The sequence below is a fragment of the Equus asinus genome, chromosome 10 (assembly GCF_041296235.1).
Source record: "Equus asinus isolate D_3611 breed Donkey chromosome 10, EquAss-T2T_v2, whole genome shotgun sequence".
NCBI lineage: Eukaryota > Metazoa > Chordata > Mammalia > Perissodactyla > Equidae > Equus > Equus asinus.
The window spans coordinates 79,749,751-79,893,929 of record NC_091799.1 but is presented as its reverse complement, the minus strand read 5'-3'; the positions used below and the strand labels follow the sequence as shown (position 1 = coordinate 79,893,929).

The 144,179-nt window shown below is 40.0% G+C and overlaps 1 protein-coding gene across 2 annotated transcripts; it reads left to right on the top strand.

The window, feature by feature from the left end:
* The first annotated feature begins 68,899 nt into the window (after positions 1-68,899).
* Positions 68,900-143,966, top strand: SLC1A3 (solute carrier family 1 member 3). Of its 2 annotated transcripts, none has more exons than XM_070519755.1 (10): positions 68,900-69,155; positions 70,954-71,225; positions 90,790-90,927; positions 126,979-127,183; positions 130,243-130,285; positions 133,041-133,333; positions 135,714-135,947; positions 136,500-136,694; positions 139,688-139,822; positions 141,649-143,966. In XM_070519755.1, exons 2-10 carry the CDS (start codon positions 71,045-71,047, stop codon positions 141,851-141,853), a joined length of 1,629 nt encoding a protein of 542 aa, XP_070375856.1. In that variant the 5' UTR covers positions 68,900-69,155; positions 70,954-71,044; the 3' UTR covers positions 141,854-143,966. The 2 variants fall into 2 exon arrangements, with proteins under 2 accessions (XP_070375856.1, XP_014686732.1); XM_014831246.3 differs by having other exon boundaries at positions 69,117-69,409.
* The last annotated feature ends 213 nt before the right edge of the window (positions 143,967-144,179 follow it).

Below are 144,179 nucleotides of genomic sequence, written 5' to 3'. Positions count from 1 at the left end.
TTTGATCGGGTTGTTTGCATTTTTGTTGTTAAGTTGTATGAGTTCTCTATATATTTTGGAAATTAATCCCTTCTTGGATATATGATTTGCAAATATTTTCTCCCACTTGGTGGGTTGTCTTTTCATTTTGTTTATGGTTTCCTTTGCCTGCAGAAGCTTTTTAGTCTGAGTTTTCAATTCTGTTCCACTAATCTGTGTGTCTGTTTTTGTGCCAGTACCATGCTGTTTTGATTACCATAGCTTTGTAGTATATTTTGAAGTCAGAGATTGTGATGCCTCCAGCTTTGTTCTTTTTTCTCAGGATTGTTTTGGCTATTTTATAAAGAGAACACATTAGTGGTTACCTGAGGGGAAGGGGTTTAAGTGTGGACAAAAGAGGTAAAGGGGCACTTATGTATGGTGACAGATAAAAATTAAATTTCTGGTGGTGAGCATGATGCATTTTATACAAAAATTGATAAATAATAATGTACACATAAAATTATACAATGTTATAAACCTTTATGATTTCAATAAAATAATTGGGAAAAAAATGTGAAACAAAGATTTTTTGTCAGTGATATAAAAGCTGAAAGAATACATAATCTGAAGACCTTCACTATAAGAACTATCAAATGAAATAATTCAGGCAGATAGAAAATTACATGATATGGAAATCTGGATGTGCAGATGAAAAGAAAGAGCACTAGAAAGTGTAATTATATAAATATAAGTAAAATGTTTTTCCTTGTTACTTAAATCTCTTTGAATGATAATCAACTTTAAAGAAAAAAATGTTTTGTGAGGTATATAATGTAGGTAAAAGTGAAATGTACAACAATAATATCACAATGGTCAGGAGGAAGAAATGAAAGTACACTGTAATAAGGCTCTAATACTGTATACACAGTGATATAATATCACCTGAAGGTATATCGTGATAAATAAAGATGTTTGCTGTAAACCATAAAGCAACCACTTAAAAGTACAACAGAGTTATAGCTAATTATCCAAAACTAGAGATAAAATAGAATCATAAAAAAATACTTAGTCCGGGGGCTGGCCCCGTGGCCAAGTGGTTAAGTTTGCGCGCTCCGCTGCAGGCGGCCCAGTGTTTCGTTGGCTCGAATCCTGGGCGCGGACATGGCACTGCTCATCAAACCACACTGAGGCAGCGTCCCACATGCCACAACTAGAAGGACCCACAACAAAGAATATACAACTATGTACCAGGGGGCTTTGGGGAGAAAAAGGAAAAAATAAAATCTTTAAAAAAAAAATAGTCCAAAAGAAGGGCATACTATGGTCTGAATGTGTCCTCCCAAATTCATTTGTTGAAATCCTATTCCTAAATTGATGGTTTGAGGAGGTTATTAGGTCATGTGGGCAGAGACCTTACAAATGGGATTAGTGGCTTACAAAAAAGGCTCCAAAGATATCCCTATCCATCTCTACCATGTGAGGATACAATAAGAAGTCTGCACTGGGAAGAGGGTCTTCATTCAACTATGCAGGCACCCTGATTTCCAACTTCCAGCCTCTAGGACAGTGAAAAATAAATTTCTGTTACTTATAAGCTACCCAGTCTGTGGTATTTTGTTATAACAGCCCAAATGAACTGAGACAGGGCACCAAAGAAGAAAAGGAGAACAAACAACAGATGAGACAAATTGCAAACTCAGAGCAAAGGGAAGATTTAAACTCAACTATATCAATAGTCATATTAAAGGTAAATAGCCTAAACACTCTAATTAAAAGGAATGGCAAAAAATAAAAAGAACATGCAGCCTATCATAAACCTACTTTAAATATAAGAAACAAATAAGTTAAAAGTAAAAGGATGGTGTGATCCCCCAAAGATATCGATGTCCTAATCTCTGTTACTTTACATGGCAAAAGGGATCTTGCTGATGTGATTAAGTTAAGGACCTTGAGATGAGATTAGCCAAATGGGACCAAAGTAATCCTAGTGGTCCTCATAAGAGAGAGGCAAGACGATCAGAGTCAGAGAAACTCAGGTGACAGTGGAAGCAGAGATAATTAAGGAGATGTAATGATGCTCTGCTTTTGACTTTAAAGATAGAGGAAGAGGCCATGAGCCAAGGCATCTAGAAGTTAGAAAAGACAAGGAAGTGGATTCTTCCTTACAGCCTCCAGAAGGAACAAACCATGATGACATCTTGACTTTAGCCCAGTGAGACTCATTTTGGATTTCTGACCTCCAAAACTATAAGATAATAAATTTGTGTTGTTTTAAGTCATCAAGTTTGTAGTGATTTGTTACAGCAGCGACAGGAAACTAATACAGATTGAAAAAGATATGCCATGTAGCACTAATCAAATTAAAGTTAGTGTGGTTATTTTAATATCAGATAGTGGATTTTAGAGTAAAGAATATTTCCAGGGATAGAGAAGCTCATTACATAATGATAAAGGAGTCAATTCTTCTAGAGGACATAAAAATTCCAAAAATGTGTGTATTTAATAACAGAGCTTCAAAATGCATGAAACAAAAGCTGATGGAACTTCAGGAGAAATTTTCCAAATCCATAATTATAATTGCAGATTTCAGTGTCTATCTCTCAATAATTGATAAGAAAAGTAGACAGAAAATCAGTTAAGATACAGACATCTTGAACAACACTATCTATCAACCTAATTGATATTTCTAGAACACTCCACACAACAACAGAATACATATTCTTTTCAGGTGCACACAGAACATCAACCATACTCTGGGCAATAAAACAAGTCTGTGTCAATTTAAGAAGATTCATATCTTACAAAGTATTTCTCCCACCACAATGGGATTAAGTTAGAAATTGGTAACAGCAAGATATCTGGAAAATCCCCAAATATTGGAAACTAAATAATATACTTGTTTTTTAACAGGTTTCTTTAGGTATAACTGATAAAAATTGTGTATATTCAAGATATATAAATAATACATTTCTAAATAACCCATGGGTCAAAAAAGAAATCAAAGTGAAATTAGAAAGTATTTTAAATTGAAAAAAAGAAAACATATCAAAATGTGTGGGATGCAGCTAAAGCAGTACTTAAAGAGAAATGCATAGCAATAACTATATACCCATGTTAGAAAGAAGAAAGTTCTCTAATGAATGACTTCATCTTTTACCTTAAGAAATTTAAAAAAGAGAAAGAAATTAAACCAAAGTAAAGCAGAAGGAAGGAGGTAATAAATATCAGAGCGAAAAAAATAAAGAATAGAAAACAGAAAAACAATAGAGAAATCAAAGAAATCAATGCTTGCTTGAGAAGATCAATAAAATTGAAAAAATTCTGCCTCTAGGCAAAATTATCAGGGAAAAAAACAGAGAAAACAAAAATTAACAATATTAGGAATGACAGAGGTGAGTGCCTTAAATTCTACAGATATTAAAAGAATAATAAGAAAATAATCTAAACAACTTTATGCCAATAAATTTAACAACTTAGATAAAATGGACCAATTCTTTGAAAGATACAAACTAATAAAGTTCACTCAACATAAAAGAATTTCAAAATAATTATACTAAGTGAAATAAGACAGACAAAATACAGTACATATGTATGATTTGTGGGGACCTGGAAATGGCCACCCCAAGATATGTCTCTTTGGCATCAGGATTATTTGAGGCTGATTGCTTTTGATAAACTGGGACAGGGAAGGAGGCTCTGAGGAATGGAACTTGCCCTTTGTTAGGACACCTTTACATTTGTAAGGTAAATCTCTATCTGTAAAAGATGCCTCCCTCTCTGCACCAGGAAGAAGAAAGGAGATGATCTTCTCTCTAGAAACTCTTAATCAATGCCAAAGGCAAGGACTAAATCTGCATTTATTGTGCTTGTCTGGTAACCTCCTGTAACTGACTTCCCTCCCCCTCCCAAAGTTGGCATTTCTTTAAGGATTAAGCATCTTTTCTTAGGCTAGGAACTGATTGCTGTGCTCACCTGTGACCACCCAGCTCCAGACAACAGACTTGCCTCCTGCTATGCCCACTGAGATAGCAGACCCACTACCTGCTGTGTCCATCAAGCACTGTGCCGACAGGGCAATCTTGTGACTATTGTGGGAGGGACATTTCCATCATATGTGAAATACCCTGTTTGGGGGTATATAACCACTCTGTGCACCCCACTTCTTCGGTGCCCTTTCTTCCTTCCGGAAGAGAGGCCCCGGGCCATAGTTCCTCATAAAGCTTTGTTTAATTTTCTCTTGCTATTCTGTCTCATGTGAATTTAATTCGTTCTCTGGCCAGACAAACCTACATTTGGGAAGAGGAAATGTCTTCCTCCCCTATAGTTTCCATTTACATAAATTTCTAGAAGATGAAAACAAAACTAATATGAGAGAAAGCAGATCAGTGGTTGCCTGGGAAGGGGTAGGGAACAGGGGGCAGGAAGAAGAAAGAGGGATGGATTCCAAAAGGCCAAGAGAAAACTTTTGGAGGTGATGAATATGCTCATCATCTTGATTGTAGTGATGATTTCATGGGTGTACATATGTCTAGACTTATCAAACTGTACACTTTAAGTATGTGCAACTTATTTTGTGTCAACTGGTGAACCAGTTTTATCAACAAAACTGGGTTTGTTTGTTTTTTCAATTTGAAGGATTGCTCTATAAATCTCAATTCAATCTACCTGTTTTTAAAGATTGAATCTGGAAGACCATCCTGCTATAATAAAAACAAGCCCACTTGAAGCAAGGAGGTATGTGCCTATCATATGCCTATTTATGCACAGTACACAGAATTCTGTTCTGAAGAGAAAACAAGGAGGGAAGCTGGGATGGAGAGAGAGGGAAAGCGTGGGCAGCAAGCCTTGTTGGAAGCTACCAGAAGTGCTACTAACACAAAAAACCACTTCACTTGCCCACCCTCTCCCCAGGCAACACACAGGGTACAAAGTAAGTTAAGTCACTTTTCTTTACTCCTGGCCTGACGTAAATATTCACTGGCCTGAAGCAGGAGGGCTTGTTCCAACTAGCTTGCTAGTTACACCATCCTGGCCAGGCCACACGCTTGCTGGGCGGCAAGCTCTTTTCCAAGTCGCTCTGTCCTGGCTAAGCCCCCAAGGGCATTGCTCAGGACCTTGCTATAGGCAAGCCAAAGATTTGCATTTTTTTAGCTGGGGGACTCCACTGAGGGGAGCAGTTCTGGTGTCTGGAGCACACAGTGTTTTGTTTGATCTATTAAGGAAAGTGATGTTGTAACTCATTTGCAACTGACTTGATTTTACTCCAAAAGTATTTCCCTCCAGCCTAGACTTGGCTTAGATGTCCTGGAAATCAGTAGAACTGTATGTGGGTAAAAAGTAAAGAGGTCCAATGGCAGTGGGCAAGGAGAAAAGAATTCAAGGTCTCTCTGCATAAGAATAGTTTAATTACTTTAGCAGTCACGCCCCCCTCCGCTCTAGTGAGCGGTGGCATTTCCTTCCACTGGGGTGAGGAACAGAGCTGCTGGGAATGCCACTAGGGCTCTCAGAAATGCCACTGCGGTTGCCACTGGCAATGCTTTATTGTGCAATGCCCTTTCTCAGGAAGATGAATACAAGCTGTACATACCAAGTGTCAGTCAAACACTCAGCAACCACCGGTCTCATTAAGTAGAAACTGAAAGGACCCCAAGGAAAAATGAATGTGACTGAATCTGGTGTTCGAGGGAGAAGGGAGCAAGGGAAAGAAACTTCCTGTAATGCGGGGGCCACTTCCAGGCAAAAAACCTGAAGCCCAGTACAGTCCATGTCCCTTCCTCCCAAGGGCAAAAGCCATTTTAAATTTCATCTCTTTGTCAACCTGTTTCTCCATTAAACCCCTCATTTGGGAGCCATGGGCAGAAAGATTTGCCATAGGTGAAAGTCTCCTGTGATGGACAGGACAGCACTTGTTTCTCCTAGAAGGGAAGATGCATCTGTGGAAAGAATGGTGCACCAGGGTCTTTCTGATCTAGGTCTGCCTTGTAGAGGAGGAAAATTATTTTCCTTCCACCCTTCTGAGTTCTTAGCTAAGACTCCTGTAATAAAAGACAGATTAACAAGAGAAAAACAAATAAAAGCTTATTAACATGTATACCTCGTGTACACATGGAAACTACCCAAGGAAAATGAGTAATTTAAAGAGGTGGCTTTAGAATTCAGGATTAAATATAATCTTAATAGGAAAAGGGGGGAGGGAGTGCAGGCCTCTCCCGGGGAGAGGAAATGATTTGGGGGAAAGATGAAAAGACCCTTAGAAGAATAGATCAGGGGTGCAATAGTTTGTGACAAAGTTTGTCTGGGTGTGGTATTGACTTCTAGTCTCCTTGCCCATGATAAGAGTCAATTGTCCCTGGTTGATTTAACTCCCGGCTTGGGGATTGATGACAACTGAGTTCCTTTTGGAGGATGTCTTCTGACAGATAGGGGAGATCAAAGAAAGCCTCTTCCTGCAGCTTGTGTTTTTCAAATGCCTACAGCTCAAAAGAATCAACATACCAAAGGAGCATATTTCGGGGTGGCATGCACTGAACTCCTACAGTCACATTTTGGGGTGTCACATTCTGCTGCCCTTCCACCTCGCCTTAGATGTGAAACCTCATGCAAGTCGCTTTACTTCTCTGGGACTCTCCACCTGCAAATGAGAAGCTTGCACTCCGATTTTCAAGCTTTAAGCTTCTATAATCAAATATATAATAATAAAATCCACTCCTGGTTGCTCTCTGGAACTCTGAGCTCTTAGGAATCAGTCAGAATTCAGCAGAAAATAAACGTCATCTGCTAAGGAGAGCAATTCTACTTCGATTTGTTTTTGCTGCATTTTACCTTTTGTAGTATGCTTGGCACGTACTGACAAATGAAACAATCGATCTGACCTTCAAGGAGCCAAAATTGTAAGAGCAGAAATGATTTAATAAGAAAAACTTTTCTTGGCTCTGTGCTCAAAAAACTCCTTTCTGTATACTGTGATCAAGTCACCTTTGAGATTTCAGACTGTTAGTGGAAAGAAATAAATTCCTATTTTGGGTGTTTCATGCAGCACCCGGTACTTGGCCCTGCACCAATTATCTTAAAGTTTACTATTATTGCTTGGATTTATCTGGTCTTAATTCCTTATAAGAACATAAGCCAACATACATATATGTATGATATATATGGCAAACTGTCACTCATCCAGCGTCACGGATGTTCTACCACTCAGTGTTGTCAGTTGCACACCACAGAACCAACCCTGAAGAGGACTGTCTTTCTTCAAGGATATCACTGTGGGAGGGATTTCTCACCTGTGACTTCGCGATCAGGGACATTATCCACATTATAGCACCAGACTTCTGCTGTTGCCTCTTGAGAAAATCAAGTCAGTTAGAACATCAGTTAACCTTTTCTTTTTTATTTATTTTTTTCCTGTTTTATTGAGATATAATTGACAGATAACATTATCTAAGTTTGAGGTGTACAACGTAATGATTTGCTATGTGTATTGTAGGGGTCTGGAATTGGCCACCCCAAGATATGTCTCTTTGGCATCAGGATTATTTGAGGCTAATTGCTTTTGATAAACTGGGACAGGGAAGGAGGCTCTGAGGAATGGAACTTGCCCTTTGTTAGGACACCTTTACATTTGTAAGGTAAATCTCTATCTGTAAAAGGTGACTCCCTCTCTGCACCAGGAAGAAGAAAGGAGATGACCTTCTCTCTAGAAACTCTTAATCAATGCCAAAGACAAGGACTTAAATCTGCATTTTGTTGTGCTTGTCTGGTAACCTCCTGTAACTGACTTCCCTCCCCCTCCCAAAGTTGGCATTTCTTTAAGGTAAGCATCTTTCCTTAGGCTAGGAACTGATTGCTGTGCTCACCTGTGACCACCCAGCTCCAGACAATAGACTTGCCTCCTGCTATGCCCACCGAGATAGCAGACCACTACCTGCTGTGTCCATCAAGCACTGTGCCGACAGGGCAATCTTGTGACTATTGTGGGAGGACATTTCAATCCTATGTGAAATACCCTGTTTGGGGGTATATAACCACTCTGTGCACCCCACTTCTTCGGTGCCCTTTCTTCCTTCCGGAAGAGAGGCCCCGGGCCATGGTTCCTCATAAAGCTTTGTTTAATTTTCTCTTGCTATTCTGTCCCATGTGAATTTAATTCGTTCTCCGGCCAGACTAACCCACATTTTGGATAGAGGAAAAGTCTTCCTCCCCTACAACATATAAGAGAGAACATATAGTATTTGTCTTTCTCTGTCTGACTTATTTCATTTAGCATAATGCCCTCAGGGTCCATCCATGTTGTCATGAGTGACGGAATTTCCTTCCCTTTTTGTGGCTGAATAATATTTCATTGCATACATACACCACATTTTCTTTATCCATTCATTCATCGATGGGCATTTAGATTGTTTCCACGTCTTGGCTATTGTAAATAACGGTGTAATGAACATGACAGTGCAGCCATCTCTTCAGGATAGTGATCTTGTTTCCTTTGGATATATACATAGAAGTGGGATTGCCGGATCATATGGCAGCAGTATTTTCAATTTCTTGGGAAACATGCTGTTTTCCGTAGTGGCTGCACCAATTTACATTCCCACCAATATACCTGCTTGATGATGAAAGGTGTCACTTTGGATAGAATACAAGGTGACGTGAAGCATGTAGAGAAATTGGAAGTAGTGACATGCAGGGAGGAGGAAGGAAGCATGTGTAGCAGGCGGCTCTGTGCCAGAATCAAACCCTCAGCCCACCCTTGATTTCAGCCGTAGCTGCAGAGGACAGATCTGGAGGGCTCAGACTCACCTTGCGCTAGTGGTGCCTCACCTCGTGCACACTGCATAGTCTTTCTGTATTAGAGTCTTTCTGCATTCTGCCCGCGGCCTTCATATTACAGGCAAGTGCAGCCTGTGTGGAAGAAAATAATCCATAAATGAAAATTTGGGTGAGTTTATTCTGAGCTAAAACGTGAGCACCATGGCCCAGGGCCTTTCTTCCAGAAGGAAGAAAGGGCACCAAAGAAGTGGGGTGTACAGAGTGGTTGAATACCCCCAAAGAGGATGTTTCACATATGATTGAAATGTCCCTTTTACAATAGTCACAAGACTGCTCTGTCGGCACAGTGATTGATGGACACAGCAGGTAGGTCTACTGTCTAGGTGGACACGGCAGGGTGGCAGGTCTGTTGTCTCAAGCTGGGTGGTCACAGGTGAGCTGGGTGATCAAAGGTAAGCACAGCAATCAGTTCCTAGCCTAAGGAAAGATGCTTATCCCTAAGGAAATGCCAATGTTGGGGGAAGTTGCACCTTTATCTTAAGGGCCTTTGTTCTTGCCATGGTAAATGTTTAAAGCAGACATACAATGCGTGCTCGATGGCCAAATCAGGCCCTTTTGGGGGAAAAAAAAAAAGTCAGGCCGAATTAGGTTTACACCAAATGGCTTCCTCATATACTGCAATATATCCTATTGCTTGCCATTTCTATTTGTCACCTGTAAGAGCAGGAAGCTTATGCCCCCCCAAGGGAAACCTTCAGCCAGTTCAGCATAGGGTACAGTGGGGAGGATAAATACTCCAGCCAGCCCATCTTCAGGCAGACAGTCTGACAGGCATTCTGTATGCTTCTCAGGGGTCCCAACAGAATCGAGCACTGCTGTCCACAGCAGTAACTGTGAGTATGCATCCTTATGTTGGCTTTTCCTCCTTCCCTGTCTTTCTGTCCCCTTTCCCTTACTCCTGCCCCTTAAGCAAGGAGGTGTACCCACAGATGACTCAAGTGCATGGGTCAGACCCTGCCTTAGGGGGAACTCAAACTAACACGACCTGCCTCAGGAGTTGAATCCATCAACCAGGAGCTCTATCACAGGATTTTGCCTGCATCATGTACGAGAGGAGTGAAAGAAAGAAAAAAAGAGATGCTAGAACTGCCCTGAGAATTGGGAGTCAAAGTTTGACACTAGGGAAATGGGCAGGGGGCCAGGAAATAGAAACGCGGGAACAACTTAGTTCTTGCAGACAGCAGGCACCTGAGCTGGGGCTGAACTCAATGGACTGGATATGACGTGACCTTACATATAGCCATTTAAAGGTGCTGTCCAGCACTGGACAGTGGAATCAAGTGCTTATTGAAGATAGAGGACAGTCTCCCATAGGCTAACATGATCTCAACTCTCAGGAACCTGACCGGGGAACCAGACAGCCAGTCCAGGGCAAGGGGGACAGATCATGGGACAGTCAGCAAGATGGAGCAAATCAGGTGTAAGACAGTGCAGACTTGGCTATAAATGACTGGTATAAAGGATAGCTAAGGATGAAGAAATGCAGCGCCAACAGGAAAAGCACAAAGATGAAAGACCGGAGACAGCATCAAGAGAGGATAACACAGACGCTGGAAAAATCCATGTGAGCATCACTTTCTTGGTGACTTTTAATAAGCAATCGAAATGCATCACAGACCCTGTAGACTGCTCCCTCTTGGTGGAGCTCTGTTAAGTATGTTTTTCTCATGAATGATAGGTTCAATTCCTATAAACACAGGCTCCTAAATTCATCTCCCAACCCTATTTTTGCATCGGAGAGGAGAGTCTTGTCGCCCAGCCTGACTTGGATCTCCAGTGGCACACCCATGCCCCGAGCATTGTTGTATCTAACTTAGTCCCCAAATTCCAGGCTCTCTTCTCCTTCAGGTGAGGCCTCTTAGCTTTCACCAACATGCCTGGTCCTGCTTTAGGCTGGATGACTTCTGGCCTCAGGCAGAAAGACTTTAAAGAGATTTAGTTCAGGAAATTGCATTGCCCCACCCAAGCCCATAAGCAGATCCATGTTTTGTGGGAGCTTGAAGTGTGTACAATTTCAGGAGTTCTATTTAGGAAAAATAATACAAAATTAGGTACAGGGCCTGGGAAGCTTCCTGACCAGGTTAAAATGCCTGAGACTTAGTCTTCATTAACTTCATAATAAGCCTACCCCTGCTCAAGCAGAAAACACAACAGTTTCAATTTCTCTCTTTTCTTCATCCCCCAGATAGAATCTATCAGTAGGTCCTGTGACTTTATATCCAAAAGATACCCCATTATGCCCACAATTCTGTATTTCTACTGCTACCTCCTACTTCAAGCTGCAGGCACCCCTCCATCTCCTTACTGGCCACCAATTTTGTTCTCCATAGTTAATTTTCCACACAGACAATTCTTTTAAAAAAATAAATTTGATATGTCACTTACTTACTTAAACTCTCCAAAGTTTTTCAATTGCTCCTAAAATGAGGCAAATCCACTACTATAGCCAATAACACTCTCTATCACTGACCCTTGGTTATTTCTCCAGCTCATTTTGTTCCACTCCCTCTCTTCCTTTTCTCTCTCTCCTCCTTGGTCTCTTTTCCATTCCTTTTTCCTCATGCTGTTCCATCCATCTGGAATGCTCTGACCCACGACTGACTGCTTCTTGTCACTCAGGTATCAATTCCAAGGTCTCCTCTGGTATTAGTTTTCTGTTGCTGCTGTAATAAATGACCACAACTTAGTGGTTCAAACAATGCAAACATACAAAAGGTTTACAATTCTAGAAGTCAGAAGTCCAAAATGGGTCTCACTGGGCTAAAATCAAGGTGTTGGCAGGGCTGTGATCCTTCTAGAGGCCCTAGGGGAGAATACATTTCCTTGACTTTTCCAGCATCTAGAAGCCTCTCTCATCCCCTGGCTTATGGCCTCTTTACTCCATCTTCAAAGCCAGCAATGGTGAGTCAAGTCCTTCTTATATGATATTGCTCTGACCTCTTCTGCTTCCCTTTCCCTTTTAAGAACATTTGTGATTACATTGGGTTCATCCAGATAATGCCAGACAATCTCCCTATCTTAATGCCATCTGCAATCTTAACTCCTCTTTGCTATTTAAGGTAACATAATCACAGGTTCTGGATATTAGGACAGGGACATCTTGGGGCACCAATATCCTGTGTACCACGTGTCCTCGGGCTCCCAGACCACCTGATCTAACATAGCCAACAGTCCTTACCACCACCCCAGTGACTCTTGACTCTCTTCAGATCACTTAACATTTTCTGAAATCATTACACCCAACTTTTTTACTGTCTCTCCTTTGAAAGTGGGCTCCATAAGGGCAGGGCCTTTTCTGGCTCATCACTGCTGTGCCAGAGTGCTTAGCTCAGCATATAATAGGGACTCCATAAGTACAGAATGAATGATCAAATGAAAGAAAGAATTAGAAAAATGAGGCTTGCATTCAATAATAAAAAATAATAATAACTAGCAAATAAACACTTCATATACATCTTCTTACATAAAATTTACAGCCATTTCATGGCTTAGGTCTTAGGATCAGAGCTAGATTGGAATCCAGACTCCTTGACTCAAAGCTGTGTAACCTTCAGCAGGTTACTTAACCTCACTAAGCCTCAATTTCCTCATCAACAAAATGAGTATAATAATAGCACTTATCTCAGCATTGTTATGAAAATTAAATGAGATGTTTAAAGTGCTTGACACACTGCCTTGCACAGCTAGCTATTTTTATTATAATTCCCTCTTTGCAGATGAGGGAAGCTCAGGCCCAGATAATAACAAATAGAGCTGGGGATATCATCTTGAGCTGTTTGTTGACAAAATCAAAGTAATTTTAGCTACTATTTGTCCACACTATCCTGCTGGAATAATGGTCCAGGATTTGACCCATGGAAGTGGGCAGAGTTTGTCTTCATGGCTGTAGGGATGATTCAACAGAAATCAAAAACAGTGTCTTCAGTTTGGAACAGTTTGTGGAAAATATCAAATGCATAAGGAGCCAATAGAAAATGAAGTCAGTAACTGAGCTACAACAATCCCAAGAAACCTCTAGAAGACAAATCTGAGACAATTAAAGAGAAAGTCCTGGAGACATTAATATGCAGGAGGAAAGAGTCCTTTACAGGAAAACTCTGACTTTACTCATGGGTGGGGAAGAAGCTGAGAAGGGCAGTCAAGCAATCCAGACTCTGTTCTTGTCCTATCATCTCACCATCTGGAACCGCCATGCCATTAGAAGTCGTACTACACCCTCCAGACTGAACTTTTTCCCAGGATATGTGATTCAGTCTGACACTTCAGTGTCTGCCTCATCCTGGAGGTCAGGGCCTCCAGCCCCTGATTCTAGTACCAGAATCCTGGCTATGATTGATGACAACCCTAATAACACAATTGTTCCTCTACTAATCCTTTAATTTCTTGGGTTATGAACAAGTGCTATACAAATGCAGAAACAAGATCTCAACACAGACTACTTTGCCATTCATTAAAGGCCAAGTGTCTCCTATTGTTTCCTCCTTTTCTGAAAAGGTATTATTTCTCAGAAAAATATCTGATGACATCATTATAAAGAAGAAGGAAAATAGAGCTGTATAGGAGCAGAGCTTCTTATTGTACTGAAGTTAAGTTGGTATCAATTCAAACTAGACTGCTATAAATTTAAGATGTTAATCATAAAGAAAATATCTTAAAAGATACATAAAAAGAAATGAGAAGGGAATTAAAGCAGTTTGTTACAAAAAATCAACTAAACCCAGAAGTAGGCAATAATAGAGGAAATGAGGGACGAAAAAGGTATAACACACACAGAAAACAAATAGCAAAATGATGGAAATAGATCCTTCCTTATCAATAATTACATTAAATGTAAGCATATTAAACTCTAATCAAAAGGCAAAGATTTGAAGAATGGACAAAATAACATGATCCAACTCTATGCTGTCTACAAGAGACTCATTTTAAATCCAAAAACATGAAGAGGTTGAGAGCAAAAGGATGGAAACAGATATTCCGTGCAAATAATACCCAAAAGAGAACTAGAGTAGCTAGTCTAATATCTGACAAACAGACGTTAAATCAAAACTGTTACAAGAGACAAGAAAAGACATTATATTCTTATAAAAGAGTCAATTCATCAAAATGATAGAAAAATTATAAACATATGCACCAAATAACAGGACCCAAAATATATGAAGCAAACATTGACAGAACAGAGGAAGAAATAGACAGTTCTACAATAATATTTGGAGATTGCAATACACCACTTTCAATAATAGATAGAACAGCTAGACAAAAGATCACCAAGGAAACGGAGGACTTGAATAACACTATAAACCAACCAGACCTAACAAACATCTATGGAACACTCCACCCAACGAGACCAGAATACATATTCTTCTCAAGTACTCATGGAATATTCTCTAGGATAAACCATTGTTAGGCAAATAATAATAATAATAATAAGATTCAATACATTTTTTAAAAGATTGAAATCATACAAATCATCATCTCTTAGCACAATGGAATGAAGCTAGAAATCAATAATGGAAGGAGAACTGGAAAATTCAAAAGTATGTGGAAATCCAGTGATGCACTCTTAAACAACCAATGAATCAAAGAATAAACTACAAAGGAAATTAGAAAATATTTTGAGATGGATGAAAATGAAAACACAACCTGCCAAAACTTATGGAATGCAGTAAAAGCAGTGCTCAGAGGGAAATTTATACTCATAGATGCGTACATTAAAAAATAAAAAACAGGGGCTGGCCCCATGGCTGAGTGGTTGAGTTCGCGTGCTCTGCTGCAGGCAGCCCAGTGTTTCGTTGGTTCGAATCCTGGGCGCGGACATGGCACTGCTCATCAAACCACGCTGGGGCAGCGTCCCACATGCCACAACTAGAAGGACCCACAACGAAGAATATACAGCTATGTACTGGGGGGTTTTGGGGAGAAAAAGGAAAAAATAAAATAAAATCTTTAAAAAAAAAAAGAAAAAACAAAATCTCAAGTCAATAATCTAACTTTACACCTTGAGAAGCTAGAAAAAAAGAGAGTAAACTAAACCAAAAACTAGCCAAGCAAGGAATTAATAAAGATTAGAGAAGAAATAGATGCGATGGAGAATAGAGAAAAACAATGAAAGCAATGAAAATCAATGAAAGTTGGTTCTTCGAAAAGATCAACAAAATTGACAAACTGTTAGTTACACTGACCCGTGAAAAAGAGAAAAGACTCTCACCCTTCCTTTCATAGCCCAAAGAAACATGGATTAAAAGTAACACCAAAGATCAAAGTGTAGCTTGGAGGGAAACCATATACTTGTCTCTGATAAAAGGTGTTTTAGTTTGGCTTTTCCCCAAAAGCAGACCCTGAGTCAGGTGTTTGTATACAGATGGGTTATAAAGAAAATGACCCCAGGAAATACAAGTGAAGATGTGGGGAATTGAGAAAAAGGAAAGAAGACAGGCCAGTAAAGGAGGAGTGATGGTATTGATCAGGTGACTTTTATGGGCTTTTGAGGCTAAATGTTCTGAGACCTTCTGAGAAATTGTGTGGAATGCACCTCAGAATTGTCCCACTGGAGGACAGGAAGATTAGGACATTGAGAGTATAAACTCCTCCACACAGGGGTAGGTGAACTCAGGTGGGTTGAAAGGGTATAGGGAATGCTATCAGCAGCGTCTGCTACAGTCACCCTTAATAGTTCCCAGATCTGCTCATGCCCCACCCCACTTACACTCTTTTAATGATGTTTAAGGGTGAAAGCTGGAGTCCCTGCTGCTCCTGCTAGGAAGGTTAATGGGGAAAGCTGAAGTCCCTTTAGCTTCAACTAAACTAAAAGTAGCTGCTTTTATTATCTCCTTCCCCTCTCACTCATTCTAGTTTTGTCTCACCTCAACCAGAACTTTTGCTATCTGTATTGCTTTCCCGTGGGGTAACGTGGACTTTCATCTCTGAGGTATCTAAATCCCTGGTTTCCTTAACCTTGTCAGTCCCTAGTTACTGAAATTGCCCTCCTATCAATCACAGAATCATTGGCAGTTCCCCAATGGATCCACTGAGTTCTAGACTATGCCTATTGTTAGACTCTCATGATTAGATGATTAGACTCTCATGATTATCAAGGTTGATTACCCCCACCAATATGTTAACTTTTTTTTTAGCCCAAGAGACTATTGGCATGAGATTCCATAAATGGTCCAGCAACGGTCATATTTTAGGTTCAATGGAACACTAATTGTGTCCCCTGGTAGAAGTGATACTGCCCTAGGGATCAGAACCTTTAATTCTGAAGACTCTAAAGTTGTAGGAATAAGAAATAAAAATTTCCTGATTGAGGCAGTGATGGTGAAGTTGAGAAGACTCAGTTCATCTTCCACCCCTTGGTTCCACCCTTGTATTTTAACTACCAAAGACGAAGCAGCATATTAGAGTCTGTTGCGGACACAGCACCATGTAACACACCTTGACCCTTAAAATGTTATTCCCCAAGCTGGATCCTGATCTGTGTCTTTAAGAGGACATTCCAACTTTTTATTTTGCTGGCAACTTCCAGTGATACAATATATGGTAGAACCAATGTATTCTCTCGCCATTGCCCATTGTCACACCTCCTTATGGTAAAATAAATGCCTAGGTCCTTTGGTCTAAGGCAACATCAGGCAGGATCCTATATCAGTAAATCAGAAATTCTACCTTCGGTTAGTGGTGCTGGCCAAGACATTGTGGGCAGAGATGGCAAACCTGTATGTGGAATATTTAGCAACATCAAGTAGGAAAATTACTTTTCCTCTAAGGTGGGAGGAGTCCAATGTAATCAACTTGCCACCAAGTAGCTGGTGGGTCTCCTTGAATGATAGTAACAGACCAAGTGCTAAACACAACCACAGCCTGAGTTCATTTCCCAGTCAGGGAACTATACCACCTGTCTGTCAGTTGTCATACTGTGGCAGCTGTGTGTTGTTGTGATGCTGAAAGCTGTGCCACCAGTATTTCAAATACCAGCAGGGTCACCCATGGTGGGCAGGTTTCAGCAGAGCTTCTGGACTAAGACAGACTAGGAAAAAGGACTTGGCCTACTATTTCTGAAAAAACTTGCCCAGGAAACCCCGCAAATAGCAGCAGATCATTGTCTGATACAGTGCTGGAAGATTAAAGGATAGTGCAAAAAAAGACCAGGCAAGGTTCCCCTCTGCTATGCACAGTGCTGCGAGGAGTCAGAATCAACTCGATCACTAACAAGAACAAAGATTAGCCTTGATGAGAGAAAGCCCATGTTGCTGGACCCATAGAGATTCTCCATGCTTGATGCCCTTATTATAGTGTTCATGAGCCTACTGTGCAAGCACTATGGTGGCTGAGGACAGACACGGGCTGATCTCTAATGGCTGAGTTATCCTGTCCACTTGTTCAGTGCATTCTCTGTGGTTGATACTCTGATGAGTATTTATTCGCTGACTCTTATCCCCTATCAGTTAAGGGTTTCACCCAGGAGCGTAATTCCACCCATACTTCTGGAGTGTGTGTAGGGACCTGGAATTGGCCACCCCAAGATATGTCTCTTTGGCATCAGGGTTATTTGAGGCTGATTGCTTTTGATAAACTAGGACAGAGAAGGAGGCTCTGAGGAATGGAACTTGCCCTTTGTTAGGACACATTTACATTTGTAAGGTAAATCTCTATCTGTAAAAGGTGCCTCCCTCGCTGTACCAGGAAGAAGAAAGGAGATGACCTTCTCTCTAGAAACTCTTAATCAATACCAAAGGCAAGGACTAAATCTGCATTTTATTGTGCTTGTCTGGTAACCTCCTGTAACTAACTTTCCTCCCCCTCCCAACGTTGGCATTTCTTTAAGGATTAAGCATCTTTCCTTAGGCTAGGAACTGATAGCTGTGCTCACCTGTGACCATCCAGCTCCAGGCAATAGACTTGCCTCCTGCTATGCCCACCGAGATAGCAGACCACTGCCTGCTGTGTCCATCAAGCACTGTGCCGACAGGGCAATCTTGTGACTATTGTGGGAGGGACTTTTCAATCACACGTGAAACACCCTGTTTGGGGGTATAAAACCACTCTGTGCACCCCACTTCTTCGGTGTCCTTTCTTCCTTTGGAAAGAGAGGCCCCGGGCCATGGTTCCTCATAAAGCTTTGTTTAATTTTCTCTTGCCATTCTGTCTCATGTGAATTTAATTCATTCTCCAGCCAGACAAACCCACATTTGGGAAGAGGAAATGTCTTCCTCCCCTACATGTGCATGCCACAGTTTGGCACCAAACTCCCATGGTGCCAAAGAAGGCCTTCAGGCAGTAAAGAGGAGAAATGCAGGTGGCTGAGCAGGGAAGCTGTCATCATGCCAGGAACTGTCTGCAGCTGCACATATACTCAGGTGAGTGAAGGGGATATGGGGGGGTGGGTATTAAAAGCATCTGCTATAAATGGCAAATGTGTCAAAGCTCATGCTATGTTACAGAAAGTAGAGGTTTGGACAAAGACTTCCCAAGCATAAGCAAGATTAAAAGAAATTAAATAGAAGTTATATATAGATACAACAAGAAGAAGATAAAGGAATAGAGCATAAAAAACAAATGAAGGTCTAAGAGTGGAAAAGAGCTCCATAAACAGAAGCATATTCTCTTAGAATGTCTACTATAGAAGGACTTTAATAAGAATATTATTTCAATAAAATAAGAGTGCAAGGCAAGATGATATAGCAATATGACAATGGAAAAGGAGATGCAGAATTAAAAAAGCACATTAAGAATACAAAAAAAAACCCTCACCATTTTATATCAGATAAGTAACATAGATCCAGCAAAGAATAAAATAGATATGGCTGAATTTTAAATCAATGGTGGGGAGAAACATCTTAAGATAAAAAGAGTGAATGCATAAGAAAAAGAAAAATATGAAATGAAGACAATATGACAGACATAGATGACAAAGACAGTTCAACTTAAATATATTTGTGTTCTTGAAGAAAAAAGAAACAATAGAGGGAAAAAATGTATTCAGAGGTATATAATCATATAAAATCCTCCTGAAATGAAGAGAATCTGTAAACTTGAAGGAGCACACTACCTACCAGGTAAAATTCATACAATATAACATCATGACATAGCTTGGTTAAACTATTAAACTTCAGGAATAAAGGTACCTGTACGTGTACTACATTTCATAATAAAATATGTAAACCAAAAAATAAAGACAGACAGACATCCAGACAAGGGAGAAAAAAGTCATAAATAAGGGCAATAATTCAGGATGATCTCAGACTTGTCCACAGAAAATTTAATTCCAGAAGTCATTGGAATAATGTGTACCAAATTCTGAAGAAAAGGTCCAAAGATGTTCTCAGGCAAGATGTCAAGTGTAAAAACCACAGGCAGAAAATTTCAAACACGAAAAACCTCAAGCTCCTTTAAAGCACATCTTCAAAAAAAAAAACTACTTAATGTTGAAATCAAGTCATGCAAGCAGGAATTGAAGCAAAGAGTTTGGGAATCTGAAATGGTAAAAGCCATGTAAAAGGATTGGTGATGAGCCCCAAATCTATGTAAACAGCTTTAAGTAACCAGATAAATACATTTTGTTTCAGAATAAAACATAAATACTGATTGAACGTGAAACAAAAACCAGTAAGGATATAATGGAACTGAAAACACTACAAACCAACTTTACTGAGCTAATACTTACAGAACACTATATCCAACAATTGCAGAATACATACTCTTCTCTGTGCGTGTGGAATGTTTATGAAGAAAGACCAAACACTAAGCCTTAAAATAAATCTCAAAGGGGCCAGCCTGGTGGTGCAGTGGTTAAGTGTGCACGTTCCACTTCAGCAGCCCAGGATTCACCAGTTCAGATCCCAAGTGCAAATCTACACGCCATTTGTCAAGCCATGCTGTGGCAGGCTTCCCACAGATAAAGTAGAGGAAGATAGGCACAGATGTTGGCTCAGGGCTAATCTTCCTCAAAAAAAATTAAAAATAAAAAAAATTAAATAAATAAATAAATCTCAATAAAATGAAACATACCAAAATCATAGAATAATATCTGTGACCGTAATGGAAATAATTAGAAACAAATAAAGGAATATATCTGAAAAATATCCAAATGCTTGGAATTAACAATATATTTCTAAATCCACGGGTAAAAGAATAAATCACAGTAGAATTTTAACTAAACGAAAATTTTTTTAAAAGCACAACAAAAATTGTTGAATGAAGCTAAAACAGTCTTAGAAGGAAATTTAAACAATTATTTAATTTAAACAATTATTTAAAAAAGCTCTAAAGTCAATGAGATTGGCACAGATGTTAGCTCAGGACAATCTTCCTCAAGCAAAAAAATAAAAGAGGAAAATTGGCAACAGATATTAGCTCGGGGCCAACCTTCCTTACAAAACAAAAAAAAAGATACTATCAACGGATTAAAAAGGCAACCCACAGAATGGGAGAAAATATTTGCAAATCATGTCTAATAAGAGTAATATCCAGAATATGTAGAGAACGCCTAAAACTCAACAGCAACAAAACAAGGAACTCAACTTAAAAACAGTCAAAGGACTTGAATAGATAGTTCTCCAAAGAAGATATACAAATGACTAATAAAAGATACTCGATAGCACCAATCTTTAGGGAAATGCAAATCAAAACTGCAATAAGATAACACCTCACACCCATTATCAAAAAAAAAAAAATCCCAGAAAATAAGTGTTGACGAGCATGTGGAGTCAGGGGAACCCTTGTGCACTGTTGGTGGGAGTGTAAAATAGAACAGCGATATGGAAAACAGTATGGCAGTTCCTCAAAAAATTAAAAATAGAATTACACCATGATTCAGCAATTTCACTTCTGGATATACACCCAAAAGAACTGAAAGCAAAAATATATTTATACACACCCGTGTTCACGGTAGCATTATTTGCAATAGCTAAAATGTGGAAGTAACACAAACGTCTATCAATGGGTGACTGGATAAACAAAATGTGGTATATACACACAATGGGATTTGTTTTTTAAAACCTGTTACATATTTCATGTTGTTTTCACTATTTTGATTTACGATATTCATAATTTAAATGTCATTTACAATTAACCCTGAGAATTTCTTGTTCATGTTCTTTGTCCATTTGGTTTGTGAGGTAGCCTCATTTTTTAGTTGAGTTTTAAAGTCTCTCTATATATTAAGAAAAATAACTTTACGTCTGTCATGTGTCTTACCATTTATCATTATCATGTATCTTACCATTTCCCTCTACTTTGTCACTTACCTTTTAAATATATAGATTTTCCCCCCGAATAGATTGTTTTAATTTCAAACTTTTCCATTATGATTTGTGCTTTGGGGCCTTCCTCATCTCAAGATTAAATATTCACTTATATTTCTTTTTGTATTTAATTAATGTTCCTTTTTACACTCAATACTTTAATCCTACCGGAATATATTTTAAGATATGCACTAATAGTCTAACTTTCTCTTTTTCGAATAGCTAGTTTCCCTTTCATATATTAAGTTAAAATATATATATACTTGGGTCCATTTCTGATATGTTTCCATTTATCTGTCTATTTCTTGGCCAGTTTCATATAATTTTATTTATTGTAATATTATGATTTATCTTAACCTCTAATACAACAGAGCCTTCTCCTTCCTTTTCAACATTTTCTTCAATTTTCATCTATGCTAATTGTTCTGTGTCAACTTTAGAAGCATTTTGTTAAATTCGAAGAGAAATTCTATTGGCATTTTGATTGAAAATGTGATAACTGTAGATGTTTGGGGAGAATTGACATCTTTACTACATTAAGCCTTCTATCCACTCACATGACCTGTTTCTGTGTTTAATCAAGTCTTCTTTTAGTTCTCTCAAAAAAGCTTTTAGTGGGGCTGGCCCCGTGGCCCAGTGGTTAAGTTCACACGCTCTGCTGCAGGTGGCCCAGTGTTTCGTTGGTTCGAGTCCTGGGCGCGGACATGGCACTGCTCATCAAACCACGCTGAGGCACCATCCCACATGCCACAACTAGAAGGACCCACAACAAAGAATATACAACTATGTACCGGGGGGCTTTGGGGAGAAAAAGGAAAAAAACAAAATCTTAAAAAAAAATTGTTTTAAAAAAAAGCTTTTAGTTTTCTTCATATAGGACTTACACATTTTAAGTTTATTCCTAAATATTTTGAATTTGGGGTTTTTTTAATTGTATGATTTATTTTTTATTCCACTTTTTTTCTAAAGGAAGTTTCATTTTTATGTTTTACTATCTAGTCAACCAGCAAATTAAATTCACTTGTGGAGTGAGAGAAAGAGCTAACTCTTTTTTCCTCCAAAACAATAAGCATTTTTTCCAGCTGCAGCCTCCACAGAATATTTAGTCATAAAGTCAGTACAAAGTATACATATACTGTGGTTGTAATTACGTAAAATATGCATTCCTGTTGTCAAAGATTAGAAAAGAATATGGAAAACTGAAAAGTGGTTTCATAAAAGGTGAACTTTTTTTCTGTTTAAAATTCATGTTGGTTTTCTTTGTAATCCTTCACATTCAACATAAACTGAATGTTAAAGAGCTCATCTTTCTTTTTTTATGCTTGTCACCTTTTCCTTTAAGTCCTTTTCCAATAACAATTTGAATGGAACAGTTTCTTGATATTTCACATTGTATAGTTAGTGTTTGGCACATATTTTCCTTCAAGTGTTAATTGAGTGGCATCTCACAAGCTAGACAACCTGGTGCCTGCTTAGAATAAGTACAGACGAAGAGAAACCCATGTGTGCCCTCAAATACTAAATTCTGGAGGAGGGACACTTTTTATATGGCTTGAGTCATGCAATGTTTTTCTCCTTACCTAAAAACTTGAAGCAAACGTTGTTCCACGTGGCATGAACACAAAAAGGTTTTTGAAAGAATCATAGCTTCTGTTGGCAAATACCTGGCACTCCATTGCCTGAATAAAACTTCCTCAGCCCCTTCTAGGTTGGGTGTCTCCATTTTTCTAGAAATTTCTATGTCTTCATTAGTCATGCCAAAATAGGAACTGCACTTTTTAGCATCTCTGTACCCTCGGCGTTCTTGTCATTGTTTTCTTCTCTTGACTTTTCCTTTTTTTTTCTGATTGAAGGAAATTTCCAATACAGATGTACATAAAGACCCTTTATGATTAGAATTAGAAGCCTCTCCTCTTTCTCAAGAGGATGGCCAAGCTTGGATCATTGAGGAACATCTTGTCTGATGTTTTGTGAAGTAGAAACAGAATAAGATACAATTATTACTGTCCATGTCAAAGGAAAGTGGATTTTCTGAAAGATTTAAAGAAATGAAATCAACATGCTAGTAGCTCAGTGGCCCAGCATCATTTGGAAATAAACTAGTTCACATAAGCAAACTTTCCAGATAACTGAAAATTCTCACGGCCAGCGCAATTATTACATTTTAGTATCACATAGGGAGGATCTCAGTAAAGTTTGTAGGGTGATTTGCCCCTGCCTTCAATAGCCTCACACTCCTCCACTTTCCTAAAATTGGGCCTGCCTTTTGCTAGACTGTAGGTTGCTCTCTTGTTCTCTATCAAAGTCGTCTCCTTCTAACAGCACCCGACTTCCTTGTCTCCAATTTACTTCTGCTCTACTGTAGCATAGAAACCAATGACCACACTTATTGAATTGTGCTCCAAATAAAAGCCTAGGAAATTCCTTAGTTGTTCCCCTGCTATGACTTTGGGAGGTCTAATGCCTCTTCAAATCTTTCTTCCTTGGTAGGGTCACATAGGGAAACACACCATTCTTTCATTCATTCAACAAAAAGTTATCATGTGCCTCCATGCTCCATTCACTGTTCCAGACACTGGACACGCAGGAATGAATAGAGCAGACATCCAGTCTTTGCAAGCATGAAGTTTAAAATCTTGTGGGCAAAGGGATATTGTGAAGAGAGCTTCAAGAAGTACCATGAGATCATGAAACAGGGGAACTAATCTATATAGATGACTCAGAATTCAAATTTCAAAAAGAAAAAACCCTGCCTTTCAAAAGGACAGCTTTGCAACCAGGAAACCATAATAGTCCTATTAGAGGCATGAGTCAGAGGCTCTTTAGGGAATGAGTTGTTGCTGGCAGCGGAGGTCTGTTCTGGAAGCAGATCCAGTCCCATACACAGCCTCACTCTCTGGGGCTGCAACAAGAGATCTGCCCCCAACATCTTCACACCCTTCCCATCCATGCCCTCAGCCGCTCTTCAGACTGAATCTGCACAAGCTATTGTGCTACTGGAGAAGGATGTGAATTCAGTACCTGAGGGGTTTGAATTTGCATCCATAGCTGGCTGCACCAGGCAGGAGAAAAGTGCCATGACATAAGGTTTCTCCTCCAACAAGTTTCAGGAGTTGGCCAGGGGGCCCTGCTTTCAAGAATAAATAAAATGAGGGAATATAGAGTTGTCTCTGAACTGTTTCACATTTGAAGAGACAGCTAAGACAGAGAAGTGTGAACACTTCCATGAGATGAGTATTACGATCCACTGGTAGAAACATCAAATTTGCAATTTAGTTTTGCAAAATCTGAACCAGTATTCCTATTCTTTCCTTACAGCTGCAAATTTTGTGCCAGCAAAGTGAAAAGCCCTACTCGCCCCACCCCTGCACCTCCCCAAACCTCCCACTTTGTGTTTGTTTGTGAAAAGAATATAAGCCGTTGGCTGTCTCCAACAATTCTTGACAATAAGCAGGGCAATAGACTAAATGATTTTAAAATTTAAAAAAAGCTGGAAAAACATTTAACAAGCTAACTGGTGGTTTCTGATGTGTTTCAAAATGAGAGGCATTAAAAAGAAGGGCCTTTCTGCTCCCTATTCAAGCAGGAACTCAAGATATCAAGTCCCAGACCAGTGCCCCCAGAGCAGTAAGATGAGGTCATGGCTGACCACGTGAGTGGACCTTATCCAAGAAAACTCTTTGAAGGTATCCCTTCTGGGGACTGAACAGATTGTCCCCTGAGGTTGAAGCAAACACAGATAAAAAAACACTCGGGAAAAGTCACTGCACATGGCAGAGGGATGATAAAATGCCTGCTGATTTCGGCTACTTTCTGTGGCCTTTGAGCCCTTTTTCTTTAATTCATTCTTAGGTATTCACTACAAACTTTTCACTCATATCCAATCTTCTCACCACTCCAAGGATCTGCAGACATAAGAGATCATTACAAAGTCTAGGGCTTTATATATTTTGGATATAAACCCCTTATCAGATACATGGTTTGCAAATATCTTCTCCCAGTTGTTAGGTTGTCTTTACTTTTTGTGGATGGTTTCCTTTGCTGTGCAGAAGCTTTTTAGTTTGATGTCATCCCATTTGTTTATTTTATCTTTTCTCTTGCCTAGTCAGACATGGTATTTGAAAAGATGCTGCTAAGACCGATGTCAAAGAGCGTACTGCTTATGTTTTCTTCTAGAAGTTTCATGATTTCAAGTCTTACATTCAAGTCTTGAATCCATTTTGAGTTAACTTTTGTGTAGGCTATAAGATAATGGTCTGCTTTCATTCTTTTGCCTATGGCTTTCCAGCTTTCCCAGCAACATCTGTTGAAGAGACTTTCCTTTCTCCATTGTATATTCTTTTTTTTTTCTGCTTCATCTCCCCAAATCCCCCGATACATAGTTATATGTCTTAGTTGCAGGTCCTTCTAGTTGTGGCATGTGGGACGCTGCCTCAACGTGGCCTGATGAGTGGTGCCATGTCCACGCCCAGGATCCGAACCAGCGAAACCCTGGGCTACTGCAGCGGAGTTGGTGAACTTAACCACTTGGCCATGGGGCTGGCCCCCACCATTGTATATTCTTGATTCCCTTGTTGAAAATTAGCTGTCCATAAATGTGTGAGTTTATTTCTGGGCTCTCAATTCTGTTCCCTTGATCTGTGTGTCTATTTTTGTGCCAGTACCATGCTGTTTTGATTACTGTAGCTTTGTAGCATATTTTGAAATCAGGGAGTGTGATACCTCCAGCTTTGTTCTTTTTTTCTCAGGATTCCTTTGGCTACTTGGGGTCTTTTGTTGTTCAATATAAATTTTAGGATTTGCTCTATTTCTGTGAAAAATGCCGTTGGGACTTTGATAGAGATTGCATTGAATCTGTAGGTTGCTTTAGGAAGTATGGACATTTTAATTATGCTAATTCTTCCAATCCATGAACATGGAATAGCTTCCCCTTTGTGTTTTCTTCAATTTCTTTCAACAATGTTTTATAGTTTTCAGCGTACAGGTCTTTCACCTCTTTGGTTAAATTTATTCCTAGCTATTTTATTTTTTGTTGCAATTGTAAATTGGATCGTATTCTTAATTTCTCTTTCTGCTATTTTGTTGTTAGTGTATAGGAATGCAACTGATTTTTGTATGTTGATTTTGTAATCTGCAACTATACTGTATTCATTTATTATTTATAATAATTTTTGGGTGGATTTTTTAGGGATTCCTATACATAAAATCATGTCATCTGCAAATAGTGACAGTTCCACTTCTTTCCAATTTGGATCCCTTTCATTTCTTTTTCTTGCCTGATTGCTCTGGCTAGCACTTCCAATACTATGTTAAATAAGGGTGGTGAAAGTGGGCATCCTTGTCTGGTTCCTGTTCTTAAAGGAATAGCTTTCAGTTTTTCTCCATTAAGTGTGACATTAGCTGTGAGTTTGTCACATATGGCCTTTATTATGTTGAGGTAATTTCCTTCCATATCCATTTTATTCAGAGTTTTTGTCATAAATGGACGCTGTATCTTGTCAAATGCTTTCTCTGCATCTACTGAGATGATCATGTGATTTTTATTCTTCATTTTGTTAATGTGGTGTATCACATTGATTGACTTGCAGATGTTGAACCATCCCTGCATCTCTGGAATAAATCCCACTTGATCATGGTGTATGATCTTTTTACTGTATTGTTGTATTTGACTTGCTAGTATTTTCTTGAGATTTTTGCATCAATATTCTTCAGTGATACTGGCCTGTAATTTTCTTTTTGTGTGTTATCCTTGTGTAGTTTTGGTATAATGGTAATGATGGCTTTGTAGAATGAGTTAGGAAGATTCCTCTCCTCTTCAATTTTTTGGAAGAGTTTGACAAGGATAGGTATTAAGTCTTCTTTGAATGTTTGGTAGAATTCACCAGGGTCCTGGACATTATTTGGTGGTGGGTGTGGGGGGGGTGGGGGTTGATCACTGTTTTGATCACCTTGCTGGTGATTGGTCTATTCAAACTCTCTATTTCTTCTTGATTCAGTTTTGGAAGGTTGTATGATTCTAAGAATTTATCTATGTCTTCTGGATTACCCAATTTGTTGGCGTATCACTTTTTGTAGTATTCTCTTATCATCCTTTGTATTTCTGAAATGTCCATTGTAATTTCTTCTCTTTTGTTTCTGATTTTATTTATTTGAGCCTTCTCTCTTTTTTTCTTGGTGAGTCTAGCTAAAGGTTTGTCAGTGTTGGTGCTAATGTAAACTGGTGCAGCCATTACGGAAAACAGTATGGAGGTTCCTCCAAAAATTAATAACATGACTACCATCTTATCCTGCTATTCCACTGCTGGATATTTATCCAAAGAATACAAAAACATGAATGTGTAAAGATATATGCACCCCTAAGTCCATTGCAGCATTATTCACAATAGCCAAGACTTAGAAACAACCTAAGTGCCCATCAGTGGATGAATGGATAAACAAGATGTGGAATATATAAATAGTGGAATACTACTCAGCTATAAAAAAAAAGATGAAATCTTGCCATTTGTGATAACATGGGTGGACCTTGGAGGTATTATGCTAAGTGGAATAAGTTAGAGAAAGTCAAATACTGTATGATTTCACTCATAAGTAGAAGATAAAAACAACAACAATAACAAGCAAACACATAGATACAGAGGTTAGATTGGTGGTTAGCAGAGGCAAAACGGGGAGGGAGGAGGGTAAAGAAGGGAGAATAAGGTACATTGTACAGTGATGGATGGTAATTAGTCTTTGGGTGGAGAACATGATGCAGACTACATAGAAATCAAAATATAATGATGTACACCTGAAATGTATATAATGTTACAAACCAATGTTACCTAAATAAATTAAATAGCCATGCCATCCAAAAAAAAAAAGAAAAGAAAAGAAAATCTAGGGCTGCACAGGTGTCCACAATCCAGCTGATTCTACCACTAAAACAGGTGGTCTGTGAGTTCCACCCCTCACCCACCCTCCCTGGCCTGCCTTTCAAAAGTTTCCATAGAGATGATGATAAAATGTCCACCTTTCCACTGGCTTCTCCTTCTGTGAGGGGTGTTATCATTAGTGGTATCTTTTACACCAACCTATATCCACCCCAAGCTTTTGTCCCTGGTCTTCCCAGTGCTTGGAACATCCTTACTCTCCTTTCCTGCTTGGTAAATCTTCCCAGCCTTTTCAAGTTCCAGCTCACATGTAACTCCTTTCCTCACCTTCTCTTTACTGAACTCTTAGACAATATTAACCACTCTCTCTTCCTTATTCCCAAGGTATATCATTCTTTACTCTATTTTAGAACTTAACAGTTGTGTACCGTCACTTGTTTATTCATAAGTCACTCCCAGAGCAATGGAGGGGAAGGACTGTCTTATTTAATCCTTATATCCACAGTTCCTAACCTTGTGCCAAGCACATAGTAGATGTTCCATCAATATGAAGTATTGAATGTGAATAGGCTAGAGGTTCTTGAAATGGACCCAGATGCCACACTGCCCAGGCAGGTAGAAGTCCAGCCCAGGGCAATATTCTACTGCTGCTGCTGATTGCTCCAACTCTCACATATCAACATGGAATTTCTTCTTCTTATCCCAGCTCTGATACTCACTTCTGGTTATGCTTACTCTGCAGGCCCATTGTAGGCCGACATCTCTAGCTTTATTTTTTTTGAACTCTCTCTGCACAAGCTTAAGCAATTGCCTACTACCTCTGAGCTTCACTTTCTTCATTTGATAAAAACCTACTTGTAGCATTATTGTATAGAGGGAAATGAGGTGTATATGTAAAAAAGTGTTTTGTACTGAAATGTCAAACAGTATGGCAAACAAAAGAAATTCTACATGCACATTTTAAAGTAAAAGAAGGTAAAACTTTAAGGTAGCATTTCTAATCAAAAATGGTGATAATAAAAAAGCAATTCATAGAATATGAATGCAAAGGAGTCAGGAATGCAAAAGAGGGGCCAAATAGGTCAAGAAAAAAATTATAACAATGTAAGTATGGTTGAAAAAATACACTGGACTAAAAAGTTACTGAATATTCCCAATTGTCAAAAGAAAAGACAAAAATCATTCTTTTCATTCCATATTTAAACATCTATTATTATCTCCCCATAGACACCTCAAAACCAGTATGTTCAAAACTAAACTGAGAACCTCTTACCCACCCACTCCCAAACTAACTTGCTTCTCTAGTCTTTTATTCATTCTCGTGGGCAGTGCTGCTGATATCCATCAGTCTCTCAAACCTGGGACCTTACCCCTAACTCCTCCTCATCCACCCATCCTCCATCCAAGCCAATCCAAGTCCTCTGGCTTCTAAGTCCTAAAATATCTCTTGTATCTATCTCTTTCTATACAAATTCATTGTCCCACTTTCAGGCCTTTACAATTTCTCATCTGTTCTGCTTAAGTCATGTCCCATTAAACCTTCTGTCTACAATCCACCCTCCACAATGCTACTAGAGAGAGCTTTCAAAGGTATAAACTTTAACATTTCCCTTCAAAATATTCTGCGGCTCTCTGTAATTCAGATTAAAGACTGAATTCCTTAACATGTCCTTCAAATTCTTTAATGATTTAGCCCCTGTTTATCTTTCAAGTTATACTTCTGTTCTTCTTTAAGCATCTTCTAATATAGAAAATCTTCTCTGACCTTCCCAAGGTGAGGTTTCTTTGTATTCCCCCATAATACTGTGTGCTCACCTTAATTAGAGCATCTGTCTCAAACATTGTCATCTCTGAACAGGTCTCTTCCCTGCCAGACTATACACCCTTTGCCTGTCAACTGAAACTTTTACATGAAGATTTTAATTGGAATTCTTCTATTGCCTCCTCATCCAGGCAGGCAGCCTATGAGTGAGGTGATAAAAAGAAGAGAACCGGATGGGAATGAAGGAAAGAAGAAAAGGTTAGTCCTGACATTGGAGCGAGAAAAGATTAGGGCCTTGTAGCCTCTGTTGGTGAGTGAAGAAAGAAAAATACTGTACTCAGCATAACTTTGACCACATAACCCCAGGAAGGATCAAGGAATTTAACCCTTGATATGAATCATCTTAAAACAATACAGACAGCAAGTCTCCCCATCAGGACCCCTGGAAAAGGCAACTGACTAGACAAGCTTTTGCCTGATGGATATGGACTAATCCCCAAGAACAAATGTTTCATTGTGAATTATGTCTTGACCACATGCCAACAGGTGACTGCATTTAAAGAATACAGAGGTTTTTTAAGCATTCTTACAATGTTCTCCTCACTGAAACCCCCAGGGGCAGATAAACATTTCAAAATCAACACACTGACCCAAACAGAGTACAAACAGATCACAAACACAAATTTAACCAGTTAAATTTAGTTCTCTGTGTTCCTCTCTCCACACTACCATCCTCATCATTGGTCTCAATACCTAACCAAGCCGAAGTTTATGCCATAAAAAATAGGACATTCTAAAATTCTACCTTCTTTAGGAAGAAGACTTATACAAATGGAAACGAGGGTTTTATCCACTTAGTAAACGTATTCTCAACCAAACTTTCTGCACTAAAAGCACTAACATTTATAGAGAACGTAACATAGACTATAGTTCTAATGTGATCATTGACTCTGCTGCCCGCAGTGTTAGATGTATCTCAGCTATTTTCGTGATCGATATGACCCTCTTTACCAACATGGGATATAATATAAACTGTCTTTTTTTTTTTTTCCTGCTTTCCCCCCCCCCAAATCCTCCCAGTATATAGTTGTATATTTTACTTGTGGGTCCTTCTAGTTGTGGCATGTGGGACGCCACCTCAACATGGCCTGATGACCGGTGCCATGTCCGAGCCCAGGATCCCAACTGGTGAAACCCTGGGCCGCTGAAGCGGAACGCAGGAAGTTAACCACTTCGCCACTGGACGGCCCCTAAATTGTCTTTTTTTAAAATTCAAATTAAACAACTATGCATCTTACTCTTCTATTGTGAAAAGTATTGCCTCCCTCTTCAGGGTGTCTCACCTCCCACACCAAGAGAAAAAGCCCGAGGCGTCTTACTCAGCTCAAGGGGTCAATCCTGGTTACAATCCTTGTGATGGAAGAAAACCAAAAACTATGAAGAGTCCATCCACTGACGGGTGCCAGGATCTGTGGCAGTTGCTGCTGACAGAGAGTCTGTGGAAAGCAGGTGGTTTGATAGTGAGATACAGTACTTGGTCTTTGCTGCAAGAACAGTGGTGACTCACGCTATCTGTGCTGGCCACCATGCCACTGAAGAAAGGGACCTGGATGTCAATCCACAGCTATGCCACTGGTCTGGCAGGAGTTTCTCCCCAAAGCAGAGTATGGAGAAAGAGAAAGATGTATTAAGGTCAGCAATACTCACTACACAACAAGGGCACAAATTCTCATTACGTGGCTTGTCCTAAATGATCACACACAGCTGTTTTTCAGAGGCATATCCGCAGCGCCAGGGAGGCTGCATCAGAGAAAACTTGTAGCCTCAGCCATGTGTTGTACTCCAAGCCAGCCCTTTTCTTGACCTTGGTTCCTTTTCTTCATAGTGAATGTTCCTACCTACCAGCTGACCCTCGGTCTGAGCTGCCTTAATTCAGTGGAGATGGTCTGTTAACATTAATCTGTAAAACAGAAAGTATTGGAGTCTCCATCCTCATCCTCCTAGATGCCTCCACAGATCTTCCCAAATTGCTCACTACTGCACCACATACACACATCCCAACGAGGAGGGTGTCTCAGTCAGAGTCCTGACAGTGAAGAGACGGCACACGTGTAGTTTGGGGATAGTCAACAAAGGGACCATTTAAAGTTGTGTGGGCAGGAAAATGTAGTACCATGCTAGTAACAAAAGCCTGAAAGGCAAGGGGACAGAGTAGATACTAGAACTTAAAGAGAGCAGCTGTAATGAGAGGGCTACCTGATAGGAGCTGTGGACTTTAGTAGAGGGACAATCCTCAGTGACTCATTAAGAAAGAGCTGTAGGAACAAACCCTCCAACCTCACTCCTCTCCTGCCCTTCCATTTCCCGCTGGTTGTCTCTATTGGCCAAATGCAGCAGGAAGCCAGAAGGCGAGAGCTCACATTCTGTACATGTCAGTCTCCTGAGGACAGAGCAGGGCAGAAAGGGTGAAGAATAAAACTAGAGATGGGGACGGGGAGAGATCCGGCCCAGAGAGCTAGGGGGAGAATGTTGTGTATATCAGTGCTCTCCACAGTGTGTTCGCGGGCTGGTGCCAGTCTGTGAAAGGTTTGTGGCTGAACTACTATGAGAAAAATGCAGAATCGGAGAGTATGCATTTAGAAACCTTGAAAGCAATTTGATGCTCAAGTGTGTAATTGTGGACTCAGTTCATTAAACAGCAAATAGGGCAGTTCAGGGGCTGTTGTATGCGGCATGAGCTACCTTCCAGTGATACACAAATACCATCAGTTTAACACATGAGATATTTTAAGGTAAGTTTGTCAACCGTAATCCAAATATTTACAAAAACCTTTTAAAATCTTTAAAAATTTTATTTTTACCACTTATTCTACCATTTCAATTATTAATTCTATATATAGCATATTTATCCTTTATTAGATAAGTTAGGGAGTAATATTTGTATTACTGTTTCTATATCTGATATTGGCAAAGTAGCTTGTATTTTCTGCAGATAATGCTGAAAAAAAAATATTTAAAAACAACCCATGGAAGGGTCTGGAGAGCAATCAAAAGCAGTATAAACTGGATGATAGTCTACCTTTCAAAGAGAACTAAATTGGATAAAATTTGTGTTTATGTAGCTATTTTGTCTGAGGATACTCCCCAGTCCACACAGGCATAAGGCAACTAGAATGTTAGCAGAAATTTCCAGTCTTACTGGTTTGAGGAATCAACCTGTAGTTTGAAGAAGTCAGTGAATTTAATAACGGGTCAATAGAAATTATCCAATATAAAAAGATTGAAAGAAGATAAACAAAGCTTCAGAAATCTATAAGACAATGGAAAGCAGGCTGCATCCTTGTAATTAGAGTCCCAAAAGAAGAGAAGAGAAAGAATAAGGAAGAAAATTATTTGAAGAAATAATAAAACGTTTCCCAAATTTTGTGAAAAACAGCATAGAGATCCAAAAAGCCCAGCAAACTCCCAACAGGATAAATACAAAGAAAAATACACTTAGGCACATCCTAATCAAACGACTGTAAACCAAAGATAAAAAGAAAATCTTGAACACATCAAGAGAAGAGAGAAAATGATGTGGATGATGGTGGACCACTCATCAGAAGCAATGGAAGTAATAATGTCAGTCTTACATAAACTAAGAAATAAAGGGCAAAAGATTCAAAAAGAAGAAACAAGACAAAAAGTATCTCTAACCACAGACATCATAAATGTTAAGTTGGAAATCCTTAAGAATCTACAAAACTGTAGTAGAACTAATGAGTGATTTTATCAAAGTACAGGATAAAAAGTCAATATAAAAACATCTATTGGACAGCATTTCTATACACTAGCAGTGAACAATTGAAAAATAAAATTCAGGGGCTGGCCCCGTGGCCGAGTGGTTAAGTTCGCACGCTCCGCTGCAGGCGGCCCAGTGTTTCGTTGGTTCAAATCCTGGGCGCGGACATGGCACTGCTCATCAAACCACGCTGAGGCAGCGTCCCACATGCCACAACTAGAAGGACCCACAACGAAGAATATACAACTATGTACTGGGGGGGCTTTGGGGAGAAAAAGGAAAAAATAAAATCTTTAAAAAAAAGAAAAAGAAAATTCAAAAACAATTCAATTTACAATTGCATCAAAAAACATAAAATATATAGAAATGCATTTAGCAAAAATGTGCAAGATTTCTACACTCAAAACTACAAAATGTGCTGAGATAAAGGTTAAAGACCTAGGGGTCGGCCCCGTAGCCAAGTGGTTAAGTTCTCTCGCTCCATTTCAGCAGCCCAGGGTTTCGCTGGTTCGGATCCTGGGCATGAACATGGCACCACTCATCAGGTCATGCTGAGGCAGAGTCCCACATAGCACAACCGGAGGCTCTCATAACTAAGATATACAACTATGTGCTGGGAGGCTTTAGGGAGAAGAAGAAAAATAAAAAAGAAGGTTGGCAACAGTTGTTAGCTCCAGTGCCAACCTTTAAAAAAAATGTTAAAGACCTAAATTAATGGAGAAATATGCCGTGTTCATGGATTGGAAAACTCAATATTGTTAAAATGTCAGTTCTCCACAAATTGATCTACAGAGTCACAGCAATCCCGGTTATAATTCCTGCAAGTGTTTTTATAGACACTGACAAGATAATTTTAAATGTATACGGAAAATGAAAAAAACCCTAGTATAACCAAAATAATATTTAAAAAGAGGACAAAGTTGGAGAACTTACATTACCTCATTTCAAAACTTTCTATAAAGCTAAAATAACCAAGAGTGTGTCATAATAGCGTAAAGATAGACAAAACCAATGGAAAAAAATAGAGTCCAGAAATACACTTACACCATTAATTGATTTTCAACATGACCACAAAAAGCAATGAAATGAGAACAAAAGGAAAGCCTTTCAACACATAATACTGAAAACACTAGATCTATGTATGAGGGAGAAACAATCCTCAACTCTTATCTCATCGTTCACAAACATTAATTTGATGTGGATTATAGACCTAGCAGTAAAAACTGAAGTTGTAAGACTTCTAGGAAGATCCAGGAGTATATATTCATGACCTGCATGTGAAGTTCTAAAATAGGTAAAACTAAATTAAAGTGGTTTTAAAAAATCAGGAAAAAAAAATTTTGAGTGTGTTTATTGCGGGAGGGACTTAGGAACTGTGAAAAGCAAGAACAAACTCACTCAAGTGACAGAAATGCTCTTTATCTTGATAGGGGTTGTGATACCTGGGTATATCCATCTGGAAAATCCCATTGTGTTGTACACTTAAGATTCTACACTTCACTATATGCAACTTTTACCTAATAAAACTGTAAATATATTGTAAGCTCTAGTAAGTATGTCTGCTTTTCACGGCGGTATGATTGAGCAATTCCAAAGCTAATTTCTATGTATTCTAAGCATGGCCAAATGAGTAATTATATACTATAGATATGGAAAGGGAGAAGACTGGGATGTATTCTGTGCTGTTGGATTGAATTGGAAGTTATAGCCTAAATTCATGGTTCTATATAATACATACAGAGAAAGAGAAATTTGTGGACGTATAATTTTGTGGATCTGTGTGTATGCATGTGCGTGTGTGAGCATGTGTCAGCACTATCACTGAAACAGCCCGTAAGCAATGACACACAGGTAACAATAAGCACACCTAGTTCTCAGATCTTGGTTTATAAACACCATTCTTGACCAAAAAGCCAGGGCTGCCTGGAGAAAAGGTCGATGGCAGGGTTGGAGCCATAAGAGTATGAGATGAACCTGTAATACCTCATGCTGAAAATTAAGGAAATACTTAAAGAATAAGAGACAATATCAAAAGAACAAGGAAGCACCTTAAAGGATATCCCATTGATCAAATCTAGAACAATTGATAAAATCAACTGATGTTAAATATAGTGGGTAAAAATTTGATTTACATGATTTCCAAGTAATTCTCACAAAATATATCTCCACCTTCCAAAGGAGAGATCTTGTAGATAGCACTTCATCCAAATGATCTAAGGCTACATAACTAGTATTGGGGCAAACTGACATCATGTGCCTCCAGAGGAGATGCAATGAGAAGGACATATCACTTTATCCCTGCCAAAAATGCATGGCCTGAAACTAATCATACCCAAATTGAGGGACATTCTACAAAATGACTGGCTTGTTCTCTTTAAAAATGTCAAGGTTAAGTAATTCAAAAACTGAGGAACTATTTCAAGTTAAAGGATGCCAAAGAGAGCTGACAACCACGGCTACATGTGATAACTGGATTAGATCCTAGACTAGGAAAAAAACGGCTATAAGGGACACTGTCAAGACAAGAGATGAAATTTGAATGTGAACTATGTGTTAGATAGTATTGATATAGTAATGTTAAATTTTCTAAATTTAATATCCTTATTTTAGGAAAATCCACACAAAATGATTTAGTAGAAAAGGGACATGATGTCTTGAACTTACACTCAATGGTTCAGAAAAAATGATTTCATATACGTACACCAATTGACATGAAAGAGAGAGCATTTTCCTTTCTCTAAATGAAAATGCTTCAGTTAATGGAGTAAAATGGAAACTGTGAAGGAATCCTGGAGCTCTTTGTAGTATTCTTTCACCTTTTCTATAAGATTGAAATGGCATCAAAATAAGAACTTGATAAATAATTAAAATTCTTTATTTTGAAATATTTATTCAGTGACCAATATATTGGTGCTACTTTATTGAAGAACTTGTAAATTATTTCATTAAAAATTATTTTCAAAAATAAAATTCTTAAAAAGTTAAAATAACGTATCTGAGTATATAAGCACAAATTTTTTGTCTTTACATTAATTATCTGAACAGTAAAAATAATAAAACTGAAATATTTAGTAAATTAGAGTATGCAGAATCATGGGTCTTCTCAATTTCAAACCATTCCAGAATAGAATATAAACTTATCAAGTTAAAAATAAAATCTCCTAGCCAGGCCTAGTGGTTAAAGTTCAGCATTCTCACCACTTTGGCGGTCGGGGTTTGGTTCCTAGGCACAGAACCACATCACTGGTCTGTCAGTAGCCATGCTGTGGCAGTGGCTCACACAGAAGAAGAGAAGGACTTATAACTAGAATACACAACTATGTACTGGGGTTTTGGAGAGGGGTTAAAAAAAAAGAAGATTGGCAACAGATGTTAGCTCAGGGTGAATCTTGCCCAGCAAAAATTAAAAAATAGAAAATAAACAAAATCTTCATTAAAAGATTTTTTCCATATGTTATTTTACCATTTCAGCTCTCATTAATTAATTTACTTGCATCTTCCCTTACTTTTGTACGGATAAATATCAACATCTCCCTGTTTGCAAGCTTTGTCTGTAACAAATGCAGTTGTTAAAGCTAAAGGTTTTGGTTGTTTCCTGCATTGGACAATTTGATTAAATATTTCCAACCAATTTTTAGCAAAATGAAATCAAAATTTAGAGGATCTTGCCCTATGGTCGACACTTAAGCTGATTTTTCAAGCAATTGTTCGAAAAGTTCAAACATTTATAAGATTCAATTAATGACTCATGGCAAAGACAAAGTACATACTACCGACCTGAAGTTTTGGGGTTTTTTTTTTCTGCTTTTTCTCCTCAAGTTCTCCCAGAACATAGTTGTATATTTTAGTTGTGGGTCCTCCTAGTTGTGGCATGTGGGACACAGCCTTAGTGTGGCCTGACGAGTGATGCCATGTCTGCGCCCAGGATCTAAACCAGGGAAACCCTGGGCCACTGAAGGGGAGCACTTGAACTTAAGCACTCAGCCATGGGGCTGACCCCCTGGGTTGTTTTTTTTTTTTAACATCCGCTTCATCACACAGACTCAAAAATTGTAATTCAGTTACTCTGTGTACATATAAAAATATTTGTAAAATTGAACCACTAACAGCTTCTATTCCAATTGGTAAAATACTGAATTTTTTTCTGGATGCAATTAGGAGTTGAATGTGCACCAAAATCAATTCCAACTATATTTCTGCCCCATAGATATCTTGATTAGAACATAGTTTTAATCTCTGCCATGCTCTGCCAAAATTTGTATTCATATTTCAGCATAGCAATAAATGATTTCATCTTCAATGTTGAATTTTTAACTGAATTTATCGTAATATTCACAGTGATGTCAGATGTTTTGTTTTCAACAGATGAACTTCTAAAAGGTTTACTTTGACTTCATGAATTGTCAGATGGAAAAAGAATTGAATCATTAACTGGAATTAACTTGACAGATTTCCTATCTGAAGTATCTGATAACCCTGATATTACTGGAACTATTTAACTGCAAAATTCTTCTATTGCTAATAGAGCCAACACTTTAATATTGCTTTGTACATGCACAAGAAATCCTAAAACTGAAAATGATTGAAATTAATTTAGAAGAACAGACATTTGATCTAAATGAAAAGTCACTCTTCAAAGAGTCATGTGTAAGCATACCTTTTCACAGCTGCACATATTAAATTGTTTTCTCTGGGTCCAATCCTTTTAAAGTAACTTCTAACTTTGAGGTAGGTGCAGTCGCTTCTTCAGCAGATGTATGCCTCTATTTTTCACATTTAGTGATATCACTAAAATTCCTCATGTTAACAAACATTTTGTACAAGTTTTCTATTTGTCATTAACCATCTTGAGAAATGAACATTCAGGACCTTATTTTTCATTAAATAGGCTCTTTCAAGTTCTTGGTTTTGTTTTGTTTTGTTGTTGTTATTGCTTTTGTTTTTTAGCTTGTTGCTGTTGAAAGTGCTTATTGCAATATATTTAAATAGAGTTCCCAAGTAATAAATGACACAACCGTCACAGCAAGAGAGTTCATACTATTTTCTGAATATCTATTGGTGTCCAGACTGCTCAGCCTTCACATCCAGCACATATTTCACATACATCTAACCTGTTGTTTCCTGTGTTTCCCATTGATGGACAATCTCATGGGTGTGTGAATCTCTCCAGCCATGGCACATACTGCGGTACAACCGGCTGGTAGACCAAGTGGCCAGCACAGGCAGCCACTTGTCAAAGAGCAGAAGGACACAAGTGTCACATGCTCCAGGGTAAACACATTTCCTTTCAACAGTTAGCCCCCTGTATGCTATTCTTGAAAAGGAAGGTGTTAATTACACTGCCTCTGGAAATAGTTGGGAAAAGAGAGACCAGTTATCATTAGTCCTCGTTTAGATTTACCCACATTAAAACAAAAACTCTGTTCACTGCACATGCGTCTTACATGTGACCATGACCACACAGAAGCTAAAAGCACAAGGTGGAGGGCTACCGTATTAGTCTTCTAAGTACTTAACACATGTTCCTTATCCAAAAAGTGGGAAGAAATTAGATCTATTCATTAAGTTGTTGTGAGGAATAAAAGAGTTAATTTGTATAAATACGCCTGGGTCAAGGGAACTGCTATTAGAACAGAATTAGGTATTATTATTATAATTATTACTGCTTTCTAGAAGAAAAAAAAACACTATCATTCCTTCAACAATTCCTCAATGTTCTCTTAGTGTTCTATTTGCCAATTCCCGTCCCTTTATAGTAGTATTTCTGCAGATATTGCTGCAACCACAGCAATTAGCTTTTTATGGGCAGCCGTGTTACATATTCATTGGCTCATATTAAACTTAAGCCAAAAAAAAAAGTAAACCCAAGTGTATTTTACATGAAGTCTTACTGAGCCATAGTTTCCCCATTTCGAGCTCTAACAGCTGGTTTTATGAAGGTCCATTCAGAATTTTCCATCTATCCCCATTTTATCTAATCTCGTTAGTTTCAGTCCATAGCTCTATTTCTTTTCAGATCTTTCTGATCATCAAATTATCAGCTTTGGAGTCTTTGTCATTAAGAACACGGGTTTGGATTTAAATAGTTCTAAGGTTCAGTAGTAGCTCTGCTCTTCATCAACTATGAGGACTTGGGCAATTTCAACCCAAGTCTCAGTTTTCACATCTGTCAAATGGAAATAATAATAAATATTTTACATCACAGGATTCTTGGGATTACTAAAAGACATAATACCTGGTGTATATCTCTCAATATATTATTATAGAAATAAAATATTGCTATAATTGTATATATTATAACAGCATAACATTAAATATTTTTATTTATTATAATAATTAATATGAAATTATTATGGAAGATTATTCACCAGAATAAGAATGATCCCTGTGATATTCCAATAGGGACCTCCTTCCAGGGAGATATATGACTATTATATAACAGCTACAAATTTACCTATCAACCAATTTTAAAATCCTACCTGTAAGAAATGAATTTCTTTGTTAAGACTGTCAATACAAATTTTGGTTGGCTTCTTATTCTCAGATCTTTCTTTTTTGATGCATGATTTTTTGTGCCTTATTCCCATCTTATTCTTCAACTCTTTCTCTATGTCCAAATCGGTGTGTCCACCTCAGACAGTAAGTTCCTGGGCAGAAAACATGTCTTCAATCCAGCGCCATAAATAAGCATAGTGCATAGTATTATGGACACATGGGGGCTCAGAAAGTATTTGATGGGGATGATTTTTCTGACCACAGTTAACACTTATTGACCACCTTCTAAGCACTAGATACTTAATAATAATGATAGCCAGTGCTTCATAGATCTTACCACACGCCAGGCAGCCTTCTCAGTGCTTCATGTGTAAACCTATTTAATCTTATAACAATCCTACAGTTGATACTACTATTATCTGACTTACAAATGAGGACACTGAGTTCAAAGAAGGTTAAGCACTTGTCCAATCGGCAGAGCTAGTTTACAAAACTAGAGTGTGATGCTAGAGTCCATGCTTCTAACCTCTAGCTTTGCTGCCTCTCTGCTTGCACAAGACACGCGTGCCTCACCCAGTAATCTAACCAGGCAGCTACACTACACTGGATGGAGCATGCTGGGCCAGAGTTCTACTGCCCTGGAAAGCAGGCATAGGAAACACATTCCAAGATAACACATCCCAAATGCTGCAAATGCTACAAATGCTATTCCATTTTTAAAAAGCTGTCTATTTCAGCAACACACACGGAGCGGGCATTCCATACATACGGAGATAAGATTCCCTACGCTGCTTCGTTTGTAGATTCCCTCTCCCGTCCTGGTGCCGTGTGGAGGTACCCTAGAATGTCCTACATTTTCCCTCTCTCTGGGCCTACTTTCTCTCTCTTCTACATTGTTTTCAAGGCACCCTACATCAGTGAATCCTCTCTCTCTCTGTCTGGGTGGACTTTGGAGGTGGCAGGATGGAGGGGTGGAGGGGAGGGTCCCATTGGATCTTGCACATACGTCTGAGCACTGAACAAAGCACGGCGCCTCTCAGGGCATATCCCCTTCCCTGCACAGTCCAAGACACTCCCCAGCCGGCCTGTTTCACCATCATCCTGGCACTTTCCACTGGGTTTGTCTTTCCTTTGCCCTTTTTTTTTTTTTTTTTAAAGCCCTTTCATCACAGCTTTTCCCTTTGGAATACAACAAGGAGGGACAGAGGTGGAGGAGTGATGACTCCTCCTTGTCACATTCTCTGTGGTACTAAGGAGCTTGTACTTCATGAACAGCCACACCATCCCCAGGCCCCAACCTTCCCTGTGGCACTTGGCCAGGTCAGACTGCCATGTGGTCAGCTGCCTTGTCCTCCTTCCCCTTTGCTCCATTTCCCTTTCCTCTGAGTGCTTTCGCCATCCATCACCACCACAGCATCAGGTCCCATTCCAGTAGATTCTGCTGAACGGTGCCCTTCTGCCAACGAGCCGCATCTCCCTGGTGAATGCCAGAATCTTCCTTAAAATGCCTACTGGAGAAGTTCGTTCTTTAACATCCTGGCTCAAATCCTCCTTCTTGCAGAACCACATACTCATTACTTCATCTATACTCCTTCAGGGAGGAATACTGCCCACATCTTTAGGGTGTATAAACTGAGACTCTAAAAGATTAGTAAGTGGAGGAAGGGAGAAAAGATCATCTTCTGTGCCTGATATACCCTCCTGCTTTACATGCATAGTCTCCAGGGAAGTGTTCCTGGGGCTGTTTATTAATGCTCACAACTATCAGGCAACTCATCCTGGACCTTGGAGTTGAGCCTCACCCCTCCAACTCCAAACCGAGTGTTCTCTCCACCAAGCCAGAGAGAATATTTCCCCAGATCTCTCAGGAATAAAATCACTCCCTCCCCAACCCTTCCCCACAGCACATTGTGGAAATCACTCCCACCTCCCACAGCCTCAAATACTCTCATAGCTGCCTTTCTCCATCCCTGTCTGAAGAGTAGGGCCGACGTTTTGCTCATCTTTATAGTCAACACCCTCTCTCCCATCTTGGAGGCTCTCAACAATATTTGCTTTATGGGATATTTTAAGACAGACCACAGTCTCATAGAGAGAGAGCTCTCAATAATACTCAGGATCCGGCTCATACATAAAGGGGACTGGGGACATCTTTCCTTTTTCCCTAGGCGATCAGCTCCTAATCTGACCCACCCACCCAGCGTGATTAAAAACATAACAAGCATCTCCTTCTTCTCCTGTCCTTCCATGGGATTTAGTAAGAGTCTCTATTATAGCGCTTATCACAGTGTGTCAATATAATTTTTTCCTTGTTCTGTTTCCCTATTAGACCGGGAGTTCATCAAGGACAGAAGACCTTGTAATTCATCTCTGTGAAAGATGAATGGTAGGTGCTGGGTCAAAGCTTCTTGAATGAATCCATGAACTGAAGATTGTACAAACTAGATTCTCCACTTGAAATAGGAAGTGAGGCAGGTTGATACTGGATGTGAGGTTGTCAGTCTTAGATCTGTAGAATGCTAGCATCTAAAGGCACATTAGAAGTGAAGCCCAACTCCTCATTTTACCCAGGGGAAGCCCAGGAAAATCGAGCAACTTGCCCAAAGTCACCACTTAGCCGTTGTGCTGGAACTAGGCCTCAGGTCTTCCCAGTTCAGAGTCCCAATCCTTTGAGAATTTGAGACAAAAGAGGGGAGAAGCCTTCAAAATCTCCCAAAGTGACCTCCTTTCTCCTTCAGTGCAGGCTCCTCTGGAAGCCAGCCTCAACTGCCATCTCTTCTCAGAGGCCTTGTATCGGAGGCAGCCGAGGGGGTTAGGAGGAGTCTGGACCGAGACAGATGAGGAAAACGCTACCTCCACTGAGTTCTCGTCCTTCCCCCAATGATTCCTTCTACTTTCAGGAATTTACCTTCACATGGAAGGTGGATGAAGTTTTATATTCAAGGATGTTTCATCACAAAATTATTGATGATAGCAAAAGTTTTACCCTATATAAATGTCCAAAATAGGGGAACAGTTAAATAAATCATGAAGCAGTTATAAAATGACATATTACGCACTCGTTGAAAAATCATACTTTGATAATATAACGAATCCATGCATGACGTGAAATATATTAATATATTTGTATTAGCTTGGGAGTGCTTACCATATGCCAGGCACTAGCTAGGGGTTGTGCATATATTATCTTCTTTAGTCCTGAGAGCAATCTTGTGAAGGAGGTACTACTATTGTCTCCATTCTACAGATGAAGATGCTGAGGCTTACAGAGGTTAAGTAACTTGCCCAAGCTAACACAAGTAAAAGCAGAGCTAGAAATTTTAGGAAAATGTTTGTATTATAATGTTAGGTTTTAAAAATCAGATGCACGGGGCCGGCCCAGTGGCATAGTGGTTAAGTGAGTGTGCTCCACTTCAGTGGCCTGGGGTTCGCAGGTTTGGATCCTGGGTGCAGACATACACACCGCTCATCAAGCCATGCTATGGCGGCATCCCATATACAAAGAAGGGGAAGATTGGCGCAGATGTTAGCTCAGGGACCAACTTCGTCAAGCAAAAAGAAGAAGACTGGCAACAGATGTTAGCTCACAATCTTCCTCACAAAAAATTTTTTTAAATCAGTTGCACAATTTCATGTATTATATATTCCAACTAGCTAATTTTTTAAAAGGAAATACCATTTAAGGTACAGTGGTCCCCCCTTATCCGCGGGGGATATGTTCCAAGACACCCCAGGGATGCCTGAAACCACAGGTAGTATCAAACCCTGTATATACTATATCTTTTCCTATACATACATATTTAAGGTGCCATAGCAAAACTTGCATGAATTTCTTTTTCCTTCTTCGCAATTTCAGTGATAAAAGATTCGTTCTTACCATAGATCTTAGCAACCTCAGCATATGATTTTTTTCTTTCCTTGTTAAGTCAAGAACTTTCACTTTTTCACTTAAAGGAAGCCCTTTATGGCTCCTGGTTGGCATATGCAAATTGCCAGCATAACCACTCTTGTGCTTTGGAGCCATCAAGTAAAACAAGGGTTATTTGAACACAGGCACTGCAATACCATGACAGTTGATCTGATAACCAACATGGCTACCAAGTGACTAATGGGTGACTAGCATATACACCGTGCATACGATGGACAAAGGGATGATTCATGTCCCAGGTGGGATGGAGCAGGACAGCACGAGATTTCATCACGCTACTCAGAATAGCACGTAATTTAAAAGTTATGAATTGTTTATTTCTAGAATTTTCCATTTAATATTTTCAGACTGCAGTCAACCGTGGGTAACTGAAACTGTGAAATCGAAACCACGGACAAGGGGAGACTACCGTAGTTGTCCACGACTCATGGAAGTGTGTCTATCTTTTGTTTTCTAAGGATGCTCAATATTTTTCAAGTGTTCTACAATGAATAAATATTTCTCTTATTTGTTTGTCTTTATTTCTTTTAAGACACAATAAAAGCTTTTCTCAAAGTATTGCTCCTAGGGAAACGGTAGTTACATCTCCATAATCTGAAAAAAAGGAAAAGAGGGGCTACCTTACAAAAAGCATATGGGAGAGTGAGAGAGGCTGAGCTATCCTGCGGCCTGCACCCTGCTCCCACCTCTGCCAAGCCTCCTCCCCAAGATCTAGCTCAGATCCTGCCTTCGCCAGTAAGAACTTCCCCAGCTCGAGACCTGGAATAAGGAGACAGAAGCTATTTGCCTCATAGTACCAACTACCCGAACAGCTACCTTGGCCATCTCCCAAAGAATTTCCCCAGAAGGGCTCTGGGTGGGAAACTCCAAAGTCCCCTGCTCCAAGCCGTATTTTTCATCAGAGAGTAAGAACCTAGCACCCACCTCAGACCTTTTAACTCAGTGAAATCATCCAGCCCCTGTACTCAACGTTTCACATGATTGCACAAAGGGTATTATAGAGAAGGCCAGGAAGGCCAGAGGTGGGCACAAGAGTCCCTTGCCCATTTCCTTCATGCAGCAGCTCTACCCAGTTTCCCCAGAATGACCTAGATTCAGTTTGAGGAATGGCTGAGACAGGGACGGTTAGACATGTACCTCGCTCTTGCTTCACTCAGCTTGAAGCTTGGACAGCCACATTGTTCTTTCTGAAGCACTAGGACTACGCTACTTACTTTCTTTCGAGACACTCACTTCTGAGAATGACTCCCCTTCAGGAGAATGTGTGTGTGCACACAGACACACCCAAACACACTTGCCGAGCCATAGCCACAATCACCAGCGCACGTCATCCAAACCCATGAGTAAGCTGACAGTTCCAGCCAACACTCTCTAGTTAAGTCTTATAAATCAGCAATGTTTAGAGACTACCCAACCATGGGGAGCAAAATGATGACTAGAAGTAATGCAGAGACTTCAATATCTACCTTCAAGAAATTTCCACTGTATCTTGGGAAGTAAAGTTCTCTCTGTCAAATCTTTGAAAAGGAAGGAAAGGGAAGAGAAGGGAAAGAAAGTCTGCTTTAAAATGCTTTGCAAAGAAGTTTAAGACGGCTCCAATGAGCAAAGGAGAAATGAGTTTCACAATGTGGACAACTGTAATAACAATAAAAGTGTACTTTTATGTAGTCCTCCTTATTTTTTGAAAGCACTTTCAGATTTGTTTTTTCATTTGATGTTCATAAGAACACTATACAGCCAGCAAATGGAATATTTTCAACCACAGTTATCCTGTGAAGAAACTGAAGCCCAGAGAGAGAAAGTGATGCTCAGAAGATCATAGTAAAAGTGTGACTTAGCCAGAAACCCAGGCTCAGTCTCTCAAATCCAAGCCTGGGACAGGTCAACCATACCTCATTGTCCCCCATTCCCCTCTTTGAGCCGACTACTGATTGTCAGCCCCTAGATAGCACGGCAATAGAAAGAAAAAAAGAATGGACCCGGAATTTCTGCATTCTGCATCTGATACACTTTAGTCTTTGATATCTACCACTGAAACCCTAAGAAAGTTTGTTAATTAGGATTAGATTCAACTACATACCTCAGGGCAAAAAATTGGCTTAAAAGAAGATAGAGGTTTATTCTCTTTCATGTAAAAAATTCTGGAAATAGGTATTCCAGAGCTGAACAGGATCATCAGGGACCCAGGATCTTTTTTCTCTGCTCTGCCTTCTTCACCACTGGTTTCCATCCCCAAGATCCCTCACAGTCCAAGATGGCAGCTGGCGCTCCAGTCATTAAGTCCACATTCCAGCCTGACATCAGAAGGAAGCAGGGGAGAGCTATAGGGCCATCTTCTCCTTACTTTTAAAAAGCTTTTCAAGAAGTTCCACATGATCCTTCAATTTAGATTTCTTTGAACAGAACTTCATCATGTAACCAAACCGAGCCACAAGAGAGGCTTGAAACATTGTCTACACTCTAAGTGGCCATTCCCCACCTAAAAATTGTGGTTCCATCACTAAGAAGGGGAGAATAGATATTGGAAGGCAATCTGCAGCCTGCCACCTAATTATATTCAACTGAAGGCTAAGAAAAAGTTGTCCTCATATTTTAAAAGCCCCTAATCCAACACTTACCTCTCGTTCCACTCCCCATCCCCTACTACCTTCAAAGCACCTGGTACACATTTATCCATCAACTTTGGTACAATTTAGGAGAAGATGAAATCACATTAAGGCTAACATAGTCTATTTTCTTGTCAAATTTCACTTTTTAGCATGTTCTGGTGCCAGTGTGTAGTATCTCTTATCCTTTCCTGCACACTTAACATTCCTACACATTGTTTACCCACTTACATAGTATCACTGCCTAAAGAATATTTAGTTCTTGTTTTCTAGTAGGTTAAAATGACTTCAGAAAATCTGAATACAAAAATAATTTGAAAAATAAAGAATTACAAAAGAAAAAAATTAGTAGTTCTAAGATGATTCCAGAGTAATCCATTTACGTCCAGGTGACATTTTTATTTCTAAAATAACAAAGCTTCAAGCCCATGGCGGTACCACATGTCACCTTAAGAAGCAAGAAATTCTGTGCTATCTTTGAACAACAAAGGCTGATTATTTTCTCTGAGATTATTTAACCACCTAAACACCTCAGAGTCATCTTCAACTCCTCTTTTGTATCCACATTTTGCCACCTTACTTCATCCTTCATTCTCTGCTTGGATGATTGCAGAATAAAATGTCTAAAACGTCCTAAAATGTCTACGATGTCTCTCCACTGTAGTTTCCTTCTCTCCCAATCCAAGCCCCGTTAACATCATGCAAATCTGAATACGGCTTTCTCTTCATCGAATAACCTCCCAGAGAATTTCTAGTTGAAATAGCAGAGGAATTACAAGCCCAGTTCTACCCCAACACATCGAAAGAAATAACAGATAAATGTTGTTTAAACTGTTTTTTTAATGTGGTTATTTTACCTGTGACACTGACAGATTAAGTAGTACCACACCAGTGCTCAGACCTCAAAATTACCAAAGAAAGACAAGAATATGTGGGAAACAACTGTTTTTAGATTTTAGACAACCGGCGTCAGAGAATAGCAACCTCTGTGAGAAGGAAAACTAATGAAATGCTCCCTAGGATGACCCCATATTTCTCTCTGAAGGTATTTGCCAGACTCCAGACCATGGAGGTGTAAAGAAAGTAGAGCAGAGCAGTCTCACTGAGTGGAAGAGACATTCATCGAAGTTTAAGGAAGCTGAGGTGCTTGAAATGTGCAGGGCAGAGAGGAGGGAGCTGCGCAGAGGTAGAGCTTCAGAAATCTGCAAAGGGGTCTCCGTGAGTCTTTGACTGAATGCTGATCTGCGCATGCCTAGGGTAATGCTACATGAGACCAATCAAAGAAAGCCAGAAATGCCATTCACAACTCTGGATGTTTTCTTTCACTGAAGATCCCATAGAGGACATGCCTTAGAATTAGGGCCACATTAATCCTAGAGTCACAGTTACTCCAGACTGACCCTAACACAGCTCAAAAACAAGCCTCAAAATGCTGAAGCAGATCTGCCAGTAAATTAATTGCATAACAGAACAAATCTATCCACTCTTCCATTAAAGGAAGATAAAAAGATGCAGCCAGGAGAAAATGGACCAACATCTTTACAAGTTTGAAGGGTTAAGAAAACAAATCAATCTGGAATGCTATATCAAAAAAACAAATAAAAAAACACTTTCAAAAATGAAGTTGAAACAAAGACATTTTCAGACCAAAAAAAAGCTAAAAGAATTCATTGCCAGGAGATAGGCACTTCAAGACATGTTAAAAGAAGTGCTTCAGGCTGAAGGACAATAATTTCAGATGGAAATTTGAACCTACACAAAATAATGAATAGTGCCATAAATGGTAAATATGCATATAAATATAAAAAACATTTATTTCTCATTTTTAAAAGTCTTTTAAGTGGTAATTGACTTAAAAAAAATACTGTGAAGTTTATACCATAGGGAGAAGTAAAATCCATCGCAATAATAGAAGAAAGGGAAGGAGGAAAGGAAGTGTATTGTTGTAAAGTTTTTAAATTTTATGGAAAGTAGCATAAAATCAACTTCTTACCTCACCTCTTACCCTTACACTTTCTTATTCCATCAAATCCTAATGAACCCAATCTTTGTCCTCATCATGACTTCCAGTCCCTGTTCTACTAGCATTATTCCCTTGCCTTCCAACTCAGCAAGACCCTGTGGTCACAACATACAACCACAGAAGCTACAGTGCTAAGGGTTGGACAGCATGCATTACAAAAGGCTCACTTTATAGATAAAGAGAGAGAATTCAGACCTGTAGCTCCTTTCCCTGCGATGATGCTCTTACCATGATCCTTTGCTTCCATGACCAGTGCTCTCCTTGCCTTGCCAATCTTCATGCTATGCAAACACCTCAATTCAATTTCTCCAGCTTCATCTTTTTATACTCATTGCTGTAGTTAATTGCTTAAGAAATTCATTAGTAACATCAAAGGCCGCTATTGCCATTTTCTGCATCAAGTCTCAGCCAGGCTTTCAACACTGTTCTGTATTCCTTTTGTCCATCACTATTTAGTTCCTTAGTAGAATTTATAACTTCAGTCTCAGATGCTTACCTTTTAGTTTTCCTATGTCTTCATTTGTCCTCTTTCTTCCTGTGGTAGACATTTGTAAAGTTTTTGATTTCCCAACATTTGAACCACTGGTACACCCTCCTGTGTTTGAGGAATTTCCCACTGTGGTGGGTAGACTTCTAAAAGATTCCAAGGTTCTTAGTCCCTGCTGTACACATACCTTCTCCTGGCTACTCAGACACTAACGCTGTGAACCCCAGTTATTCAAACACTCATTTCAGATGTAATTAAGTTCCCAAATCAATTGACCTTAAAATAGGGAGATTACCCAGACGAGCCTGACCTCATCACAGTAGGACTTCACATCTGGATCTAGAGGTCAGAGACAGAGAAAGTCAGAGAGATCTGAAGCATAAGAGAGGGATTGAAGGAGAGAGATTCTCCATTGCTGGCTTTGAAGAGGGAGGGGGCCACATGGCAAGGAATGCAGGCAGTGTCTAGTCTCTGAGAGTGACCCATAGCTGACAGCCAGTGAGGAGACAGTGACCTCAGTATTACAACCACAAGGAACTGGACTTTCTACAACCACATGAGTTTGGAGGGAGACTCCTAGCTCTAGAGGAGAATGCAGTCTGACTAACATCTTGGTATGAGTCTTGTAAGACTCCAGACACCAAGACTTCTGACCCACAGAACTATGAGCTAATGACTAAGTGTTGTTTTAAGCCGCTAAGTCTGTGGTAATTTGTTATGCAGCGGAAAGAAACTACTAGACCCACATTTTACCTTTGGGGAAAAGCAGAAACCAGCCTCTTTCAGGATGTAGGCATGTGGTTCAGGTTTTGCGTCTGTTAAAAACAAGACAACAGGCTCAAAATGGAGTCGTTTATGCTAAGCCCCATGTCACCAAACTGAGACTTAATTATGGTTTTGGCTTTCCCAGAAATCTGCCTGGTAGGTAATCTGCCTGGTAGACCCCTGCCATCCCCTAAAGGAAAGTAACTTTGCAATAGCCAACCTGCTTTTTTGGCTCTTATAACTTCCTTGTTCCTGCTCGCTTCTACCTGTAAAAGTCTGTCATTCTGTACAGCTTTCTCCTTTCTATCGGCTAGGTTGGCTGCTGCCCAATTCTAGTCAATTTTTGCTCAAATAAACTTTTAAAATGTTTAACATGCCTCAGTTTACCTTTTAACAGGTCTAGTATCCAACGAGGGAACTGAAGGAGACCCCCGACTGCCCACAGGCTCAAGGAGAAACCAGATCTAGGTCCAGTGGAGCCCCTTGAGCACGCTGCTTTCTCTCTGCCTCTGAAGGTGGTGGGTAAGTCCCTCTTGGATCCTAGACCCGAAACTTTGCATTATGAGCTTTCAGACTATATTTGAGGATTTCTTCTTCCAGACTGGGGCCAGAAATCAGCCGGAGTTGGAATGGGTCCAACTTAGAAACCAGTCCCAGTCAGATTGGATCCAACTTAGAAAATGAACTGAGTTCAGGATCAGAAGAGGTCCAACCAGAGTGGGTCCAGCATGAGGCCTCAGGTGAGTAAAATTTCGTTTTAAGGCTGAATAAGCAGGTCAACCTTACCAAAGATAATCTTGAATTACAGTGGCCACAGTAGAGAACTTTTGATCTAGATAAGCTTATCCATTTACACAACAGAAGTTATGAGTTTTAGCTGAGCACATGGCCAGCTAGACACTACAGTTCCCGCCCTTCTAACGCAGCTCAACAGAATGATATGACTAAGTTCTGGCAAATGGGATGTAACCAAAAATGCTATGTGCCACTTCCGGCTTATATCCATGAAGAAATAAGCCTGCCCTCCCCTGACCTTTTCCTTTTCATGCTGGTTGAGATGCGACTGGAGCAACCATCTTGGTCTTAGAGATGAAGCTGCATGTTGAAAATGGCAGAGATACTCTTTCAGCCCCAGACCTTGTAGCTCTGGGAGGAGAAAATAAGACTTAATGCTTTGCCATTGGATTTGGGACTCTCTTTGTTACAGCATTTTCGTCGGTACCCTATCCAGTATGATAGCTAATTTTTATACTGAGAGGTTTTTACATGGCAGACACTGTGAGTCACACCATTTAATCCTCACGATGATATTACGAGGAAGATAATATCAGAGATGAGGAAACTGAAACTCAGTAAGAGTTTGCAACTTTTGCAAGGCCACACAGCTAGAAAGTAAAGGAGTTAGAACTCAAATCTAGGCCAGTCGATTTCAGATATTATATTTTTACTTTTTTTTTTTATTGAGGTAACACTGGTTTATAAGATTACATAGGTTTCAGGAATACAACATTATAATTTGACATCTGTATCTACTACAGCACACTCCCCACCAAAAGTCTACTTTCTGTCGGTCTCCATACAATTAACCCTCTTTGTCCATTTTGCCCTCCCCACACCCTCCTATCTTTTAATCCCTACTTATTCCTTTACTCTGATCCACAGCCTTAGAGGCATAGGAAGATCTCATTGAGGTTTGCTGAGTGTCCCCATGAACACTTAGAAAAATGCTTTGTATATAGTAGATAATAGATGTTTGTTGAATGAATGATTGATTGGTTTTAGGAAAGCAAGCTTTTTGAAAGTTCCTAACTGCAATAATATGATACAGTTAACTATTTCGGGTTAGCCAGCAGCCCTGCAGCCCTATTTTATACAGAACTCTCTCCTGAGTGCATAATACCAGAAAATTTTCTCCCTGAAGAATACCTCATATTGCAGCAGTTTTGGTCCATGTCTTTATGTATCCTACACACAATCAACAGAGAGTACACGTGAGCGGAGCAGGCAGTTGGGGAAAGGATTCAGCCTGTTGCACTCATCTGTATTTATTTACACAGCTGCTCTTCCCCTTGTTCAAGCAGAAGACTCTGGCCCAGAAATGAGAGATGGAAATAAAATTAGGGGGCTTTTTGAAGACTGCTGCGCAGTATCCTGCATCCTGGGCTCTCAGCAGGGATGTGGGGTCCAGCGACTTTCAAAGTCTTCCTTTGTGCTGTGTTAAGGGTACTAGTACAAAGTGAATAGTGCTGAGAGTTTGGGGCTGTGGGAGAGGTTATTATAAAGTACTGACGTCCTGCTGTGAGAGTTGAATGTGTTCCCTTCTTCAGGGCTCTTATCTGGAGCCCTTCGATAGAAAAGGAATAGAACAGAACGCCTGAACTGTTCTAGCATTGCCATCAGCCCTCCCCTGGGAAAACTTTTAGCAATAAACACAAATCAAGAGGAAACTAAAGAATGATTTTTTTTTAAAGGGTCTTCAAAGAGCCAGGCTTTATTTTTTCAAGTGGGGGGACTAAAAGAAAGAAATTAGAGCCGACTTTCTTTCTAATTAAGTTCCACGGACCTCCCAAAATACAACACAGATGCTGTAATGAGCATTAACGAGCTCTTCAGTGGAGTGTGCTTGAATCTAGTAGCACTAAGATTGAGAATGATTTTTAAAACTAAAAAAAAAAACAAAACCACACACATAGAGAAAGACTGTAAAAGCTTGTTGTAATTCATGACTTGCATTAGTTCTTTGGGAGGTTGTGCAATAAAGTTGAATTCCTTTTCATCAGTACATTCGAAAATAAATTCACTCTTCTCTTTCCATTCCAATAATGATGTACATTTAAGATTATTCTTTCTCTTCCTATGGGCACCTATCACATTAACATAACAATTTAAAAGTAAGCATTATTTTGTTTTAGAACATATGTTTGGGACTAATACCCCCACCCTGGAATTCCATAGAGTCACGTGGTTCAGGGGTGGGGCACAAGGGTTGGAAGGCTAAGATGGATCTACTACCCAGAGGAACATGTCAATTAGCAGAAGCTAGGCGATCGTTGGAAAGACATGTTTGTCCCACTGGTGGTCAGTTTTACTGAAGCCAGATATCATGGGATAGGAGTAGAATGGGTGTAGGATAGATGATTGGCCCTGGGTTGTTCTAGCTTCAAGTTCAGCAAATAAGAGAGGATGCTGGGTCTTTCTCCCCCAGTTTTAGGGTCTATGGCAGTAATCCCATAGACACCATCAAGGACATGAAAAACACACTATGTAAAGGGAACTATGCATGCAGGTTGGCATCACTTTGGAGTTAATTAATTTGAGGTAAGAGAGTCAGACAGAGCCAAGCTATGTGACAGATGCCAAGAAAGAGATGATGCTGTCCCAAAACAAGTACCACTGGAAAAAGTTTAACTCAATGACAGAATTCCAACTGGAAGCACTTTAAGTTCGGATTGAGAATTATTTGTTTGTGAGATTGTATTAAGGATTATTTGTAAATCATTTGATGAAGAGAAAGAAAAAACCAATGGAGAAATTTATGATTTCTCTCATGTTTACATTGGAGTGAGAGAATATAGCAAGATAATTAATGTAGGGGAATTGTAGAAGACAAGAAAGGCTTTGCAAGTGGAATGAACTGAGGTAGAAGATGAAGGTTTCAGCGTCCCTTCTTAACATCTCTGCCTATTACGTCTCTCATCTTAAAAAGTGGGATAATAAGTTACTCCTACCAGCATCATATTGTTAGAAGAGAAACTATCAGTTTCCTTTCCTATGGAAGGGTAACTTTCAAGGCCTTTTCCCAGCTCCCTCCCCCTCACTCTTCCTCCCCTTTTGGCAAATTTGGGAACAATAAGGTAGACCTCCTTGACTCCATTCCTTCTTTCTTTGGAGGAGTGAGTGGGCTGCAAAGAGTATTGGTTCCAAAAGTCTTACCTGGACAGTTCCCACCTCAAGAGGCCATCCCCATGAGCCAGGAAACCTCTTCAGAGCTGGGCACTGCAGACATCAGGACTTGGCTTCTCAATCCCTGACTGCCATGCTGAGGTGCTCTTTAGAGTCTCTGTGTCAGGAATTTGAAGAGGAGAGAGTGGGGTGGTCACATAACTTAGCTCCCAGGGGTTGGGTTTCTTTACCTGCCATTCAGGTCAGGTTGGAGTCTTTAAACAACCACAAGCGAGCTATAGCACTTGATCAGACTTTGCATTTCTTTATCTTTTGAGGTTGTGTCAAGATCTTTCTCTAGGATTCCCAACCTGGGGTTGGAGGAGGCCTCCAGTGTGTCTCATGGATAGAACCCAGGGTTTGAGCAGAAGAGGACTGTCTTTCTTTAAGGATACCACTGTGGGAGGGATTTTTCACCTGTCACCCTGTGATCAGGGACTTATCCAAATTATACCACTGTATTTCTGCTGCTGCATCCTGAGTAAACCAAGTCAATGGCAGTTAACCTTTTCTTTTTAATTTTTTTCCAATTTTATTGAGATGTAATTGACGTATAATGTTACCTAAGTTTAAGGTGTACAATATAAGGATTTGATGTATGTCTAGATAGTGAAATGATTATCACAATAAGCTTAGTTAACATCCTTCACCTCACATAGTTACCATTTTTTTCTTGTGATGAGAATTTTTAAGATCTATTCTCTCAGTCACATTCAAATAAACAATACGGTAATGTTAATTATAGTCATCATGCTACCCTGCCTGTGACAGGGGGTCATATCTGCCCAATTCTGAGGTTCAGCTCACAAGCCCATTTGGAGGTCATACTTAACTATGCAACTCAGCCTTGGTCTCTAATAAAGGTTATACAGTATTTTGATTTTCCATATACTTAATTCTTTAGCTTTTTTCTCAATTTGTTTGGAACCTGGACAGAGAACAGGAATGCTATCTATTGAGATCCCTGGGAAATCCCAACAAAATATTGGGATTATGACATATTGGAATGTATAAGATGATTTCAGAGTATGTGTGGGAAAATAAGCAAGCAAGAATAGCTAAGATAATTGTGAAAAACAACAGTAGTCAAAGAAAGTCTTTACACACACACTGAACATACAGACAGGTCAACGGATCAGAGCAGAAAGTCAAGAAATAGACCTAAGTATATGTGGAAATTTAGCAGTTATTAAGAAGGCATTTACAATCAATGGAGAAAAGAAATATTATCTAATAAATTGTGTTGGGGCAGTCATCTGGAAAAAAATTAAGTTGGGTTCTTACTTTATGGCAATATAATTCTACGTAGAAATATTTAATTTCAAAAAATAAAATAACAAAAATTCAAAAAGCAATCGAAGTCTTTTTATAAGCCTGCATTGGGAAAAATTTTTCTGAGTACCATAAAACATCCAAGAAACCACAAAAGGGAAGACCAATCATTTCGATTACATAAAAATCAAAACTTATATAGCAAAATCCATCATAACCATAATCAGAAGAGAAGTGACAAACTAGTCAAAATATTAGAAATTTAAATCACAGAACAAAGGTCAAAATTTCCTAATACATACATTCTATAAATCAGCAAGAAAATACTAACGACTCAATAGATAAACAGGCAAAGAATATGAAATAGAAATGGTTCTCGAAGATGTGAAAAGATGCCCAATCTCATTCATGAGAAAAAAATATGTAATTAATGCTCCAATGACTTATTTTCTTGCATATTAAATTGGCAAAAGCAGAAAACCTGCATAAAACAATGTACGGAGGAACCAGTACTATCAATACATTATTGGTGGGAGTATAAATTGATACAGCTTCTACTGAGAATAAGTTGACCTCATCTATTACAAATGTACATACACTTTGTCTCAGAAATTCCTCTTCTAGAATTATATTCTACCAATATATTGGCATATGTGCAAAATAACATATATAAAGTATTCACTGCAGTACTGTTTATAACAGCAAAAGATTGAAAACCATCTAAATATCCATTATTAGGGAACTGGTCAAATAAATTATGATAGATCTCATTAGAATATAAGCTCTATGAGGGAAAGGATTTTTGTTTGTTTTGGTCACTGATATATGAGAGCTTAGAAGAGTGCTTCATACATAATAGGTTTTCAATAAATATTTGTTGAGTATATCTATACAATAGAATTCTAAGTAGAAGTAAAAGAGAATGAAGAATCTTTTCAAATATAGATATGGAATGATGTCCAAAATATATTAGTAAGAGAAAAATAAGAAGGTGAAGAATAATGTGTATAATATGCTATTTTGTACGTGTGTATATGTGTGTGGGGGTGTCTGCGTATAGTACATATATTTGTTTATATATGCATAAATATATCTTTTTGAATAGTCAATGCTTTCTTAATTTATCATATTTTTAGCAGCTTTACTGAGGTATCATTGATATATAATAATAAATATGTGCATAAACAAATATCTCTGTAAGGATACCAAAGAAACTAATGACACTGATTACCTCCAGAGAGGGAAATGAGCAACTGGGGCTAGGATTGGGTATAAGTAATAAAGAAACCTTTTACAACATAACATTTCATGTCTTTAAGTTTCAAACCATATAACTATATTAACTGTTCAAAAGATAAATAAATAAAATTTAAGATATTAAGAAATAAAAATAGTTCACTATCTTGATTGTGGTGATGGTTTCAGACATGTATACTTAGGTCCAAACTATCAAATTGTACACTTTAAATATATGGAGGTTATTGTATCTCAATTATACCTCATTAAAGCTGCTAAAAAAATGCGGTAAATGAGGAAAAGATTGACTATCCAATAAATGGTGTTGGAATATTTGGCAACCATTTTAGGAGAACAAATTAAAAAGTTAGATTCTTACATCACAGCAGACATAGACAAATTCCAATTGGATTAAAGAGCTAGATGAAAAACAAAACAAAACAAAAACCCTAAAAAATGTTGGAAGAAAACATTGGAGAGTACAGTATTTTTATAACTTTGGAGTGGAGAAGGTCTTTCCAAGAAATACTCAAAACCCAAAAACCATGGAGAAAAAAGTAACAATAGCAGACTTCACTACCTAAAATTTAAAACTTCAGATGAGAAAAGACACCAAAAACAAAGATAACGTCATTGACCAAAGCCTCAAGATATCCAGCAGAATATTATTACACTACCTTTAAGAGAGGTATGGTGCCAAGAAGTAGCAAGTACAATGGAAAGAATGCAGGACACAAGTTCAGAGACAGTAGGGGTTCTCCACCTTTCTGCATCATTGTCCTCTTTGGCAGTCTAATGAAGTCCCTTCTCAGAGCAAAATGAAATATGTAAGTACATAAAGTAAAATGCAAAAGATTACTAAGGGCATCAATTATGTTGATATACAGTTGTATGTATACGTGCTTTATGTGCTTCTTTACTAACATAACAAAAAAAGATATATCATCGGGTCTAATAACTACTGCAATTTTGAAGTCATGAGGAACAGAGATGACATTTTGAGACATCCGAAATAAAGCTAAGGCAATATGATGATGTTTATGATTTCTACTGGTGACAAAGTCCAGGTCATGCTAATACTAATGTGGTTTGTTGCCTACATTCATAATTGAAGAAATTTCTGAATTTCAATTAAAAGTTAATGAAAATAAAATTGTGATGTTTTTCCCATCCACATTCACAGATCCCTGGGTTCTCTCCACAGAAGACACTTTAGAGGCCTCCTCCAACCCCACGTTCGGAATCCCAGGGAAAGATCTTGACACAATCTCAAAAGATAAAGAAATGCAAAGTCCAGTCAAGTGCTGTAGGTCCCCTGTGGTTGCTTAAAGACTCCAACCTAACTTGAATGATAGGTAAAGAAATCCAATCCTTGGGAGTCATATTTTGTGACCCTCTCCCCTTGGGATTCCTGACACAGAGACTCTAAAGAGCACCCCAGCAGCTCAGTCAGGGACTGAAGCCATGCTTTGATGTCTGCAGCTTCTCATATCACACCCAGCCAGAATCTCTGCAACACTGATTAGCTGGAAATGTGTGGCTGGAAACATAATTCCAAAATATTCCTTTGGGAAAGCAATCCTCAAATTATTTGGATGACAGAATTATTTTCTTAGCAGGCAAGTATCTATAATCCTGGAGAGATTAAGAATTAAATACACAGACTATGTAAATCAAATCGATGGTACTCTGTTTGTGTTAAGTTTGAAAACAATCTGTGACTATTTGATATTTTAAGTAGTTTTAATGTTTAAGATAATTTGGTATGTTAGACAAAACTTCTGCTTTTTCCTCCCTTACCTCACTATCTCCCTTCCAATTCCTCCATATCTTCTCCATCTCTAGACATTGGACAACCCCCAGGGCCAGTCCTTGATTATCTTTTTTTGATTATCTATTTTCTAGCTACACTCGTGCCTTGTGGAGATGACATTCATGTCTTTAATATTAAACTGTATGATAGCTTTAAACACTATCTAGATGTTGATAACACCAAATCTAATCTCAAACCAGACCTCCCCAATGAATTCCTTCTCCCATATCTAATAGCCTATTCAACATCCCACTTGATTATCTCAAATTTTGATTTCTCACCCTAACCACACCCCACAAAGTCTGTTCCCAGTCTTCCCCAAATCAGTAAATTACAACTGCAGTCTTCCAGTTTCTCTGGCCAAAAAACTTGGTGTCATCCTTTTTGAGCCCATAAATGCTCATAAAAATTTGGCTAACAATACAAGGCAGAATAATAGAGATTCCATTAGCTATCATTCCAGTCTTTCTAATAGTGCTTGGTGTACTAGCATGCATCATGTTAAACAAAATCACTTTAGCTATTTAATTTTTAGTTATCCCATTCCATTTCAGCTATGAATCTTCGTTGTCTTCATGCACTCTCATGCACTCCCTTGGCACACTCATGCAGAGCTGTAGCTTTTAATTCCATGTGTGTGTGACAAGTCCCAAATGTGGAATTCTAGCTTTCTCTCTCTTGAATGCCTTTGCCACCTAGACATCTCCATGCGGACATCGGAGAGTATACAAAACAGATCGCTTCATTCACCTACACCTAACCTGAACCTGTTAAACTCTATTTATCCAGTTGCTCAAGCCTAAAACCTTAGTTCCATCCTTCACTACTCTCTTTCTTTCATACCCTTTGTCCAGTGTATAATCAAATCCTGACAATTCTTCTTTCAAAATATACCCCCAAATAGGACCACTTCTCACCGCCTCTCCGGTGGGTCACCATAATCAAGCCGCCATCACCTCTCATTGGACTTTCCCAGCAGCCTCCTAACGAGTCTCCACGCAGCAGCCAGAGTTAGCCTTTAAAAAGGCCATTTCACTCTTCTGCACCAAGCTAAGCCCTACCATAGCTTCTTATCCCATTCAGAGCAGGATCCAAAGCCCTTTCCTGAAGCAATGAGCATTCCTTTGTTTAGAGTCTGTCTCTCCCTGACTGGACTGAAGCTCCCTGAGAGGCAGAACCTCCTCTCCTTTCTTCACCACTTTATCCAAACAGCACCTGAAACAGTGCTGGGCACACAGTCCGGACTCCAGCAAATATTTGTTGCATGAAAAGTGAATAAACTGCTGAACATGGAGTGAAGGGTGGGAGTGTGAAGGACTGCAGAAGGGCCACACTAACATTTTACCTTATATTTTTTACTCTTTTGCAATAAGAAGACATTTTGAAGACCTAAGTCTTCAAAGATTTTAAAGGGAAAAAATTTGCATAAATGCGTCATGAAGTCCAAGCTCTATATTAGAACTGAAGGGACACCAGAATAAGAGAGAAAAATCTATAGGGCCTGTGCTAGTGGAGCTGAGGAATCCGAAAATGTTAAATCCACCTTAAGAGAAAGATCAGAAAGGAGGCTCCCTCTAGTCTACACTGACATTGTAAGGAGAATCAAAATCCTTGCTTTGTCCATAGTCTGTTTTATCCTTTTGAAGATTGTTTGTGTTCTTGCCCACTCTCGTTTGTTCTTTTCCTTTTTCTCACCATAATCACACCAATTTGAGTTCATACAGTCAATGTGCATTTTTAAATCTCCAGACAGCTATTAGCAACTCAAGACAAGCCTGAAGGAAGGGCCTTCTTCCATAAAGCCCCAATATCTTGATTGCGGTCTCATCAAGACCCAAGGAAACAGCTCTAACAGGCCAACAAGGAAGCAATGAATTCTTGTGATAAGAAGTTGGGAAAACCAGATATTCCTGGTGGATGAAAGGCATGCCAGAGGGGTAGCTCCAAGATTGACAGTAAGTGCCCCATGGAATAGGGCCAGTTCCAGAAGGAGTAGGATTTGCTTCGTGCTGGGCTATGCTAATGAGTTTGTAGTAAAAGGTGCAAAGGGTAGTCAGCCTTGGATAAATTTACCCCTCAACATGCCTCCTTTCCCTAAGCCCATCCCCGCCCGGCCCCCTCCACACACATTTTAACCTCGAGGCAGATCCTGGGCTGGGATTAGATTGGGACCACATTTCAATCAGTAAACTGCTCCAGAACAGTAGGCTTCACCTGGTGGCTCCAATTTCCTGGAAGAATTTGAAAACAGAACCAGCAGTAAAACTTCTGGGTCCTGTTGGATTAGGCAGAGGAAAGACGCAAATATAATCAGCTTTAGAGAAAGGAGAACTCCAGCTACGTGTCAAGGGCGTGAGGAGTGATTTCTGTCCTAAATATTTGAAAAACACAGCAGACATCTAAAAAGGGATTCCAACAGATTATCTAATAAAATTATTCACTCTCTTCTAAATCTGGTGAAAGCTGCTTTTACTGGTCTTTTCTGCCTGCCTCATAAATGTTAGCAATTGTTATCCTTTGGTGAATCTACTGTCCCAGAGACAGACCTTCCTCTAATGGAAGAGAAGACAACCAGGATTTTGACCAGAGTGTGGATTGGGGTGAGGGATGAGAAGGCTTTCTGTTTCTGCTGATAGAGATCCTGGAATGTGGAAGAATTTTGGCCACCAAGGGATCGCTCCCACGGTATCTTTGTTACATTTGGATATATTCCTTTTGGCTTATGAAGATTGGGTAGTTCTTGGAAGGTCTTAGGGCCTGATTATGTTGTGGTTGGTATTACTGCTTGCTATGCCAGATTCTAGAAAAAACACATTAGCATTGTACAAAGTGCTTTGATACAAAGCTACCTTTGATTTTGAAAGTCGCACCTAAAGACTGTTTCTCAGTCCAAGGAATACTGTGACTGCATTGTCAAGAAAGCAAGGTGTATCAGCTGTTTCTACTTTCTTACCTCTCACTCCTCTACTTGTCCAAAACATGGTATACTCTATCTCTGCAGTCTTTTCTTTCACCTTTTGCCATGTAATAGCCCATCTGGAGTCCTTACTGGTTCCCTCACAAAATCTGTGTATTTGCTCCTGCAGGTTCTTCCACCTAGAATGACTCTCCTTAGCTATTCCTAACTGTGGAAAAGACTTCTTCATCTTTAAAGTTCCTTCTGAAATGCTGCCTCTCCCATGAAACCCTCCTTTATGCCCCACAACTGGAATTAACCTCTTTCCTGTCTGTCTAGAGAAATTTATTTTTTAATCTCTCATCAGGTCTTACTTTGTCAGATATTTCATGGTGCATATGTTTTCCCTACTCTATTGTAAGATCCTTGAGGATTGAAATCATTCTGCCCCTCTTTCTGTATCCCACCATCCCTCCAGTGCCTTCAAACATAGTGAATTTGTAGAATTCTGAAGGCATATTTTCCCTGGGAGTGTTAGTTCTAGAAAAGCAGAATTGTGTGGCACTCAAGTGCCTGAACTTTGAATGCAAGTGGCCTAGGATGGAATCCTAGTCCAACCACTTAACCAGCTTGTGATCTTGGCTGGTTACTGATTCTCTCAGAACCTCAATTCCTTCATTGGTAAAGTGGGAAGAACAAAACTGAGTAGGAGTAGGGTTGTTGTGACAAGTAAAAGAGCCAAACATAAAGCACTTGGCACAGTGCTGGCACATAGAAGGGACAATAAATGGTAGCTATTTTTATTATTATTACTATTACCACTAGCAATAAACCTCTGTGCATGGACCAAAATATTCTCACCACATGTTAATCTATTTAAATAAATTGGGAGAGAATGGGCTGAAGAGGGGATTGCCAGTTCTGCCAATTCCAAAGACTTCTCTATAAAATGCAAGGACTCCACTAGAAAGAAATCACTGCATAACAGTGCTGCTCAATAGAATATAATGTGAGTCACGTATGTAATTTAAAATGTTTTACTGGTCACATCAAAAGAAGCAAAAGAACAGATGCAATTGATTTTAATACATTTTATTTAACCCAATATCTAAAATATTATAATGTGATCAATATAATTATTAATGAGATACATTACATTTTTTTGGATTAATTTTTCAAAATCCAAGGTATACTTCACACTCAACAGCACATCTCAGTTTGTACTAGCCACATGCAAGTGCTCAATAGCTACATGTGGCTAGTGGCTCCCATATTGGACAACACAGCTTTTTAACATTAGATTTGAAAACATCTGCCTCATAAATGAATCAAATCATACCAGGCTTTCACTGAATGTAACTGGTATTATAGGACAATATGTTTCTCTGAAAATGATTAGGGCTGGGAGTGAACATGGGGTTCTGGTCTTGACTTTGACATTCACTTGGTTGACTTTGGGCAAACCATTAATTTGGCTGTGCTTCATTTCCCACATCTGTCCTGGGGCTTAGCTAGGTCACAAGGCCAAAAAAGTATGACCAGTCCCTCAGTCCAGTCTCTTCACCACCCTCCGCACTAGGCCGAGGCCTGAGACCTGAAACACATACCCCTACACATTTTACCTGTGTTAAATTTATTTTAAAAAGTCGTGACTCTATACGATTTATTAATCAAGGCATCACTAATACCATGGGGTTCTTAGAGTTTACTTTATGCCTTTTGTCTTCTTCCTCAGAGGTTATTCCACCTTATGAGAATGTTATTCCTAGAATTTTAGCCCTTCAAGTTACCTGAAACAGTCATTTCCATATGGTGCTCTGGGAATCTGCTCAAGGTCCAGACGCTGGCAGTGAGGGCAAGGGAAGATGGAGGGGGAGGGGAAGCCAGAGGAAGGGCCAATCTAGTGGTTCTGGGCTCCCTAGCCCCTCGTTAGGCTTACCCTTGATGTGCCATATTGCTATTTGCTTCATCGTGAGATTTTACTTGAACAAAGAGTTTTTAAAAAGTTTGAAATCCAGTTCTTGTCTTACCTTTCATTCGGAGGGGAGGACCACAATATTTGCCCGGGCTTACACAACCCAACCCCAGTCTCAGTGTATTTTTCTCCAATGCCATATTATCTCCTCTGATTTTACCTTTGATGTTAAGAGACTTTGAAGAACTAACTGGACTTATGCAATTCCAATAGAAATACCCTTTTACAACGGAGGCCTGTTGACAGGAATGAACTGGTCACCCTGAGTTAATTTCATCAGCAGGTGCAATCTTGTGCGGGGAGGTAGCTGGGTGAAGAAGGAAAATCGCCTTTGCCTCTTCTGTGACCCAGAGGTGAACTGCCTCAAGAGGCGCCAGCAATTCTCCTGCCCAGCTGAGGAAAATGGGATGGGTAAGCATTTGGGAGGTTTTCTTCCCTGGTCTTTCTACTTAGAATCAATCCCTAGACACAGCATTAGCAGAAGATGGACTTTGACTCAGGGGTACAGCACAAATCCTGAATGTATGTTTTAAAGCATAAAATAACTTTATTCTGACCTTCCTCCAGATTACTGTAACAGCATCCAGTGACCAAAAATTATTTCAGCTGCTAAGGTTGATTTGTGTTCAAGGCCCAGACAGTTTCCACCATTCACCCTGTTTTCTCAACTCAAAGCTGCATTTTGCCTTGCTCAAAAAATTTGCATATTTTCTCAGTGCCTGTTTCTGACTCACAATAAACAATGCCCAGACCTCCTGCCAAAAAAATGTCCAAATGCGAAGTAGTTGCTATAATAGTCGTTTTTGTGATGGCAACTTTGAGCTGTGTGCTTTTAAATTATAATTACTTTTTCTCCTTACAAAAGATGTGTATCTGTCTTGATTGCTGTAATTATGATTCTATACTAGCAAACACTTATAAAAGATTCATGTCATTGCTGTGCTTCATAAAAACCCGTGCCCTTCAATAAGCTTCCTTTGGTGACTGTTTATATGTTTGTGTTTAATTTGTGGCAGAGAAATCTAATGAGAAGCCATTAATCATTGAGTGCATATAAAATTTGTGTCCTTAACCAAATAGACCGAAGTGGATAGGGCAAGCCCATTATTGGCACGACATGATTTAGAATCATGGAATATGAATAGGGAAAGGGACTTGAGGAAAATAATCTAGCCTAACCTCATTTTACAGGAGACCTTCAAAATTGGGACGGGAGGAAGATGTGGTTTAGTGATTGAAAACACAATGGGAGCAGGACTGGGAGGACCCAAGTTCTAAACCTGGACCTGGCACTAAAGAATCATGGCACAAGCAGAATTGACTTCCTCATCCATCCTCGTTTTCAAGAATGATAGGTGGAATCCATGATTGATGAGGTGCTTCAGGGGCCCACCTGGGGGAGAGAAGAGGGGGACACTGAGGTAGGCTCTGACCCCTACCCCAGATCAATTCAATTACAGCAGCCACACTTAGATCTATTTTATATTGTAAAGATTGAAAAAGGATCTCACTGGTTTTGTTGTTGTTGTTGTTTGGTTTTTACTGATATCCTTTTCCTAAGTCTTAGAATTGGAGATGGATTCATGAAATCTCTCATATTTGTGGCTGTGTTGTGTCCACTTACTCATGCAGCAACTCTTTACTGAACACCTTCTGTACTGGTTACTGAGTATGCAGTAGTTATAAACACAGGCTCTGCTCTCAAAGAACCACAGTCTAGAAAGGGAGAGTTGCAGTACAGGGTGGTGATCACTCTGGAAATTAAGCCCAAGGAGCCTTGGGAGCACCTAGGAGGGGCCATCAACCCTGTCGGGGACTTGAGGACTGACTTCCCAGAAGAAATAACAGACAGTAGGCCTTCCTTTTAATGTTCATTACTTTCTTTTCTATCTGTCTTTAATAAAAGCTGCCAGAGACTTCCTTTGGAAAAAGATGAGAAACTAAAGTTCCAAGAAATGTTAAGAACTCTTGTCACTCACTGACTGTAATCCTGGGTAAATTGCTTAATCTCTACGAAACTACATGTCAACATCTGCATATCGGACCAGTAATAATAGAATGTACCTCAAAGCATTGTCACAAAGATTAAATTTGATAACCTGTGTAAAAGTGTTTCTAATACTATAAGTCCTTTAAAAATGTTGACTATTATTGTTGCTAACACTCAGCTGAAGGCTTTAGTTCCAATTAACCTACAAAATCTTTCCCAACTAAACCAATATTCTGGTCCTTCAGAGATTTGGCTCGTGTTGAACAACTGGGAAGGATGCCATTTCACAATATAAGTCATAACTAATAGCAATAACACTTATGAAATCTTCATTAAAAAGCAAACCCTCTTTTGCTTTAGTATGGAGAAAATGTGTTAAATTCCTCTAAACCACCATTATGTCCAGCTCTTAGCTAACTTGTGATCAAATGGTTGGAATAACTTCTCACCATTTTCAGATCTGTTTAGGGAGCCCCTCTTGCTCTTCTTCCTCCTTATGTTGGAGTTCCCTGGTCCAGGCCCTTGGCTCAGACCACTTCTTAAACTCCAACAGAGGTCAAAACTTTAGAACATGCTAGAGGAACACACTGGTAACTAAACCAAGTGAAGTGGGCGGGCCAAGTGACCTGGAGAATACACACCTCATCTAAAGGAGGAATCTCAACTCAATGCTGGCCTATCCCTTGAAGGGCCTCAATACCGTGAGATTTCATGGCATCTATTTTTTTAAATGTGAGTGTGAACTATCTCAGTTTGTAAATGCCCCCTCACCCCACTTTCAGCTTCCTAACTCTAGTCTTGTTCACTTAAAGGCTTTTCATCAATCTAAAAATAAAATTAATTATTATTATTATTTTTTTTGCTTGAGGAAGGTTAGCCCTGAGCTAACATCTGTGCCAATCTTTCTCCATTTTCTATGTGGATCTCCACCACAGCATGGCTGACAAGTGGAGTAGGTCCACCCCCTGGATCCAAACCAACAAACGGGAGCCACTGAAGCAGAGCACATGGAACTTAACCACTAAGCCATGGGGCTGGCTCCTAAAATTAATTTTTTAGTTAATTGTGCTTAAATCCTGTGCTCCCTCTTGCCTATGATTAGAATTCAAGTTCTTTAATTTGGTGTTTGGGGTCCTCTGTACATACAATGTTGAGCCAGCCACAGCTCCTTCAAGGAGCAATCAGTCTCGTAGGGAGACCTGGTCAATAGGCCTCAGCACAGAGTTCCCCTAACACTTTGTGGCGCCCTTCCATTGCCCACTGCGTAATAACTACAGATGCATGTTTGTGGGCTCCTAGAGGAATGGGACTAGTATTTGGAGCATAGTACTTGCTCAAGGTTTGTTGAGTGAAAGGATGAATATGATAATGGTTAATTATAGTTCACCTCAATGGTTGGGTTTTTCACGCTTCAATGAGTTTAAGATAAACCCAGTCCGTTAAAAATCCAACTAACCAGAATTCACCACAGATTCTTTATTGTTTTGCTTTTTACATTCAAACCTAAGAAGGAAAAAAATTAAGACAAAACAAAAGACCAACTACTGCAAGTACCACTTCTACTACTATCTCTAGTACTTCACTAGAGCAAGTCAGCTCCCGTGCATTGTCTCAACATTCTACAATTTCCAAATCGTAGAGGGAGAATTGACATTCTTTATGTGATCCTAAGATACAAGCTATTTGAACAAGGAATGACAAAATCCCTCACGAAATTAAAAATAAAAGTGCAAAATATTTGGAAGGTTAAAAGGTTTTCTAATCCATTTTCTTCCTCAAATTCCAGAATTCTCTTATCTTGAAAGTTGAAATTTGACTATTCTGTACTGTGTTACAGGGCTTACTTATTAATCATGACTCCTCACACTGCAAACTAATGAATGGGAACAGGCCATTCAAGGATAGATTGGATTTGATTGCTTACTGTTATAGTGATATTTTTTCTCAAAAAAAAGAATTTATCTACAACATACTTTATAATAGTATCTTTAAAGAAAGTTCTCGGAAGATTTTGCAAAAGGAGCAGCATTTGCCACGTGTGGGTTTTTTTTCACTCTGGAATACCAAAATTAATATGGTTCCCTGGCTCTGTGTCTCCCACTCAGAGTAGCTTTAAATGAAATACAGCATACAGAGGCTTGTTCATAATTTCTTGATCTTTCACTTATTTAGTATTTCCATGAAGGAAAAAAATGTTTAACACTCAAGGGTCTTATTTATAACGTCAGGGAAAAAGTAGAAATATGTGTTGAGTAAACCTATGTTGCCCCAAGGGCATTATTGCTATAGCTTTCCAAAAGAGAAAGTGGTTCTTAGAGAAGTAATTCCCAATATTTCCCCTGGACTAAAATCTTATAATTCAGATGAACTCTGAACTGAGACTCTTTGCATCTCATTTTCTCATTAGGTTTTATTACAGCCAACAAAACTTTCAGTGGTGAATTACTACCCTTCCCAAGGGGACACCAGACTCCCGTAACGTCTGTGCAAACTAAAATAATAAAATGGTTTTTAACCAAGCTTTAGCGATTAGAAAAAAGGAAAAAAGAAGGGGCACTAGGGTCTTCTCATCTCTGTGCTAACCAAAGTGTGGTTTTTCTAGTCCTTTTTCTTGCCTATGAAAAAACAGAATTAAAAAACGGAAATCCATTTGGCTTGAAACTCCATTTAAAATCATGTAATGATTTCTATTTTAAGTTGTCTTGAAACACAGGTTACTTCCTCGAGAAAGGTGGACAAATTAGTCTTAAACCCACGGTTCAGCTAGGACTGAGCGTAGTAAATAAACGCTTTAAAATGTACTCATGGTGTTGAGAAATGCCATCTGCTCCATCCACTTAGGCCAGAAGTGCCAACATAAAAACAAGTAGTTTTGTTTTAACACAGAAAATTGAAAAGCATTGTGTTTCACACCTTTATTTTACGCCATCCATTTATAAGAGTTATTTCGTTGTACTACATATCAGGCATAAGACCTATTCCTGCCCTCAAAGAACTTAAAATTTAGTTGAGAAGCTAAAATTTAACTTGACTTTAAAAAGAGAGAAGCAGTGGAAGACAGTATAAGTGAGCATTAAACAATGTGGTACAGATGCTAAATGACCTAGGAGAGCCGAGGAAGGGAAAAATCACCGAGGATTAGGACTGCTAAGAGTATATATTTCCAATAAACTCTTAAAATGATACCAAATTTTAAAGTTGTTATAATTGCTGCTAATTTGTGATTTTAAAGCACTTACATCATTCACCACAGCTATCCAACCAACATCCGTTCAAAAGGACGCACATGGAACAGTTGAAGCTGGCAGGAGACATGGCTTTAGAATCTCCCTGGATTTGCTAATGAGGGAAAAAGATACACTTTCATGTTGGATAAGAGACACCAGAATTAGCAGATTTTGCCTGAGGAATATGAGATTTAATGAACAAGAATACAGAACTCTAGCCGTAATTTTTGGTATGGGTTTTTGTTTCTGTTAAACTTTTTTCTTCATGCTAAACAAATTCTAAGTTTTGGAGCTGAGTCAGGCTCAAAAATTTTTTAAAATCTATTTTAACAGTCTATTTTCCTTCTTAAGAGAAGTGGACCAGAAATGCAAGCTATATTCAAGACAACGACAATTTTCTAATTCCTAAAAATCATGGGATGGGAGGGGGGAGAAGGGGGAGACATTTAGCATCTTTGAAAATTGAGGCATCTATCTGTATAGTGACTTTTCTTTTAAAATCACAAAACTTCAAGTGTGCATTTACACTCTTAGTCTTAAAACGCTTTTCACTGTATAGTTGAGCAAAGATCCTGCTGTCTTTGTGTTTCTTACCTTCTTAGTCTTTGCAATGCAGGCAGTTAGAGCTCAACTAGATTTGTTATAAGAGAGTTTAAACTGCTAATATAGAGACATGTCTCATCTCGCGTTTTGGGTAACTTTAGGCAAGTTTAGAGAACTGTGGTAAGCATTTTTTTCTCTCCATACTTGATTGTGTTCCGAGTCTTCCCAAGAAATGTCAGTTATTTCCCCAATTCTAAAAGGGGGACGCTGTCGTAACAGGCAAAAGAGCACACTGTCGTGTTTCCTGAAGGAGAGGAAACCTGCAACAACGTGAGATAATTAAATTTAGCCTTAGAACATTCTTCTTTGAAACGTTCTAATCAAGACTTCCAGCTTTCTGAGTGTGTGCGCGCTTTATTCTTCAATTCTTCCTGATCCCGGTTTTGCATTTCTAATGAAAGTGAACTGACAAAGCGTGAAAGTGGTCTAAGGAGCAAAACAAAGCCAGCAAGCACGCTTCTGGTGAGCCAAGATTAATCAATATTCCAGAAACCTTGGGTTTTCCCCCTCCTTCCCCGTGGTGTTTTCATTTTTCCCCACTCCCCTTTTCCCGGGCACAGACTCCTCCCCTTTTCTTAAGTTGCCGTGATAGTAACTTGCCGTTTCAGAGCACATGCATGCGTCGCTCGCTGCGTTTTGCTACTCTGCTGTACCGCCTGGGGAATTCACCTTGTCATTGCTTGGGGTATCTTCCACCCGTTACAAAATCAGGAAAGGTAAGTCTAACGTCCTACATTCCTGCTGGGCTTAGATTCTCGTTGCACTTCTCTGCCGATGTATTTTGTTTCTCCAGAAGAGGAGTAGCGAGCGTAAAAGCTAGCCATTTTGGTAGATGAAGTCCGTGTTAGTAATTTAATATAATGAGCGTGGGGTGTCTTACTTACGCCGTGTCCTCTCTTAATTTGGAGTTGAGTCATTTAGAGTGGATTGAAGGCAGATGGTGGTTCGAGGTCTAGAAAAGAATCAAGGCTGAGCTGGTCTGTTTAAAAGTGACTGGTAAAGGGAATCAGAGATTAGAGGAAAAAAAAACCTGGTCTCTCGCGTCTCCCCTTCTTCAGTTCTCCCTAAACTTTTAATCTGCTGTGAAGTATTAAACAAGTTGTAGGTCTTATTATCACTGACCCCAACCTGCAATTTTATTTAAAAGTCAAAACTGTTAAGTCTTTTTTTTCCGCACTTGGATCCGGTTGCCTCCCCGACCGAGACACACGCTGGCTGCTTGCGTTGCCAGCTACACACGTCCACAGGCACGACTGATTTTTAGTTGGATTGACCATGGGAAGGATTATGCGTTAGAAATCTTGAAAAGCAGCAGGAGGAATCCCCTGATTTTTCAAAACAGCTGATTTCCACCAAGGACAGATTTACTTAGATATATTTGAATAACCTAAGAGCACGTTAAAGAAACTGGAAACCGCACACTGTAATATTTGGAATGAAAATTGGATTCATATCTTCATCTGTACTAGAAATCCTAAATTGTAAAATGCTGAATTTCCTTAGAAGACTCCAGTGTGTTTGCCACAAAGACAAATGCTATTTTGTGCTGCTGCTTGTATTAAAGATGAAAATGAATTATGATTTCAGATAATTTATAGCTGTGTCCAGAGTACTTTGCTCATTTCATGAAAAAAATTACAAAGTTACCCTGTAAAATGGTAAAATGTATTTCCCAATTCCTGCGAGTATTTGTGTTCTTTTTATGACCATTTTTACTAGTTGATATTATCATGAGTTTTTCTTAATGAAGAAAATCATTATTATATATAACAGAAAGATCCAACTGTGAAATATCAATATTTTAATTCATTTTACTGACCTGGTTATGCCTTCACTCTGTACAGCCTAAGTCATGAGGTAATTAGTGAGCACTTCCTGTGCCTTCATTTCAATCAGACATTTATTGAGAGTGTACATTATGCAAAGCACTCGGCTAGGTTCCAGGGAATAGGGCTGAGGTAGGGGGTGCTCAGCCATATCCAGCTCTGAAGAACCCTTTTATAGCCTCTTTGGAGGAGGAAGACAAATTTTTAAAAATAGAACACAAATTTCTGCTAGTCTTTTCTGAATTTATGCCTGTTTTTTGCACGTGGTCTGGGGAAATATGTACATTCTAGCCTTGAAACCTGGCATTGCGGCTCTCCCAGCCCTTGATTCCTACTGAGATTATGCGGTTTGCCAGCATGTTGCCCTGTGGTGGAGCTCCCTGATTTCTCACCCCTACAGGCTGAAACTCTTGTCTTTCTCTCTTCCATTATAGTTGTGTTCTCTAACACCAGAGGTCTGGCTTTCTGGGGGTGATTCTGAGACATTGAAGTGCAAAGAAGAGACAACTCCTAGAGAAGTAAAATATGACTAAAAGCAATGGAGAAGAGCCCAGGATGGGGGGCAGGATGGAGAGATTCCAGCAAGGAGTCCGTAAACGCACACTCTTGGCCAAGAAGAAAGTACAGAACATCACAAGAGAGGATGTTAAAAGCTACCTATTTCGGAATGCTTTTGTGCTGCTCACTGTCACCGCCGTCATTGTGGGTAAGTCATTTGATAACAACCGAAAAAAACTGGATCTTGTTTCTCTGGGGCATCTGGCTGCCTGGGAATATTATCAGATGGACTGATTGTTGGTATTCAGAACGATAGCCCAGGCTTTTCTCTGAATTTCAAGATGTTTTTCCCATTAAATGACAGTTTGTTGGCATGTTTGGAGCAATATATGATAAACACATGGGACTATGAAAGAAGCATCATTAGGCATTATGCAAATCAGTTGATTATGTGGAGAAGGGAAATAAATCAAATGTTTTCCCATCTAATGTAAGGATAAAAGAGTAATAATTTAATCATTAGGCCTAAGCAGTTAAGTAACAATAAAAACAAGCAAGCAAGCTAGAGGTGGCCAAAATGTAATCATTATACAATGTCACTTTCACTTAAAATTAATTTATACAATTAGTATACCCAAAGTGAGATACAGGTCCCTAATAGTACTTATTTTCTAACTGGTACTGATTTGAAGCTGAGTATCAACACTTAGATATAGAGGCTGAATCTTTTATGTGTTTGCACTGTCTCACCCAGTGACTGGGAAAGGTAAATTGGAGAAAAAGTTAACACGGATCTCTTTCATTCATTGCTTTGAAGCACCTGCCATAAATAGCTATACCTTTTTTGAAACATTTCGGTCTCTTGCTAATTTAGCACTGTTGACAGCAATCTATACTGATAAACCATTATCGTTTTGTTGGATTTATTGGTATCTGAAATTATAGTTTATTATTTATGAGTGGTATTGTAAAATACAGCTGAGAAAACTACTTATTTGAAATTTTTCATTGAACCAATATAGAAATCGTTAAGCTGGTAAACAGGCCAATGCCATGTTGTAAAAACTGCTCTAACTTTAATATCTACTAATCTGCCACAAAAAAATAAAAGGCATACACATACAGTTTTAATCTCTATCTTGGAGTTTGCCATCAAATATAAAGAGGTAATCATAAAAAAAACTAAGAAATTCCTGTAGCATGTAGGTCTAATTATAGCTTTATCCAAAAAAATAGGATTTGTAAATTTTAGACAACTAGGAATACAGCAGAAGAGTATAGTTTATCACATAGACTGTAGATATATTCCATTGCCACATCTTTGGCTCCTTTTAGTAATTGTTGGTGATTAATGACTGTTCCATTAAGTTTAGAGATGTTCAAAGAGAAAGTATCCTGATTGACTCAGAGAAGTAATGCCTTTCTTTAGTAGGTTTCCAGGTTTGAATACATTCCTGGAAGCAGTATTTCAGTACCATGTCATTGCCTTGAAAGTCAATGTAAAATTCGGTATGCTCGCCTCATTTTTTGCTTTGAATTATAGTCATTGTCAAGCCAAGCAATAGCTACATAATAATAATAATAGTGGACATTTATATGGTCCTATTTCAGTGACTTTCTAGGTGTTTTGCATATATTAGCTCATTTTATCCTTAAACACGCCTGTGAAGTGAGTGGGTAGGTATGAGTCCTGTGCTCTTCATTTTACAGAGGAGTAGACTGAGCATGGAGAAATCAAGCAGCTTGCTTTAGGTCACGCAGCTAGTAAATGCTACAGCTGGAAGTCAATCTCAGGCTGTCTAGTGCCAGAGGCCTTTAACTTAACTTCTCTGCCATCCTGCCTCTAGTTGACATCTTGTAAGAGATGCCAGGAAGAAGAATGCTGCTATGTCTTGGTAGAAGCCAATTAGCAAGTAATGCTAGATGCATTCACATAGTATTGCCATTTTTCTATATGATTTACCCAATTAAACTCAGCAGAAAACTTATAATTCTCCTACAAATGATTAAGCCATGTCCCTCTTATTCATTTAACAAATATCCATTTATTTTGTAATCCTATATGTATAATCATAGAGCTCAGTGATACTCGAGTATGTTTGGAAAAGATGCAGAATGCTTATTCAGAATGGTGTTCTAAACACAAGAGTTCAATTTCTATGACAGAAATGTTTCAGTTAAAGAAGAGAGAAATGGAAAGTAATAAAACATGAACATGGAAAGCAGATTGATAGAAGAAAATAAATATTACAAAGAAATAACATCTCTAATAGAAGGAAGATAATGCCAAGATTTGAGTCCATTTTCTCTATGAGTTCTGGGATCATTTCCTAGTCCAGTGAAGACTTTCCTAAGATTTGTGAGAACTGCAATGAGTTGGCTGAGCTGGGGTAAATAGCTTGGCAGGATGCCCTTGTGGTTGGCTTTACTAATGGAACTGAGGAGGTAGAAATAACAAGAAGAAGGCACTAACAAAGAAGCAAATGAAAAGAGCTCATTGATAGTCAGAGAGACCACTGAGTCTACCCCAAAGACTCGGAATCGCAAATAACAACTTAGTAGCAAACAGATTTAGGAGAGAAGGAAGAATCCTTCAGTTATCTCTTGGTACAGCTTCCATTGAGGGTCCAGAAGAAAAAACAGCTCCATTTAGCTTGTTGCTGGGTACCATGTCTATATCAGTCCTAAAAGAGATAATAGGGAAAGCACATCTGGACATCAACTCTCGAATTTATATACTGCAACATAGGAAAAAACTGGAAAGATGCTAGCAAGGAAGAAGAAAATAGCTATTTTTCCCCAAAGATGAGATGAGAAGAACTATAGCTCTTGTTTAGTTTTCAAATTCTTAGGTTTTGATAGCTTTTAGTAAAAAAGACTGGGAAAATCTATATATTGGGGTGAATTTTTTGTTCAATCTGTTTTCTTTTGTTTTTTTGAAATAAAATGAATATGTATTTAGTATATGGAATTGGAAACTAGAAAAATATTGAGGAGGAGTAGAGACACTCCTCCTGAGTATGTTCTAAATCCCTATATTCAGAATAAAACAGAGAATTGTAAATATTTCGGTACCAATTCCTCTACAAGCACAGGCGTAGAACACTTGTGCAATTTTGTGCCATTTCTAAGCAATGACATTTCTAACGTCATTTCTAAGTGATGTCAAAGTCTGAATGTGCCATGCTACGGCAAAGCCCATGTAACACGAGTAGGTTAGCAACCTGAGAAAAGGCAGTGCCAAGTGCTAAGTCCCTTTAAGAGAGTTCATTATTAGATAATGCATTAGGTAAAGTGTCTTCCGGGGCTGTTGTAGACATCTGTCTGACGAAAACCACACTGAGAAGAGTGGTTACTGTCGTTCTTCCTCCAGGAAGCACTTTCTCATTTCAAAATGTGGTAAGTTGTGTTAGAGTGACCTCAGACATCTCCCTGAAAGACAGGGAAAGTCCTTTGTCATGTTCAATCCACTGAATGCCACTCTTTCCATGTCTAGGGAATGAATAGCACAATAAAAATGGATCTCAGGCCAAAGAATTATGAAGAAATAGGTCATAAGATCAGCTTTGAGGGGAGGGAATCAGTGAATAGAATTGCCTAGAATTAGATGGTGGTTTTACCTAAGGGAGGTCACAAACACCTTTCTCTGCTGTTAGTCTTAACACACACACACACACATGAAGTTTATGTTTAGGTAGTCCTTTATATGGGTTTGAGAGAAACTGGCGACTTTTCAGGAAAGAAAACATGCTGGTTAAACTTGTATAAAGCATTTCCCAACATTCCCTAATACTCTCTGACAATAAATTTAAATTGCACTAAAATTCAATGCAGTTCGATAATATCTCTAGAAGGATATACAAGAAACTGGTCACTATGGCTGCCTGTTGGGATCAGAGCTGGATATGTGGGGAATGGGATGGAAGGGATATTACTTTCCCCTAAATAAGTTTCTATATCCTTTTACCACATTCATATATTATCTACTATTATCTATTATGTGCTAAATAAATATTGGTTATTTTTTTAAAAGAAGATTCAATGCTATTCAGCAATTTAACACATATTGCATGTTGCGTATCTGGCCTTGTCCTAAGCAAAGGGGAGTCTCTGCCGTTGGGTAATTTAGTTGGAGACATGGATGAAAAATAGGATGACAAAGGGATAGACAAGGTTCAGAGGCAGTAATAGAGAAGTTTGTAATTAATTCTAGACACTTTTTAAATGAGATCGTATTATGCATACTGTCCTGTATAATATATGATGTCTTCCTCCGTTAGTACTTAAAGGTTCCACTTTCTTATTAACAACCACATTGGGAGCCCTAGATGTGCCATGAGAGAAAAAAAGAGCTTGGCTTTTGGTGAAGGATAGACCTGGATTCCTATGCCAGCTGTATTGTTTAATAGGTGTGTGATCCTAAAGAAGTCATTGAACTGCTGAGCCTTGGTTTCCTCATCTGTCGTTCCGTGTAGAATATATATTCTGAACACTTACACTGTGCCAAGCACTGTTGTAAGAGGTTGTTAGTATTAGCTTTATTTAACCCTCACCACAAGCCAGGGAGGGAGGTATTTTTATTTTCATTCTATCGATGAGGAAACTGAAGCGCAGATACTTATCCCACAGCTGATGCATATTGACTAGGATTCAAATCCACCATTCTGGCTCCAAGTTCATCCTCTTATCCACCACACTGTTCTGGGTGCTGATTCCTGCCCTCAGGGAATGTCTGTTCTTGTTTTAATACAGCAGTTAGCTAGGATGTGCAGTGACCATCAACAGGAATGATGGAAAGGAGAGGTTGAATTGAGACCTCATTACAAGGGTCAATTCTGAGTCTTGGTAATTAATTGCATGTGAGACTTGACAGAAAAGGTGGACTGCAGGTCAGTGGTCCGATGTCTGGCTTGAGTGACCAAGGCAGAATATGGAAGGAAGGTTGGGAAGGGGGCGTAATAAGTTCACTTGGGGATGTGTTGAGTTGGAGATGAGGGATGCCACTGCAGTGGAGGTGCAGGGCAAGAGGCTCACTGTCAACAGAGATTTGGAAAGTATTCTTGTGATCTGCAGACTGAACAAGGACAAGTTCTATCTTGGAAAGTTAAATGAATTATAATCAATGAATTGGGTTATCCTACTGCATAAGCTGCTCTATGAGTCTCTTCTCAGAACAGTATTAACTCTAGGGCCCTTCTTTATGACTAAAAGTACTCATCTCCCGGAAATGCTGTAGTGCTGTTCTGTGCCTTGGACACGTACGCACTGTCTAGCTGAGTCAGTCAGTTCAGCCAAACAGGTTCAACCATGTGGTTAACTATCAGCTGCTGTGCTGAAGTGACCAGTAGTGGGACCAAACTAGCCAACTGCTAGAGTTAGTGGTGTGGGCACAGTCTGGCACCCACACTGACATCCTGTCAGCTTACAAAAGAAGGGCTTCTTCACACAGGTTGAACAACAGGAATTCAAAAAATGGTGAGCAGATTTCTTCAAACTTCCTGGAAATGAGAAAGGAGACAGGGAAGCTCAGGGATGGTGAATAGATTTCTTCAACACTTCCTGGAAATGAGAAGGGAGACAGGGAGCTTCAGGCAGCTGAAGGGAGGGTGGCTCCCTAGGCAGGCCCTCCAAGTGTTACCAGAGCTCAGCTATTCCCTGTCACTCATGCAGGCTCCCCAGGCAGAGGGCTGGGAGGGAAGGGTTAGGCCTTTGGAGCTGAGAAGCAGTGGCTTCTCAATGCCCTGCTCTGGTGAAGTGACACAGGGATAGGGTGTAAGGACTAGAGTCTGATTTTTCTCTGCTTCGTCTTCTCCACCAGGAGGTAGAAATACAGAAAAATTGTTGGGGACAGCAATAGCAAATAACTGACGTGTTCATGGCACACTTGGATCTCGGCCCCCTCTCCCAACTTCTCCAAAAGCATTCCAGGGAGCTGCCTCCTGTCGTGGGGGAATAGTCCATTACGGTATAGGAGAGTGGATCAGAGCTGCAGATTCCGGGGTCAGACACTTAGGCTTATGTCCCAGTTCTGGAACTGAGCCTCTGTTTCTTCATGTGTAAAATAGAATAATTATAACACCTCTCTGCCAAGGTTTATATCGCAGTTCTGCCCCTTATAACCATGTAACCATAAATAATTTCCTCAAATGCTTGGCAGGTAAAGTGTCCAAAGAAACTGTAAACCCCTCGTCTTTTGCTTCTGTCTTTGCTATGGCACCAAGTGAAAATACACACTGATTTGATGATGGTGATCTGCCAGAGAACTGAGACCCAGGGATATGAGGAGGACAAGGAGTGGAAAGGGAGAAGATGGTCACCTGGTTTAGCTCTAGAAGAAGTCATTTCTATTTCCCTAGCTAGAGAAGAGAGCCAAGAGTTGTAGGAAGAGACTTAATAGTTGTAAAGGGCTTTGAGAGGCGGAGATGGAAAGCCTCAGAGTAAGTGATACCATCGTTATCTGTCCCCTACCTACCTGGCCTCTTGAGCCGAAGCAGAAAGTAATCCCCAGACAGTTGTTATCACAACACAGGCTGCTCAATGGAGGGAGTGCCTGACAGTAGATGTCTCTCTCCTGAAAATGAGAAGTTTCTGAGAAAATGTTTTCAATAAATGTTTTAACATACTCAATAGTACATTTTTGTTCATACCACTTGGGACCTTTGAGAGTTCATCACCTCCCTGGTCTCTCCTTTTCTCCAGCATTTTGATATCTACTGCTCATTAACTGCCACCCTCATCAGAGGGAGGGCAGGCAAGATGAGGGGTTCTGGAAACTTGGGAGAAGTGTTGCCAGTTTCTAACAAAGTTGGTAAAGGTTATTTTGAAGTAGGGGGTAGAAGGCTTAATGTTCTAAGATTATCTTTAGATTTTATTTTGCTCTATTTTCTTCCTGCTAATTCAGATAATAAGAAAACTGAGCAGGCAATTTCAAGTTTGTTTCTTTCAAGTAGGTAATGGAAACAAGCAGGTGTGTTCAGAACAATTACCTGCAGTAATAATACCTTCCATTGTTGCCGTGTTACACTTTACAAAGCGCTCTCCCATTGCGCTCTATAACAGTGTAAATCCGTGGCCAGTCCATCCCCCTTCTGATTAGTATCTGCAAATGTCTGGAATGCAGCTGAGAAAGCATCGAGAGTCTAAAGGTCTTGGTTACAGACCCAGCCCTGCCATCAACAAACTCACTTTGTGATTTAAGACAAATCTCGAGGCCTCATATTTCCTCATCAGCAAAATACGTTTGGACTAATATCTGCTTCCAACTCCAGAATTCTACCATTTTAAGTCTAAATGCCTTCCTCTAAAGCATCAGAATATATGGAATAAGATACACAAGTTCCAGTCCATGACACTGTACAATTGCAAAGACCTATTTCCCGTACTGATATCTCCCAACCCATTCTAGCCAGTCTCTTCAATCTAACAAGCAACCTCCTTCTGTTGGTTTGAATTCTTGAGGACCATCAAGTTCCTGACTCTGGGTGTAATGATCATTGTTTTCTAACCAGTGTTTGAGGACACCAGTGAGGTACACCTCTGTAGAAGCCACGCTGCCCCTCAGTCTTCTACTCATCTCTCACAAATCAGAGGAGGAAAAATGTGGGCTTTTGTTTTTGCTTTAGAGTAAACAAGGTTGTGAAGAGCCTACACTGTTTGGAAGAGGCAACTAGAATGGAAGCTCCGTCTTTTCCAAGCTGTACATTCCAGGTGTTGGAGTACTTGATATTTATGGAACACTGGGGTGCCATCATTCATCAGGTATTTGGTCTGGCAGCTAGATGAGCTGTATCATTGCTGTGAGATGAGGAAACACACACAGAACACTTCAGGGCACAAAATGTAGCCTTTATGCTCACCGAGTATAAAAATTATGAGTTTTACGTCAAGATTCAGTGCTATCAAAATTGCCCAGAGCTTATTCCCCAGCTGGAAAATATTCCCATCACTATGCCCAATCAAGAGATGTGCTCAAGTGGTTTTGAAACCAAAAAGAGAAGAATAAAAAGCCCAAAACTAGATAAAGGAAGATATACCCTGCATGAATTAAGACAAGGTGGGGGAAAGGCACTCTTTCTTTTCTCTATGTATTGTATCAAAGATTCGAAGGTAAATTTAGGAGCAACGAGTTAAAAGGCACACTTAAGTTTTGAATTTCAAGACTGAGTTCCTGTCTCCAGAGAAGGCAACTCCATTCTTCTTGTTCCCAAAGAGACTTCTCCAGTTCTCCAGCAATGATTCCGACCACAGACTGCTGCGGCTTCCCAGAGAGTAGACAGCAGGCTATTAGTGAGAGCCTTTCTATTCAGAATCTTGTAAGATGAAGCTCATTTATCCCTAATGAGAGTAGAGATGGACAATTGCTGCCCGTCTCACCCTGAAAAGATGGCCCCTGCTTTTAGACACATTGCATCGCTTGAAATTCCATCTTTAAAATAAGTAAAGCAAAACCCCAGGGATACATGTGCTTGGTGATATCTTCAGCTTATTGATGGATGTGAAGGTAAAGCATCAAGAAGGAAATTATGAGTCTTTTAAGAGACTGCCTGTGACCAAAGTTGTCTTCCTTTTTATATATTAATTTTTGTCTTTTTAGATTTGCTTTCTTAAGGCAAATGAAGTAGTCATGTAAACAAAGCTAAGATCCTCTAAACTTCCCAGAGCTTTGTAAGTTCTGGCAATGCACTGCTTTCCACAATGTGATGGATGATGAAAAGACCATGCCACCTTTGCCGAGTGGTTTTCAATGTGCGTCTGCAGCTTTGGTACACTTCTTACTCCAAAGCCTCATTGGTTGAGCAGCACAGGAGCCGATAGCGATTGAGTTCAAAGTTTTTTCAGATTCACTTCCTTGCCTCCAAAAGAAACAGCTGTTTGATCAGAAAGTGATCCACTCACTATAAATCTGAGCACAAACTAGTGACTTCCTTCTCCATGTCCCAAATTAAGTAAACTCACTGTTATGGCAAATTAAAGCAGGACTGGAGAGGAAGCAACCCAGATCCAAAGTGACTTTTTAGAAAGATGCAGGTGTCTAACAGAAGCGATGTAGAATAGAATTCAGTCAGTAAGAAAAAAGGTCGTAGGCCATTTTTCAAAATAAGCAAAGAAAAATGGCCTACAATTTTTCATGAAATAAATAAATTTATATTGCCCCAAGTCAAAAAGTACAAAAGAATATAAAATGAAAGCATCCCACCCATTGGTGTCCCCCAGGAATCCAGTTTACCTTGTTATCAGTTTCTTATGTGACTTTAGTTATTTTATGAGTATATAAATAAGTACAGATTTATCCTTTTTTTGCCTTTTGTATACAAATGGCAGCCTGCTGTGTATAGCCTGCTTTACACCTTGCTTTCTTGCATCTTGCTTCACTTTACAATATCCCTTAGGTATGATTCCTTATTAGCACATAACAAAGCCCCTCATTCTGTCTTGGGGCGGAATTATATGGGTGTGCCATAATTTACTTAAGCAATTCCCAATTGATCACTTAAGTTGTTTCTAACCTTTAGATATTATTTTTTAAATGGCTTCATGAATAATCTTGTACGAAAGTTATTTCACCCAGGCAAAGTATATCTGTGGGATACAGCCCTGGAAGTGAAATTGTTGAGACTAAGGGGATACATGTCTGAGGTATTGATAAGTATTGTAACTTGTGGCCCTTAGAGGTTGCACTAATTTACTCTCCTAAAGTGTGGTATTTCTAAAAGGATTAGCTCCATTACTGCCCCTGCCAAAGGTAAGGATGAGTAGGGTTTGCCATTTGCGTGGGCTAACACACGAGCAAATGGCAGAAGGGGACCTTAGAAATTTTAAATATACTTCATTTCCGATTTCTACTCACCCATGACAATATTTTCTTCTACCAAAAACAGGCAACAGGTTCTGATGATTTTAGTTAATGTTTCTAAAATAGAACATTTTTTTTAAATGCTGATAGATTGGACATTTAAAAGACCTGTGGGATTATTTGTAAGTTAAATTGCTATTTCACATAGCTTATGTTAGTGCAGTTTTAGGAAGAAATCACCAGGCTTTTCAGAACTCCAAGGTTCTTCCGTTACAATTCTCTCTCAGAGTCGCCCAGGGCTGGTTCCTCTGGGCATCACTGGTGGGACAAGGCTGGAGCAGGTATTTCCCACCTTCAGCAACAGGAAATACCAAAGGACAAAAGAATGAGCCAAGCCAGGGCCCAAATCTCTGGAGGATGTGGGAACAAAGGAGTTGGGAAGGGTTGAAAGGGTTACCTCAAATACAGAGTAGCTTCTCACCAGGAAATGCCTGTAAGTTTGGGCTGAAACAAAAGACCAGGGACCGGCAGACCTCTTGGGCAGGTAAATTCACCATATGCCCTTGCCCACTGTGTAAAAATAAGCTAATGGAACCTTACGTCCACCAGCTTCATCAGGCTGGCGTGAGACAGGCTTATGATATCTCCAGATTGGGCCACAATCTAGCCAAGTTCTGAAACAAAAACTTTCCTTCGCTCTATCAAATAGTTATTTATTGTGTACCTGCTGTTGATGCTAATAATTCATAATCAATCTATGAATCCAAATTGGGATGATTATATTATGAGCCAGATCTGAGGACTAGCCCTGGGCCTTCCTTCCCCAAGGAAAATTGATGATATATATACAGAGTGATTATATACCATCTTGGACCAATGAGCGTATATCACATATGATAGGAATGTCCCTTTTACAATAGTCACGAGATTGCTCTGCAGCCACAGCACATCAGTGATTACAGCAGGTCAGTGGTCACAAGCTGAGCACAGCAGGTCAGTAATTAATCCTTAGATTAGGGAGAGATGCTTATTCTAAAGGAAATGCCAATATGGGGGAGGTTACATCCCTATCTTTAGGGGCATCGTTCTTGTCTTTGGGACATAGTAAATATTTAAAGCAGATGTGCAATGCATGTTCAACAGCCACATCAGGCCCTTTTGGAAAAACAAGATCAGGCCAAATTAGTTTTAACCAAATAGCTTCCTCATATACTCCAATAAATCCTGTTGCCTTTCATTTATTTATCACTGCTATAATAACTGTAATAGCCAAAGTGATAAAGTGTTTTTTGACTTATTAAGTGCTTTTACAAGCACTATCAAGGAATCAAGGACATTAGCATTCATTAGAAGAGATAAGATAAATTCATAATAAAGCAGCTAAGATTTATAATGCTTTTGGTTTACATGGTTCTTTTAAACTCAGGACATTTCGCTGAGAATATTAAAATTTAAGAGGATCTTAGATACTGCTTGTTCCCATCTATCCCTCCCATTCTTCAGATTTAAAAAAAAAAAGGAGTCCAAAGAGATTTTGTGATTTGAAGATATGGGCTATGGAAACAGGCAAATCTAAGTTTAAAACTCCATTCTGCCAACATCATTTATTGGCCATGTATTGGCCATGGCCAATGGAAAAATGGCTTTTTTTTCTGGGGCTCAATCTCCTCATCTATAAGATGATAACATTAAATCCTGCAGGTTTGATTTGAAGATTAAATCATTTAAGTAGGTATCCACTGGCATAATTTACTGGCAGTATCAGGTCCAGAACCCTCATCTCTGACTCTCAGCCCATGATCTTTCTACAGCATCACACCTGCTTTCCTTTATGTTCAAAAAACCTGCCTTGTGAGAGAAATAGGGACCAGGAGCTCTCATTCCTGGTTTGTGAATCTAAACAGGTGAGAAACTGTAGTTCAGTCAAGATCGAGTTTCGCACGTCATGAGTGAGAAGTCACCATTTGGGAGAGAGGGGATGTTCCTTAGGGAGCGCTGCTCTGCTCACAGAGTGCAGTGGGGGAAAGGATTTGCTGTGGAGCACAGAGCAGTGATTCCTCCATTCCAGAAACATTTTCACAACCAGTTGGAGGCCAAGCACCAGTGGATACTGGTCATCCGAAAGAGAGTAAGTCACGCTGTTTATTCATTCATTCTGCAATACATTGAGCACTACTATGTGCCAGGAACTGTTTTAGGGGCTTAATATACATCAGTGAACAAAAGTGAAAAAAAAAAAACTGTTTTCTTGGAGCTTATATTTTAGCAGGCAAAGACAACAATAAACAACAAGTATAATAAATTAGAAAATGATATTGGATTTTGGAAGGTGATAAGAACTACTGAAACAAATAAAGCCAGCTAAGGGAGAAGAAAGTTCAGGGTAGGCATCATTAAGAAGATGACATGTGAATTAAGTCTTAAAGGAAGTAAGCCTTGTGAGTATCTGGGAAGAGTGCTCTAAGCAGAGGTAAAAGCCACTACAAGGGCCTAAAAGTGGAATCATGTCTAAGGTGATAGAGGAACAACAGTGAGGCAAATGTTGGGGGGGGGTGGGGTGCGTTGGCGTAGGAGCTGAGTTCTGAGGATGGTGGAGCTGGAGAAGCAGGCCGGGGGCAGCCATTGCATGGCCTTAGGTTTTCACTCCACAGGAGATGGGGAGCCAGTGGAGAGAACAGAGAGGAGTGACATTCTGACCTAGGTTTGGGTATTATGTTGGGAATAGACTGGAGGAGAGTGGCAAAGTGGAAGCAGGGAAACCAGTAGGAGGCTACTGTGATAGTCCAGGCCATAAGGAGGGTGATGTTTAAATCTTGGAGCCTTCTTCATTCATAAATTAGAAAAGAAAAAGAATGAGGCATGGGGAAAGTCACATAGAGAGTTAAAGGCAGGGCTGGGACTAGAATCCTAGCATCATTCATTTACCTAACATCTAAAGAGCATCTTCTCTCTGAGTGTGTCTACGCCACACTTAGTAGTGAGGAGACCACTAAGCACCTTAAAGCAGCCTAGTGAGGAGGCCTAGAGACCTTTTCAGGGTAGACAGACCCCAACCGCCAAATGCAGCTCACTTATTGAGTGTAGGAGGGACCTGTGACCTTGCTTCTAAACAATAGAATTTGGCAAAGATGATGGATGTCACTCCTGTGATTTTGTTACATCATACACTGGATTGTTGTAACCTTGAGACAAAGTAGTGCTAGGTTTGTTTTTTTGCTACAAGAGGAAAAGATCTTACCTGGGAAATAGTAGCATTATGTCACATAAAACCAGCAGTATGTTATCAACAAAAATATTTGATATTCTTATTTTTCTTGAACCATATTGCATACAAGTAGACAGCATGGTCCCCTTTATGGCTAAAGATCTGCAGGTCAAGCTTTTTCTGGGTATGAGTTTGGGTGTCCTTCTGACTGGTGTGCAGTGTAAATGCTAGAAGAGCTAGTTGGCTCATTCTGGATGGGTGTTTGGTAGTTTTCTTGTGGCAGCCTCAGAATGTGAGGTCTTTCTCTCAAGATCAGTGCCACTATTACTTTTAGATTCTCTTTTGGCATCTGAGCTCTTTGGGGGCATCATCTCTTTTTCTGGAGAATTTTGCATTGTGAGTAATAATTCTAGAAGGCTTTTTGGTCTTCTAAGCTGTTCATGATGGAGTTTGGAGACAGGGTAAAAACTTTAGTAAAATTTTACTATTTCAAACTCCAACATTTACCAAAGTTAAGTGGGTGATTTGGTCCAAATTTTGGTTCAAATTGTGCTTCATTTTTTTACTCAGATATTTTCTGGCTTCTCAATATTTTCAATAATTTCATCAGATTAAATATGGACCAAATTCTTAAAGTAGGTCTAGCTTTTAACTTGTGAGTTTTTGGCCTTCAAAACCAAGCCCATGGTGTGTTCTTTCTAAGGCTCCAGTGTGCACATTGTGTCTTAGTTTAGAAAGCGAAGTGATATGTAATCTTCCAAAGAAGTGTTTGTTGTGTAGACTCCCCAGGGGAAACAGTGAACCCCTGAAGAACTCACTTCTTGAGCTTTCCACATCAGGAGAGAGAAAGTATTTAAATAACAATGCATGTTTGCTCATAGCATCCAACCAGCACAGTTCATTTTGATCACCTTAGACATTCTAGTTAAGATATCTCCTAAATTCTAGAAATCTTGTTAAAATACTAAAGCAGGAATGATGTAAGATGGTTTACAGAGAGTGAGCCATCTGGGTATTGCTTGTGACATCTGTGTATTACACAATGTCACCAAGATGCAAACTTTGCAGAATTTGCTTCAGCTCTAACAAATCCTGCTGGAAGTTATTCTGGTTTTTATTGTTATTTTTGCAGCTTAATCAATAATAAAGGATCTGTTCTTTTCCATTGAAGATCTGGCGGCCATGAAGGTTTTTATTAGCTCTGGGAACATCAATCAATGTGCCTCAAATAAGCGCCCACTAATGGAGCTCAGCTCTGCAGAGGCAGGGGGCTGCTGTACCAAAGGGAAATAGGACTTGCTCGCCCAGATACCTCTAATTGGTCAGAAGGGCAGAGTGTAGAGGGCTCTGAGAAGTCTGCCTATCAGGCTATGGAAACGTGTTTCAGGGAAGGCTTTTTTAATTGCTGGGCTAGAATGCAATCAGAAACCTGAACTGCTTACCCAAAAAAGCAATCTTTGCATTCAGAGCATTTCCTCCTGATTTGATGCTGAGAGCGGGCTGACCTTATCACAATGATTCCACCTCTAATGCTGCCTGTCAAAGCAGAAAGCTGAAGAAGAATGTCTTTTGTTTATTTATTCAGCAAATAAATTGAAAAAAGCTAGAGGTTGACTTCATTAAGTAAAAGCAACAAAACAAAACCTTTCCCTAACTCAAGCTCTACATTTAGTTAACCTAATTAAAAATAGAACAGAAAGATATGCAAAATATCGTGTACTAACTTGGGCTCTTTAAATTAGTAGTGGGACTATTGCGAGGATGTGAGTACAGCATAGTGTGGAGAGTCTGGGCCTGGAACTGGACAGTAGGTGTGATGTCCACCTCAGCCACTCACTTGGCCTTGGGGAAGCAGCTTGACCCCTCTTTACGTCAACCATGGCTCCAACCTGTGCCATCTGTGTGGTTTTGGCAGCTTACCTCTCCTTTCAATGACTCTGGCTCTTCATCTGTGAGTTGTGGATGTTACTAGCCCTGGCCTTCATGGTGTCCATGAGGTGATGTGCTTGGGAGGACTTGGCATCTTGCATGTGCTGAGCACTGTTGGCTGTTGTCATTCAGCATGGGAACCTGCAGCATGTTTTTATGTACTATCCTCTCCACCTTTGTTATCGACAGTTTCCAAGAATTAAAATGTGTGCCATGGAGAGAAAAGGCAGGCTATTTTAATTAATAAATTTTATATGTTTAGTTAAATCATTCCATAAAAGAGGATTTAGAATAACCATTTTAAACAGTGACCTGGTACTAATAATTGTATTTTAAGGTCCTCAACAAGTAAGAAGACCTATAGTGGGTTCCAAGACATGCTGGGCACCTCTGGGGCATCTCTAACAGACCCAAGCCTATTATTCAAGCGCTTCTACCTTTTAGGGGTTAGAGATGCTGAAGACTCAGGAGCCAGGCTCATTTGAGAACTCTTCTCAAGCCCAGGCTGCAAGGATGTGTCTGTGTTTGAGAGGCATTAAAGTGTTATAGAAAGAGTGCTGGGCTTTGTTTAGAATCCCCCAGGTCAACCCCTTGCTAGCTCTGTAACTTTGAGAAAGTTAACTGACTTCTGAGCATCAGTGTCTTCATCTTTAAAATGGACATGATAATATCTACCGCTTAAAGTTGAGATGAGGATCATGCCACCATTAATGCATAGTAAGGGCTCAATAAATATTCCACTTCCCCAACATAATCTCCTCTTTCCCAAGAGTAGAAATGGCTGCTAAACCCAAAGATAGTAAACAGACCAAAGCATAGTCAGGGACAAAACTGATTCAAAGTGTATTTACAACATGCTATCCCTCCAAACAACTTCTCTCTTCAAGCCATTTGACCTAAAACTATCCCTTATAAGTAAATGACGTCTCCCCTCTGCTGTTTCCACTATAAAGAAGAACTTTTTAGAAAATGTGGGTTCTGTATTGGAGAATGTAAAGAAACTGAGGCATCCTAGAATAGCTGATGCCAGGACTACACTTCTAAGCAAGACCAGCTTATTGACTGGATGGAGACAGGAGAAAAGTACCACGACCTCTTGAGATTTTGCTTCCCTGACTGTCTTGCTGTTGCTCTGTTAGATACCTATTTGGCAGGTTGAAGAGTTAGAAGCCTTTTTCATTCATACATTGCCCAGAATTCATTCACTGGACTGGCTTACTTTCCCTCCTAACACTTACATGAAAATTGGTTGCACTGAGTAAATGCGGGGTTTGATGGGGGAAGAGGAGAAAAGGAACCTGAACACCCAAGGAGAGAAAGAGGCTGGATGCAGCCAATGTGACTGTAGAGAGGAGAGGAGAGTCAGTGTTGCTACAGGTTAGACTTTGGGAGATGGGATCAAGTGCACCTGGTATTTAGAAAGAATCATCCCTGCCTTCATCTACACTGGCTTGTTTCTTGCTCCTAGAACCTATATCATTAGTAAAGCAGCTATCTATCAATTTTTTCTAAATTATACATTAAATAGGTTTTCTGGACTTGCCAGGATCCTGCCCACCCTTGGAAATATTGTTGTATATGAGTAAATACATTTTGAATAACAGCCAACTTAGAAATGAACTTGTAAAACCAAACCTAGTCTTAAATTGTTACTTGGGGGATATCTAAAATTTCTAATAGCTTGATATGTTCAAATTCCAAATGACCAAAATGAATTTCTTGTGTTTACTGTGCATATTTTTTGCTACAATCGAATGACAGATGTTTAAATGCATTAAAGATCAGAAAACATAATCAATTCCAGTGAAATTGCATTTAATTGGAAGTAAGGTAAAATTTATAAATATTTACTTATTTATTTACTTATTGTAAGATGAAGCACTTACCTGAGTGTGCCTTGGCCTTTATATGAACAAGTAGGAAAGAACAAGATATAACCAGAGCTTTTTGTAATTCATATGTGCTTTTGATGCTGCTGTGTTAAATAATGCACACTGACAATCAGAATTAAATGCCTTCCCCAAACCAAGTTCTAGGGAGATTAAACGTTCAATATTTTAAAACAAACCAAGAAAACCATCAAAGGAGAAAAAATGAGTTAAAGATTTATCAAATTTAGGAGGGGAAGGTAAAGTTTATAATTCTTAAGAAGTCACGTAATAAAAAGATGTGCAAACATTATTTTCTAAAAATGCAAAATGCATGTATATTTTAATGTGATAATATATGGCAAACAAATTAAAAAAATAGTTGTAGCAAGTATTATTTTATACATAGGCAAAGGGTAATTGTCTTAATTATTAACGAATCTATACGAAATACATAGATACATATATATATATACACATATATAAACTTTTAAACTATTAGGATTTAGTAAATGCTTAGAGAAAATGCAATTGGAAGAAATGGTCAGCATCATTAGATATTAAGTAAATTCAAAAGAAAACAAAAATACATACCACTTACTCTACGTTCACAAATTTTGCTTGTTTTAACAATTTTTTTGACAATACTCTGCTTCTGGAGGGATAGGATATAAAGCCTTCTCATTCACTAATGGAACATTAAACTGCTGGGCCAATCAATTGGGAAAGCAATTTGATAACATGAATCGAGGTAGTCATATTCTTTAACGTTGTTTCCATCTCTCTAAACTATACTAAAAAAAGTATTCCTAGGGGCTGGCCCCGTGGCGGAGCGGTTAGGTTCGCACGCTCCGCTGCAGGCGGCCCAGTGTTTCGTTGGTTCGAATCCTGGGCGCGGACATGGCACTGCTCATCAGACCACGCTGAGGCAGCGTCCCACATACCACAACTAGAAGAACCCACAACGAAGAATATACAACTATGTACCGGGGGCTTTGGGGAGAAAAAGGAAAAAAATAAAAAAATCTTTAAAAAAAAAAAAGTATTCCTAGATATGAAACAGCCTTCATGTATTCATCATGGTGTTCTTCATAAAAATGAAAAATGCTAAACAATCTAAACGTTCAACAGCAAAGGCTGTATTGAGTAAATTTTGATGCAGTCATTGGATCTGAGGTCATGAGGCCTACAAGTGAAGTTTATGGTGACCATATACAGAAAAGTATATTCTGCGTGATTTCCATATGTTTAACTCTGTATGGGAACACTCTGGAAAGAAACCTACTGAAGCACTAGCAGTGGCTGTCTCTGCTCTACTGGAGAGGCAGAGAGTATGTGAGGTGGTCAGGAACGTGAGATCTGAGTGCAAACTGCCTAAGCATAAATCCCAGCTCTGCCACTTGAGTAGCTATTTGACTTTGATGTTGAGTTGCTATTGGAATAGGGCAAGTTTTAAGTGTATTATGGTTAGATTTCTCCATCAGTGAATTGGGGGTAAAATAGTACCTACCTCCTGGGGTTTTTGTGAGGATTAAATTTACTATCACAAGTAAAGGACTGACAACTATGTCTAGCATATGGTAGGAGCTCCGTAAACATTAGCTGTTTGCTATGTAAGCAGTGGAACCAATATGGACAGGCTTTTGCCTCCACTTTTCTACATTTCCAAAATCAATTTTTCTCTCTTGGGTATATTACTGTTACATTGGAATAAAATAATAAACATTTTCTGAAGGCCCTGAAAACTGAGTCAGCTGGATTTTCTAGTCAAATAGCTTCAGGCTCTTAATTGGAATATCACAGTATGCAATCAAAGAATGGATACTTCATGGGTGCTGAGACCCAAGAATTGAAATCAGAGTTGCAGTGACAATTGAAAAGAACTTTGCATCCAATTTCATAAGAGAAGAAGCCCATTTCATAGGCAGTTAGGGTGATTCCATTTTCTTAAAGGACTGTTTGCTTCCTTTGGAAAAACTTTATGTCCCACCAATCTTCTCTTCCCCTTCTCCAACCTCTAGCTTCTAGATAACTCATTACTTCTCTATAACTCACATGTTTTAGTAATAGCAGGGCAAAAATTTTGAAAATATTTACAATAATGGAATAAGTACATTTTCTTGAGCAGGAAAAGTAAATTAGGGAGATGGGAGAGGGAGTAAATTTATTCAATATCTTTGTTAATTTCCAAACATTTCAAAAGGTATCCTGCATAATTTGATTTACATATAAAGTTATCATTTAAAAAATGTATTTTAAAGTTCCAGGAGAAGAAGGAAAATTAATGGGAAAATTACTTTCTCTTTCCTCTATTTTCCGCTAAGTTTTCAGGGAAAATTTTTGGGAAAAAAAGTCTCTGCTCATTTTAGAGTCCTCTCTTGCCAGCAACTAACAAGTCTGTGCAATAGAGTTGCCAAGGCAATATCAAGACCATGTAGACAGAAAGTGTGTGCAGAGCAGGAGATGATGAAAATGTATTAACAGTGTGAACAAGAATCTTTTTAATTAGAAAAAAAATAAAATTGCAGTACCCTTTATAAGTAGTTGTGCTAGCAATTCTAACATCTGTTGTTACAAAGGAATTTCATTATGAGGCTTTTTTTTCCCATATTGCCTCGTTCACGGGTACATGAATCGTCTCCTGGTTATGCCCCAGTCTTCGTAACTCTCTACTGAACCATGTCAAAATTGCTTCCCCTGCACTTAAGTTAGACAAAGAAATTTTTCGTTTGCTACAACCAGGGACATTTTTTCTATAAGTTCTGCTCGATGCCCGGGTTTCAGTCAGACCCTTCCAGACTACGACTAAAAAGATAGATACAGCCCTTGCTCCCAAAGCAGCACAAATATTTGCTGCTTAAATAAATTTACTCTTGTCAGAGAGGAGTGATTACCAGCCAAATACTTGCTCATTTTTCTAGGACTGTTACTTCAGTTTCAAAAAAGACTCAATTTTTCTTTTTTTTTTTCCCTTCAGGTACAATCCTTGGATTTACCCTCCGACCATATAAAATGAGCTACCGGGAAGTCAAGTATTTCTCCTTTCCTGGGGAACTTCTGATGAGGATGTTACAGATGCTGGTGTTACCACTTATCATCTCCAGTCTTGTCACAGGTACCATATGCAGTTGCTTTTTTTTAAGTGTGCTTATTGCAAAAGATCGCTTAGAAAAACAAATGCTTTAGGTTTCTGCTGGATGCATGCTCTGTTCTAGAAAAAAAAAAGTCCCTTCAAAATGATGGAAAGGAGGCTTAAGTAATGCATGAATGATTATAACTCTCGTATTTTACCAATCACAAGAGGAAACGGATTTAAACAGCCACGTAATCTGGTCTGCCTCACTACCAACGAGGTGCTCTGCTAAACACTACACAACCAGCCTTCTCTGACCACAGCAATATAGTTGACAACAGCGTACAACAGGTCTGTTTTCTCACCCTCTTATCCCACCCAGATAACATCTGGTTGGACAGCCTATTAGCTATTGATGCAAGAATGCTTGTTCTCAGAGCCACCAGGACTTGAGCGGGAGCCTTCTTGGAAGCCTCATCAAGAGGTAATGCCCACAACACACTCACCAACTCTGCTGCCACCAACACTTTGTCTTTTCCTGGTGAACCCGCATGATTTCATTTCCTTCTCCAGTTGTCCCCCACCCCCGTTACCTTTTACGCTGGTGGGAGAATGGGGAGGGGGTGGGAGATTTCCCCATCCAGATATTTTTTCAGTTGACATTTGGATTTTCAATGAGTGGAAGCTTTGCAGGGTAGAATTCTGTTTTCTATGACAGCAAGATAATTTACTCCTACATGGGAAATAAGAGTCATTTGTATATGTGATTGACAAAAACAAACAGAGCCAGGAAGTTGCAGAAAAATGTTACTGTACATTCCTTCCTGCCCACTCTTCTCTTTCCCCACAGCACATCTCTGACTTGGAGAAGGAATGTCCATAGACACTGCCCCAACAGGATGGTTTCTGGGTTTGTAGCTAAAGCCCAGAACTCAGGTATTACTGACCCTGTTCTCTTTTCCAACCTTGGCTCACTGTCCCTTGTTAGGCAGATCACTCGGCCTCTATGTGAGCTGGCTCTGAGCATCTTTTCCCCTCCCAGGGAGTTCTCAAGGATATTTATAATCTCCTTTAAAGATCTCTGTGTGATAAGAATTTCATAGTACAACTCAAAAGTCATGGGGCAAGATTCTGGCTACTACATACCTTGGTGGGCTAGCCATTACTTGGACAGAGCTATGTCAAATTTTTCCTCAATGCCTTGCAGATCTCTGCTGACTTCCACTTGTCCAGGTCTTTAAACACGTGATTGCATGTACACGAAGCTCCCATTGGAGGAATGAATTGCCCATAAAACAATCATGTAGACAGGATGATTTGGGGTACTTGTTTTTGAAACTGGCCTGGCCCATTGGTGACCAGGCGTAATCATAGCAACCACAGTTCTTAACCCAGAAGCTAGATTAATGCTGATGTGAGGGCACATCCTCCTTTTGTTATCCACGTGCTGCTGTTTTTCTGGGAAACAAGTTCTTTGCAATAAGCGCTTAGAGGACAGAACTCACGTCTGCCATTTTATTTAGTGAAGAGCAAGGAGTCCCTCTTCATCTCTACTGACTATTGTCTGAATTGAGTATCTGTAGTTTTCCTGGACGCAAACTGAGGGGTCCTGCATCCTTTTATACTGTTTCTTCAAGGGTAGGAGCAGTGTTCCGAGATTTCTGCTTTCTGGTAATTGTGCTAAAAACCCACTGTGTTACCCTTTATAAGAGGAAAGCCCTCATTAGGTACAATTAGAGAAAATGTTACTTCCTCTCAGTAGAAATTCTAGTTGACAGTTGCCTTGAAGTGGCATTTCCTGGTATTTTCTAATACTTAACACATCAACTTTATTGAAGGAATGAGAGCTTTCGTTGAGTAATTTTGCAGGAAAAAACACTATGATGCAATCCCTTTTGCATGGTTAAAAAGAAATTTGTGGGTAAACCTTAGAGGAATCATGAACATTTATAATATTTCTGTTAAAAAGAAAGGAATTATAAGCTGCAAGCAACCGATATAAAATGAACTTTTAAAATGTAGCCTAATTGCAAGTTGGGAATGTTGCCACTTGGGACCATTAAGAGAGTCTCAGCTCTTTTTCAGGAGAGTGTTAAGACAAGGGGCATAATTTAGTTTGTCAAAGATCTTTTTAAGGCTTAGTCTCAAAGGAGTAATTTCCAAGCTACGTGGTAATTTAGATACTTATGATCAATTGGAATGAATGATTGATTCAATAAGAATTTCCTTCAGGGTTTTAAGTACAATGATTCTAAGCCAAAGTGGAGTATGACCCAGTGGGAATGGGAACGAGGGAGTAGTTCTGCAAATGACACCCATCCTTGGAGGACCCCTGTGTATGTTAGGAGATGTTACCTGAGAATGTTTTGCTTCGGGAAGGAAAGAAGTCAGGCTCCACTATGTTAGAATGGAAAAGCAAACTCAAATGCCACGAGTGGCCAAGCAGGTAATGAATCTATATATATGAAGCTGCCCTTTCAGGCTACTTCTTTTTTTCTTTTTTTTTTTACTTTTTATCAAAGTTTCACTACTTTGATAGAGTCATGGATACAGAGAACTATTTCTCTTAGACAGGAAAAGTAACAGGGACAAGTGTGATGATAAATGGAAAATGATCCAGCTGCAGGATAGTGTAGACAGAGGGAGGCATGGAGACCATTGTGACCTGAAAAGTATTAGCTCCAGCCAATTGTTACCGTGTGTCAACAAGGGCCAAATCTCCCAATTGTTCAAGTGAATCCAGAAATCCAAAATTTTTAAGAACCTCTAGACTTTTTATTGTTGATGCAGTTAACAGAACAAAACACGGCAAGCCAAATAAAGCATATTTGGAAGCCCCATGCAACCCTTGGGCTACCAATATTGGAACTCAGGTTTGAAAATGGATGCCATTAATTATAAGAAATGCATTGCTAAGCTTGTGCATCCATCGCGTTATCACTGGGTTTCATATGTTGCCTTATTCCACTGTTGACAGTTCTGTACCAAAGCTTAACTCAACATGGAAGCAGCTACTAACCACCACATTTATTGCCAACTAAACAAATCGCTATTGAAAAACTTCTCTCCATCTTCTGGGTATAACCATGTTGTGTCACAGCTGTGCTGGTCTTTTGTGTACCCAACAGGAACACCAGAATAAGAACTCCGAGGTCATGCTCCCATGGAAAGTATTTCCCAAGGGGAAAATGCTTGACAGACTTAGTGCTCTTAAGTTCAAAAGTCCCTGGGCCCATGCAGACAGAAGTTCAAATGCATGAAATCCTTATTGCTTTCTTGGAATAGACATTTTCTTTTAGAAGATTCTGTACATTTAATTGTATTGAAGTCACGTTTAAACTCTGAAAAATCTAAACTAGGTTTTTGTACTTGGAACACCATGTTGATGAGTTCTAAAGCCCCTGTAAGCCATGTTCTCCATTTCCTGAATTTGAAATTCCAATCTTTCCAAACATCCTTGGTGTGCATTAGCATTCCTGAATCACAGAACAATGCTGCCAGAGAGAAGCTGGGAGAAGGCCTAAAGGGCTAGATTTGTACTCAAATACCTATTTTTTGAGCAAGAAGAGATGTCTGTGCCAACACACCACATAGTAAAAGAGGGGTTTGGTGCCAATTTCTATAGATTTGGTCAGGATAGACAGCCAAGCTAGATATTTCACCCTAGAGATATGAGTTGCTTTGGCTGGCTTAGCCTGATTAAATTTGCTAGATAACATTAAACTCCATTTCAGGTTGTGCTGTGTAGACATAACTATCACCTCCTTACTTTGGGATCGTTTTAGAAAATTAATGCCTTCTTCTTTTCTCTTTCTAAGTGTACATTCCTCCTCAATCGCTTACCTCAAAAGGTATCTTTTGTGTCTCCAGTTTTCTGGAAGTGGGGAGCACAGCTTTTGACAAACAATCTCTGTGGAGTTGGGCATATTGTATGTAAAAGGGAGTTGGTGGGAGTATCAACAGCAACAGTCAAAGTAGCAGCGGGATCTGGGGCCCATGGTAGGGCACACTGGAGGTAAGATTACAAAATGAATGAAGTTTATCTTTTAACATTCCTTCCTTCATTAACAGTTGTTTATTGAGTTCTTACTGTGTCAAACACTGAACTAGGCACAGGGGATACATAAATACAGAGTATAGTCCCCAAGAAGATGTATGTTGGGCAGGGAGGAGCTTCCCTGTGCCCCTTAAATCATACAAAATACCTGAGCAAATTCCAATTCTAGCTTTGAAGGAGTAGGGCTGGTCCTCTGTGCTCCCAACTAGAAAGGGATAATTTGATTGGTTTTAAGAACATCATCCCAAATCTGATTTTTGGAGTCGTGGACAAAAGATCTTTGAAACCCATTTTGTTCCTGGAAAACTCTGACAATTCTTTTTTGTATCCAAAATGAAACAAATTAAAAAATAAAAACAGGAAAACAAAACAAAACAACACCTGCCTGCCTGTAATCCCTCCTCCACATGACAAGCTCTGTGACATGACATGTCACATATTTCCTAGGCAGCTTCCTTCCAAATCTGTAGACCAATGAATTCAGTGGAACGTGGGGCTTAACTATAGTCAAGGCCAAGGAGCTGCGGGGACCAGCGCAGGACTCTTTTACCCGAGTAAATAAAAGTAGAAACAGTAACTGTGGTACCTCAAAGTATGGCCTTCTGGCTTCAGAGAAATAGCAGTTACAATAAGAGTAATCTAAAGTTTTGTCTTTAATTTAACGTGAGAGGGCAAAAAATGAGCCAGACAGTTCTTAATTCTTGGACATGTGAAAGGTTTGTTAGGGGCTTGCAAAAATGAGAGCCAAAATCACCTGAGAAAAATTTAGTATTTTAAACTGTTCATCGCCATGGCCCTGGGGTATAGATGAGACCTATTTGAAATACTCCAGGCACTTATGCACAAGAAAAGGGACTGTAGATTTATCTTCTTTCCCTCACATATACATTTTATTGAAGAAGAAAACAAGTATCTGTCTCAGGTGGAGAGGAATTTCTTTGCGCCTCCCTTTCTTCCTCTGTAAAATGAAGGCGATCACAGTACCTGTGTCATGGGGTTGTTATGAGAATTTACAGCTGGCACACACTGTGTGTTCAATTGGTGGTAGCCATGGGCAGTGAGAGCAGCAGCGATGAGTGTCGTGGTGGTCCACATCGTATAAATGAAAATTCTAGAGCAGGAAGCGAGAACTTCAGTTCAGGGTCATGGAACTAAGCCTCCAGATTCCACGCGTCTCATTTGTCTGTGATCCTTGGAGCCGTCGCTTTCCCATTGAAGGCAAATTAAAGAAACCATGAAGTTAATCAAGTAACAACATGGGAGCCTGAGAGAATTCCTTCCTCGCCACCGCGGGGGATTGGTTTCTGCCCTGCAGCATGGGATATGATTACCTCATCACGGCTGCCTACTTCTAAGTACTGTCATTCGTTCGTTATTCAGCTGCCTAGTCTTTCCTGAGAGACTCAGCCCCAGTGTGTGACACCCTGGAATCCACCAGGCAGCAGATTCCACACATGGCATACATGCTGTGAGCGGAGCTTTCCAGCTAACCAAAACTTTAGCCAAACGGAATCGCTGCCTCAACACGCAAACACACTTCATGGCAGCCTGGAAACAAGCCAGACAGAAAGAAGCTTCAGCCCAGCTCATTTGAAACCAACAGGCTGGTTCCTCTTTATTTTCTCTCTACATCTGTACACGAACATGAGAAGGGAGGCTAAGTCATGTCCATCTAGAGAGGAAGGTTGTAGGATATCATGGGAAGACCCATCTGAGCCATCGTCTGGCTTTTTTGCATCATATGGAAATGAAATATGGGCAATTAATTTTTTTTCTTTTTTTTAAGTGGATTTGGGTTTAGGTAAAGTCATTTAAGTTTAGCTATTCCAGAAAATGTCTACCTTTCCACTGCAGACAATTTCATTCAGTAAGCATTTGTTGAGGTTTTTTTATGGACCAGCTACTTTTCTAGGACCTGAGGATACCAGAATGAAGAAGACAAGGTCCTTGATCTCAGGGAGTTCAGAGTCTGGTTGGGAGATAGACTTGTGATTGCAATATCACAGGGTAACAATGACCCAGGCAAGATGACCCCAGCGAGGGAACAGAGAAGGGAATGAGCAATGCAACCATCCCTCTTCCGACTCTCAGGGAACAACTCTACCAGCAGGAAAGAAGGAGCTTTTTTTTTTTCCTGCATTGTTTTCCTCACACCTGACTCTTTCATCGTCAAGTGCAGTAAGAGCCAGAGATGGGGCCCTGTGAGGTTCCCAGCAAAGTAACCCCGGGGAATGTGGCATCTCAGATGGAAAGTCAGAGAGATGAGGCACCTGACAGGATTTCAACCACAGAAACTTTCCCTTTCTGAGGGGAGCCACTCAGCTCTCAAGGGGGGAGCCAGGAGACACGAGGCTCTCTGAGGTGGAAGGCACTAGAGGTAGTATAGTGCAACCTGACACCCAGAGCGGGAATCTCCTCTTCAGCACCCCTGGAAGCAGACCGTCAGCAGCAGCCTGGAAGTTCCATTCTCCGATGGGCCAAACTGTTGAGCAGATGTCTGTCTCCCGTAAGGTCCACCTAGTGGTCCTAATTGCACCATATGGAGCAGCAGAGGATGATGGTCCTTCAGCTGGTTTCAGGAGGGCACCTGAGCACAGCCTAGGTGCCCCAATTCTTCCCATGCGCCCAGTTCTTCTAGGCCCTTCATCATCCTGGTTGCCCTCCCCCGAAACCCCATTGTGTTCCCAAAATTGAACCCAATGCTCCAGATGTCACATGACTGGGTAGGGAGGGTCACCAGGACCCAACCCTCTGCTAATGCCAGCTGAGGTTGGGTCAGCTGTTGTATCAGCTGCAACAAACCATTGGCTCAGAGTAGTTCAGCTTGTGGTCACCTAACCCCTCAGAATTGAATATTTGTGGAAAACTTTTTGTGATAAAAGTAGACAGTTCTTGAGTTGAAAGATCAGAGGCCCTAGACTCAAGGTTCTGTGTGAGACGTGGCATTCCAGAAGGCTCGGGCCTGTGTGAGTTGGGAATTCTTATCTGTGAATTTCAGCAGCTTCAAATTAGCCTGTGGTTTTAATCAGTTCTGGTTTATAAGACATGTTTGGTTTGGTTTGGTTTGGTTTTTGAGGAAGATTGGCCCTGAGCTAACATCCACTGCCAATCCTCCTCTTTTTGCTGAGGAAGATTGGCCCTGAGCTAACATCTGTGCCCATTTTCCTCTACTTTATATGTGGGATGCCACCACAGCATGGCTTGATAAGTGGTGCTAGGTCCACACCCAGGGTCCAAACCGGCAAACCCCGGGCCCCCAAAGCAGGGCACGCAAACTTAACCACTACACCACCAGGCTGGCCCCCTAAGACATTTTTGAAAGTGTCTTTTAAAAGTATATAAAAGAAAGAAAATTTAGAATCTTTCTTTAAAATTAAATTATCATCTAAGAAAAATAAGATTTTTTCCCCTTGTACTACCAATTTGATAATTTCCTTCAAACCACTGTGGAACTGCAGGTCTGTGGGAAGTGTTGGGAAGGGATGCTTTTCTTCTGTTGATAGGATAATGGTTTCCAGGAGAGCAAGTTACCGATGAATTCTGATTGGAGATTGAGTGGGGGCTGGGGCAGGGGGAGCTTCTGCAGTGGGGCACCATCTGTGCACTTCCAGCTTCTGGAGTTCACATTCTGAGAGCCCATATTGTCCCATTCAGATTAATTACACAACATGGAATCTAGTGCCCAGATGCCACCTCCTCTTGCCCCGACCCCCCCAATTCTTCAGTTAATTTGTCTGAAATGGGGCTTGGAAATTGACATTTCTTTATAGTTTTCCAGGTGATTCTGCCGTGCACCAAGCGTTGGGAACCACCACTTTACACTTTTTCTAGAATTGGTCTTCGGGGATGTCACCATTTAGTTCAGATCCTTCTTAGTTTACACACACCTTCTTCCAGGAAGCCTTCCCTGGCTTTCCCCTGGCCCCCAACAATACATGCTCCTGGAAGCCTAGGTTCATTATTCCATATGGTTTTATTTAAAGTCATTTAAATAAAATGAATGCTTAGTATTTGTATGAGTAAAACAATATAGAAATATACAGAGCAAAACATGAAAGTACCTCTACCCCACCCCACCCCACCCCCTAAGACACCCAGTCCATTGACTTTGATTTGAATGGACTTCAGCTTTGGGAGAACTGCTCACCTTGGAAATGACTGGGAGCCTGCCTTCCCTTGTAAAAGACTTCTCTGTGTCCTGTAAGCCGAGTGAAAAGATGCTGGAGTTTCTACCAGCAGAAAGATATGTATATATAAGAGAGAGAGAGGGTCTGCCAAACCCAGACAAGACTTTCTGTGAAGAACTCTTTAGGAAGAGTTCCGTAAGAAGAGGAAGATGATTGTAGGTCTCTTGGATCCATGACATCCATGTTACCAGGACTTGTCAGTACTGTTGGAGAAAAAAAAAAATCTACCTATATCCACACACACTCTGGTCTCTTCTATAATATCCCTGGGCCCCCTCCCCCACCTACACTTAATAACATATCTGAAAGCATTCCTTTGGCATGGACCCCAAAGATAGTCTTAGAGCCAGATATTAACATAGTAGTTCTTAAACATACTCAGGAATAACAAACGGAAAATTCATAACATTCTTATGGGTACATTAAAAAATGATTACATATTGGATTCTATAACATGATATAGGAATATATTAGCTATAAGAAAATATGCAGTATAAGAGAAAAACTATAAGCCTATTTTCATGAACAGTATAAGCTATTAAATCTAAGCATGATTGACAACTTCAAATTTTCTAATATCATTTAGGTATAATATTTCATAGTTTTCAAGCTCTTTTTCTGCTAGCATTCAAACATGTAGAAGGCAAGAAAGGCTTAAGAAAAATTTATAGTAAAAGATCTTAAAATTGAGAGAATTCAATCTATTGACTTTAATCTATTCATTTTTTCCCCCTGAACTGGGCACATAGTATCATTATTTGATTTCAGCAGAAAACACTTGGGTTTAGCTTACAGAACACTGATGTTCTATCTGAACATGGCTTGAAGTCAGTATATAATTTCCCCTTAAATAAACATCTGAACACTAACTTAACAACTGCCAAGTGAGGTCAAGTGCCTGAAAAGTGCCATATACATCACATGAGCACATTTTCCTTATGTGAAAGATGGATATAGAGCAATGTGGATCAGACTGTCAACTGCTAGAGGCATACTTGTTGCCATCCACCACTAACCTTCCCTTCTTCCTTAGAACGGTAGGAACTTTTTTTTGGGAGAGGTATAGTGGCCCTGAGCTCACATCTGTTGCCAATCTTCCTCTTTTTGCTTGAGGAAGATTGCCCCTGAGCTAACATTTGTGCCAGTCTTCCTCTACTTTGTATGTGGGATGCCACCACAGCATGGCTTGATGAGTGGTATATAGGTCCACACCCAGGATCCAAGCCAGCAAACCCCAAGTCGCCGAAGTGGAGCACACAAACTTAACCACTATGCCACTGGGCTGGCCTCCGATAGAAACCTATTTTTACAATAGAAGGAGGGGTTCTTTTATTTATATGAAGTCCCTAAAGTTATTTCTTGGTACTGGTAGACTATCTTATTTCACGATGGCACTATTTTTTAGCAGCTTCACTGAGATATAATTCACATGCATACAACTTAGCCATATTAAGTGTGTAATTCAGTGGTTTTTAGTACCTTCAAAGAGTTGTGCATCCATCACCACAATTAATTTTAGAACATTTTCATTACCCCCAAAAAATTCCCACACTCCTTTGCCATCACCCCCCAGTTAGCCCATTCCCCCAGCCCTAGGCAAACACCAATCTATCTTCTTTCTCTATAGATCTGCCTTTTCTGGGCATTTCATATAAATGGAGTCATACACTATATGGTCCTTTGTGACTGGCTTCTTTCACTTAGCATAATGTTTGCAAGGTTCATCCCTATTGTCACATGTATTAGTATTTTATTCCTTTTTATAGCCAAATAATATTCCATTGTATGGACATCCACGTTTTATTTATCCATTCATTAGTTGGTGGACACTTGGGTTGTTCACTTTTTGTTTTTTTGGCTATTATGAAAATGCTGCTATGAACATTCATGGACATATGTTTTCATTTCTCTTGGGTATATACCTTGGAGTAAAATTGCTGGATCATATGGTAACTCTGCTTAACCTTCTGAAGAACTGCCAGACTGTTTCCCCAAGTCGTTGCACTATTTTACATCCCTGCCAGCAGTGCATGAGGGCTCTGATTTTTTCACATTCTTGCTGACACTTATTATGTCTTTTTTTCTTTTTACTCGTCTGTTATCTGTAAAAGATTCATGTTTTAGCTTAAACTTTTGAAGTCATGAGATATGTGGTCTGGGGATTATAGTTGTGTGTTTTACATTTCAAAATGGTAAAAGTCAAATATTAAGACTTTGGCTATATACTAAAATAATTGTTGAAATTGCTTAAGATGCATGTAGACTCATCAATTATAATTTTTTGTTACATGAAAATACATGCCAATTTTTTCAGTTATAGTGAATTAAAATAAAGTTAATTTAAAAAAGACAGATGACACAACAATGTGAGTATATTTAACACTACTGAATTATACATTTAAAAATGATTATGATGGTGAATTTTACATTATATGATTTTTAACACAATTAAATATTTTTTAAAATGAGGTAAGTGTGACATTTTAATGTCAGTTCTTTTGAAAGGGCATTCTCAATGGTTGTTTGCTTATCAGTCTTACCTACCAGTTAGAGATTTTACACAAAGCTTTCAAAGGGCATCTTCCACTGCTTGAGTCAGATAGCTTTCTACCTGTGCCTGGATTTCACTTTTGGAAGTGTGTTGTATGGATACTTGAGTTATCCAGAATGTTAGTCCTTGAGGGTAGTGATCAGATAATCTCTCTCAATTGAGACATTCCTCAGCTGCCCCTGTGGTTTGGTGGTAAGGGTTGGGGTGGGGGAAGAGACAGACTGAAGCAAGAGGACCTCTGGATTACATACTCAGGTCCCTCTAAGGAATGTGGATGCTAAGACTGGAGAGCTGATACAAATCTCACTGGCATGAAATGGATTTTATGAGTTGCTTCGGTGCCTGGTACATTCAGTTCACAGAGTGGGCCTGTTGCTGAAAAGTTCTGTTGAGGTCTTTTACAATACTATTGAATTATATATTTATTATAATTGCTTTTATTATGAGCTATTATTCCAGGTCAGTTATTTTCAATTCAGAAAAAAAGTTTGCTTTCCTTAGGTGTCAGCATTTGGTGATTGCAAGAGCCCGTCAGGTTATGTTCTTTTAGGGCACACCTTTTTAAGACACTAGTAAAACCTCATAGCCCAATCTTGAACTCTGTGTCTTTGAAGAATGACTTCTACTGCCTTTTGGCCGTCAGTAAGAGCTAAAGTGAAGCTTGCCAACTGACCATTCTCAGTAATTTTAGGGTTGTCTCATTCAGCTTCCATCTCATGTATTGAATTCCCAGCAGCACGTTTTACTTTTACTTGATGAACTAGTTTATCGAGGAACTGATTATTGCTAATTTTTGTACCTAAATAGAGCTACAGCGCAAGTAACTTGTTGCATTGATGTTGACATCCTCTTACAGATATATAAGTAATGTACAGGCTAATTACAAGTCATTTCTTTGTGTTTGTTAAAGAAAACCCTCAAAGACTCTGGGGAAAGCTCATTTTAAGCAACCAAACACTCTTTAAAGAAACAAAACTATACTGCTAAGGGAAAACTAAAGACGGTTGGGTCTTTTGAAATTGATGTCAAGGAGGGCAGCATTGGTGTTGCTGCCCGAGACGGGATGGATTGTTGGTCTGATCAACAAGAATTCTAAAGAACACTGATAGAGTATTCCATGGACTATCCTTGATAACAAGCACTAGCTTTTTTTTCACCGACAGTTGGTTTCCTCTGTTTATTTAGCTGTTTCAGATTATCCTTTCTGTGTTGAAATCCACACAAGGGGCATAAAATTAAAACCCTCAAAAGTAAACAAAATATCCCAGGCTTTTTGGAAATCTAAATGTTAGACATTGTTCAGTAATGTCTGCCCTCTGTGGTTGGACAAAACCACAGTCTGGTATGTATGTGTGTCGGCTTTGTTCCTCAGCCCTGTGATTCGCTTTTGGTGGCTCAGGGCCAGAGTTTCCTCTCGAGGTGCAAGCTGCATGAAGGCAGACAGTGTGTCTCTGCCTTAATTAAGCCTCACAGTCAAGCTCCGCAATAGGTGCCACACTGGCACCGTGCTGTGCGACTGTTTGCTCATGTTGACAATGACAATTGAACCCCCCCCCCAGTGGGAAATGGGATTTGGATATTAGTAGGAAAGCAATTTGCAGCATCCTATTTGTGTTCTCTTTAAGGAGAAAATTCCACTGAGTGGTTCCTAAGTCTTTGAAAACTTTCGATTTCAATATTTCTATTTTGAGAGTACTCACAAATAATGCTCAAAGGGATATTTTTGAGAAAAAGATACTTGAAACTTTGCAGGTACGAGTAATTCCTGCCTCAGTGGAGTACAAATAGTGCTATGTGAGGGAAGCAGAGGTGCGAGGAGGAATTCAAAAGTACGCCATATCCACCCCATGTTCATTGTGCCATTGGGATGTGAGGGTCGGGGGTAGAATTGGTCCCATGGGATATTTCTCATTAAAATCATCTCTGTCCACAGCCCTAGAGTCACAACCAAAATGTATCTATTCTAATAAAATATAGGTCCCATATGGTACCATGTTGTAAAATATATATTTGTGAGTTGTAATGGAATTGGATCTACCCACCTGGGACTCACACACAGAAGATGCAGAGAAAGTTTCATGATTCTGCATAGCTAAGTTTTAGGTTTTCATTTGTTTTCTTTAATTACCCTATTGGAAATGTGTGGTTCTTTTGTGGTTTCAAGTAAGAATCTAATTTGATCTTTTTCCTCTTAAAATACTTTGAGTCCTGGGAGTACTCAACAAACACTCACTGTTAACCAATTTCTATTTTCAGCCACATGCCAGTCATAATGCAACTTACCAAGAGGACTTGAATGAAATAATTTAATTATTTTCAATGTACAAAAGGCAAAATTAGCTGCCATGGATTTGCACACTTGATCCTTCCAAATGAATGTTTTCACTTTGGACATTCAATCCAGATACACTTAAATTCAAATATATCTTTTGTTAAATGGACTGTTTCCTTTGGCATTCAAAATGATTCCAAACTTTGCTTGGGAAAGAAAGAGAGATCAAATATATTAAAACAAATTTAATCAATTTTACTTTGGCACATTGTTCCTGCCAATCTACCCGTCGGTCTACTCACCCCGAAGAGTACACAAAAATTGAGATAAAATCAGTGATTCTTTCATGGAAAGAGATTTTGTCAGCACCAGAAAAAGGCAAATTTGGTCAAATTTTGTCTCAAACGCTGTTTCCTTAACAAACATCCAGACTCCAGTCATCCATTTTCTTTTATTTTTACAACTGAAATCAGTTTTTGAGAAAAGGAAGCAGTCTCAACAATTATTGCACTTAAAAAGAGAATGGTTTCTTTTAGCACAGTTTATCACAGTAACTTCAAGAGTTTTTTTGTTTCTTGTTTTTAAATTATCCCAACCTTTGTGTGGAGGAAGCTAAAATGGGCTTTGCTTGCTCTGAGTCTGTAGTGAGCCTAACAGGACAGTGAGGGGCCTGTTGTTTGAATCATCCTTAATTTTCCAAGCCTTGTGGTGTTAGGGTTAATGTAAGCTATTCTGCATTTCCATGTGATCATCTAGAATTTTCTTTCAATTAAGGCATTCATCAGCATTTTAGTATATGTGCTGCCGAAGCGAGCACCAATCAGCATTGAATTTGCCATTTGGGTTGTATTGATTCTTTATTTTGGGCACCAAACACATAGATATGCAAGAAGTGGTGTTTTATTCTTCTAAATACCTTTCCATTATTAAGTTTTTTAAAATGATTGCGCTGTCTCAATGTCAAAAGCGAAAAGGCTTGTGTGTTCAATTATTTTACCTACAGACAGGACTATGCCACTGTGAGCAACAAACTTAAGTTTCAAAAATTTAACTTAGAAACTATTCAAGGAAATTTGAGATTTGTGTCAATAAACCTTCTTTACTGTTGACTAATATAATTTGGAACACAGTTCTTAAATTAATTCAAGCCTGCAAAATCTTCCGTTTTGGTCCCCGTAATTAGATCTTTGGACAACCTCCAAATGCATTCTGTGCCGCACCTCGTAGTGTCTCCTCCTCTGTATAGTTTGAGAATTTGGCTTTTACAAACTTTTCCCTTTGGAAGGTATCTGTGGCTTCGATGGGCTTTGTTCACAGTGCTTTTGTGGGATAAACCCCCTGGCCTTCTTGTCACGCTGAGCGACTGATACCAACTTCCCACAGGTACAGATAGTTGAAATCCACACTCAAAAAGTGCAGCCTCATCAGGAGAAAGGGTTGAAAAGGACTTCTTTAGTCATGAACAGACCCAGTGTGTGACTGGTCATTAGAGAGAGCAATTCTCTTTATTTTTCCTTTGAACCACATACATTGTGAAAAGATTCAGTGAAGGCAAGTGTGGGGTTTTAGCCCTCACATCTCCCACTGCATTAATGACCTGCGGTTCAAGGGTTACTAAGACTTCAGTAGAAGAAAAAAATATGAAAACAGAAGAAGTATTCAAAAGAAACACCACAAATATACACTTTTATGCTACCTATAATGAGCAGTCCTAACTGTCAATTCAGTTCTTATATTCTTTGCGTATGTTTAATTATAAAAGTCACAAATCGAGCTTAGCTGAATGAATTTATCTGATGGGCTCATGGGTAAAAGATTCTCTGAGAATTTCATTATCTCCATCACAAAAAATGGACAGTTGGCTTAAATTCCTATTTTTAGGCTTCTGAAAGAAAAAAAAAACAGTTCTGTCTCCTGTTGGTTGACATGATCAAGATGGAAAAGTGACATAATGAACAGGACTCTAGCCTTTCTGCAGCTTGCTGTCGATTAAAAAGAAAAATATTCCATTCTCTTCATTCCAACAGATTCATTCTAAGACAATTCCTGACAATGTTGAAAGATCAAGGTATAGTTCACTTTGAGAAAATACTCTAAAGAAAAGTACAGATCAATGGTTCACAAAATGTTTCCAGTCTCAGCATACTTGAGGGATAAAAATCGCTCTTCTTAATAGCTAATAGTAGCTAATGTAATCTCTTGTTTTTGTTTCTACTGGTGTAGGGGGAGCAGAGGAGCCATGTAAACTTGCATGGCTCAAAAGAACACTAAAGATTATTCAGGTACCAATACTCACTTCCCTCCCTCCAACCCTTGAGGGAGCTGTGCTTTCCCAATTGAGAATAATTGTGTGAGTTTTCCAAAAATAATAAATTATAAAATGCTCCACCATAGATTATTTTAGTGCATTTAACATTTGACTCAGGGGCTGGCCCCGTGGCCTAGTGGTTAAGTCTGGGGCGTTCCGCTTCAGCAGCCCGGGTTCACAGGTTCAGATTCCAGGCATGGACTTACACCACTTGTCAGCCATGCTGTGGTGGCGACCCACATATAAAACAGAGGAAGACTGGCACAGATGTTAACTCAGGGCTAACCTTCCTGAAGCAAAAAAAGGAGGAAGATTGACAACAGATGTTAGCTCTGGGCTAATCTTCTTCAGGAAAAAAAAATTTTTGACTCAAAATTTTAGGAATGTTTATTTCATTTTCAGGAATAAATTGCTGGGCAAATGTGAAAGTAGAGTTTTAGAATGTCAGACTACCTTCCTGTTTTTATCTGAGCATCCAATTCTTATGTAGAGGCAGGTGGCGAAACTAGATTAAATGTTGGGTGAACTTGTCCACTGTTTTTACGTTGACCTCTATCTGTCCAGAGAGTGAAGGCCTTCTCTCCGGATACATGGTAAAGACTTTCTAGAGTCTGAGAGAAAGGCTGTCTCTGTTAGAGTCATTTATGTCTAAAAAGAGAAGGATTCTTTTCCCTAAACACAACCATAATGCCCATTATCACTTGTTTAAAAATTAACAATAATCCCTTAATAATATCATCCAGTTTTCAAAAATCCCCATTTCCTTTCTCTCTCTCTTTTTATAGTCTGTTGGTTTGAGTCAAGCCACATTTATATGTTGAATTTGTTTTCCATTTCCTTTAAATCCCTTAATCTGTAGGTTCTTTTCTCTCTCTCTCCCTATCTTTCCCATCTTTTTCTTTTGCAATTTGTTTGTTGAAGAGACCAGATTGGCATGTAAAATTAGTTGGCCACAATCTGGACTCTTACTGATTACATCTCCCTAGTGTGTTTTAATGTCTTTCTCTGTCCCTCAGACCATGAAGTTCTTGGTCAAGAGCTTCACAGATAGTTACGAGCCCTGTAAGTCTGTAGCTGAAAGAGGCTTTAGAGAGCCTTAGTAACCACAGCTTTTAGGAGCTGGTAAAATTCAGTTGACCAAAGAATATTGAGTTAGTTAGGCTTAAAGACACAGTAAAGACTTCATAATTCTAAGCCTGCCTCCCTGCCTGGAAAGGACCCACGGGCCCCTTTCAAGTTCCTAAGATTTTATAGAACTGGTTCATTATTATGAAGACGGTGAGTGCATGTAGAAAAATTTATTGCTGGTGAAAGAACGTAATGCAGAGGGGAATTCAACTATTTTGGATTTAGAAAAAAAGAGTAGGAAAACTGTTGAAAGGTTTTACTTTAGAAAACTCAAAAGAAATGTAGAAACTAGGGGCTAAGCCAGAAATTTAGCCCCTTCCCACAACTCCTCCCCCACCCCCAGGCTTGTTGATTCTACCTCCTTAACTCTGACTTCTGACTATGGCCACCACCCCCACCCTAGTTCAGACAACACCGTCTCAATCCTAATCGACAGCAACAACTCCCCATCTAGTCTCCCTGCCATCCCCCTACTCCAGTAGGGACTTGCCTTTTTCTGACCTGCTTTTTTACACAAAGATGATATCATCATCCTAAAACTCACCTCTGAGCTTATCTCTCACATGGCTTTTGGAATAAAGGTCAAACTTCAAAGCATGTCTTAAATGGCTTCTGCTTAGCTCATTCCATCTCATTTCTTACCACCCCTCCCCCCGACCATGTCTGCCTGAACTCCTTCTCCAGCCTCTTCACCAGAAACCCATCCTTACCCTCTGGTCTTACCTTGGATGTCACTTCCCTACCCATGCAGTGTAATCAGGTGGCCCCATTGTCCTTCTCCACCTCCTCCAGCCAACTGTAAGTTTCATGAAAGCAGGGACCCTTTTGTTTGGCACTCCATCCCCAGGAGCTGGCAGTAATCATTTTCTGAGATCCCAGAGAGTCTCCATCTATTTTACAAAGTGTCATGAAAGTTTCCACTTTCATGTAAAAGGTGTTATACACTACATAACATTCCACTGCTTCCTTGAGCAGTAACAGACCAGAAAAGCCAACATCTGGGCTCTTGACTTAGAGAAACATTGCACCAATTTATGCAGTTGGCTTTTTTTTCTTCTTTTTTAAACAGGCAAAGAGCTTTGCTATGCTTTTCCTGGAAAGATTCACTGATTAAATCTTTCAGTTAATATTTGGTGGAATGCCTACTGAAGCCATGGCGTGCAATTCTGCCCTAGGACATGAGATTGTGTGCCGTTTAAAACAGTGAGCATGACATGGGAGTTTTCTGATTGCCAGCTAGTTCACTTCCCTGATAGGCATTTCCGGATGTGAGGAATGATTTATTTTGGCACCCTCAGCTCTAACTGGTATGCATGCCCACGCACGCGTGTGCGCGCACACACACTCTTCGTACTTTCTCCCTCAGTACCGACGATCATCTGTCTTCAAAGTTTGGAAATTGAGTTTACACTACAGCAGAATAGCTGGCTCTCGGTAACTTTCAAGGAGAGAAAGGGCATATTTCCCTCCCCTGGAACTGAGTACAACTGAGTACGACAGCTTAAAAATAGAACAATGTGCGTTTGGTGTTTTCTTTTCATCCTCTGCATCAATAACAGGTGTACAGTTACAGACACAAAGAGCTAGATTCACGTCTTCTGTACGCCTCCGGAGAATTCCCAGAGTTACCCAGGGAGCAAGAACTGGGCCTAAAATATTTAGTAAAAAGAAAGTAACCCAATATAGCTACGTGTTACTAACACTGCTGTATCACGTGGCTTTATTTTTCTCCTCCCACAGTGACTCTGGGATGTAAATGCACAGTGGAAGAAAATTTCACCAGGAACGATTCTTAGGCACCAGAAAACAGAGTAAAGTTAAGTCCTCTAAAAGCTGAATTAGAGAAACTGACATGGCCTCTGCAAATTGCAGGCTTTGAAATAGTCAGGCTGAGGGTCCTGAAGTTTGAAATGCTTCCTCCTCTGGAGAGCATAAGTACAGCTTCGTAAACCAAATGTGGGACGTCAGATTGATTTGCTAGTTTGCTTTTTAGTGCATTTTCTAAGATATACTTCTTAAATTGTTTTATGACCTCTTAAAGCATTGATCTCGCATGTGCTTTGTGATTGAATTCCTCGTCCATTTCGTGGCATGCCCATGATCAGTAATAGTATTACTTAATGAATAAGTTCGCACGTAAATTTGCAGTGTGGATGGGGCATCCCCTGCTAGCACACTTCTCGGCAGCTGCTTGCAATTCTTTCACTTTCCCTCCCCGAGGAAATGGTTCATAATAGATTTGAACAGATGCTAGGTGTTTGGCAGTGTTGTGAGGGGTACTAGCTTTCGAAATTTGGGTTATTTCATGTCTCATAATTAGAATTTCAACAGCATTTGTGCCTTCAATGTGTTCCAGTGTTCACATAAATACCTAACCTCTGACTGCACATTTACCCTTCACGAGTTCTCCTAACCTATTTATTGGTTCTGACGACATCACTACTAAATCCTTGGCTCTCAGTGTGCAATCTGGTAAACACGCACAGGCAGATCTGATTTGGCACTAAAATCGCTCCTTCTTTCTAAATGTGCTTTTCCAATTGTCCCCAACAGCAGAGTCAAGTGTTGCCAGAAATCTAGCTTATAGGTTATTCCAGTTCCCCAGTTTCCCTTCTCCAGGGCCCCTCGCATCTGCCACACACTCTTCCCTTCTTTCCCAATGCTGGTATGAGGCTCACCCAACCCTGCCCCGCCTGCTGGAATGCTGTGCTCCCCCGTGAGCCTGGGAGCCTTGAGAGCAAGCACTAGATTGAACTTCTGTCCATAGGTCTGGCCTGGCATACAATAAGTGCTCAATAAATTTCTCTCAAACGAACCAAGGATGATTAACTAAGAAAAAAGGAAAATGTTCATGTTTTCTTATTAATGTCAGAAGACAGAATCCACTTCTGAGAGGGTTCTCATGCCCCTCCAGGGGCTGTTAGGGAGCATAGAGAAAATTGTGTGTGCATACAGAAAGTCCACAGTGAGTGGGATAAGCCAGTGGGAATGTTCTCATGCTTCAGAACACCCCGTGGTGGATGAAGGGGCGTGTTTGTGTATCTTGCGTACTGATTCTCCCTGGGTGGTTATCCCATTCACCTCCCTTCTTTACACAGTTTATCTCCCTACTTGAAATATTTTACATTTCTACTCATTTGGAAGTTATTCCATAGGCATTCATGAGGCATTTTCACGGGCTGTGGCCTCAGTAAGACGGTCAGTATGCTTCTCAGGGGGCACGGACTGCACCATTTCCTTTATTTTCCCTGTCAGACCTTGTATAGCTCTGTGCCTTCACTGGATACGCGGTAAATAGTCCTGACAGCATCTGCCGTATGTTTTCATGCTTCATTCCCTTCCTTGTCCTCGCTGCATTTGTGCTCTGAGTCATGCACAGCAGCTATTGTCTAGTTGAGGTTGTTCATTCATTCAGTACCGAGCTCCTCCAGTCAGCTGTGCTAGGTGCTGAAGAAGGAAGTCACAGAGTGTTAAACATAGACTCCAGGCCCTCCATCTTCCTCCCCTGCAAAGATGAAGTGTTTATATCTGAAAACTTGAAGAGGGGCCAGCTGAGTACTGCAGAGCATGCAATCAAAGAAGAGGAGGCTCACGCTGTCACTTATCTGTGACTATCCCTATTCTGTGTTTGAGAACACAAACTTTGGAGCAACCAGACTAATGTCTATACAGACTAATAGTCTCAGCTAGCTGTGGGAAAAGTCATTTTGGCATTCAAGGCTCATTGAAGGAGTGGGAATAATAGTCGTGATAGTAATGGATATATTTGTCATCCATGCCACTTGGAGGACCCCTAGATGTGCTCACTTGAGATCACAGCTGTGAGCATATGCTTTATGTGAATTTTAGGCATTGGACTAATGTGAGTGATTACTGCCACTCTTTAGACTCTGCTTCAATACTATGACATCAACTTCAGAGGCCCTTTTGGCCCCCTCCTGGAGGGTATCAGATGAAAGGCCCTTTCTGGCTTGTACATCTAGGATCTGCCCAGAGAAGATCATTTCCTCAGTGCTGGGCCAGGTCGTCTGGTGGCGCTCTCATTGACGATTCCTTGTCTTTATCACTAAGTGGTAACCAGTTTCAGAAATTGCGTTGTGTGTTCCCTCACCTTCTTTCACCTGACTTGCTGTTGTCTTAGTAACGCTCCCTGCAGCTTGTCCATATTTCTGAACAAGAAAACTGCCTGTGGGTGACCTTGAGTAAGAAATCAAAGTCACTATATTTTCTATGTTAAAATAAAAAAACTACATGCCAAGAAAGCTCATGACCATCCAAGATTGCCAAAACTTCGTTTGTTGTCAATGAAACCAGTTTCAAGTTGGTGTGAAGTTAAAGCAAAGCCTTGAACTGCTCTGCAAGAGGCTGTGGTGAAGCTGTCATTCTGTCCTAGCCTCACCACTAACTAGTGGTGTCATTTTGTCATCATTGAACCTCTTGGTTTCTTGGCCTCACTCTCCAAACCTGGAAGTCCTCAGCCGTGACTTAGCCCCAATTTTAGGCATTTAATTTTGGCTTCTTGATAACAGACTTGGTTTCCAGGGGTGTTTGCAGATTCCCTGTGGGATTATGTCCTCTGCAATCAAGTTTCCATGGCATTAAAATGTGTGCAAATTAGAGACAATGCTACAAGGTTTACTTAGTGTGGGACAGAGCCTGGCACATGGTACCTCCTCAATAATTAGCTAAACAATGTGTGATTTACATCTGAAGCTGAAAGTATGTGAGAACACTGATATTGCCATTCAGATCGTGTTTACTCTTTTCCCCCTTAAAGTGGTAAAATGATCATCTTGATTGCAGGTTTATTCTTTGATTGGTCAGTGACATTTTTTATTTTATCTGCATAATAGCTAGTCGTTATTGAATATAAAAGACATATTGGGCATTAAACGTACGTATGTGTTATCCCTTCTGCGTGGTCATTATTATTATCTCCATTTTACAGATGAGGAAACTTCCCAAAGTCTCCCTACTCTCAGGTGGCCTGGGTTCAACTCTGAGCCTGGGGTCAAACTCAGATCTATTTGTCACTAAAGCCCCCTCTCTGTAGTGCCACGCAACCCCTAATGTGATGTGGCCTCTAGATTTGTACTGGAGCAATTTATAATGATAATGTGCATCTGTTGCATTTATTCACTGCCTGTGATAAAGTCTATTCTCCACAGGAGCTAAATATTTTCCAGTTGTGCACTTAACTCTTTATGTCGTGTGTGGTTGATTATTTGGTGAGAACATGACTTGTCACATTGTTTGGTGAGTATATGACTGATTTGTCTACTCAACAGAAGAACTCCTTATGAGTAGGAACTACTGTTGGTACATTTGCATCACAGCGCTAGATGCCGTGATGAACTCTTGTTATAGGAGATATTAGATAAATAACTCGATTTGTGGGTTGAGTACAGTTGCTTAATTGTTCTCTCCTGCTTAATTTGCAGACTTTGTCATTCATCATTCATTCAACGAATACCTATTGAGTGCTTACTGTGATAGCCACTAGGCACATAGCAATAAATACAGATCATCCTGTGTATTTATAATTGAAGAACTATAACCTGGAAAATCACGAGCCGATATGTTATTGTGGAAAGAGTACAAGTGAAGATGAATAAGAGGCATATACCTTTAAATAATGGACTTTTTCCTGATCATCATAGCATGTCCAGAATTTTTTGCCAATGAGTTACTCAATGAACTTACTTGAAGCCTAAAATAATTATGTTATTTCTTTCTCATATGAATAACATATGTTTGTATTAATCCTTGATGTATTTACATCTCTACCCAAATGATATTACAATTCCTATTTAGTGGAGAAAGATATTTATCAGCATATACTTTTCTAGATTGATACTAATGATTCTTTTAGGAAAAGAGAGTTATTTCCTAAAGTTACAAAGTCAGGCTGACTGTATTCTCAAAAAGCATCTTGTAATAGCTCCATGTACTACAAGGACTATTTTTATATTTTAAAAATACTCCCTCCCTATAAGAATGTTTGGCTTTGGAATTCCTGATACAATTTGTTTTGGTTCTTCTGAACATTTTTGAGTCTTCCATAATACCTTTGACGATAAAATAGGACCTAATAAAACAATGAAGTGGATTTGAAACTGGCTGAACGTTTAGATCTAAAGAGTGTTTAAGGCTCCATGTCAACCTGGAAAGATACCTAGTGAAGTATCCTGGTGTACTTTTTAAAAACCCTGTCCTCTTCCATATTTTTATCAAGAACTTAAAGACCTAGAAGGCACCTACATTGTGTTTTCAGATGACATAAGCCCAAAAAGAATGGCTTCTGCCACATATGCCTATGATCATGATTCAAAATGACTTCAATAGGCTGCAATGCTGGACAGAAACCAACAAGATGAAGTTGAGCGGGGGATAAATGTACATTTCTGCTTTTAGATTCAAAAAGCAATTGTGCAATTGCAGGATGGGGAAAGACTGAGCTTGGCAGCAGTTCATGTGACAAAAGGCTTAATATGAACCAACAGTAGGATGTGGTGGCTAAAAAAGAATGAATATAGTTGTGCGCTTCCTCAGTAGAATTATTAATAGTTCACTGTACTCTGCGCTGGTCACACTGCATCGGGAGTAATTTGTTTATTTCCAGGCGCATTCAAGAGTGACTTTGACAAAGCAGAGTAGCTACTAAGAGAGTGTTGAATCCAATCCAAGACACATTTATTGGACACCTGTTTTGGGTGGGCAATGTGCTAATCGGTGTGAGGAATAAAGATATGAAGAGCTATCGCCAGTCTCTAGCCTCAAGGAATTAAAAATTTAAATGGAGAGCTCAACAGGTACACACATGACTGTAAGACAAAGCAGACTCTGAAGCCAAGAATCACAAAGAAAGTGCTGTGGGAATTCAGGGGCTGGACTAGCGGTAGAATTTCCACAGGAAATGAGGATGAGGGCAGAGGAAACCTTAAAAGCAAAGATGCAGAGACAGAAAACTCAAGGAACGTCTAGGGAATACTAAGTAGTCTAGGTTGCCTGGAAGAATAGGGCTGGCCTTACTAGGAAATGAAGCTGCGAAAACAAGGTTTGGACCAGAGCGTGAGGGCACTGACGGGTAGGCAGTGGGAGGGATTGCAGGTTGGTGAGCATCTGGAAATAATGACACATGAGGATCAGTTGGAGAAATGATGTGTATTTAGTCTAGAGAAAAGAAGACCAAGGTCCCTCTGGTAAATGTGGATTATGTTTGCTCTGTGTTCCTCCAGAAGCAAAAATTTATCTCAGGGGAAAAGGGTTATAAGGACCCAGATTTCAGTTCTAAGTACTGTCTTTTAAAAATCAAAGCTGCCCAACAATGAAGAGCTAGCCTAGGAGATGGTGAGCGCCATCATGGGTGCGCTCAGAGAAAAGGTTGATAACTGACACCCTACAAGGCATGGGGGTCAGGGCGCTGCAGCTTCACCAAGAGACCTGGAGGTTCTAGTAATCACCCAAGGTCTTTGCAATGTGTAATTATCCATGGTCGAGTTTTCTTTCTTTCTTCTTTGATTTAGGATATCCATCAGTATATCACCTTCTTTTTTTTTTTTGAATTTTCAATTACTTTTTGTGTCTTTTTTTTTAGGAAGACTAACCCTGAGCTAACGTATACTACCAATCCTCCTCTTTTTGCTGAGGAAGACTGGCCCTGAGCTAACATCTATGCCCGTCTTCCTCTACTTTATATGTGGGACACCTGCCACAGCATGGCTTGAGAAGCAGTGCATAGGTCTGCACCCGGGATCCAAACTGGCGAACCCTGTGCTGCTGAAGCAGTGTGTGTGAACTTAACTGCTGTGCCACCGGGTCAGCCCCAGTATATCACCTTCTAAATAAAGCCAACATGTTATGAACTCTCCAGTTCAGTGAGATGTCAGACTAATTTCAGTGCAGGCTGCCCAGTGCTTTGACAGTAGCCACTCATCGTCATTGCTTTACTTTTCAACACATGCACCATCCTTTTTTGCTATGATATATGACATACTTCCAAATATGAATTTATCAGATTTTTGTCAGAATTCCCCACTAGTTGAATCAAGTGCAAATCAATAATTGATACAAATCCAGTGCAAAGAAGAATTTATTTTACAAAGAATCTCCAGGGCAGTGAGTGTAAGGATTAAACAGTGGATTCTGGAGGCAGAAAGACAAGTTCAGATGCCAGCAATGCCGCTTATGAACTGTGTGATCCTGAGCAAGTGCTTTCACCTCCCTGTTTCCTAATCTGTAAATGGGGATTGACCATCCCAACCTTGCAGGTTGGTTGGGAGGATAAAATGAAATAAAGCACGTAGCCTGGGCCTGGCAGTGTAGGGTCTAATTTGACTTACTGAGTTTTCTCATTTTACAGAGGTGTTCCAAGGAGCCCTTCAGAGCTAAAGGTGTTTTTAAAAAACAAAAACAAAAACATCATCATCATCATGGCTAATTTATATGTGCCAGATATTGTTCTAAGGATCACACGTTGAACTCATTTAATCCTCAGAACAATCCTGTGAAGTAAATACTGTTGTTATCCCTCATTTACTGAGACACAGAGAGGTTCCATATCTTGACCAGTCACAAACTAATTAGTGAGAGAGCCCACATTCAAATCAAGAGAAATGTAGAGTTTATTACAACCATGTCTTTTCAATACATACCAACCAATTTCCCTGTTTTCCTCCCAATTCCATTCCAGATCCCTCTGCTGGATAACTTTATTTGTTCAGGGCTGTTTCACAATAATATATTTTTAAGTCTTACTTATTATACTAAATATATGAGGGCCCTAATAATCATGTCTTTGGCCAGAGCACGGAGAAGGTCCTTAATAAAAGTTGAAAGAATGCATGAATAAAGGAAAAACTTTTCGTTGTAGAAGCAGTTAATATAGCCACTTTTAAAAGAAGCAAGTTAGCCTTAACATAACTTCACTACATACCGCCTCTTTCCATTATTTGTGATGGGACAGTGGGGGCCTTTTTTGAATCATTCATTTGAAATCAGTGCTTTGCACCCGCCTTTCCTTTGCCTTATTTATAAATCTTTTATCTCATATTCCTTTTGCACAACAATGTCTCCAATTCTCTCCCTCTCTCCCTCTCTCCCTCTCTTTTGCCATTTAGTGTTACCAGATTTTATTCAAACGTACCCATCTACTAGTCGTGTTTTTTTCCAAACACTGGTGGCTGCATTGTTACCCACCCTATTCCTAAATCCCACACTAAAGGATAATTTTACCAGTCCAATCCATGCAACATCAGTCTCCAATCAACCAAATGCCGTTTCCACATGTCTTTGACACACTCCTACATCCCTAAAGTCTGTTCAGGATACGTGAAGTTTGATGTGAGGGGCTGCCTATAATTTTCTTTGGAGAATTTTTGGGAATTCCTAAATACCCCTTGAAAAAACATCAAAATATGAAACTGAGAAGCACGTAGAAACTATCTATATGCATGTTACAAAACTAGAGTATGCAGAAACAACCGCCTTGTGTAGAAGGGGGAAAGCTGTCCAGGTGCTGTGCCACTGCTTGTGGAATACGTCAGGAATAATTCAATCCCGTGACTCTGGGGCAAAAATGCAGCTTTTCCTGTTCCGAGGAGGGAATGTTCTCTTAAGTGTATAAGGCGGAGATGAGGGAAGCCAACAATTCCAAAGTTTAGGACAGTCTTCTTGACTCTGTGAAGTGATACTGCTTTATCGTTTGAGTCAGGTAGCTGGGAGCGGAATCTCCCGCTCCCTGGGTGCAACGATGCCTTTATAGATTAGATAAGAACAAGCGGTGAGCTTTTCAATGCTGAGAAAACTAATCAGAACGCAAAGGGGTGTGTTGGCCACAGCCCAAGAACTCTGTTAACTGAGATAAAAGCACCTACCGAATTTTTTCTGCATTCCATACTTTGCTTTTTAGTCTCCTTTCTTTGTCTTTTCTCTCTCCTCCTGTCTGTCATTCTCTCAACTCTCTTATCTCCACAATCTTTTCTTCCTCCTCTCTTCGACCCAACTGTGTCCCCAAAGACTGAATTTTGCATACTCTTCTTAACTGTCAAAAAGTGGACCTAAATTTTTAAAAATTTACTCTTTTATATAGTATATGAGATTCTACATTATGGATTTAATTTAGAAAATAGCTGAGGTAAACACATTTTATTCTCAATTATTTCCCTTTTTAATAAGGTATATATCTTTTAAAATTATCTTAATTAAGTTTCAAGCAACAAACAACCTCAGTCCGTTTCAGAGTTCTCAGGTTGGGTTATGGTTCCAGAATCTTCTGATGGCACAAAATGGGGCAGGAGGGAGGGGTGGGAGTGGACATTGGGTCACACAGGAATATCTGCCACTTCCTAGCCTCATTTCAAGGCCTGGAGTCACACTCCTGCTTCAACTGTTCTTCTGGGAATCAGGGCCAGGTTGAATTGGTTTTTAATGTCCATATGTTGCCTTCAATTTCTATGAGGCTTTCAATTCCTTTTCTTCTGTGAGGGACAGGCCTTCCACGGAAAGAAAGGGCACCCCTTGAGTCTGACATGTTCTCCAGTCAACTCGAGATGCCTTTTGATTAACTTCGAACAAGTCTGGCCAAGTTGTGGAATTCAATCCCATTCAGCATTCTGCCAACTAGGAAACGTGCTGTCTTGATCATGGTCTTCCTAAGAAAGTCACACAGGGCCCAGAACATAAAGCTGTTTTCCACAGCAAGTAACACAATCCAAAGTAAAGAGGGCTGTTTTGGAAAGCACTCATCCAGTGCTTGGTTGTAAATCATGATTCTTCTGGGAAAAAAGGCAGAGGGGGCTGGAGCTCTGCCCCTCAAAGAACTTCCTCTCATTAAACCAAAGCAATTTGCTGCTCTCTGCACACTCTTTCTACTGCGGGTAAAGTCACCTACGTTCCCTGTTCACATCAGTGCTCCTGGTGGGTACTGGTTGATGGTCCATCGCGTGTTGGCGCGTCTTCCCACATGGTAGAGGTTTCTTGCCAAGGCCAGGCTTCGCAGGTATAACCAAGAGAGGGTCTGATCAGCCCCTTGCCCTCACTGTCCAACCCACATTTTTTCTTTGAGCTGCTATTTTCTGTGGTCCTGGGTTTCTAAGTCTTGGCGAGAGGACAGTCATTCCTTTGTGCTTGGCTGTTACAATGAGGTAACCAAAGAAAGGGTCTTGGTCTGAGGCTGTCAGCTGTTACTAATCACTACTCCTCAGCTCATCATGGGTCCCGCTCGCCTCTCCCTCTTGCTCTGCTTAGCACACATAAAGAAGATGAATTACTCCTTGGTTCCTCTTCAAAAAAGCATATTGTGCGGCACATTCCAATACTGTGAGCGAAGGATGGGCTAACGTGAAGGGTAAATGGGTATCTGAATCACCTCTCAGTGGATCTTGCGCCGGCAGCTGTGGGCCTCTGAGAAGTGAATTTCAGAGCTGGCCCTTCTGAGAGTTTCCTGAGACCTTGCTGAGAGTGGGAGGAAGTCCCTGTGGCAGGTTCTCTGGCAGACCGCATTACAGGAAGGATTGCAGGGCTGTGTTCAGCTGTAATGAGAAGCTATTGGATGGTTAAGACTAGTGTAGAGAAAAGCAGTTTGACCACTCAGAGGACCTCACCAGCCAGTTACCCCGGAGAAGCAGTCTCCACCCCAAAGCTTACGAAGAAGGCCACTGGAAGCTCTTTGATATTAGAGGTAGCAGCAGTTGAAGATGGGCCTCAGTTTCCCTCACTCCTTCCCTGTATGAAAGTCCATTTTCAAAGGATGACTCTAGCCAGGGAAAAGGCATTGTCTGCTCAGTCCTGCAAGACTAAGGATAAAAGGTGATTTATGTGACTTTTTCTGCCACTAATAATATTGTCTACTGTACTGATTTTTCTGTTTAAATCTTTCAAAGGAGAACATTTCTCTTTCTCCTTTCCACTCTTCATTTTAGTGGTGAACTCTACTAGAGCTCAAAGAAAGGCTTTTGTTGACCAGTTTTAAGGGTCAAATCAAAAACTCAGTTTCCCTGGCAAATGATATGCCACCACAAGCAGTAAATTTGAAAAGAAGCTTCCTTGTCATTCTCATGCCGTATAACCTCATAAAATGAAGTGGTGTTATAGGGGAATGAAATGTCAAGTTTTGTGAAGTTATGAACAGCCGTAACGGGAAGGAAACTTTGGCCAGGGTGAAAACCCATGTGAAAATACTTGTGATTTAATTGACTGTGAATTCCACAAGATCATTCTCAGCTCTTTGTGGAGATGGTTTAACTCTCTTCACTAAGAATCACTGATTAAAGTAAAAGCCTTCTTTGCTTAAAATTCCATGAGGCGAACTTTTCTAAAACTTTTTCCCTTGTTACAATATCTGTAGAATTTTTGTTCAAATAAGTTGACCAGATACCAGAGATCAGCACCCTCATTTCCCTGGTGTCCACGAGGAAGAAACAAGTCCTTGGGTGTGGTGGGCAGCCCAAGGCGGTAGGAAGCGAAGATGATGGGAAGGGAAGATCATAGTTCCTGGTTCCTTTTGAAAGTCTCTGCTATTAACTGAATGGGGTTTTTACCAGCATTTGCAAACTTTTCTTTTTCTTTGCCAGAACTTACAAATAAAATATAAATGTACTTTGCTTTGTGACCTGGCCACACACACAGGTATACACACACAGCTGAAAAAAGTTTCACAAAATAATACTTACCTTTAATATAGCTGATGTCCTCTAATATTTTCTATTCTATTCTCTTTCATTAATGGATAAAAATACTAGTCATGACCCCCTACATTGATTTCCTGACCTGCGTCGTCAGCACTTGTTAGACCTCACCCCCTCTTCTGTTCCCGTCTCAGTATCTATTTTTTCATTTATTCACTTATTCTTCTGTTAACATGTGGACAGATAAGACTCTAGCAATTACTTATATAGGCTCATCTGCAAGACTGAATCATGTCAGCAAAAGAGGGGAAATAAAATAGGAGTGAGAGGGAAAGGGACCGGAAAGAGGGTGGGGTGCTCCTGGTGGTGCGTCGCAGAAGGTCGCCAGTCCCTTGCACTTCCTGACCAGCCAGGGACGTCGTGCTGTGAAGGAGCTCCCAGCTCTGGAAATGGAGCAGCAGGTGTTGCTGGCTTGCTCTTCCCCTCCAGGGTCTGCCTCTCATTCTTCAAGATAGAATGAACCTCACTATTTTGGATTAATTAGTGGAAAAGCAACCAGTATTAGTCAGAATTTTGGAGTATTTTAAACAAAAGCAGCTTTTTAAAAGTACGTGTAATTCATACAGTAACCTAATCTAAATGTTAAAAGTTAACATTTTTTAAATGTTAAAAAAAGAATGCATGGCCTCTACCCAGCATAACAATAATAATAGTGATAAGAATGACTATTCAACAAATAATTCTTGGGTGCCTTTCTGTGCTGGCAGTGTTTCAAGAACTGAAGCTATGCTAATGAATGAAACAGATGGTTCTGCTCTCTTGGCACTAAAATTCCAGGAGAGAGAGACATGCAATGATCTTAACCAGCGTTTATCAAGGGCCTACTTTGTACAGATTCTTTCTGTGAGTTTTCCCTAAGCTTGCAATGTAGGTATTATTAGCTTCTTGTCTAGATGAAACAGAGGCTTAGAGAGGCCCAATAGCACTTAGTGAAGAGCTTTTTTATTATTTATCTGCTTAATTAATAATAATAACAGCTAATATTTGTTGAATGCTTACTATGTGCCAAGCACTATGCTACATGCCTTCTGTGTGGAAATCCCTTTAATGCCAATGAAAACTCTATGAGGGAGCTTCATTGTTCCCATTCTACAGATGAGGAAACTGAGGCTTACAGCAGCCATGTGGTATCAGAGCCAGAAATAGAATCCAGGTATTCTAACCCCAGAGCCAGAACTCTTAACCACTGTGCCATAATTTAAAAAAAAAAAAAAAAGAGTGTGCTTCTAAAAATGTGTGAGGTTGACCTTAAGTAGTTTGAAATATTGTCTTTTAGATTAAGTTCTGAGGCTATCACCTGCTTATAACTGGGATTAAAAACTGTGATACAGTCATTCATTACCAACAATTTCTAACCTAACTTTTAAAGATTTGCTTTCTGTTCCAGAACCCATAGAATCATAGGACTCTACTTTTTTTGTACAGTCTAGTCTATAAAGGGGCCAGAAGAAAATATTTTAGTGAAAAAAATTAATCTAGTTTTCGACAGAGGTTTAAAGTGATTTGCTTCGTGCTCACTCCCTCCCCACCTCCACTCCCCCACCCCCCCACTGCCTTTTCCCTGAGCTTTCTGGCTCTTGCTCCCTCTCCTTTCTGAGGGCTCCACCGTGCCCTGGCTCCAGCAGTAGGCAGCTGTGTTAGAACACAAGACCCGATTTTTCAATCTGCGAATATGAAGTATATTGTGTTTTTAGAGTTTAACTTTCTTATAAAAAAATCATCACCTTGTATTCAAATGACTACGGTACATATTAGACTTCATCCTTGATTTCCTTGTTGTAAATTTGCCCATCCTGAAATTCTAGGAGGGTTGAGAACAGGCGGCTTTCATTAGATGAATATTTGAGAAGCCCATTGGAGGAGCAGTACGTCTAAAATAAAATAAAAGCTGAAGCAGAACAATGTTCTTGAGTCAGCAGTTGCTGTCACCCCTTTTCCATTCGTTCTGGGCCTGGTCCAGTGGCGCTGGAAGAACGATGAAGCACCATGAGGGTGAGGGGAAAGACAACTGGTAACAGAAGACTCCTTCTTTAGATTTCATGTTACCAAACCAGAGACGGGAATTATTGGGGGAAGTATACTGCGAGACACGTTAATGTATAAGACACAGATTTCTAGCAGATGGGAGAATAAAATCTATGCAAATAACAGAGCCTTGGGACCTTGACGTTATTTATATGCTATCCTTTAATACTTGGCTGAAAACGTATTTCATTTATCCAAGAAGTCAAACCAAATATTATACCAAAGGAAATCTATTTTACAGTACAGAGTTCCACATAACATATTTATGAAACACTCCTTTCTCCACCCTTAAAAAAAAAAAACAAAACATGAATTTGGTGCATATTTGTTGTGCTAAACTGATTACTAAAGAGGTGAATGCTTATTTAACTATTTGCATCAAGAAAGTCTCTTTTCGTTCTTTCCTCTCTCTTTAGAGTGATTGCTGCCAGCTATTTGGAGCAAAATCTTAATCTTTTACATTCTAGAAAGCATGTTGTTCAGTCTCCTATAGATGTTTGACTAATTGGTGAATATGTGATAGGTTTGCAGAAAAGCTTGATTGCTTGCTTGCTCTTTTCTGTTTGGTTTTTTTTTAAGGAAGATTAGCCCTAAACTAACATCCGCTGCCAATCCTCCTCTTTTTCCTGAAGAAGATTGGCCCTGAGCTAACATCCATGCCCATCTTCCTCTCCTTTATATGTGGGACGCCTGCCACAGTATGGCTCAATAAGTGGTGCATAGGTCTGTGGCCAGGATCCAATCTGGCAAACCCCGGGCCACCAGGCCGGCCCTGATTGCTTGCTTTCTTGATGACTGGTTATTGATGGGTTGATTTTTTTTCTCTTGGTGAGGAAGATTGGCCCTGAGCTAACATCTGTTGCCAATCTTCCTGTTTTTGCTTGAGGAAGATTGTCCCTGAGCTAATACCTGTGCCAGTCTTCCTCTATTTTGTTTGTAGGATGCCACTACAGCATGGTTTGATGAGTGGTGTGTAGGTTCACACCAGGGATCCAAACCCGAGAACCCAAGGCTGCCAAAGTGGAGCACACAAACTTAACCACTATGCCACCAGGCCGGCCTGATGGGTTGATTTTAGAAAGGAAAATAAGGTTCATGTGCCCACAGCCAACAAGTATTCATGGCCTTCCACACTCCATTGGAACGTGCTCTGAGCTGTTTTTCTAGGAATGGTGAGGAGCTTGTGTGGGTTGATCAGCTTTCTAGCTGGTCCTTCTGGTGACCAGTTTACCCACTTCCCCTTAAGGTGGGGAGTACTGAGGGATGTGTGAGAGTTTTTCCACAGTTCCCTCCCTCCATGGAATTTTCCTTCTGCCAGATGGCCCATTTCAGCATTGACCTCCAATGCAAGAAAGTTAGAGAAAGCTAGCATGGATAACAAGCAAATGAATTGTGGGTGACTCCTAGCTTGTCCATAAGAAGAGAGATATGGTGGAAAGGGTACTCCGTTGAGAGTGTGGGTTCTAACCCTGTCACTGTCATTTACTAGTTGTGCAACACTGGACAAGTTACTTAACTTCTCTGGCCTCTTGTATCTTCACCTTTAAAATGATATCAACAATATCTAAAACATACGGTTGTCGTGAAATCAGATGAATATGTGCTATTGATGTGAGGTAGGATTTGATGAGTGAGTTAGTGGACCAGCACAAAAGTTAACTCAAAATATACAAAACATTTAAACTTACAAATATGTCATTGTAATTGGAAGAGCCATCACGGTGCTTGTAACAATAGTACAATACAGTATTTCTTTTGGTTTCAGGAGGGTCTCAATTCTGATGGCAGATTGTTTTCATAATAAAGATGTTAGGGTGTCATGAATGGGGCAGTTTAGCAAAGCCCAGATCAAATGAAGGAAAAGAGACCAGACGAGATCATTATCTTTACTACTTGCTCTGGAATGTGTTTCTCAATTATGTATTTCAATGAACGCGTAGTTGGAACACACTCCCACAAGGATCTGCAGACCCAAGTGACTTCCTGTCTCCCTATTACCCCACTGCCCTTTTACTCCACATATTTTAAAGTGACAAGGCTCAATGCAAACTTTCCCCTCCTCCAACATTTAGGGCACTTCCTGCCAAAGTTCCCTTTTCTACACAGTGATTCAGTACTTTACCCTTGCCCCCAACAAGCTGACACTTACGTGTAGTCTCTGGTGTAGAGCTTTGTCTCAGATTTCACGAGGCTGGGGAAAGGAGATGGTCACAGAGTTTGGTCTGCCCTGATGGCAGTGTGTGGCCTTGTTTCTGGTGGTCCCTTTGGTTTTACAAACCTGTCTCAGTGAAGAGGGGAGTAGTGAGAGTTGGAAGGAGTGGGGAGGAGGATGCTGGAGTACCCAGAGCAGAGGTGGACACCAGACCCCTTTTAGGGAAAGGACCTACATGGAGAATCGGTTCATGAAGACATCCCCCACCCCTTCCTTGGCTGAAACAATAGCAACTGTTGCTTAATTCTCTTTCAGAGGAAGATATGCAGAGGGTGATGAGGCCTGTCATTTGACTGTTGATTCTCCTTCTGGGCACATTGTTAAAAAAATGCCTCAGTGGTTGTCTTCAGCTATTTCAGAGTTAGGAAGTATGGAGAAAATACTTTCAGATTGGCTTTCATTAAAAAAAAAGAAGAAAAAACCACGCACCTATAAACTTTGCTTCCTAGAATTGATGGCCTGTGGCTGTGGATTCTGAGACAACTTCCCCCATCCATGGTCCCCGTGGTGGGAGGGAGGGAGATTGAAGCCTCCTCCTGTGTTTGCCACTTCCGTTTCAGTGCTCTGCCTTGACCACTTAGCACTCTCTCTGAATAGCCATAGGTCGAGAATAGTGGGCAAGAGCGTCAGAGAAGAGTTGGCGTGAGAACGGAACACACCACAGAATAGAAGGCGAGAGGGAAAGAAAGCATCTCGGAGGAAGAAAATACTGCTGCCCGGTACCCCCTAGCAGAGATATCCGGCCTCTTGTGCCCACACCACTCACCCGCCGAAGAATTGCAGGCTTCAGTGGTGACAAGCTCAGGCAATGATGGGCAAGAGAGTGGGCCCCTTCTGAGAGGAATTATTTCAATCACTGGAAAGCCAAGATATTTTGAGATGTGACTCAGATCTGAGGATGAAAATGAGGGGATGGGACACGATGAGAACAGACTAGCCCATTTTTAATGTTGGGGAAGTGTTGAAGCGGCACCATCCCAGTAAATGGATACTTAACCCTGGGTTTCAAGAAACCCAGGGCAAGGATAAAAGAAGCTAAGCTCGTGTATCAAAGCCAAAGTTGGCCTCCTCTTTTGTGGGAGCTGCAATTGGTTTTCTCAAGGGCAGAAAGTACACTAAAATTGTTATTATTTTACTATTGTAAAATTAGTGTACTAAAATAAAAGTACACTAAAAATAGTTACACAAGATCTGAGTTCAAGTTCCCACTCCATTTTACTTACTGTTAACTAAAACCTTACACTGTTACTTAAGTGTTTTGCAATCTGCCTTATAGGTTCTTGTTAAAAATAAGAACATAACAGGTACTAAGTATATGCTTATTGTGAAAATTATGAATGATACGATTCAAATACAAATGAAATTATAAATTGAAGGTCCTGGCTTCAGTTCCCATCTAAACTCGTTACCTTTGTATCAAGATTTTTGGGCAAACGCAGCCAGTTAGCTGGCAATCTTGGACACCATTATTTTTCAATACCTTACTCTAAATGTGTTGGTATGAACAGGATCACTACCTAAATATTAAATTACTATTAGAATCTGACACTAATATTGAAATACAATGTATCCTTTTAATACACTTATAGAAGCACAATTTTAAGTAGAAAAGAAAATAGTCCAATTAACTATAATTGGATTATACTGTGATGGGATTTTAGAGTTTCAGTGGGATTAAGGAGGAGAAAGAACACAAAAAGTGAAGAAATAGCTGATGGAAGAGAAGAACCCATATTATCGTAGATAATCTAATCTTTTGAGAGTTTTGTGTCATTTCTGATTTTTTTCCATCCCAAGAAGCATTGAGATGTGCTCCATTTGCTAGAGCAGTTAGGGAAATGTTAAAAGTCATGCCTCCGTTCTTACCTAAGAGAACACCTTGCCTGAGGTAGACTTTGAAGATGTCCTAAGAACGAAGGGAAGAAGAATGTTTGACGTGAGATGAGGTACTCCAGGCCTTGGGAACAGGTGGAGGAAGGCAGGTGCAAAAAGGGGAAGAACTGCACCAAAATAATTCTTTTTTAAAAATTTTGATGAGATGAGAGAAATGAAACCGCAGAGAAGCTATTTGAGAACTTTGGCTTTATATACCTCAAATGCATATTGAAAATAAATCAGTAGGTGATCAGAACAATAGCTGAAATTTCACATTAAAAACATCAAAAAAAGATTCCCGAGTACATGTATAAAACAATAATCCTTTTAAAAGAATTGAATGGCAGTTAGTCTGTGTGAGTCACCACAGTGCTTGAACTTGAAATATGCTTAGATTATCCTGCTAGAAATTTTTTTTAAGTATCTCTTTTTACACACACACAGAGTACTCACTATTCACACTCATAGCTTCCAGCTAGTAGTAAACCAGGAAGGAACTTGATTACCCTTTCAAACCATTAGAGGGCCACAGGAAATCAACTCTTGGGACGGAAAAGCGTGATCACATGTTTGCTGACACAGCTGATACCTAGCCATTCGATGGCTTTTTCTCTTCACCTTTTGTGATGCCCTGATTAAATTTGGTGCAAAGTTCTCACATCATCTATAAAATCCCATTGCCGGGTGGGCTGAGGGTGTGGGAGTGTAGACGGAAATACTATTCCCATTACCTTCCACTGAGAATTCCCTGGACTGACTTCCTGAAAATCTCCTTCTGTTTACCTTCACCAGGAATGGCGGCCCTAGATAGTAAGGCATCAGGGAAGATGGGAATGCGAGCTGTAGTCTATTACATGACTACGACCATCATTGCCGTGGTGATTGGCATAATCATTGTCATCATCATCCATCCTGGGAAGGGCACAAAGGAAAATATGCACAGAGAAGGCAAAATTGTACAAGTGACAGCTGCAGACGCCTTCCTGGACTTGATCAGGTATGTCCTTGCAAGCCCGTCCTTTGGGTATATTTTGACCACCCAACCCCTCTTGTTTTGAGGAGCTAATCAAACTCCGGAAGAGATGTCCAAATGAACGAGCCTTACCAGGCTCGAAATGAAAATTATATCTTTACTTCTTTCTGATAGAAATTAAAGGATCCATTTTCTCATCTCATGTAAAAGAGGTGAGAAGAGCAAGGAAAGGATATAGATTTTGAGAGCCTTGCTTTTCGGATTCGGAATCTGATCACTCAGTTCTCCTCTCAACTGTGCAGCTCGCCTTAGAATATTAATAATTCTTTTTTTTTTAATTGGCATCTAAGCTAACAGCTATTGCCAATCTTCTTTTTTTTTTTTTTTCCTGCTTTTTCCCCCAAATCCCCCCAGTACATAGTTGTATATTTTAGTTGTGGGTCCTTCCAGTTGTGGCATGTGGGACACCACCTCAATGTGGCCTGACGACCGGTGCCATGTCTGTACCCAGGATCCGAACTGGCGAAACCCTCAGCTGCCAAAGCAGAGCTCACGAACTTAACCACTCGGCCACGGGGCTGGCCCTAATAAATCTTGACTGACTTTTCTCAAGTCTTGCTCTTTAAGGCTAGTTTTTATTCAAGTATAGCCAGTTCATTAGATCCTTCTGATTTGGGACTTGTGATCTGTATCATCATCCGTTATACACAACAATTTATTTCCAGAAGGGACTTTAGAGATTGTCTGGTCATGCCTGGTCCAAGGTTTTCCTTTTGTACTACTTCTGAAGAAAGGTTTTGGCAAATCAGTAATGAAAGATTGAAGGATGGCTTCTTTACCATTGTTTTATGTACAAATCATACACTGATTACAAATGACTCTTATCTAAGACTTGAAGCAGAGTTGGTGATGGAGAGGGTCTTACACAGACCTATGAAGTAAGCTAAAGTTTGCTGCTGGCACCTTCCTGCTTGCTCTGTCTACACCCCTGCCCTTGCATCAGTCAGGTCCTGGCAGAAAGCATATTGCATTTCCAAAAGGATCATTGAAAAGGGTTTGCAAAGGTGTGAGCAGAGTTAAGGGAACCTACAAAGGATGGTGAGGCACCAGGGAACTAATAGCAATAGGATACTGTTTTGTTACCACCCCTAGCTCTGAGGGGGGAAAGAAGGAGCTGTTACTGGAACTCAGGAAGAGCTGTGGCCTTGGGAAAGGGCCATGAGGATAGGAACTATAGCTCTAATTTGGAGGGAGAGAGCTGGAAGAATATATCCATCCACTCCCTGTCCCTCTACCATGTGATCTTTCAGTGCATCCCACAGGACAAACCCAACAGGAAGCCAGAAGGCGAGAGAACCCACAGGCTACAGTCCAAAGGTCAGCCTCCCAGGGTGCAGAGCAAGATGGAGAGTAGATCTAGAAGGACAAATGGAAGCTATCCCAGCTCAGGCCTCTAGATTCCCCACCTGCTTAGCATTCTCCTACCATATAACCCCACATAGCCTGTCTCCCCAAACCTAGCCCTTTCCTCCCTTCTTCACAACTTACTTGCAAAGTGACTCATTTGCCACTCCTAGATACCTGTTCTAAAGGATTCCCTTGATCATCTGGAAGAAACTCCTTCTAGGGACTTGACGCTCGCTACATGCCACGTCAAGGAATGGGTCTGTGGCAGGTAGATTCAAGAAAGATTTGGGCAAAAAATGTCTCTTCAGCAGCACCTCTCAATTCCCCCCACGGGTGACTTTGTATCATCTATATGTGAGCAGAGCCCAGCCCCACAGAGCCTTTTCTTGAAATGCTTTTTATGGAGTTAATCACAATTATCTGAAGATAGCAAACCACCCTATAACAGTGTTTCATACCAAGTTGTCACCCAATAACTGTGATTTTATTTAGTTCACACAATTAGTTAAGGCTTTTCCCTATGTTTCCATGAACTTTACCCTCAGGTAGTTTGGATTAGGGGTATTTTATTATATTCTGTTTCTGTATAATTTCTACTCCTTGTTTGAAGAATTGAGATCTTGTCATTCCCAGTCTGGTTGATCCATCACAGCGCCGGGTGTTTCTGCTCTTCCTTGCCCCAGGGACCTGTATGACTAACCTGCCCCGAACAGTCACTTGACTTGAGCATTTTATCAAGGTTTATGGAAACAGACCATAGAGCATGAATGGGAAGGAAAAGGAAGCAGGATGGTCTAGGCAGGAGGAAGAAAGAAACAAGAGTTTATAACCTTAAAATGTGACTTTGATAGCATACAACTGCTGGAATCTCAGGCTCTGCAGCTGCCTGGGTCCTGTCTCCTTCTCCTGTAGTCTTCAATCTTGGAGCCCTAATGATAGTTTAATTCAATCTCATCTTTAACAGATGAGTCATCTGAGACCTAAATGGGTGCCACGACTTGGCCAAGGTCACACAGCTGGTTAGTTAGAGACTCCCCAACTAAAGTGTTGCCACTTATCTCCCCACTCCCCCGTAAACTCAAACACTGCTCTGAGGAGGTGACAAACCCTGCCACATGGGCCTCAAGTTCAAATGTTGTGGGCCATCTCCCCAGTGGTCACCAAAGAGCCTCAGAAGCTCCAGCAATTCAGAGTCAATATTCTATCCCCCAGAAAACCTTAGAGAGGACTTCGTGGAAAACAAAATTCCACATGGCAACTATGACATTTGGTTCATAACACTTGGTCCCTAGACACATGGCACAATACCAAAATGGCTACTATTGAATAATGCTTCAGTTAACCAGAATGCTTTTGACAAAAGGCATTTCTAGTCTCACTTTGGTGCTTCCCAGGAGCGGTGTTGGTGCTGTGATATCTGAACAAAAACATCCTATTGTCTGACAAGAGGTCAGATGAGTTGAATTTGGGACTTTCTAAAAAGTCTGAACTACATGGGCCACACTTAGGGATGACCATATGTCCCATTTCAAGTCATAAAATCCACCAAAACCTTTCTCTTTTTTCATTTGCTGGTTGGTTCAATTCAATCTTCACCTTAGACACAATGAAAAAATATTTAAGGAGCAAACTTATTCTTTGGGAAATTTTTCAAGTGACCATTATTTTCTTTGCAGGAATATGTTCCCTCCAAATCTGGTGGAAGCCTGCTTTAAACAGGTAAACATTCTACAGCCACTAATTCACCTTTGAAATTTTTCTTTGGCGTACCACAGAGTAGAACCCTCTTTTTTATTTTATTTTATTTTTTCCCATTTCTCTGCAATAAGAAACACTTCTCTTGCCAACCAGATAGAAAGTGCTAGGGTTTTCTGGGGAGTTCAGGACAGGAGGGGATGGGTGGGTCTAACCTTGTACTGAAGGCTTATTCGTTGCCAGACACTATATGTCTTGCATACAAGTAGCTCATTAAATCTCTGCTAATAATTAAGAAGGTTAATCAGGAGACTCCCTACCCCTCCCGGAGCCCACATCCCACATACAAAAGCCCACTAAGCAAGCAAACTCCAGTATCAGATACCTTTACAACTTGCTTTAAAGATCAGGGAGATTACTCGAGTTTCTGGGTTTGATTTTAAAAATCAATGGGTTGTTTTTTAAAAGTCTGCTAAGGGTCTTATGGATTTTCAAGGAGTAACCATATCAGAAAGGAATGGCATCATCATCTATTGAATGCCTGTTATGTGCCAGGCACTGTTTATATTTTGTCCTTACATAAATATGATGGATATCACTGTCTTCATTTCATTGATGAGGCAACTCATGTATGATAATTAGAGGGATTAGGTAACAGGCACAAGATCTCATAAGCAGTAAATGGCACACCCAGAATCCAAATCCATTGTGTTGGCTCCAAATCCTCTTTCTGCTCCTACCTTCTGCTTCCTAGAAAGGCATATCCAGGGTGCTGAGACCCCCACCTGGAGGCTATGGTGAGGTCCAGTTCCTTTTCGCCCCATATCCAAGTAACTCTTGGCTCTCTGTGTTATGTATGCAAATACATTTTACTATTAGGGGATAAAATTGGTAAAGTTCATTCTAACCTCACTTGAATAAAAAAGCGTTATTGCCTAATATATTAAAAGGAAAACAATTAAACCTTCTGGGTTAAATAATAGATCCCAAATATTTCTCCAGATGATGTCACTTCACCCTTGTCCTAAGTCCTTAACTCTTCTGCTTAGGATCTATAAAACAAATAAAACAAAGCCTCAACCTCATGGAGGACCAAGCTTTATGTCACCCTTTGTTTTTCCCTTTTTAAAAATTTTATTGACTATTTTTAATAGATAATGCATGCACACACTGCAAAATTCAAACAGAATCCTTTCTTTAAAAAAAAAGCCTAAGACGCCAAAATCTAACTTTCTTTATTCAAAAACAACTGTAACCATAAATAATCAGCCCCTTTCAATCTGACCAGCCAACCCCAGCACCATGGGGCTGACTATTCCAGTTAGTCAGCTGGCACTGGATAACGGCAAAAATGCTGATTTCTAGCAGCACTATGAAAAGTGCTAACTCAAGCAGATTTATTGTATTTGGTTTTGGATTGCATTTACAGGATTTTGAAGGAGAAGCTAATGTATCTTCCCAGATCTATTTGTCTGAGATCAGAGTGCAAACGAGGTTGCAGTTTCCGTGTAGGCTACAAACTATGTCTAAGGGGAAAGAGTTGGAGGCATAGGAAAAGCTAATCAAGATTGAAAATCTACCCTAGATAATCCATAATATGCATAAGCACCCCAATGGAATAGAGATTTGAGAGTTGACTGGAGTAAGAGACAAAGAGGCGCCTGTTCTTTTGTTACTTAAAATTACCAGCAGTACCCCTGATTATTCAGAGATGTGTCCACAGTATTGACAACTGGCTGAGTCCTTGTTTGGGAATAGTGGTTTCTCACTGGGCAAGAAAGTCTCCCATTTACCTTGGTAGAGAAATGACCCAGCACTTCATGTACAACTGGGTTTTCTTCCCCTAGACTCTAGATCCAGTCAACATCCATATGTTATTATTCTCTTTGATGCTTTGCTACCAGTAACATAAAGATGAAGAATCCTGCTCTCATTATAATCATAGAGGGGTGTGCTTAATTGTTTCATATGGCCACAATAAAATACTCAGCATCTTCTGCTTGGGGCATCCATGGGGAAAAGACCATTTCTTGAGTAAGAAGAGAAACTTTTCTATAGATTTGAGATATGGGTTGTCATCATCAACTATTAATCAAGCACCTATTCTTAAGAATTGATACTGTCAGGAATGCCTTGAAGACTGTTGTTTTGGGATTTTTCATTTTTAATATCTGTTGAAACTCCGACTAAGTCTAGTCCCTGAAGGGCTTTGTTAATTGAGCACCATCAGCCAACATTAGTACAGTACTTTAAAATTTTCAAGATATTCTCATGTATTTTGGTTTAATTTGATCATCACAATGACCCTGTGAGTTAGAACCAGCACAGTTATCTCTGTTTCACAGCTGTGGAATATGAGTAAAAGGCTGTTCAGTGATTTGAGCTTGATCCTATAGCATGATCCCATAGAGAGTAAATGGGCTATTGTGAGTATTTGGATTTACAGTTTTTCTAAAGCCCATTATAGTCATTTTATTAGGGGTTTCAGAAGAAAGCAAAAGCACGTGTATATGTTTAGTCCAACATCTTCACCTGATATTACTTTTCTATTACAATTTGTTCTATATTGAAGTGTGTATGTGTGTCTGTGCTGAGTAAGTAGTAGGGGTTTGTTGCAGATCAGATAGATGATTGATATATAGATAGACAGATACCTTCTACAACACTATTCTCTGAATACAAAGTAATGTATATCATTATAGTAAATTTGAATAACAGGAGAGTACAAAGAAGAAAACAAAAAGCACCTTTAATCTCTGTTGTACCTTGTCTTTTTCAGTTTAAAACAAACTATGAGAAGAGAAGCTTTAAAGTGCCCATCCAGTCCAATGAAACACTCCTGGGTGCTGTGATAAACAATGTGTCAGAGGCCATGGAGACTCTTACGAGGATCACAGAAGAGATGGTCCCAGTTCCAGGGTCTGTGAATGGGGTCAATGCCTTGGGACTAGTTGTCTTCTCCATGTGCTTCGGTTTTGTGATTGGAAACATGAAGGAGCAGGGGCAAGCCCTGAGAGAGTTCTTTGATTCTCTTAACGAAGCCATCATGAGATTGGTAGCAGTGATAATGTGGTATGTATTTCCATTTGCCATGTATGCTATGTACGAGATGCTTATTGCCAGCAACATGTGTTCTGTATTGAGGAAGATGCCCCCAGGCAGGATGCCCAGTTGCAGTGATCTCATTTGGGATAAGCACAAGAAAATCAATGACTTCCTGGGCCTATAGTGGCCTTGAACCTATCTGCTAGCCTCTCTTAATAAGTTTGCTTTCTTGTTTTTGAAAAGTGTCAGCTCCTTTACCCCAGTGCCAATGAGATCCCATTCTTCATTCCTCCATTTTATATCTATGTATTTATTCAATGAATATTTATTGATTGTCTACTATGTACCAAGCATATAGTACCAGGCACTGTGGATATAGCAATGAAGAAAACATACAAGGATGTCCTGAATCTTACATTCTTTTAAGGGAGACAGAAAATAAATGAATCAACCATATGTGTTAGTCACAAGTGCCATGAAAAATAAAATAAAATAAAACAGGTGGTGCATAAAGGCCTCTGAGGGGGTAGCATTTTTTGCTAAGATCTGAATGACCAGGAGAAGGCAGCCATACAAAGTGCCAAAAGAAGAATATTTCCAGTAGAGAGAAAAACAAACTTAGAGGCCTCTAGACCATCAGAAAAACACATCTCCACTCCTGTTTCAGCCCTAAGAAAGATATGTAAATGGCATTTCTGCTGCGTGCCTGAAGGACTCATGGGAAGTATTATAGAATGCCAAGCCACAATTTATAACCAAACTTCCTTCAAATAAAGTTGAGTGCCGGAGACAAAGGAAAAGACTAAATGCAAAGAGGAACACTGACCTTGGAAAGTAAACGCTCCCCAGCAGGGAAAGAACACTTTGGTTTAGGCCTTGTGTGGGAGTTGCTTTCCCTTTCTCCTTTATTTTTAATCCAGACTCCTTCTTGGCACCTGAGGCAGGAAGGCATCCATTTCTAAGAAAAGCACTCACCAACATGATTAAAAATATCCTTTGTCTTTATTGTCACTAAAGCCCAGAGAAATCTGTTTTCCAGGAGTTTGTACAAGATGGATATGAACTTGGGCACAAAGACTGATCAGAGTGTGGTCTCCACAGGAGCCCCCAGTTGAAATCCTGGGGGCCCTCCTTTGAAATCGTGGCAGGGCTGAAAGTGGACATTTATCTTCATATTATTAAAATGCCTCCACCTTTCACCTCTTTTATGAAAGAAGCCTATTCAGGGCCGCTGAATGAACCTCACATGTAGCTTTTCTAGTACATTCCCTTGCACTTCAACATTGAGTTATTACATTTCTGAAAACAGGTACTCCTATAATTTCCTGGCTTGTGTTTTTAAAGGACTTTTAAAAGGAGCATTGTGTTTTTCATTTTGAAATAAATCCTCCACAGTTCTCAGCAGACCCTTCTCCTTAAGGGGGATTGGCCTCTGTGTTTTTGGCCGTGTGAGTTAAGTTGTAGTTTACTGCACACATCAGACAAAGGGAGTTGAAAGCCAGCAGCGGGGCCTTTAAACCACCGGGGTTGTTTCAATGTGTACAAGTCATTTTGTGTCTCAGTTGTTCATTCTTGCCGAGTCTACAGGGGAACGATCACAAATGGCAGTAGCAGCCTGTGGGTAGTAACAACCTAATTAGAACCGCTATGTCCTGGTTGTGGTAGAACATACATGCAAGTTGTTCATTTTAATAGCTTTCACTTTATTTTACGGTTGCCTTCTATTTATGGCAAATGGTACTAGTTTTCCATTTGCACTATAACATAAAATTTCCTCTTAGAGTAAATTTATTTAAGTGAAAGAGTTGATTTGAAGACTACTACTAAGTAATGTTGTAAATGGTGTGTAATATGGGAAAAATAATGAAAGCGGTCCTTGGGTAAGAGAGCTGGCTGCAAATCTAAAACACTGAGACGGCGTTGTATGCATCTTGCTTTAACTTGGGAACTGGGCTCTGATGTGGGAAATGCTCCCGGAAGTCTGGATCCAGTGGATTCGCTGGTTCTGTGGATCCTGGCAGTTCAGAACGCTTAGCAAGGGAGCGGGAGGCTGGGGGAGTAGGTGGCATCTGAGGGTCAGAAAAGTGCCCCAGGTATGGCGAAAGGAGAGTTATCTAGGAAGAAAGAGGTGGATAACAGAACCTCTGTACCTGCCTTTTTTCACAGGTTTAGGAGGAAAAGGATTGTGACTTAGAGAAATTCTAAGTGAGAGGAGGCCTAATTCTGCTATATTTATATTTTAAAAAGAAAAGAAAGAACCTCACAGTTTCTACAAGTCCTGATAATATCCTGGGCAGGAAAGTTTGGAAATCAACTCTCTCTCACTTTTTCTTATCACTTGATAATTCCTGTGGAATAGCTTGTTGGAAATCAGACTTCCAATTGTGCGTGTGTTGCTTCTACATAGGTACGCCCCTCTGGGCATCCTCTTCCTGATTGCAGGGAAAATTGTTGAGATGGAAGACATGGGCGTGATTGGGGGACAGCTTGCCATGTACACAGTGACAGTCATCGTGGGCTTACTCATTCACGCAGTGATTGTCCTGCCCCTCCTCTACTTCTTGGTAACACGCAAAAACCCTTGGGTTTTCATCGGTGGCTTGCTGCAAGCACTCATCACGGCTCTGGGAACCTCTTCCAGGTGTGTATGTATGTGTGGTTTGCTCCTGTCAGAAAACGTATCTCAAACTCTACTTTGAACCAGAACCCTCAGGTTGGGGATAGGGAGAGGCATTTTTTCCAGGTTTTAAACTTTCAGGCGTATAAATTGGCTCTTTCACTTCTGATGTCAATCAGACCTATTTGGGATTCAGGGAATACCTGGCTATATACCCTTTTGGGGGGCAAAATGGAAATCAGCTGTCCTTTCCTGCCCCCTATCATCTCCCTCTTCCAGTTGACATTTGCCTGAGGGAGAGATGGCAGAGTGACTCAGCACAGGCTGTTTTGATGGAGCAATAATCATAAGTGATGCCTCTCGAAGGAACCCAGAAGCAGGAGAGCTGCCAAATGACCCAGTGAGGGGACCCACACTGTTCCTAATCCTGCTCCCCTATTTATACAAGTGCTGACTTAGTTCCCTTTAAATTGGCACATGGAAGAGGAAGGAACTCTCTGTCCAAAATGCCAAATGCACAGACACTGTCTGAACTATCAGGATGTCAGCTGACTTGCCCTACTTTACTATTCTCAGTTCCGCCACCCTACCCATCACCTTCAAGTGCCTGGAAGAGAACAATGGCGTGGACAAACGCGTCACCAGATTCGTGCTCCCAGTAGGGGCCACCATTAACATGGATGGAACCGCCCTCTATGAAGCTTTGGCTGCCATTTTCATAGCTCAAGTTAACAACTTTGAACTGAACTTTGGACAGATTATTACCATCAGGTACAAGGAAAGTTCTACATAACTTCTTCTTAAGAATGACTTTAAACAATGAGATGGTGATCAGGGATTGAGTGAAGAAACTGGTTGGGAAGGCGATCAGAGAGAAGCAGGAGGTTGGGGTTTGTGGGAATAGTTTTATTTTTGATATTTAGATATTTTTATTAGTTTTTTAAAAAATACAGATGTGCACATTCACTAATAACAAAATTGTAATAATATGAAAGTATATAAAGTAAAAAGTGAAACTTGCCTGCCACCATCACACCCATTTTCCTATAGGTGGCTGCTGTTAATTTGAGTGTGTAAAGACTCCTTCCAATGCATAGACACACACGCTTTTTTTCATAATTAAGGAAATCATACCATACATACTGCTTGCCACTTGATTGATCTGCTTACTTATCAATATACCATCTAAAAATATATCTAGCTCATTCTTTTTAAAATCTGCAGTATACATAGTATGGATATTTCTCTTTTCACAAATGTTAGCTTGTACTTCAATTTCAAAAGGCATTAAAATATGTTAGCTTTTATTGACAGTTGGAAAACAAAAATACACTTGACAAACTAGATTAACATTTTCTTTTGGGTTAATTTTTGGGCAGCATAAAATAGATGAAAGACCACACTGACAAATAGGTTGCGAATTTGATTTTGGTGGACTATTTTGTGTGTGTCTGTGGACTATCTTTTTAACTATTATATTTGAGGTGTCTAGTGAAAGGTAATTTTCCTTCCCATGCCTTCCCCTGATCTCTTCCTTTCCTTCTCCAGAGGCAACCACTGTTACTTGGTAGTTTCTTTTGTATGTTTCTAGAGATAGTCCACGCACATGCACAACAGATCAGTGAGTAAGTATAATGGAAACTTTAGGCCTCACATCCAGAGCAGACCCTACTCTTCATTGTGTTCATGTACGTTTTAATTATCGTTAGCAATTTCTTTTTGAGATCAAAATAAGTCCAATTTTTTTAATTCTTTCAAAACTTTTTATTATAAAAATTATCTTACATATAGGAAAGTTGAAAGAATACTATAACAAACACCCTCTACCTAGATCCAACAATTGTTAACTTTTTGCCATTTTTTCTCGTCCTTCCTCTCTTTCTGTTCCTCTGCCTTCATGACATTTCACTGGTACATAATTCAGTATACATTTCCTAAGAATAAGGGTAGTTTTCTACATAACTACAAAAATAAGAATCTTAGAAATGCTTCCAGAATATCCAGTCTATAGTCAAATTTCCCCAGTTGTCCCAAAAATATCCTTCATAGCTTTTTCCCCAGACCAAGATCAAATCTAGATTTATGGCTTGCATTTGGTTTTTATGTCACTTTAGTCTTTTTGAATCTCTATCAGCTTCCTCACATTTTTTTGTATGTGTGTATGTTTATTTAGTTACAGGGGCCAGCCCGGTGGCGCAGCGGTTAAGTACACATGTTCCACTTCGGCGGCCCAGGGTTCGCCAGTTCAGATCCTGGGTGCGGACATGGCACCGCTTGTCAAGCCATGCTGTGGCAGGCGTCCCACATATAAACTAGAGGAAGATGGGCACAGATGTTAGCTCAGGGCCAGTCTTCCTCAGCAAAAAGAGGAGGATTGGCAGCAGTTAGCTCGGGGCTAATCTTCCAACAAAAAGAAATAAGTTACGTTAGACTCTATATATGTTTTGTATTATTGGGAAATGAAACTAGTTGTAGGATGCTTTGGGGTAAAAAAAGATGAAGCTGATCATGGCCAGAGGTGACTGGCCTGGGGGTTCTGGGAGCCCCAGGCCCAGTCTGGCTCCTCTGGGGCTGAGAGATGAGTGTCTCGGCTCACTTATAACCTATTCCTGGGCATACCTCAGCATACTGCTTGAAAAACCCTGAGTTATGAAAAAGCTTCAGTTTCATGTGACAGAGTTAAAAAATAATAATAACAATAACAATGACTTAACCAAGATAGAACTGCCCTTCTGTCACCTGGAGCACCTCTGTTCCACAAAGCCTCGAGGTTGGTAGGTGTTCTACAGTGTGAGGGACCAAAGCTTGTGGTTTCCATCATCCCTGGGGTGTTGCCCTCATCCAGGTGGTCCAAGATAGCTCACCACCACCTCCAAATTTTAGCCAGTGGGAAGAGGAGGAGTGACACAGCCTACAAGTTGCTTGATCACTTTCGTCCACGTATCATTGGCCAGAACTTAGTCTAAGCTCCAAGGGAGGCTAGGAAATACAGTCTTCATTCTGAGCAGCCACATTCCAGCTAAAAATTCTAGTACCAGAGAAGGAGAACAACATGGGGGAGCCATGAACAGTCTCTGCCACAGACTTAGTACTTTATGCATGCCACTTTATACCTAGGTAATATTTTACCATTTCTAAAACATTTTCACATTCTCACATGCCCCTATCAACTAGGCATTTAACAAACTCAGTCGCAGACAGGTTATGTGTCTTACAAACCAGGTCCACACAGCCTCCAGAAAAAAATATTTATAGTGCTAGAGAACTTTGTTCATAAATCATTTTGCTTCTAAATTAATAGATTTGATTTCTTTTCTGACCACATTAATCATGCAAGTTCAGTATCTTGACAATCCTCCACTTAGATAGAGGTATGGTAAGAGACAAATTGTTATTGTAACTATACAGCATTTTAGACCTTACAAAGTACTTTCAGGTACATGAGAAAGTATATAGCCACCAATTTCTTCATTCAAAAATGGCTGTAATAATAGGAGCAACTACCTAAGGGTTGTTGTAAGGATAAAATGAGATAAGCCATGCTTGGTATGTCAGACAGCACATAATACACACTTGATGAATATTAGCTAATATGATTATAAGCTCAATGGGTGTTTTACAATCTCTTTTGCATTTTTCTAAAGCACAGCCTCTTCTGTTAACTTGGCAAGTCAGGCATTGCCGCCAGGCATGTTTTGTAGGGTATACTCTGTATTAGGGGAGATTTGTACGAATGTTTTCTGTTTCGGAACTTCTTTTAACAGCATCACAGCCACAGCTGCCAGTATCGGAGCAGCTGGGATTCCTCAGGCGGGCCTGGTCACCATGGTCATCGTGCTGACATCCGTGGGCCTGCCCACCGACGACATCACGCTCATCATTGCAGTAGACTGGTTCCTGTGAGTATGCTCCAATGCATCCCCGCTTGCTGTCGCGGGGCCCCCTGCTGTCATTCTAGGGCGCCAGGCAGCCTGGCACAGCTGCCAAAAGAGCTCCGAGAAGAGGGGCAGCTTGGCCTGTAATTTGTCCTCATTGCCTGCCTGATCCCTGCCCTTATCTGGAGAGCAAGCCCCAGACACCGTCACATTCACTCCCTTATCAGCCTGTGGGGCACATCTGGCTGCTACACTCCTCACTCCATAAAGCTATTCAGGGATTGGGAAACCCGCTGTCTGCACAGTCAACATAAATCAGCAAGGCTATTTCTGAATTGCACAACACAACCCATGGTGGCTGGAACAGAACTGCAGGCCTCCCGTGCTGGCTCAGGCCCTTCCTCTTTGTGCTTCCCATTCCAATAGCATAATGCAGCACACACGTCCCATCTGATCCCAACAGGGAGAGGGGGCGTGCAGACAGCAGGAAGAGAGCTAGCGTCATTGCATGGAATTGATTTTTGGCACTGGGGAAAGTTCCAAGGAAACTACGCTCCACACACTCAGACCCTGACCTCTAGGGCCCATCCCTCTGCCCTTTTCCCTCACCTTTCCAGCTGACATCCTCTGCCTCTTTTCTCTCACAAGCTCCCTTCCACTTTCAAAAACTTTCTCCCCAGGATGCCAAAAGTGAATGCATAGAACACAGAAGGTGCTGGAGTCAACGTATGTTGACTTCAGTAGATCTAATGACCATGGGGAGTCCGACAGTGAGCTCAAGGCATGATATGTGGGGCGAGGGTAATCAGTGGAGAGCAGGGGTTCCACACTCACTTGGATCTGTGTTTGTCTCCCTTCCCTGTGTGACACTGGGCAGGTTACCCAACCACCATGTTTCCTCCTCTGTAAAATGGGAACATCAATGTCATCTACCTCCTGGTGGTGCTGTGACGATTAAATGCAGTGATGCATGGAAAGCATTCACCCCACTGTCTAGCCCTCAGTCAGCACTCAACCAATGTGAGCACTTTATGGTATAAAGCTGGGCTTCTTAAAGTGTTTAGTCTCAGGACTCGTTTACACTTGAAAATTATTGAAGATTCAAAAAGCTTTTATGTGTGTGAGTTCTATCTGCCAATATTTATCGCATGAGAAAAACTTAGAAATGTTTAAAATTGCAATTTCACTTAAAGGTTACAATATTAAATTCATTACATGTTAATATAAATAACATTTTTATGAAAAAATACCATTTCCCAAACCAAAAATTTAAGGGAAAGAATGATATCATTTTACATTTTTGCAAATCTCCTTCATGTCTGGCTTAATGCAAGACAGCTGGAGTTTCCTATTTGCTTCTGCTTTCAATCTGTTGTGATATCTTTCGTGTTCTGTTTTAATCTTTGCAAAACTCCACTATACATTCATAAGAAAATGAGAGTGAAAGGGGCACATAATGTCTTAGCATTGTTTTGAAAATAGTTTTGACCTCAGGGAACCCCCAGGGGTCCCTGGACCACACTTTGGGAACTGCTGGAATAAAGAAAGGTGAGTCATGGAAAGAGAATCAAAGGGAAATTTTAAATAAAAGGAGAAAAGGAAGGGTCATTCCCCACTGTTGGTACTCTTAACTAGTAACCAAAAAGTCATAATCTTTATGTCCTTATAACTTTTAATAATTACTATTATAAACCTGATAAGTCTGTTATGTAATCATGCAGTTGGTGGATACACCAAGCAGAATTTTAAGAGATACCTCCAAAGACTTAGCCAATGGTTCAAAATCTGAGCTGAAATCACATGATGTTCATCGGAGCCTCGTTTTTCCTTCCTCCCCACCCTCCCCGCAGGGACCGTCTCCGCACCACCACCAATGTGCTGGGAGACTCACTTGGAGCTGGCATTGTTGAGCACTTGTCACGACATGAACTGAAGAACCGAGATGTTGAAATGGGTAATTCAGTGATTGAAGAGAATGAAATGAAGAAACCATATCAGCTGATTGCCCAGGAAAGCGAGACTGAAAAACCCATTGACAGTGAAACCAAGATGTAGACAACAAAGAAAACGCTTTCTTGAGCACCAGGTGTTTGAAAACCATTATGAAATGTTTCCATCTTGTTCCAACTCATTCTCTCCAGTAAACCCCTTACTTCCCTTTGCCTCTCTACTCTGATAGGATTGGGAAATATTCATCCAAAAACAAGGGAGGATCTTGTGGCGGCCAAAATCTGTAGTTTTCATCCCACATTTGAAATTTTTGAGTCATTTCGTGTTAGTCTTATCTCATAAGGTACAGAGATCAAAAATAGTCTTGATCAGATCTTAGAAGTTTATGTGGCACACAATCCTGTAAATGTGATTTTTTTAAGTAAGTTAAAGAGTCAAACAAAGAGTAGGCTAAAAACATGTTTTTAAGTCAACTTTCAAAACTTAAAAATCCTTCAGAATACAATTCAATTTTAGCATCCAAATGAAACAACTTGATAAACTACAATCAATTGTCAGTTGGATAGTAGAAGGGTTTTTTCCCCTTACCGTTCTGATTTGTGTCCTTATCTTATTAGTAGCAGGACAACATGAATACACACCCAACACAGCTGTGAGGAGGCACATAAAGTGAAATTTCCCTGTGGCCGTGGGCAAGTTCCATCTCATCTCTAGGCCTCAATATTCTCATCTCTAAAAGGAATGAGTTCCCTAGATGCCTTTATGGCCTCTTCTGGCCCACGCATGCTGTGGCGTTGTGAACGAGCCTGCCCTCTATTTCCCTCGGAACATCCTGTAGCAAGTATCATTCCAGGGACTGTGGGACTTTCAGAAAGGACATTTATTGGGAAGGAACATTCCCAAGTAGGAGCGGGATGGCTGTGAGGTTTACCAGGTCCTGTGTCCAAAATGTCACTTATACAAGTCACAGGGCTGGAGGCTATCCCAGGAGTGGAATTATTCATGAAACACTGCTCAGTTCTTCCCAACAGGGGAAGTATTCCCTTCTTCCCTACTCTTCCCAAACTGAAGGGACTGCTCTGGGAAGGCTGTCTCCCACCACTCCTCCACTGAGGCTAGGCTTTTAAAAAATAAAATGTAAGACTAGCAACTAGCAAGGGTGCTCATGGTCTTACTGTGGAACACTAAAGAGCTGGCTAGGAAAGAGTGGAGCACGGTTGACTTTATAAAGAGAGGATTTTAAAACACCAAGATTATGGGTCATCTTTAAGGAAGAATAATAAAAAAAGGGGAGGTTCATTTTTTTAAAACCAGAAACGTTTTTTTCTCTTCAGTTCAAAATTATTCCCCAAGGAAGTCTGCATATCAAAATAAAAGGTTACTTCTTATATAGTTTAAACAAGTCAAATGAATGAGCTCTCTCTCTTATAGAGGTCTGTGAGCTGGGTGGGTGGTCTCTTATTTGAAAAGGCTTTTGACTATACTCAAAAGTTGTTAGAATGAGAGAAACAAGATATTTCTTTGTGTGAAATTCCACTTCTCAAGTCATTCAAAACCTTCAGCTGGAGTGGAGTTTGGTTTTGTTTTGTTTATGTCCCTGAGAGAAATGGTGGAAGATGAATCAGTATGAAGACATTGTCACTGTGGTTCCAAGAGAAAAACAGCAGGGGCGTTAGTTTCAATCGAGGCAGCTCCCAAGTTTAAAGATTAGTTTTGTAGCCCCTAAGGAGTATCCAGTCAAAGACGCAGAGGGGGAGCTGTCGGACAGTACCAGCTACGGTTTGAGTTTCTGACGGAAAATGGTGAAAAATTGACTTAATTATGCTAACAGACTGAAATCTAGGCGTACGTCCTCTGATATACAACTAGAGATATTTTTATAGAGATCCTGAGCATTATGTGTGTACAAAAGTTAACGTTAGGCTGTGGTGGAGTAACCATTTAATGTCAAGGCTCTATTTGGGAAATACACTACAAGTTAAGGTACATGGCTGTCATCTTATGACACCAATAGAGCAAAAATTAACCATGTCAAATTAATTCTGTTACACAATGTGATCTTTTTTTATACTAACCATTTCTGGTGGAAAGCAGGTCTTCTAGGATGATCCTCTCGCCAGCCCATCACAGGCTCTGCATGTCTATGCACCCAGTGTGGACTGAGAAGTGTTACTTTGTAGATGTATTTTCAATAAAGAAAAAAATTAGTTTTACATTATACCTTTGCATGTTGTTGTTATTCTTCTCCCTGAAGGAGAATTAATTTTTCATTTGTGAAATTATTGCAGTGAGCTCAGGGCAATGCTTAGGAAGAATACCATGCAGATGTTTTTAGATTTTACTAGGTAAAATCTTGGAAGGACCAGCTCGGGGAGCTGGCCACAAGAAAATAAATAAGGACGAGCTCTCCCTGCCCAATTCCTAGGAATGG

Bases quoted from the DNA above. Each gene is read 5' to 3' on its own strand.
- SLC1A3 (XM_070519755.1), top strand. From the start codon at position 71,045: ATGACTAAAAGCAATGGAGAAGAGCCCAGGATGGGGGGCAGGATGGAG. The intron at 127,184-130,242 runs GTATGTCCTTGC...TTTTCTTTGCAG, and splicing joins GCCTTCCTGGACTTGATCAG to GAATATGTTCCCTCCAAATC. The intron at 130,286-133,040 runs GTAAACATTCTA...TGTCTTTTTCAG, and splicing joins TGGAAGCCTGCTTTAAACAG to TTTAAAACAAACTATGAGAA.